Genomic DNA, 116,454 nt, shown 5'->3' on the forward strand with positions numbered 1-116,454 from the left:
GCAACATTGGAGTGGTTCAGGAAGAAAAAAGGTGAATGTTCAAAAGGGACCCATCATCCAACCCAGATAACCCAAATATGGCTAATAAGAATGGGCAAAACAAAACACTCCAAAACACTATACCAACCTGGTGCATACCTGAAAGAATTCAAGCTGTTTAAAGGTCACTCCAAATGTGTTTGTGATTTGATTAGTTATGCAAGCAACATATTTCATTTAATTTTCATTAAAATATCTGTTGAGAAAGAATAGATTTTGGCTTTGAAAATGAACCATTGCGTCTGTGAAATAAAAATACAAATTGGAAAAATATGCCTAAGTATAATTTTTAATCCAGAAAAGAATTACTTTCAAAGGATCAAAACATTTTTTGCAAGGCACTGTATTTGACCTGGATCCTTCAAATCTGAAAGTTTCAATTATCCACACACAGCCTACAGAATGCAGGCAGTGAATTCAGTGGCAGTTTGTGTACACATCAAAAATACCTTTCCTTGTGAATATCATTTAGATAATAATCACACAAATTCTCATTATATTCCTGTTGGAATTGAGGCTCTATTGTGGAGCAGGGCGCGGTGACCTTGCACATACATAATTGCTCTCCGCCAGTGCTTTAGCTATCTGTCACCTTTAGCTATTTATCTGCAATGCAAATTAATTGTCTACAGTGGCACAAGGATAGATGTTAACAAATAAAGCAAGGTGACTAAACTGCTCTGAAAATGGTAGTATAATATTATGTTGGTCTAGATTTTTCCTATCGTCTCTGTTATTATACTGCACAGCAGCGATACTGCTCTCATTATTGTTAGTTTTATTTTGTTATTCAATGTCAAAGGTAACTCCTCATTAGCCTCATTTATTAGAAACTAATTGGACACCAGATACAGGCCAGCTGTTATCATGTTGCAGTCTTGCCTATGTGGCAGGGGGAAAATGGAACTCAAATCTCTTGTGCATCTAGGGGCGAATTTTGTCAAAACAGGAATGTTAATGTCCTGTGAAGTCAAATATGTTTTATGCTTTTATAGTAAAAGCAAATATTGAATCACATTTATCATGTTCTCTGACTACCTGTGGAATTACGGGCATTAATTTAAATTCCTCTTGTTATAACAAGATAAATATCTCAATCCCTGAGACCAAAAAGTTTCTTGGCTTTACAATCTGTGAAGTTGTATAACATTATCAAGGCTGATTCATGCTCTCTCTCCATTTGATAGAACCCAGTGCCGGGTTTGTGTGGCTTGGCTCATATGACCAGGAAATAGTTGTGGTTCTATCAAAAGCTATTTTCCCCCCCATCATTGTGATCTGTGGGCAAAAACGCATTCCTAATGAAAAAGGTGAGGAGAAGGGCCAGACTGGAAGGTGACAGTAATGCAAATAACCATCCATTACAACTGTGGTATGCAGAAGAGCATCTCTGAACACACAGTGTGTCAAACCACTATGTGGATAGGTTACAGCAGCAGAACACCAATAAGCCTAAAAAAATCGAATAAGGTCCAATATATATGCTCAATGATATGTTTTTCCTAGTCTGTAAACGTGATGTTTCATCCACGTTATCCTTTCTTTCTTTCACTCTCCCTGTATTAGGTCAAATGATTGTTTTCATAAGCATTACAAATGGCGACTCGTGGGATAATTAGTCTTGACAGTGATGTTTCAGTGCTTATAGGGACCAACGAGGGACAACAGTGGAAATACAAGTTTAAATCTTAGCTGGACATAAGAGCAGACAAACTGGTGGGCCCTATTGCCTAGAAGGGCTTGAACTAGAACTCTTCAAAAAGGGTCACCAGAGTAATCCAATTCAGGTCTTGAGGTTATGCAAGGAGAGAAGGCCTACTCTTACTTGGTGAATACCAGGCCTCAAAAGCTGAAGAGCTGCTTAACAGTAATTGAGGAACAAAGCATATGCCACACTTCTAATGACATACTCATTCAGTCATGCAGCGATTAAGGCATATAATGCATTCTTTGTACATTTCCCATATCATACCCATAGCTGCTGCCAGCTGTTGAGGGAAGGGCTATCGATTTTTCTCAAGGTTGGAGAAGGGATAGATTTTGCCCCTCCTTAGCCGAAGACACTCCCCAAAACATAATTTCAGTGGTGAAACTGACCCTCCTTACCCTCCCATCCACTGTGTGACCCAGTCCATTAAAACGTATTACATCACACTCAAGAGGGGGTAGGAGCAAAGGAAAGGGCAGTGTGAGGGAGATAGCCAGTGGATACACACACAAAGACTTACATGACAGTGTGACAAGCTTGGCCAGACAGTTCCTCCTCTTCATTTATTACTGTAACCCAGGCAGCTATTCGGATGTGGATGGGGGTGGTTCACAGCAGTGGCCCTAGACTGGTGATACAGACCCCTTGAACCTGTCAATGGTCTACAGGATGGAGGGGGGCCTTGTGCTAGAGAGGTTTTGTTTGTAGTCCCAGATTAAAGGTATTGTTTTAGTGTTAAAACATTGTTACAAGACCATTGCAAATCCCTTCCTTTCATTGAAAAAGGCTCACAGACATGTTGACTCTCCCTCTGCTAGTGTTTATGGTCCTTAAATTTGGGTTTGAAAATATACAGTTGAACGACCGACATATCAAAACATTGTATAGCTGTACAATAACTCAAGCTAATTTTTGAAAATTGGTTCTAATTGCCACAGCCAGGGGTTTCAACATCAGCACGTTCACAGAGAAGGGGGAGGGATAAACAGTGGTCAGAGGGTGTTTGTTTCTGCGATTCCTCTCTTGACTGTTAGAAGTCAAAAATGACCTATTATACCTTTAAGGCATCAATTCTTGCAATGACACCAGGTGGTGGAGGGGCCCAAGATACTGAATCAAATTCAAGGGAAGGACCTAGAGCTGAGCGTCGACCTGACGTGGTCCAAAAATGTGGCGGCCAGACCACTGGTGGGTGTGGCCCCCATTTCCCCGAGGCCTCAGCCTGCCCAAAAGAGTGGGAACTGCGGCTGTTTGGATCTGGCAATAATACTGAAATGTTTCCCAAAGGATGGCGTGGAACTGACGACCAAATATCCTACATATCAAGACCTGCAAGGAAAGATTTGTTCTCATTCTTATAAAGAGATCAATGGTGTGGATTAGCAAAGGTGATCGAAGATGCAAATGGAGAACACGTTATAAACGCTCTTCACTGTATTGAGCACTCACACAGAAATACAGAGGTAGGGTTTGAGAATGAATGCAGACAAAAACAATCCTCATCATTCTTAAATACCGGTTTCTTTTTTTCATGTATTCTTTCCCTCTCTCTCTCTCCAATTAGTGCCTCTCAGGTAATAACTATTCCAACCACCCCCACACACTGCAGCCAATGCATGTGCCCTTCTCCACTACTCTCACTCATGAGCCAGACAGTATATTCAGCAGTACAGCTCACAAACTATGCCAGGAAAACTAAGAGCGATCTGAGGAGAGCTATATGTTTCACCAAGGACAGCGGTTAGCCACCAATCTAGGCTGTAGGATATTCATATACAGTAGATCTTGATTATTGTGAGGTGTATCAACTTGTACTGAAGAATTAAATTCAGTCCACCTGCATAAATTACTATCTATCTGTCTATCTGTGATAAGACTTGGATCAAGATCAACAAATCTAACTGAGTATATGCATATGGTGAAAAGCTGAAAACCTCAACCACAAGATGCATTTTATATATTTTAGTTTGAAGCTTAGACCCTACCCCCACACTTGACCAGAAGGTGAGGTTGTTGACAAACCACCCTGATTGATATCATTGAGGTCATCTACCAGGTGCAGTCCTATCTCTGGCCTTTTCAGCTCACCAAAAGTAATGTTTTGTCTAGAAAACATGCATTGCAAGTCATTTCTGGTAATATTTTCAAATTCAGAACAATGTACTGTCTAAGGGTCATAATATTACAAATAACCACATTCTGGATTACCTTGAACAAATGAATAGCATAGAGCCTCAGCATTTTACAAGTCAACTCACCAGTTTGTAAGTAATGAATAAACAAATGTCAAATATTATGGCTTAATGATCTGGGAGAAGAAATTGTCCAAAACAAAACCTGGCAGACAGTGATAAATCCATAAGAGAAGTTACAGGGAAATTTACACTGTATAAGATTTTAGACAAGATATTTTAGGCAGATACTACTATATGCCACTATGACCTTACAGAATGGGTCAGATAAGTAACAAACTATGCTGGAAGAGTCAGAAGGATACTGGCTCATTTTTATACTGTGGTAGTGCACTCTGGTTAGGCCATTCAGGGCTTAAGTTTTAGAAGTCTTCAGTGAATGGTATGAATCAACAATACCACTGTCACTTCAATTATGCTTATTAGGGGATATGTCTCAAATTCCTGGCATATCAAAGGGTGAATTCTTCAGTTATTATGCTGCATGATCGAGACAGCTGCCAGAATCATATTGAGACATGGAAAACAGCTAAATTCCAGAAGTAAAGGAATGGGTTGATGCAATTTTAGCAACTGCATCATTTGAATATCTGCTTAAAAGGCTGAAGATGGGAACATATTACTGTATCTCCATGGGACCTCTTCTGGACCTCTTCACATCAAAATTTCAAATATGTACAGTTCATAATTTATCTTTTTCTTCATTTTGTTGTTTCACTGTCTTACCTCATACAATCGTGATGTCATAATATTGTCAATTCAGTCTTCCTACAGTATATCTTGCTTGGACATCGTTATGACTTGAAATGCCCATTAAAAATGAAATAATGAATAAAAACTAATAAAAAAACTAACAAAAACTTGAATTCAAAAACAAAATGTATTTTGCCTGAATTAGCTAGAAAATGACAAAATGAACTCCATCAGAACTGCACCTTACAGATCAGACTGTGTTATGTGGTGCTTCCTGTGCAGTGACATTCATACAGTTATAAGCCTGCTGTGCCTCAGAGAGCCAAGCGCATCGAAGCCTCCGCACCTCAAAGGAGGCGAGGGCTACAGGCGTGTACCCTTATCCGATGGGTAAAGCGCTCTCAGACGACGCAGGCGAGCACCGTGTCTGTACTTCACGTGGGGTAAGGCTGGCAGGAACCAGGGAGCTCTGCGCTGTCGTCCATCACACTCCCGAGGGGCGAGCTGAAAGGCCCGCTTCAGCAGGACATAAATCCTGTGGGATTTTACCCTGTCCTTCAGGATAGCAGCTAAATCTGGGTTAATAAGTACAGCTCACCGCGAAGACAGAAGGGGCCGGCAGGCCGATCCCCGTTCACCAACATTTATTCCACATAAATCATTTCAGCTCGGGGGCCCTTTGAAGTGGCTTTCTCGGCAAGAGCCTTGCTCGCTGTTCATTCCAGGGAGGGGAAGGCTAACCGCCGAACTGGGCTTTCTGTGGCAGGCGCATGCCTTCGTATGGCTAAAATGAGTCCCCGCACAAAGCAGAGCGGAATTAGCAATGCTAATGAATCCGCTTCATGATGTATTCTTTGCTTTTGCGTAGCTACACAGCGGGGTTACTGTGCCTTGGTCAATCAATCCATCAATCAAATTATATTTATATAGCACATTTCATACCAAGGTTGTTCAATGTGTCTAACAGACATACGGTAAATAGGCACGCAATATAAAGTGCTAAAAATCTAAACCACATTATATCCATAAATACAGCACACATTGAAGCAACAACATTACGAAAAGGAAAGACAGGGTTTTAAAATTTTCGTGGTACAAGTTGGGCTCCTGGCCAGCCAGGAGTCATAATGTTGCTGCCCCATAATGTCACAAACTGCACTGGTGCCACTGTGTCAAATTAACATCCTAAGCATTATGTTCGTCTGGAAATGGCCAAGTAACAGCAGATGGTAATGAACATTAGCACATAAAGAATATGGCCTGCCAAAACACACCACTGATGGCTATTCCAGTTCTGCTTGCAATAGACCCTGTTGAGTGTTTCTGGCATATGGCAGACCCAATATTTACTAATATTTTAATTATACTTTACACCTTAATCTATTAACCGCACTCTCCTGCCTGACCTGAGCGCTCCGTTTGGCTTGGACAGGCTCTGGCACCGGCTGGGCTCCAATGCTGGGAAGGAGGGTGGGGAGGCAGAGTGGTGAGAGGAGGGGGGGAAACTTGGGGTTCATATTAGGTAGCTGGTAAAGGAGTCACATGCTCAGGTTTTTAGATTTGCTCCCATGTATAATTCAATCGTAGCCATTTATTTACTTATTCATTCATTTTATAAAAAAAATGGCTGGAGTGTGATAGATTTGGTGTCCTCTGTAGTGTTATGGTTGACAAAAGCTACCAGGTTCAGCAGGCTTTTCCTCACAGTGGCCTTGTGACAATATTGAGTGCATATAAACACTACCCAATATACACTACACACACACACATCCACAATCTTATTTATTATATAACCCACTTTCATTGCGGAAGCACAGCACGATATACAGGAATCTCAGAACACACTTAATTTACACACCTACCCACACATACACACGGGCCTTCCAAATTTCCAGCGACTGGCTGTCTGAGACACACAAGTGTGTGCAGTCTGTGCACAGCACTGCACTGCCGCCCACACAACACAGTGACAGGGCGGAGTTTGCGCACAAGGTCTTTAACCGCAATAAACAGTAAATCAGATTCTCCCCCTTCACTGCTGTTTATAGTGTGCAAACCGCGAGCTGGCTGGGAGTAGCACAGGAGCAGGCCCCTGGCAGCCGCAGAGGAAAGCTGCTTGGGACAGTGGGATGGAGGAAGGGGAGCCAGCAGCACGACACATATGACGCGATGATGGCGGTTTGGAAGAAACCGCTGCGGACGGAGGCTGTAATCAGCCGCAGCACACAGCAGGGCACGTGCAGAAATGCCCGTTTGGTTTGGGAGGAGAGGGGCTCTTTCCTTTGGCAGCTCAGACACTGCCGATAGCGGAAGAATTGGAGCAACGGCGCCGGAGCTCTCTGGAAACTTCCCTTAGCATATTATCGTTCCGAGGTTATGACGGAAAAGGAACAGGGTTATTTAGATATTTCGGTTCTCCGAACTGCTTATAAGTTCACAGCTTTCATCCATCACGTGATAAACCGCCAGCACTTTGTCATAGCGGTTATGTTTTGGTACGAGCCAGCTGATTCCAGTTCTTTAATTCTGTACTTATCTGTTAATTCACAAGCGAGGCTTTGCTTTGATTTATGTGGAGGAGGCGGGGAGCGGCTCTTCCCCGTGGATATCAGATAGCGGAGCTCGCGGTGGCGCGTTCGTCTTTATCATTAAAGGCGCACGCTTTGTCTCCGACGAGACAAGGTAACCCAAGAGCCTCCTTTTCCGAGAAGAGTGCGGGCGGCGCCTCGCTCCCTGTGACGGAGAGGCTGGTCTGGCAGGCCGCAGTCGCTTGAATTTAGCTCTCAATTTCCCTCTCTTCAGGACTCTAATAAGAAACACTTGACATCACGGCATGCCCAGACTGCAGGCTTGTTGTCCTCTATGCAAGGAGAAGAGCACAAGCTCAGGAATAGAGAGGGGACAGAGAGGAAGAAGGCATACAGATGAGAGAGGGAGAGACGAAAGCAAGAGACAGACAGGGAAGCAACGCTCAGACAGGGTGGCGGATCCAGCAGTCAGAGCAGTGCTTTTATTCAAATGAGTAGGAGCTATTCTCAGTGTATAGGGAAACCACTCAGACCCCTCCTAGTGTGCTGCCATAAGGATGTGGCTAACCTCTGGTCTCGGTAGACAAGAGCAACTCAAGTCTAGTCAGTTAATACAGTAACACTGCATCCTTTTCCTACCTTTTGGGTTCATCACTTACAACGTCAAGTTTCTCTCTTATGCATTTTTGTGTTCCTATGTAGGCCAAAGCTTGTGCAGTACGTGGTTCAGAAGAGTCAGTCCACGGCTGTCGACTGTGATTACAATCTGTGCACACATTGGATTTTCCCCATTGGAGTCATTTCTCGAGACACACACTTCCTTCACAGGCACAAGGGGAGTGGGAAACATGCAAATTTCAGAAAGTCTCAACCAACTGGTGTCAAGAACGACACAGAACCATGAGGATTTCAGCAATGTTGCAAGTTACCAAATGGGACCGTGTTAAAGACCGGGCTTTTACATGTGCTACATACATGACTGATTTCATGGGAAAGGGAGACGGGCTGTGATCAGAGCAGGTGAAAGCAACCGCAACCTGGCAAAGAAAAGAAAAAGTTACATAAGATTTGTTAATATGCAACCAGCAGGATGTGGAGGGAAAATGTCACCTGCAAGCCCCTGTGCATAATTTTCCAATTCATATTCAGCTGTATTTTTGCAGGGGTTTGCGAGGAAAATAATGAAATGACCTAATAAACATATAGATTGTCTCAGAGCAGATTCATATTATTTCTCCCTACACCCCCCGACCTCCCCCCTTTATACGCACATACGGGTTTCAAAATACCAAAGTTGTACCTGTGGTTTAATGCGGAGCTTTGAACACAGGTACGCGCGCGGCTTTCAGATGTTTTGAATAATGGCTCTCGCCGCAGACACTTGACCTTTAAAGGCCGTATGAATAAACGGGCGGAAATCCGCGGGTTTACCGCCGTGTCTCGGAGCGGCACCACGCCGCGGGTAATGAGGGCAGGCCCGCGTAATTGCATTCAGACGCCCGGGCTCTTCGCCTCGCGCCCGCCAAACGTGCGTCTGCCGGGCGCGGTTCGTCTGAAGAGGCCGCGCTCGAACAATACGCCCGGCGGAATGCAAATGGAAGCCATTCCCTTTTGGGAACGGGCCAGGCTTCTCAAGGACGAGGTGGTTCAAGCGGGCGTATCGCAGACTGAAGGATCGCCGTGGCATGCGAGCGAAATGCAAACACAAACTTGTTGTCCGTGCCGATTTTAGACAAATGGATTATAACATGTACGCATGATATACAGTGCGGTCTAGGTATTTGGACAGCGGTACAATTTCTGTACTTGGCTCTGTACTCCAGATTGGATTTGAATTGAAACCATGAATGAGGTTAAAGTGCAGAGTTCAGAGTACAGAGCCAAAAGAACAGAAATTGTACAGCTGTCCAAATACTTATGGACTGAATTGTAGCACAGATATTGCATTAGATTCTGACCACTGCCATGGGTATTCCTGCCAGAGAGAATGAAGGATCTTTCAACTATACTTCTTGTCTTGCATGACCACATTGATTGCAGCTGCACACCAGCCATTCCACCAAAACCTTGGATATGTGAATCTTGGTTGAACAGTCAGTGAAAAGTTGAACAGTCATTTCCTCAAACCGCCGCAAATGGACTGAGGCTGACTGAGTGTGTTCTAGCCAACCACAGTGAAAGACTAATTGAGAAGCTGAACGCTCCGACTGAAGCCAGGAGACTCTCAGCCAATTAACACGCGGCAGAGCTGGTGCAGACCCCGCCTCCTCACTGTCCGTCACGGCTGCTGCGACGGACAGGTGCCTCTGGGCTCAACCTGCACAGGGGCCATGCCCCAGTATGCATCATCACTTAACCCTTTAAGGTGTAAGATCACCAATTAGAACGTTCTTAAATGAATATTGAAATGCTGATGTAACCATCACTACTGGTAATTGAAAGCAATGGTGTTGCTTGAAGCCTGTAGCAGTGGCATGACTGGGACCCAGAAGGTTGGTGGTTCAAGCCCCGGTATAGCCACAATAAGATCTGTTGGGCCCTTGAGTAAGGCCCTTAACCTTGTATTGGTGGGATTGTCCCCCGCTTCATCTAACCATAAGTCACTGTAACAACTTAGTATTTGTAGAACACGAATAAAAATTTTTTTTTAAAGCAATAAAAAAATAAAAAAATAAAACACTTTTCATAGATTTAAAACATACCATCCCGACCAATGTAAAAATGATCAGATTAAATGCGGTATATTCCAAATCACGAGCAACAGGTTTTTGCAAAAGTTTTGCGCAGTACTTTGGCTCTAGCTTGGCCCGGATCCATAACATACCCTTGTCTGAAAGAGAGGACGGCTCTCGCCCCCGTTGCAGGTAATCACAGCCCCCTCCCTGCTGCTCCGAACAGGGGCTGTTTTTGGCGCCCCCCGCAGGAGCCGTCACCCGTCAGACGTTCCTCCCACAGCCCCGACCCGCCGTCACATATGAGCAGCAGCCTTGCGGGAACCGTTCTCCTACGCCTTTGAACTCTAAACCCGCAATTAAGGGTAATTATTTCAGCATGCGATCGGGCTTTGTGCCCCGCCAGCGCACGTACACACACACAAACGCATCCAGCATGCGAAGGCCTGACAAAATAAATAAATAAAAAATATGTGTACAATAGCAGCACATATTTACAGATTTACAAGACAGACCGTTATTAAATCGATCGTAGACCTGCAGTAAATGGATATGAAACTAGTCACAAGACAGCGAAGTGACAGACTGATGGATATACCAGCCAATAAAGAGGTAAGAGTGATGAGGAGGTAAAACTCTTTCAGTCGGAGATATAAAAACTGGTTTAAAATAAAAAAAAGGCTTTATTTGGTCGAAGGTGTTCCTTGTGAGAAGAAATTCCAATGCACCTCTGGATATACAGTTGGTTCTGTAGCCCATTCCTGTACTCCTAAGGGAATAGGAGCCTATTCGTACAGCACAGTGGAAGAAGATATCCAGCAGTACATTACATGGCAAGCACACTCATTTTATGCTCCAATACATTGAAATAAGACTTGCACTGCCCCCTGCTGGTCATTTAAAGCATTCATTATGTCGATGTATAAACGGGAATAAATTCATTATGGCAGTTTGCTGTAATTTTAAGAAATGTTTATTCACTATTTAAAAAAATTCTGCACTGTTTTGGCTTTCTTTTATTAAATTACATGATGGTACAGTCCGTAACATTCGCTCAGAGGACCTGCTTGGGAAAAACACTAATGAACAGAACAAAATCTGCTTTGAGCCCAAGCTTTTTAAACGTTGGAAAAGATTAACAATACTGAAACTACTGTATCGGCCAAATTCAGGAACCAAATTCCCCGAGATGTGATCCAGGTACTATGTCATCCTGCGCTGCAGTAAATGCGATGTCCTCAGTGGCCCCCTGTACTTAGCAAGCTCATAATGTCAAATTGCATTTATTTTACACCCTCCAGCTCACAGAAGTTCCACCTCAGAGCACCGAGGGAGTGCATTAAAGTTTATATGTGTAATTAAATGTTAAAGGAAGCCCCCGTCACATAGACCTGTGTTATTTGTGTAGGCAGCACAAGTGCTCATTGTCATTAGCCTCCATGTTCATTCCTATTGCAGCATCAAGGGATATATAGGCAGCATCACAAACATTTGATGCTCATAGCAATTGGAAAGGAGCCCATGGAAAAGTAGTTGAGATTTACAATGTTCAGTGTTTATTTTCAATATTTATCACAAAAAAAGTCTTCAAAATGCAGACTAGCAACTTTCTGTATATAAACTGTACACAAAAGCAAGGCACTATACATGTTTTTTTTGAATCAGTAGGGAAAGAAGTGTTCAGAAAATCCATGCCATTTACAATTTCTTTGACATTAGCACCCACAAGGCAACAAAGGAGACTATAATTACCACAGGAAGTTCAGGATGCATGACACAGTTCATACTGTAAGTGGCACGAAGAGTTCCTTTGACAGGAGAGATATTTTATCTGTCCACTAATCAACATATGACACAACACCCTTCAAAGTGAATACAGTTTCTTTTTTCTTTTTTTCACAGAATACTATATTTTCCAATAGGGTGCTTATTTAAATAAAAATTATTTATAACACACAAACGCACACAAAATAACACCTCGGAGAGAGCGCGTTATCGAAGCGAGCCTATAAGTACGCCACTGGAGGTCAGTTGGGAGTGCTCTGGGAGAGGGCTATGTGTGGCTTGGTACTGAACTAATAAGTGCATGTTAAAGAATACACCAATCACAGGCAGCCCCCACTCCACAAATACTCGCGGCTCTCCCAGACTGTTACCAAATGACAAGAATACAATACAAAATGGAACAGAGAGGGGGGGAAAAAAATGCTACAAGAGGCTGGCAAACCTCCAGATATCCTCAAAATACTTTTCCCTCCTCCTTCCCTTGCCCCTGAGAACCATCTGGGAAAGTCCATTCCTAAGGTCTTCGGTGGAGGGGAGGGCGAAGGGGTGTGTGTGTGTGTGTGTGTGTGTGTGTGTGTGTGTGTGTGTGTGTGTGTGTGTGTGTGTGTATGTATGCATGTATGTATGTATGTGTCGGAGTGAATTCAGGGGTTTAAAGTGATCTCAGTGGCAGGTCCAGTCCCACACCTTCCTAACTACTGTCGACAGAACAGAACTCCCTCCTTTAAAACAGTCCTCTGGCCTTCTTCACGTTCACTTGCTTCCACCCCGGGAGTGCTTCAAACTCGTCCCTCGTCATCTCCAGCGCGTTCTGCAAAGGCAAATGACCCGGTTTGAAATATGTTAGCAGAGCGCTACACACACGGAAAGTGTGCAGTGACACAGGCACGTTTTACCCCGCTAATGCTAAATCTCATCACTGGAACCTGAATGGTCTTACATCAGCCCTGGAAATATATCTACACCCCAACCTCTGAAATTTCAGTTTAATGTGAAAAAAGAACAGAAAAGCCCAGGAAAACGAAACCCCTCATCTCTTCAATCCAAGTTGTTTCCCCACCGTAGTTCTATTGTACATCAGGTTAAGTGTTTGATATAATACAACATACCTCAAGCTGAGTAACATTTAACACACGTAATCAGGGTCTCAATTCAAACAAAAGGGTGAAATGCGACTCATCACAAGCGCAACTTTACATGTGGTCAGGCGGTGAGAGATGGGTCATTTCCATGCATTTTACAAAGTCAAAGCATGACGTATTACAGTATATGGAACCATTTAAGAACATGAAATGCTGACAACATGTAGTCTGTGGTCCAGAATATACTGTAGTTGTAGTACACTGCAATATTACCACAAGGCAAAGTCAACCAAGATGCAAGTCTAAACACCTTTGAATGTGAACATAACCCCATGCAGTAGACACTGTGGAAAGGGACTCTCAATTTTTGACCCACACCTTGCTGGGTTAGGGAGTAAAGGTGGGGTTGGGTTTTTGTGACACACAAGCAGGGTAAATTATGGGTGATGAAATCCAGTCATCCAATCAGAGATAAAAATAAATGGCACCAAAAAAAAAAACACAGAACAGATGCGCTGTGTGTGGGGCCACCTGTGGTCAGTGCTTGGAACTCACCTTCCCAGAAGCCCCTACACCCTGGAACGTGAAGTGAAGAGTTAACCTTAGAACCTTACAGCCATAAGTGATTGCACACTATAGCACCGTTAAAGTACACTCTTTAAATTAAATTCATCTGTAAAACACAGCACCCAGACACCTGGGCTCCCCTGGATATTGCTGCAGGGAGACAGTGAAATTTGAAGTGTGAAATGCCTCAGTCGTGCTGTGAAACGCGCCGATCTAGAAACGACATGGCCGCCGCACGACCTCACGTTTCCCTAAACGAGCGATTATGCATATGAGATTCAAGGCCCGGGGGAAACCAGAAAGGCATCCGGTTAGCAGGAAATGCATGTGTGTGGCCCCCCTCTGAGAATGGGTTCCACCTGCTGTGGGGGCAAGCCAGTACAGCGGGGTCTTTAGTGAACACACAGCCATTTAAAAAAAGGCTCTCTTCGCAACTCTGGCCTTGAGCGTCTGTGAGACCACTTTCTTCCCAAATCTCCCATTATAATCCCTTAACCTTTCCCCTCGCCCTGTTTACTTGCACCTGGCCTCTCCTGGCGGGTTTCAGAAGTCAAAGCATGTACTGGACGTTCTCAGTCTTGACTGGCACGATAGGCGACGCAAAGCCAGAGCTCAGACGGCCACGTAATGCATATTTCGACGAACGCCGTCACAGAGGTGTGGCGGAGCACTTTTTACGACCAGTGATGTAAGGCAAGGTAATGAGAAGCGCGTAATGTGCATTTTCATTACCGGCCTTATTTTCCGTGGCAACGTTGTCACGCCCTGGACAGCTGCGGTACAAGCTGAGCCGCAGTGATGGAGGAGAGGAGCTGGGAGACTTTACAGAACACAAGATGTTTTAAACTCCCAGCAGCAGGCTCATACAGAACAGAGCAGCAACAACTCTACCAAAACCGGCGCTCTTCCAACTACAAAGCATGAGGGTGGAAAAGAAAACACAAACATATCCCACAGGAACACAAATAACCCTTTTATAGCACCTCAAAACATCAAAACCTCCACAGCGAGCAAAAACACTACCATGTCAGTCCACTCCTCTTTCCTGTGGACAAACCCACTTTTATCCCTTTTTACGAGGACTCGTCTACTCCATGCTCTCCGAAACAGAACAGAAAAGGTGTGTGTGGGATGTGTACAACCCTAATCCAAAGACACTGCTGTTCTCAGATAAAAGGTTTTTATATGCCCTCGAGCGCAGTTGAAGGGAATGAGAAACACTGAACATTGATCATTCCAGTTATATTTTCTAAGGCTTCTGCAGCTGGCAGCAAAAGCTTTTCACGCCGGTGACTGTCAGTAGTGATGAGAAAATAAGTGAGAAGTGACTGGTTTATTGTGAGAAAAACCATCTCGCTGGACCTCTGTTCATTCAACATGGCCTGTCTGCCTGAGAGGTCAGCCTTATATTTGACTGAAAACACATCAAGGACAGAGTACTGCTGTGAAATAAAGCCACAGGGAACAACAGCCCTGGTACTTTATGAAAACAGTCACCCTAAGCTTTTAGGCATAATGTGAAGCACAGTGCTGGCAACACCCTATCTGTGCCAATATTCATAATTTGATTTCATTAGATGCAGAAAGGTAAGATAAAACCATTATAAACCAAAATATTTAACATAATATAAACATCCTTCCACAAACTGCATTTATTTGGGCATTATGTTGAATTCTGATTTCACCTACCTTTTACATGAGACAATGTTAGACAAAGGTTCAATGACCCAGTGTACACATAAGTTCTTCCTTTCAGATGAAAAAGTGCAATGCATACAATGCTCAATGGCACAATACCCATACCTGATAAAAACCGACTACATCCCATTATGATGGGAAACTGAGGTTCCCCAAAATGGGTGAGCTGTGTGTTTCATGAAGCCTCACTATTTAAACGATTCTATTACTCATATCCCTTGAGCTGGAGTGACATTCACCTGACTCGGTAGCAGGCTTTACCAAGTCAAATTATATACGCCATGAATAAATTTGGCACAGCTTAAGTATGATACATTAAGACCATGATCTTCATTCCTGGTCCGGGAGTGGCTCATGGTGTGCCGGTTTTTGTTTTTTGCCTTATAGCACCAACCGCCAACCGGTCTCAAGAAACCAGGTGAGGCGAGTCAACTGTGTGAGCAACTACTTTCATTGATCAATTAAGTCCTGAGTAACAACAATGCCAGCACACCCTGCGGCTCTCCAGGACCAGGATTGAAGACGACTGCATTAAGAACTACAGTGAATGCATGCAGAGCATCAGGAAAGTGGGGTCTCACCGCAAAGTCCTCATCTGATAAGTAGATCTCCAGGCGAAGGGGGTCCACACCCTCCGGTAGCGGGCGGGCCAGCAGGTCGGCCAGGGGGTAGGTGGCCTTGCATAGCCGGGCCAGCACGTCCTCCACCAGGATGATCTGGTTGCACACCTCCGCTTCCTGACCGATCAGAGACAAGCATCCATCAGAGCAAGGCGCAAATAGGTACAGTGAGGTCCAACAATACTTGGACAAGGACAGTTTTAAAGGCATTTGCTTCCTGACTGATCAGAGACAAGCGCATCCATTGGAGCAAGGCACAAATAGGTACAGCGATGTCCATAAGAATTTGGACAGGGACACAGATTTAAAAGGGCTGCAATTCCTACACAATTTACTCCACATGGATGTAAACACCCTCTAAGTGCAGTGTATTAGCTTTAATTTGAGGATATCCATATCGAGTGCACGGTGCAGAAATTACAGAGATATAAAATATGTGTCACTGCCAAAACACTTGTGCCTCACTGTATATTGCATGGACAGTGCAAACAATCTCATTTTAACCAATAATGTCTGAAAATATAAGCTAATTACGTTAATGAATGACAGCTCATTCCCCATTTGCAAGGACAACATGTGGAGCCAAATTGGAGTTCACGTAGGCAAGCAATAAAAAAAGAAAATAATTCTCAGCCAAATAGCCCACAAGTAACAGGAGACTGAATGTGAGATGCTTTTTCTTAATTAGTTTTCCATCATGGATTGTTCATCCATGGATAAAATTGACTCATTTGTGTGTCTGAAAGGCTGCTACAATATTGTACTTGATGGATGGTTACGTTTTGATTTTCATACTGATTTTCAACACCTCTAACAAGCTAAGGAGTGTCATTGTAATTTAAAATACTAATACGACACTATGTTTAATAGCTAAGATTGGACTGGTAGTGTATCACAATGGTTTGGCAGCTGGGCTTGTATACAACACTGCCAGTTCACAAGTAATGGCAAATCTGGTCAACTGTACCCAAGTCTTGTTAGTGTTTACAACCAGTAATGCTGGAGTTGAACTACGGTGGTTGAGTTGAGTCAGTAAAGATGACTTTGGTCAACTGCAGTCCAGCCTGGTCCAATGTGGTATTGTAAGGCAGTGGTCAGAGCTCACCTTCTCAGTTATCTCTGCTATGTCCTCACGGTGTTCCCAGTTGGGGAACATGTTGGTGAAGGTGAGCGGCTCCAGACCAGCATGGATCAGGTACGACTTCGGGGGCTTCTTCTCATTTTTCTCTGAGGCAGAGAATGGTTAAGATGAAGAGGAGAGAATATAACCGTTTTACTTGTCTGTGTCAACCAAGTTATTATGAAACAACTGAATCATTTTCCCCTCACAGCACAGTACAGCACATGTGGGGGTTTGAGAGAGTTTAAAACTTCTGGTAAGAAGGCTTTTTTCTTTGTGGTATAACCATTGTCCCAAGTATTGTAGATCTTTCTGATCAAAGTTATAGAGCAGGGTGTCCAATCATTGCTGATGTTAGCCATTGCTGATAAATTACTGAACATACTGTAAAAAAAGCCAAGGAAAAAGAGAAAAGGCCATTTAATATGTTAGACTGCTAGCCATATTCAAGGGTAGACTTCTAGAATGCGTACACCATGACTCTGAGCTAGGCTCTAATTCACCTCTGCAGTATTGTAGCACTGTCTCCATGGCACACTTCCGGTCTCCGTCCCATCGAATTCGGGCAGAGCCCGTGCTCTCACTATCCTGGGGCCACCAGCCCTGCCACAGATAAACTTCATGGTGGTTGTCCACCAGGAACAGGGCTGTGACAGGGGAAGAGGAAGTGACATCAGTGACTGTCACAAGGAATGCATTTATAGGCGTGTGTATGTGTGTGTGTGTGTGTGTGTGTGTGTGTGTGTGTGTGTGTGTGTGTGTGTGTGTGTGTGTGTGTGTGTGTGTGTGTGTGTGTGTGTGTGTGTGAAGGTGTGTGTGAAGGTGTGTGTGTGCACTATATACCTGGCTGGGATGCTGTGTACAGGTCCTCCTGGAGGAAGGGCAGTGAGGTGACCAGCTCAGGCACCCTGGAGGGGTAGATGAACTCTGTGGCAACAAACTCCCCTGAAGAGCTGCTCAACTGGAAAAGCCGTGGTGTGAAGTTGAATTTCCCTGGGTCTGAAATTACACACACAATTCAGAATGACTTCAGTCTTATGAACTAGTGAAGACCAAAAGTCCAAAACCTCAAAATGTTTCTTTAGATAAATTCCATGATGGCAATTGAATTCTAATTAACAATATATTTCTCCCCTGGCTGGATGGAATTTGGAAAGTTGCCACTCCTCATGTTCATTACAATTAGTTCCAATTATCCAGCTCTGTTGAAGCTAAACTGCTTCATAAATGACATACTGTACTCAAATTTTACCCTGATGGATGGTAGATTCTGTATGGTTCTGGCTGGGATTGGTTTGGAGGCTCTCGGGCCTACCTTGTAGCATGCAGTCGTAAGCCTTCCGGTCTCTCCTGCCCAGAGCTTCCCAGAATCCTGCGGGCTCTGCTCCTTCATCACACTCGTGAATGCTCACCCGGCTGCTGCTGTGTAAACCCGCCTCCAGGGGACACCTACAAACACACAGGGCATAGGCAGAGCTAGCTGTCAATCATTGGACAAACCAATCAAAGGCTCACTCCACATTTGTCAGGTTCCTGATGCTTTCTCTCAGATAGGTAGAGAAAGTTCTAAATAAATAAATAAAATTGCCAAAGTGGGGCAAATTTAAAAAATAGTAAAAGTAGTACGACCCAGGTGTAAGCAGATTCTGACAAAAACATCAGCTAAATTAATAAGTACAATGTAATTACAAAATGTCCACACATAACATACACTAAATACAATGTTAATGACAGCTTAAAATGCTAGCACACTTTGTTCATCTCCTGCTTAGAAACTTTATTTTTAGAAATGTGTCTAAAGAGGGTACACAAAAAGGGAAAGTTATTTCATCACTTTTAGTCTGTGGGATCCATTACCAAACCACTCGCTGACATAATTTCCTATGTGTCTAGAAGTGGATGGCAAGCGATTAGTCACAAAGCGATGTGGGTGAAAGCAGAGCGGTTGGTCCGGTTATGACCGGCTGCGCTGTTCCGCGGAAGCTTACTGCTCTTTGATCTTGTTGGCTGCGGTGCGGCCCACGTTGCGTGTGTGCGCCTGCGACTTGCAGCCCTGCCACAGGTAAATGATGGCCTTGTTCACGTTGAGAGCCAACATGGACGCCCGGGAACGCAGGCTGCTGCAGTGACAGGGCACCTCCAGCAGGTGGCCCTCCACCGGCTCCTCCCCTCGCACGCAGTACAGACGCCAGTCGTCTGGACACGGGAGGAGGCACAGTTATAAGGTTGCGTCTGCATTCTGAACGCTTTTGAGATAGCAGAGATTCAAGATAGATACAAGTACATACAGTACTGTGCAGAAGCCTTAGGCACCCTATACATTATTATATATATATAGATATACATATGTTTCTTTTTTTGTGTGTGTTAGTATAAAAGAACACATTTGAGAGTTCCAAATATAAATTTTCCAAAAGATTTCATTTTAAAGTCATTTTTGTATTTAATTTAAAAAAGTAACATATTACTGTAAGCAATTGACTACTTTTTACACAAAAACTTGATCAAGGCTGTCTGATTGTCTTATAGAATTTGATTCAATTTTTAACTATTCTGCCAAATTACTAAAATGTAATGTAAAATGTATAGTACGTTTATTTAGAACCTTTCATTGAATAATTTTTTTAAATAATCTTATCTGTACAGAATGTTATACAGGTGCAACCTTTAAAATGTTTAAACAGTATTTCTGAGTAAAACTTCATACATACTGGATATTTAGTGCCCTATAAACAAAGTATTTTGACACCAACTAATTTTTGTCAAATATCAGAACATTATAATTCTAAAGTCTCAAATTCCTGTCTAACATACACACGATCGCATTCATGCACATACAGTTAGAACTAAGCCTCCAATAAGCAGATGTTTACCATTTTCCAGACTTTTGAGAGTGCCAGGTAGCAACATCATACAGCTATAACAATCAGCTCCAGCCATTAGCAAGGCATATCCTTAACCAATCCTGGACTTAAGTGAACTGAATGACAAAGCATAATGGAGGTTGGTTATGACTGGGACAGAAATTGTGGTGCAAAGGCACGACAATGCTCGCTAAGTTTCTTTTATGATAAACTGAGTAAACTCGCCAGTTTACTCAATTTATCATAGTGCCACTATGAAGTAACTCCAAAATGTATTTTGTATGCCTTTCTGTTGGGTGTCACATCTCTTTTGCTTTCCGAAGAAGCTAAAGACACAGTCACACACCCACTGCTGCATGCTAACAGGACGTGGTTTTTTCTTAATTTCAGTAATTCCTTTGAGGTCACTGAAATGATGACAGGCCTTGGGTTGTTGAAGAGGAAACTAAATAAAAAGAAAAGCAAAATAAAATAAAATGAAAATAAACAACTCCGGTTACAAACCACACCTGAACCGATAACCTCGTGCCATATTATCCAAATAGACCTAAACCAATAAGCAAAAGCATCTTATCGAGCAGCCTGGGGTCTGCCATTTCCTGAGTGAGCGGTGATGGAAAATTACAGGTCTGGAGCCACAGCTCTGTGTGAATAACAGGTACACAAACCGAGAGACAGACACACAACTCTCACATCGCAAAGTCAACACGTATGCTGGGGTTTCAGACTCCACAACAGCAGATATAAAAATAATTTGTGTGTAAATTTAGGTAAACTCCGCTAAGCCCAAGTTGCACTGTAATAATTTACTGCCCTTGATGCACCCCACTCAGACATGAACCTCTCCATGACCACATGGCTCCGAGACTACACAAATGTATAGCAAACACCCTTCTATGGTTTAATCTTAAAGATGACGGTTTCTCACAACAGCGGTTCAGGATTCAGGCAACAAGATGAACAGGCTGCTAAGACTGGAGTGAATCGGACACAAAACTATATTTACAGCACCCAGTGTGACGACGACTCTTGTGCAACAGATGGGAAGGGAACCAGACAACATGCAGTGTGAACAAAACACAGTTCCACTCGAGCCTGTGACATTTCCTGTCTTTGACTTCTACTCTCAGAGCTGACACAATGACCCAGAGAAGAGAGGGAGGAGAAACAGAGAGAGAGGGTGAGACGGTAAATAGAGGCGAGAGAGAAAGAGCAGAAGGAGAAATGGGTGGCAGGAAGTATGTACTTTGTGCGTTCTCTTCTTCCTCTTCCCTCTTTCCTGAGTGCACAATCATGCCACCATTGAAGCACTGCAGGAAACATGGGGGTTCCTTTCCCTGCTGCACCTGGACCTGTGGGACCAGAACAGAGCCACACACACACACACACACACACACACACACATTTACATTGGGTGCAGAAAATTCTTATATAAAGAGATGTATAATGCCAGACATCATAGCCCTTCCTGGCTACACCCATGCAAAGTACTATAGCACTATGCACTATGCACTAACATGCACTGTGTAAAGTACTACAGCACAGTAAAGTACTGTAACATGCACTGTGTAAAGTACTACAGCACTGTGCACTGTGGAAAACAGTAAAGTACTGTAACATGCACTGTGTACAGCACTAAAGCACTGTGCACTGTGGAAAACAGTAAAGTACTGTAACATGCACTGTGTAAAGTACTACAACACTGTGCACTGTGGAAAACAGTAAAGTACTGTAACATGCACTGTGTAAAGCACTACAGCACTGTGCACTGTGCACTGTGGAAAACAGTAAAGTACTGTAACATGCACTGTGTAAAGCACTACAGCACTGTGCACTGTATAAGGGCACATCTTATACTCTACCTGAGCCCCTCTCTCCTCATCCAGCTCCACGGTCATCAGGGCCGACGTGCCCTTCTCGCTCACTGTGGAGTTACGGCCCTGCCAGAAGAAATAGGCACACTTCTCCTTCCCAGCACCTGTGCTCCGCAGCTGCTCCGGGTTCTGTCTCTTTCCAACTACAGAGACACGTACACACAGATACACACATCATCACCATTACACAGGTCAGTCTGGAGCATGGCCAAACACAGGGACACTCTTTTCTGTTTATGCCTGATATAAACTCTATGAACATAGCATGAAGTGATCTGTATATATTACAGCAGGCCCTTTTTTATTCTTAATGATAAAATAGTCTAAGCATTACTCACTGGAGGCTACGGAACACCAAAACACGATTGACCAATGACCCACAACAAATTAGTCTTAAACTCAATGACTGAGTCAGTCTAAGCACTAAAGCACAACATCACAAAATTAAATTCCCCTTCACTGGACAGAAATTTAATCACATTACCGGGTGCATTACTATGCCTCGAAAAGAGTTTAAAAAACATCTCTGTAGAAACAGGTGGCAGAAAAAGGAACACCAACAGAAATATGACACATACTGTCCAGAGATATGCGTTGAAAGATTTGCCTGCAACAAGCAACAGCTAACAGCTTGGCCAAAGACTGCGGAATACAGCAGAGAGTCCTCACTCTCTCTCACGTTATCATAACCACAGCATGCCAGCTCCACAAACACAGCGGGGTTATGTATATCAGCAGTCTCTTTGAAGCTGCATGCACAGCAATAAGCTTCCTGTCAGAAACCCGTAAGGGGTTCCCATCGCAGACCTCTACATCCATTATCTCAACGCCAAAACTTGAGGCTCACATCATCACAACTTGGTGATATCAATTACTATCAGCGTGCGTTCTGAGAATCCTGTAGTGCGATGAAAGACGAGAGCGGGGAGCTCAGCTCCGAACAAAAAACTCTATGGAAGAACATTTAAACCACCAGTTTACTCAGAGGGGGAAAAAATTACCTAAACATGCAGAGAGACAAACTGCCGGGACTGCTTCATTTGAGCTCTTTATATGGTCCAAAGAGAGGGACAGGATAACCGTATAAAATGGGGCAGGGTATGTTCTACTTGACAAAACAAATCCCCCACGTTTAGTGGTATGCCCATTTCTGCATAGTCAAATAACAGAAACAAACGTCTTCCTGTTCTTAAGAGGGATGTGTGCTCTCGGATTATGGATTAGGCCCGGCCAACTGCACTCGTCTAAAGAAGGTGGGTGTTAACACCCACGTCCAATAAAAAAGTCTATAACTTTGACTGACTACATCAGGGGTACTTTGTAAAAAATCTCACTCAATTAAAAGTATAGATTATCAAACTAAAAATATACTTCAGTAAAAGTAAAAAAAAGTCTTAATTTAAGAGTTAAATTTCTAGGGATACACAATGCTGAAATTAAATGACAGAGGGCACAATAAATCACATTAAATAAGAAATATGCTAATCTTAGCTGACTAACGTGGACAAGAATAGCTAACGTTAAGGCTAGCTAGCTATGGTGGCACTTCTTCACCAGCAGCAGTGATGAATAAATATACTGTACTTCAGTTGGTGTCTAATCAGGCTTTGCACAATGAGCAATCAGAATGGGTGTGGTGGGTCCATTAACCATTAATATAGGTTTCATTGGCTGTGGGATACAGGGATTGATATTTTGGCCAGAGAAAAACGTTTAAAGTTGGACCTGCGAAACCTTGTGTACTTTGAAGGTGTAAATTAAAAATGTAAATGAGTAAAAGGAGTATAATATTTTTCTCTGAAACGTAGTTCAATGAAAGTGTACAAACGTAAAAATACTGAAGTAAACCGGGCGGGGCACTGACCTGCCGTGCTCACCATGTGCTTCCACTTCACCACGTACGTGTCGCCCTCGTGGAACTGGCCGATGCTCTGCCGGGGCAGGCGGCTGTAGTCGAACTCCAGGATGTGCCACACGTCCACCGAGAGCGTGCTGATCTCAAAATGGCGGCGCTCGTCCCCCTCCACCAGCCCGTAGCCCCGGCCCACGTCCACACCGTCCAGCACCGTGTTCACCGCCTTCTGGAGGAGGGGGAGCATCAGCGTTGCATCATAGGGACGGTTCTCATTACCATGCTGCTCCTGAGAGAGTGAAAGGGAGAGCAGGACCAAGAATGTGAGTGTAAAAAATATGTTTCTGATGCCAGTATGTCAAATATACCCTATTATAATAGTTAGTACAATGGTAGAATAGCAACCCGGAGTGAGAGATCAGGAGCTACTTGAGTCAACTGGCATGCTAATTCAGTCACATTAGGATGGCAATATGCTACTGCCTAGCCATAGGTGTCACAATTGTCTGCATCCTACTATTATGTGTATTGAACATTCCTGATCAAGACATAAAATGGTATAAAAAGTAGTCATTCCAATGCTTCTGGGTTCAAACTAACTCCGCGGTATCCAGAATACACTTTTTTAAATTTCAGACAACTGACTGCAAATAAACATAATTTTCATCAAGTTTGAGTGACCTTCCTTTTTCTTCTTACAACAGAAGGAGGCAAACAATGGAGGGAGGGGGGAGAAATGGAGGGGTGAATATTAGGAGTGATAAAAAAATGGAGGGAGAAAGGAGTGACGGGGAGAGAGAATTTTCGTAAATCTTTAAAACTGAAGTTTATCCCAGCCTCTTCAGTCTGAGACTCAGTAAGTACCCACCAGACACTGACCAATGATAAATACCATGTATTTAAAATTATGTATATTTTGCTAAACATTACATCTAGATTCCATGCAATTGTATATTGCCTAAATATTTACTTTGCAACATTTCATGCAAAATATTGAAAGAACAGGGAACACAGCGCGGTGCTGGTCACACACACCGGTCTCCTATCAGAGAGACACGTATAAAAACAAACTGGCAGAAAATCTTTATCAGACAGGCCGCTGGCATACACCGATCGCATTGAGCTAATGAGGTGAAGCAGACGGATCATCCTCAGCAGCTTGGGAGTTATGGCAGATGTGCAGAACGTGCTGCTGGTGACCGCCTGGTGCACTGCAGTTACAGTATGGTGGCCCCTGTGTCTCCTCATAGAAGGACCTACTTTTAGTTCAGCCACGTGCTCAGTGCCGTTCTTTGGAGGAGATTTCTTTGCCTCTGTCCAATCCAAGAACTTCTCTTTGAACAGGGTGGTCTCGTTGTGTTCCGTCAGCCGGCCAAACACTGCCCAGTCCGGACGACCCTGGCCTTTCCTGAAAAAGACAAACGATCACAGTCGCAGAGGAAGTAAAAGGTCAGGGCAGGCCTGTCAAAGAAACGCACGTTATTTATCTTTATGACTCTGAGGCTCGCTGGAGGACCACACCAAAAGGTCGCAATCACCAAAGATGAAATGGGTGTTTTGCTACAGAAGTCAAGTGGGTTGTGCCTCATGTAGAAATGTTACGAGGGAGGACTGCCAGGGGTTTGTAACCACCATCTATACAACATGACAAACCATTAGCTTACTTTCCAAAGACTAATATCTACAGCCATCTACAGCCAAGGGAAGCCAACTCATAATTGAGGCAAGGGAACCGCAGTAGAGCGAGGTTCTCTTGGACAAAAAATATACAGCAGTGTTAGTTCCACGAAAGTAACAGGAAGAGGTTTCGAGGGTGGAGCCAATTGTATTTGTTGTAGTGGAGGTCGGGGGTGGAGGGTGTAAACCAGAAGTGCATAGCTCTGCCCAGGACGGGCCAGTCTGCATGTTGGTTTTTGTTCCAACCAATTATCGTTTTCATTTTCTGACAGCTCTGTAGGACTATGCTAGTTCAGCATATAAACATCTTTCTGATACACTTGTATCATGTGGCTGTATTGAGCCAATGAAATAACCCTTTCAGTCGCAAGAGTGCCATATAGTGTAACTACCATAAAATCGCCACTCTCAACCTTATACCCTTTCAACAAATCAAAATGACTTCTATACTATTGTTTTGAGCCCCTGAATTCTTAAAAAGATCACCCCTCGTTGTGTACCTCTGGTATAGAGTGGGCTCCTGGGAGCAGGAAGAAGGAGGGACCTACCTGGGTATGAGAGAATTGCACTCCCCTGGGTCGAGCGGGTTGATGTCACAGTTGGTGTAGTCAAAAGTACCGTTCCACAGGTGTTTGGCCAGCTGAAAGGCCACCTTCCTCTGAGCCAACGTCACCTCCTTCCCATGCCACACATACACCTCGCTGCCAAAGTCAAACACCAGCACCTAGGGGACACAGCACGGGAAGAATTGAACCTTCGACAATACCCTCCAGCATCAGAAGACATCATACCCTTACTGAGAACAGATCAAACAGGGAGCCTGATAGACAGTTAAAACTATTCTAACAGTTATGGGATAGTTGAGATGGTTTCAGTAAAATGTGTCCACTAATTGGTCTCAATATTGTAATTTAACCAGCACAATTATTCACAGCTGGAAGAAGAATTCAGTTTTATGGAAAATGTCTATAGGTATTTGAATACAACTGGATAATAATTTAAATAATTGGAAGTAAAGGTCCAAGCTTTTAGGAAAGTCTTCCTTGATGTGTGTTCAGAACCTGAACATGAACATTCCCTTTCTCTGGTTATTTTTAATTATTCTCAAATCCTAATTTCATACACATTACATTATTGGCATTTGGCAGACGCTCTTATCCAGAGCGACGTACAGTTGATTAGACTAAGCAGGAGAAAATCCTCCCCTGGAGCAGTGCAGGGTTAAGGGCCTTGCTCAAGGGCCCAACAGCTGTGCGGATCTTATCTGGCTACACCGGGATTAGAACCACCGACCTTATGTGTCCCAGTCATTTACTTTAACCACTATGCTACAGGCCGGCAAAAGAAACAACTGTTTTAAAGAGCAACAAAAGAACATTGGACCATGGAAGCAGCTGACCTCTCGGGAGCTGAGAAGGGTGCAGCGGGGCACCTTCCCCCAAAAGTCGTCGTCAGGGACGAGCTTGTCCTCCACGAGGCGGTAGATGCAGTTGGTCTCCACGATGGCGCTCTCGTACAGCTCATCCTCCTCGGGCGTTCCGGCAGCTGAAGAAGCACAGGAAATCAGGCTGTGCGGAGAGAGCCTAGCAGTGTTTTCACAGCTTCACAACCATTGCAGGGTTCCCAGAAAGACCTCACAAGGCAACCGAGTGAAGCGCTGCAAGCCAGTGGCCCACTGCAAGCACTTCCCTTTTCACCCTCTCGGCGTCTTTGTTTCAGTCCCCAGCTTGGGTCTCAAACTGGTCTGTTGGCTACGTTTCAGGCCAAAGTGATGCGGTGCCAAGACTGCCGGGGTTGAAATATTGTGGAGCGAAGCTAGAATAAGCCTGACAGGATAAAGTGCCTGTCAGAGCATTAACACATGCTTGAACTGCAGTGCACAGAGATATAAACAAGGTATTAACCACAGCAATAAAGCAGCCACGCTAGTCGGCACTCACACTGGTAGCCGGTCTGTCCTCCTAGAATCTTCCAGAAGTCTTTGGCTGCGTGGCTGTGTGTGTTTATCCCTTCCTCAATGGTCTGCACATAGTTGGCTCTGCAACCTAGGTCCCGCTTTGTCTGAATGAAGGTGGCTAGCTCAGAGGCCTGAAAAAGATAGTTAGAGGTTTAGGACGTTTCCAAAAATTTGGGGTGACTGTTTTTATTTGAAACTGAATAGTACCACACAAACTGAATATGAAGTTACACAAAAATAAGCTCTTGAAAGTATTACAACCCCCAGTTTTTGAAAGAAGGTTGATGTGCAAGGTGCGAGGCTGCGTTCTTGTTTAGCTAGAATTAGACTACTGGGATAAGGCCAGAAACCTGCCTTCTGTCAGTCATAAAAAGTACAGAAAGTAAAGGACTGCTGTGACCAATGGGCTTTCCGCAGCATTGTCCCGCAGCAAAGCCCTCAAATAAAAATCCACCACTGTTCCTTCCCTTAAACTGCTTCCTGCCCAGAAAGGTAATACAGCAAGGCTCCTAAATCCTGCTGAAGGTTACCTGCACAAAAATGACTATAAAATGATAGACCATATTCATATAACCCAAATAGAAAGATAACCCAAATATATGGAACAATAAAATTACATCCGTTTTAAAAATATACATATCTGTTTACCCAATTAGGACAGCATGGAGGGTTTTGACTAGTCAATGTGATGTTTATCTTTTCCACTGTGCAAGCAAAGTGTAGTAACTGCAATCTGACTACTCTGACTACTGGAAATCACTTTATTCAAAGCAAGGAAGAGATGACTCATTCCAGTTACTGCGCTCGGTTTCAAATGGTCCGTACATTTCTAGCCTGAGAAGCTTTTATTACAGCCAGTCATGTCCTGTCAGCATCATAGTTCCCCTCACTTACGCATTAAACAGATATCAAGTGTAAGCAGGCTGAGTCACTCAGGCCACACGTCCTGTTTAGTGTTCACAGCTGGGGGGGACGGCCCCGATAAAGCCATTTAAAGACGTCTGCCATTTCCTTTTAGCTGCTACAGAGCACATTGATATTCAATACAAACCTCACAAAGGAACTGTGCTCACTGAGTTTATGAGTTTGAGAGCAGGGGCTACAAATGACCACTACTTTAGTTAGCAAAGTGTACTGTACAAGTCTGACACACACACTAATGGACACTGCAGTGTGTGCATGCTCACGTAGTGCACAATATCAGCAAAGATATTTTTTACAATGAGGAAATGGCATAGGCTCAGGCTCACTTTAGCTTTCTCTATGACGTTGGCAAACTCCCCAGTCCAGATGAAGCAGTGGTGGGGCGTGACCAGGAGGAAACAATCTCCGCTGTTCAGGGACGAGGCTCTGGGCTCCACCAGCCTAGTCTGAACATGGCGCCGGCCTGGTTCCAGACACACAGTGACAATTCACAACTTTAACAACACTAGTGCTCTACCCTCCAAAACAGACCATACATGCATTTACACAAAGTTGCATAATACTCAAACAGAAGTTAAAAACATGCTAAAAACAACAAAAAACAAAACAATCAGCTCTACTTTATAACTTATTTAATTAGGGTACATTTCAACAGATGGAAGGGACGATTTTAAAACAGCTTGGAGACACTGACATGCAGGGTGTTTGAGGAATCCAGCTGTTGGGTGGGTGGAGCACCCATACCTTAACAATACAAATATTGTGAACTCATCTAAAAAAAAAAAAAAGTACACACAGTCCTTTGTCCATGTGGAAGACGGTCCAGGAACACATGTCCTGAACAGTTTAATGAAGCACTTAGGCCCTATGCAATGGTCTCTCTAAAAAGCAGTCTTACTTAACCAAATCAAAGTAAACTGAAAACAAATTTTAAAAACAGGCATACGGCTTTGTCAAACTTTTCCAGAAGCTCCATAACAAGCTTTGGAGACTCCAGACATCAAGAAAGCAAGACAAAAGTGCTCAATTAAAACATCACTGCACTGCTATGCAAAGCTTTCCACAAAGTACCATTTGAGCCAGCTCATGACAATTCTCCTTTATTTGTATAATCCTTTGTTCTTCCACGTGGCTTCCACTAATCTATACTTTCTACGGCAGTGGCCTTACAATGATCTCAATTGATACTGCACAGATGTTAATGAGAGAGGGCTTTCCTAACTTTGTATGACATACAGTTTTTTGGAGAAACCAAACAACATATTGTTGACATCCTCAATACATCTGGTCTTATGGTCAGGTACATTTTCTTTATAATTTCAAGTAATTTCAAATAGATTCTACACTGAGGAATGTGGTCTGTATAACTCTGCATCAAACACATAAACATCATCTAATAAAGGTAGCTAAAAAGCCCATGATGACAATAGGTTCCCAGAGATAAACATAGATCATAGAGATCCGCACAGCCGTTGGGCCCTTGAGCAAGGCCCTTAACCCTGCATTGCTCCAGGGGAGGATTGTCTCCTGCTTAGTCTAATCAACTGTACGTCGCTCTGGATAAGAGCGTCTGCCAAATGCCAATAATGTAATGTAATGTAATAGAGCACATCTTTTAAAAATATATATTTCTCTCCCAATTTGGTGGCCAATTGTACCCCATTTTATTGTACCCTATCCTCGGTGGGCAGCAGCATCGAATCAGTCCAATGCCTTAACCACTGCCTCTAGAGGACATCTTACCTTGTCACTAATTGTAAAAGTGATGTCAAAAAATGTAAAAAATTTAAAAAGCAGAGCAATTATGACCCACAATGGCACCTACCATGACTTCATAGTGCCCTCTCAGGAGACATTTTGAGAACTTGACACTCCAGAATGCAAACCTGCCCTCAAACCTTGTTATCAACTTCCTTCAATAATGCAGTGAAGTGTCATCACTGAAAGCTGATTGGTTGCTCTTGGGCAGGGGGCAGGGTTACCTTTGACCTGCATGAGCATTAACTTCTTGTAGGGCACAGCGCTGTTGTTGGACGACTGCTCTGAGATGTTGACGCTGCGCAGGTTGACACTGCTGAAGTTCTCCTTACTGGCCAGGCCAGCCAGGGCCACTTGTGAGTAGCCAGAGTTCTTACTCACTGAAAGAAGCAGGGACCTCCAGTTAGATGGTCTTACAGGCTGATTTACCAAAGTGTGCATATACACACATGCACAGGCAGCACAGACACAAACAGACAATTGGACAATGTAACAAATTTAATGACTGACCAAATTTCATGAACAAATGACAACTGAATTGTAATCAAAAAGTGGCCTTACTTTTAAAGAAATACATGTCCTTCATGCAAGTTACCTTCAACTCTTTTCAAAATTTCAGTTTTTACTATATATTTATTGCTTATGAAATCAAGAAAAATTCTGAAAAATACAAAATAGGATGGAGCCAGGTTCATCACCTTTGTGTCCATACAGTATAAAATCATATTTGCATGCAAACAGTATGATAATGAGCTGGGGAATACTCTCATTAAAGGCACAGAAAGAAACATCCACTGGTCCCTGTGTATTTCCCACCACAGTACACTCTGTATTCAAGTGTATAATGTGAAAATGAACAAAGGAAAAGCTCATGAACACGTCAGTAGAAGTTGTGTGGTGAATGCACAACTACAAGTGTTAAGAGGAAGTCCCGGGTGAAACCCTCCTGGTTTGTAGGTTCAGATGGTTTGTGTGTTCTCAGACATCTGTTGCAATCCATGCACGCAACTACATTCTTGGTCTTTTACAACAAGTACAACATGTATTTTAATAAGTTAACTAAGTGGGTTTAAAAGAAAATGCTCTATGCCTTTTGAGTTCAGTTAGCATCATTGCCCCACTTTGCCACTCAATCGCGGACTGCCAGCTCATTCTGCCGGTGCACTTCAGGAGGAGGAAACAAGCAATTATCCTTTTATGCCCTGCAGTCCTGGTATGTGTAAAGGCCCATCCACACCAAGAACAATAACTATCACAATAACTATAATTATGCTGTGTTAAAGATCAAGTGGATGGAGGAGTCCACACCACAACTATAGCAATGACAGTGAGGAACGGTATTGTTGGCATCACTTTCATAGTGATTTTATTCCAGCTGCAGGAACAATAAAACACTGACTGCCAAACAAAATCCAACCGAATTTACAGGGCGTCACGTGCACAATGGAAAAAGACATAGCTGAGAGACTATTTTCAAAACATTATCTTGAGGATAGTGTGGAGGCTCAGTTATAGTTCTTGGTGTGGATGGGCCTTTACTTGTACACCATTTACTCAAACAATTGTTCACAAACAACCGCCTCAAATTTCTTTTTAGGAAAGGAGGGTAGTACACACTCTTCTCCGCCTTCATCCTCTTGGACTCCAGCAGAGCCACGTTCAGCCTCTGCTCAGTGTACTCGTGGCGGATGTCCTCCCTAGCAGCCAGGATCTTCAGAGGGTTCCTGGAGCACTGGACATTACGGGCCGGCCGCACCGCAAGCTTGTGCTGGACCACAGCCGAGGTCAACCTGGAGGAAACCGGGCGGGTGGGGTCAGCTGAAGATGCAGCAGACAGACTTACACAAGGTCATGAAATGAACCGTGGTGGGAGAATGAGGGCTGCTTCATGACCCATAATACAGAGAAACTATGGCATGTAATACTAGATCAAACATTTGGACCTGCCACATTGTCTCAATGCCAGCCAAAGACAGTACTTGGATGGCACCTCAATAACAAAACCACTACTGGCTTTCACTCCATTTAAACATGGCAGCAACCCCTTAACCCATATACCAGCAATCATCAAATCTGAACCATGAATCCAAATCCGGCACTGGTTTTCTTTTCTCCAAGGTAATTAGCTGAACAATTAGTGCTACTGATTGGCTAGACTGTCTTCACACCTGACTCGCAGGTAAACAGAGGGTGGAAAACCTCTAGTTCTCGGACCTCAAGGACTGCAAATTGATCCCTGACAAATACTGTAGCTAGGATTCTAACTTGCATTCATAAAGCTGGATATTTACCAATGTAATTACAATTAAGAACTGTGTTCAGGGGGAAGAAAGTAGAAGAACTAGAATGAATACAATTTGGGATACAACTCCAATTCATTTACCAATAGGCCATGCCTCTGTAATGCACCAAGATGATGTTTGCCAGACACCTATGGGTCATGGTGTTACTAAATGTCTCAGATTATCAGTAGGTGCAGACAGTGCAGAACATGTATAAATGGTACTGGGTACAGTTTGAAGGCAAGACCAAGCTGCTCACTTGGGGATTTGGGAACCGAAGATAGCATCAAAGTCGTCATCGATCTCGATCTTGCTGGAGAGGTGAGGGAGGTCGTCCACCTGGCTGTAGAATTTGGAGAAGATCTCGTCGTCCAGCTTCATCACTTCCTTCACGGTCTTTTCAGTCACTGTCACAGTGGCATCCGGCACACCAGACACTGATGCAGAAATAATGGCAGAAACGTCAGTGACCTCTATTAAAAATAAAGAAAGAAAGAAAATGGTGACTGAGACACGAGTAGCAGGCATGTGAGTTACGCCGAGGCACTAACCTTTACTATTAATCTTTCCCAAGAATGACTCCAGCTTATCAAGCTTTTGGTCAGACTCCAGATTCATATCTGGCCTGGCTTCAATTTCTGCAAGGAGTGGGAAAAGAAACCAAGCAGCATGTTTATGTTCAGTGTCACATTTGTGGAAAAACCATCGAATGGCAGTCTGAATAAACTGTTCCTCTAATATAACTAAACAGACACTCACAGGTCTTCCAGAAGCAGCTTAAAATTCATTAAGGTCCCTGGAAAAAGTACTTTATTATTAAACCTGGCAGCAGTGTTTGGAAAGACAAGCTAAGCGCACACATTATACATGACACTTGTGAAGCCAAACGAAAATCATAAGCAAAGCCAACCAGACATTTTTCCTTTTTTTCTTTCCTCGTGGACAATCTGACACAGCCCCAGATGCAAAGCTGGATTTCACACAACGCATCAATATTCAGAACGACAGTTTTATTACAGACTACTAAACATGGAACTAATGTGAGAGGCACAAAGCTGACAAAAGAAGTTTAGTTATATCATGTGTTCCTTCCATTTCTTACCAGAAAGCACAAAATGAGTAAGAACATGATTAATTCACTGATAACGAGGAATGAAATGGTTCAGCAGAATTAAAAAATAGATCAATGTTATATTATTTATAAACTTCAGACAAATATCTAAACCTGTACATTTTCTGTAGCTAGATATTAGCTGCTGAGGCAGTGCCCCAGCAAAAAACACAAACTACATGACTGCAAACCAGGGAGTAACTAGCCAAATGGCAGAAAAATGCTGATGAGTACATTACATTACATAATATTATACTCATTTAGCCAACATTTTTATCCAAAGTGACTTACAGTTGATTTGAATAAGCAGGGGATAATCTCCCCTGGAGCCATGTGGGGTTACAGGCCTTGTTCAAGGACCCACAGAAGCACGCATCTTATTGGGGTTTTAACCACCAACCTTCAGGACCCTAGTCAAGCAACCAAACCACAAGGCTATAGGCCGCCCCAAGTATCAAGACATCTTCAGTTTGAACAGTAAGCCCATGTTCGCATCAAAGTGTAAGGAATGCACTTGATAAAGTTTAAGGGGATAACTCTCCGTCACGCACAACATCCCAAAATAGTAATGAAGGCCTGGCATGGTTTCTCACTCTGATCTGGAGCCTGCGGTCCAGCATTTCAAACCCTTTATCAGCTAAGCTAATTATACCCCACTCCAATCTCTCTCTCACACATGTACACACACAAATGGAATGAAATGACACAAATACACACAGCCATATAAACACACAGGCACACACGCATATCACACCCACAGCACACGCAACGCATAAAGAGCAGCATTCACGCATACAAAATGGAGAATAACTGACCTTCTTGGGGCTTGGAGACTGCTGGCATGGTGGTCTTTGTTTTGGAGGACACAGGAGAGAGTACAGGGCAGATAGCAGAAGGAGCTGCAAGACCTGTAACACAGCACAGCATAAAATGACATAACACTAATACACTACACAATCAGACAAAATACAAGCATGACAACATAACGAGGCATAGCGTCACAAAGAGACATGACAAGATGAGACAAAAACATAAAACACAACATAAAACAAATTGACAGACAAAATGACAAATCACACCGCAGCAATACAAAAAAAAAAAAAAAAAAAAAAAAAAAGAGCACGCTGCAACGCTTCACCAAAATGCCCACATGCTGAGTAAACAAAATAATATGATGAAAATGTTAGCAGAATCGTTTCAGATCTACACCAAGGACTAGCAGGGAACACGCCATGTTGATTAATGCAGCACTACGACAATCAAAAATACTAGCATCATAAAAACCTATTGGCGCTGCCAGACAAATAAGAGTGTATCCACATCCATGAAAAGCTTAAATCATAGTGCACAGCATTCCTGCCTGAAATTGGTCAATAAATCAAGGGCTTCCAGAGAATGGGGGGGAGGGGGTGAAAGAAATGTAGGTCATGCTTCTGCTCCACTGCTCTGCACAGAATGGCAGATGGAGTAATCATTAAAGTCCAAGGACAGGTCACTTTATTGAAGCCTTCCCAATTCAGTTTAATGCCGTCTGCATGTCTGCAACATCTAGAACACAGCGAGCATGACTGCATTTATAAAGTGGAACCAATAACATTGTTAGTGAGGAGCTGATGAGGTTGCACATGCGTTTGCTACAAGTTGGTATGTGGCTTTATGAGTATTAGTCAGGGACTGACATTTGCTGTTAGCTAGGGATTAATAGGGGTCAGATAAGTTAATAGTTGTAGATTAACACAAAATGGGGTGGTGTATGTCATAGACATACATAAAATTGGTAGTTAAAGGATGTCAACAAGGAGGTCAGCACACATCAACCAATAAAAAAAGGCTAATCCGGTACTTCTCAGATACAGGACATACTGTACATTAAACAGAGGGGGAAAAACTCTGGAGCACTCAGATGCAAACTAATTGCACCATTAAAGGGCTTACTTTGCATCAGTGCTCCAGACAACATATTCATTATAAAATGGGTAGTATATGTTGTTAGTCAGAGAGAGAAAGACTGAAAGACAACATGTGAGAGTATTTTTTCCTCACAGTCCACTGGTCTGATACCAATCCTGTCACACTTACCCCAGTCAGCACTCGTACTGCTGAATTACAGTATAACCCCTGGCCAGAATGTAAACTAATGGAATGAGAGGCACCATTATATCATTTTCTGCCCCAGTGAAAGGGATCCTGGTCCACTTCCCTAAGGCTCATTTTGCTTTTGGGGTCATTGTTCTGAACAGCTGAATTAAAACCCTGGCTGAATACAGAGACACAGGGATGAGCACTGACCTTTCTTCACCATGCGGGCGGCCACCGTGAACTGGGTGGAGTCGTTTGCTGCCCCTTTGCCTTTGTTTTTCCAGGCGTCCTCCCGGGCGGAGATCAACTTTTTCCTCTCCTCGATGCTCATCTGTGCCTCCGTATCTTCTCCCATCCTCTGTTTGGAAACAACAAAGGGTCATAAAGGTCGCCGAGTGCAGACGGGGTGTCACCGCTGACCTCACACCACAACAACCACCATTTCAATCTAAACATGAAATAGCTATGAGATTTAACATTTAACTAGTGGGCTCAAAATCAGGATTTGGAAAATATACATTGATGTACACCATCGACACTACAGCAGGAAATACGAGGATACACAGACTCAACCGGTCACATGAGAACCACAGTAGTATGAGAGTCTACCGACAAAGCCACAACTGCACGAAGCTAATCACCTGGACCACAGTCTAATCTACAGTACACAAACGGTCTACACATACACACAACCAACCACACATACTACCTTGCCTTCCGTTTTGGGGCTAATGAATGAGAATCAGAGATACACAGGTACAACCCAATATGAAGAGAGACACGTCAGCGTGCCCACGCACACAAGTCGGCCAGCACTGTGTGCTCTGAAACGCCTTTTAGACACAGCTAAGGCAAGGCACATCGGGAGGCGCCACACTGCGGGAGAGGGGGGTCTGTGTGTGGATCACCTTCAGTCTCCATGGGTGACGCGTGTCCATCTGCAGGGCGCAGAACTCCCTAGCATTGAGGGAACTGGCCTTCAGGGAGGACAGTTGATGGAAGGAAGGAAAGACAGATGGGAAAACCAGGAGAGAATTAAGTGATGAAAGAGTAGAGAGATGAAAATGCCTTAGTTGAGTGTGGCGCCCCTCTGGTGAGGTGTCTTTGTCTTGCTTGTGATTCCATTGCCCCAAAACAAACCACAGATGTGCTTCTCAAACACACACACTCATAGTCACAGTGCACACACACCAGCACACACACATGCATGTACGCACACGCATCCATAACAAGCAACCACAGACCCAATTACACAGATGCCAAAGCTAAAAGCTAGGATGTGTTTTATGAGCAGAGGAAAGCATAGTGCATTGCACTATGGCTTAATTTTCCGGTATGTGGTTTCAATTTGCAGTCAACGGTCATAAAATAAAAGATAAATAAATAACACAAATAAAACGAAACCGACATCATTATTCAGCTAGCGTGCCTGCCAAAGAACGGGTCTGCAGTTGGTCCAACTGTCATTCAGCTGAACTGGTTTAGTTTTGAGCAGGTAAAAGAAAAATACTGCATGCTTCACCACAGCATGTGCATCATTCGCTAAGTGCCTGACTGTTAAAGGTTTTGCCCAAGCTGCTACAAAAAAGCCATTGATTAATGTAGCTACAACTCAAAGAACCGTGGGATTGCACAGCACAGTCAGGGTGATGGAGAAATGTAAGTGAAAGCATAGAGATGGGCTTCACCTTGGCTCAAGGCCCAACACACTGGAGTGACACTTTAGAGAGTATAGATTATCTAGACAGTCAGCTCCCAACTAAAAGGAGCTGTTCTCTTTCTATTTTCAGAAACTGATTAAACCAATGTGGCTACTGTATATATTGTCTAATCTGTTTCACAGCCCAAATCATGGGCTGCATCTTAAATATGGTAGGTTAGTCTGCCAATACACTGTACGATACAAAAACCACTACAAATATGCACATAAAAACAGAAAACAGAACGGCCAAAATTCATAATACAGACAGTAACAGTATGAACATAATAAATAAATGGAAATAGAGAAAATATCCAATCTAGTTATAATCAAATTTATAGGAATATGTTCTAATGCGCAGTTTCCGCCATTGGCAGTCCACTCTATAACAATTACTGGGAAACAGCTCCTATACACAAGCCAGACTATTTGAATTAAAGAAACTGAACAGAATATGGAGAAAACACAAATAGGAGTGCTAGGGAGAGGAAGACAGAGCAACAGTCTTGTGCCTGAGAACACAGTGAGTTACAGACATAAAAAGCTATAAACACAAATGCCTTTGGCTAATGGCAACAAGGGAAAATACAGTTTTCCGTCCTCAGAACCATCAGCTCAATATAATTGTTTGAACACGTTACAAAGCCGGCATAATAAAGTCAGTCTCCTCAAGCTGATTTAAGCAGGAGTGAATTAAAGAGCAGAACAGAAGCAAAATGAGGATTTACTTCAAGGGAAGTGTTTGTGTGTGGGGGGGCGGGGGGGGGGGGGGGGGGGCGGTTAAAGCAAGAGCCAATTATTCAATATCATTATTATTCTTTGTACATGCAGTACAGCATACATAGACTGTTCTCCAGGAGGACATACAAAAAAAATATATCAGTGTTCTGTGATTAGCAGAACAGAGGATTTAAAAAAATGTCAGAGGAAATAATTCAAGGTTTTAAGAAAGCATTTCACTGCATTGCTGTGCCTCGGCACATGAACATTTACACACCACAGCTCACAAGCAATTCCCCAAGACCTGAGCTGGGAAGTGATTTGACATTGGTGGTGATTATGTCCAAAATGGTAACTTGCCAAAGACTACGTCAAAGGCTAGTCCACAGGGAGGCAGGCAGGCATGCAGGCAGGTAGGCAGGCAATCTAGCCACGGATGATGGCCCATGCATATGCTTACCTGGTCATCAACATACTGACATATATCCCCAGCAGATACTGGAGGAGGGGAGTAGGTTGAAGCATAAACTGGCTCCTAATTGGAAGTACAGAGGCATGGACAGAGGGAGGGAGAGACAAAGAGAGAAGGGAAAGACAGAGGATTAGACTGGAAAAGAGTAAGAATAATGGGGGGGGGGGGGGGGGACACACACACACTTTCCACCAACTATGTTTTTATCACCAACTTCCCACTCAAGTATCACCACAAGATTCAATAGAGATTTCAATCCACAGTAGGATGACAAAGGTCATCCAAACAGTATTGTTGACCCCACAACAGAAAAACACAAGAGTTCAGGGCATGCACTCTAAGAGGGCGCTTTAGTGTTCAGAGGTGAGTGAATTGTGAGTCGAGTGCTTTTTTGTTCAAATCTGTTTTTTTATGGCTTAATGGAGTGAAACAAGGTGAAAGAGAATGATGTCATGATGATTGTGAAAGGGCCAATCCAAGCCAACACATACGCACACATCAGAGCCAAGAGTTCACCACTGGTGCCATAATCCCACGACAAAAGCCATCGTGATTGGTAAGTGAACATGACAACACCCATGGGTGCTCAAAGGTGTAACAGATGAAACACCATACAGGTACACCAAAGAGCTTGGGTGGCTATAGCCAATAGCACACCATTTCTAGCTTACCTGCAGAAGATCGTCAATTATCATTGGTTCCTCCTACAAGTCGAAACAAATGAGCAAGGTTGTAAAGTGAAGCAGTGAGAGAATGAGGCTTTGTGAACCCCATAATGGGCGGGTAATGGTGATTGGGCTGTCAATCACCCAGTGTTGTGAACAAGACAAAACTAGCATGGAAAATCAAAACAAAGAGTTACTGATAATATGCGATCATTTCACCACTGGAAGCTTGAAGCCTCACTCTGCCGTTTCTTGCCAAAAACAGATAACATCCCCCCAGATGTCTCGGTTTCTGTGATCCGCCCCATATCCAATCTCTCTTTCACCATCTCTCACTGTCTCTCTCAATATCACAATTAGTTAGAGGCTGAGTAGGATGCCATCTGACCACTTTTCATCTTGCAATGAAACCTGAGCTGTGTGTGTGTGTGTGTGTGTGTGTGTGTGTGTGTGTGTGTGTGTGTGTGCGTGTGTGTGAGCGAGAGAGAGAGAGAGAGAGAGAGAGAGAGAGAGAGAGAGAGAGAGAGAGAGAGAGAGAAAGAGAAAGAGAGAGAACCAGAAAGAGACAAAGCAGGAGCCTGTATGTACAAATATATTAATGATACATTAATGTCTAATGCTGCAGTTTACTCTATTACCAGGAAATAAAAGCAGGGAACCGAATACAGAACAACGAATAAAGATTTAGCCACCAAACAAAAAATAATAAGATCTAGATTGTATCTTTGCTACAAGACTGAGACACACAAAAATGAACAAAAAATTGTGTTCGCATTGTGTTATCTCAGTCTGTTCTTGTTCATCTTTCAAAGACCATTGTGTTTCTCTTTCGGTCTTTGTCACCTGTGCTGCTCTCCCCTAGCAGAGAGAAGCTAGGTAAAGAGCAGAACGGTGTGGTCAAGACAGGGTGAAAGGGAAATTAAAAGAGAAATGCAGGTTTCTCACTTACTGCAAGCAACAGCCTCTGCAAAGGCAAAGCCTGGTACACACAATAAGAGCACCACTCACTGCTAATACATAAGGAGAATGGACTGTCTGAATCAAATGGCTTTTTGGTGAAAATTACATCTGTTATCTTATCCACTTTATTTGCAAAACTGCACAAAGGAAACATTCTGAGAAATTCGCAATTTCACTGATGACATTATTAGTGAGATTAGATTATAGAGCGGTTCCAATACGGAGATACTGCTGCTTCACATTCGGTTCACAGTACTTGACAGCTTCATTCCATTATGACACTTGGGGACGCACTAATGAACTTTAGCAACGTTGTTTTACTTCAGTTATGGCCTCTAAATGCACAACTATCTTTTGCAGGAAAAATAATAAAGCAGAAAGCCCACATACACCCGAGAAAGCCTTATTCTTTCTTAGATTCCTTTCCAAGCAGCAGCATGCGTTGATAAAATCCCACTCTTATCCCTTACCTCAATACAACAGCCTGGCCATTACATATATATTATAATTGTATAGCATCACACTTCCCATGCAGAGATTGAAATCAAGTTTATTTGGCTTCAAAGACAGCAGACAGAAAGTGACAGATCAACAAAAAACAATATAAACAGAGAGGGTTAGTTACATGATACATACAGCATGAAGTATGAAGCATTCAGCACTCAGTGGTCGCGTTAACACAAAATTTCAGCATTTTCTGCATAGAAGAGAGCAAAGACCCTACATTCTCTTTTTTTTATTAGAACAGCCAATGACCCAGATGTGAACCACAACAAAATGATTACTTCATTTGTTTGAACCAATTGTCTTCCAGAGACATTTTCTTGTTGACTAAAATGTTTACACAGCCATTTAAAACAGAAATGGCTCTTAGGGCTTTTGAAAATTAGCCTGTCTGGGGAAAAATGTTTCGATCAGAAAGCCAAAGCATTATATATAGCTTATTTCGTTCCACTTCAGGGAAGGAAAACAGGTAGCCGCCTTTTTAAAACTGTTTAGCGTGGAAACAGTGTGGAAGCAGGCTTCCAACACTTCAATCACAATTGCAGTTTCACCTTCTTTTGTGCGTGCAGATCTTCAACCACTGGAAGACTGATTAATGCAATCAACTCCACCTGACTAAGAACTAGGTTTAAGCAATTTATTTGCCTCAGAACAACTTTTCTAATAACTTACAATGGGAAATTAATTTACACCTGTATAAATGTGCTTATTCTCTAGACCCTAGAAACACAGCACACATGTCATTCCGACTATAATAAAACACTCTGGGAGTGAAATAAAATGAACAAAACAAAAGCAGGTCTAGCACTTTAAGATTGATGCATTCAATTATTTAACTATGGATTAAAAGAGGTAGCAGCAGCCATTACTGAACTGATTTGTCAAATCTCCCTTGTGTCTGTATTGAAAAGTGAAAAACAACTCGTGTCCCTACATGACATCAGCCAGACATTACAGTTGCCAAATTGTGACAAGTCTTGCGGAATGCATGAGCTAGATGTTTCCAGTAGAGCAAATTCCCTTTCAACAGTGGGTAAACTAGTTTAAATTCACTCGCAGTTGGACACAGTTTAATTAATCTAAGCAATAAACGTTTGTAATAAAGTTAGATTCTTTTGAGATTTGCAAGAAATACATGCAAACAGAGGAAGAGGAAATACACTATGAACGTCCATCCCGTCTATCTCGAGTTATGACAGCGTCCTTCCCCTTTGGAGCCTGACTTGGTCTTCTTAAAATTACAGTACTGTATTTCAAAAGTATATTCTTCTATAGAGTTCTTCACAGAGTACGCAGCCATAGTGTTTGTGGCTCTACACGAAAATAGCAAGATAGAGGTGCCAATACTGCCAAATCACATTGATATTCTAAAGGTCACCTGAACAAGAAACAATATCACAACAACTCCACTTCTATGAGGAATGGCATTATTTATACAATGTATATGAAAACAACAAATGTGGCAATGCAGCCTAAGTTTATTTGTTCTGTTCATTAATATTCTATTTCTCTATGACCAATTTGTTGAATCTGGATACAGTAGACAGAATTCACACTAATGGGGAACAGTTCTTCAGTAATTGTGATTTTCAGTGGATGGGGACTGAAGGGTGTGGCATCAAATAAAAACTTGCAGCATGCTAGCAGTTCATGGTCAGCTTCTTGGTGCCATTGGAGCAGACTGGGTGCACTGCAGTGTTTGGTTTAGTATGCCGTTAGTGGCAGGAGAGCTCTCGGTCATGCAACAGGTCAGGTTACCTTCTTCTTGAAGCTCTGCTCCGCCTCCCATAGCTGTGTGCGGTGTTCGGTCACTCCTGCATTCACCACCTCCTGCTTCTTATTGATGCGGTTCCTCCAGTCTTCCTCACCACTCTTCCTTAGCAGAGCCAGCCTGAGGTAAACATATGCACAGAATGCACAATGGCTCACACACAGGCACATACACACACATGCATGCATGCATACATTGTTCTCACATGCAGATACATAGCATACATACTTTACACAAGCACTCAAGCAAGGCTCGGAATGTGCAATTCCCACTAATTTTGAATGGCCAACCATCCGCAACGGCATTCCTGCATGATTTCCACAGCAGATTTGGGAGTGTAGACATCCGCGGTTCTCCTCAGCAACGTGATGTCTTTCGTCTGCTTCTTTTCACACCACAGACTACAGCTAAGCTATCAGAATAGAGTCGGAGGAAGACATTACATAAGCAGCTTTAGCATGCCATCCACAGGCATTTGTGGGGGTCACTAGATGCTGATAAAATTAGACCCCTAACTGACTCAACCCTTCCATACCCTGAGTCCACCCACCTGGATTGGACCGGAGACTCATCTAAGCGCCATGGAATGGTGCTTTAATGGAATGAGCCACCAAGCAGTCCAATAACACACTTCTGATTGATGCAAATACTGTATCTTTTAGGGAAAAAAAAACAACAACAATCTAACCTTGTACTTTACAAGCTCTTCAGTAGATGCTGTGCACTTACTGGTGCTGGTCAAGGGGAAAACAGCTGCAATAAAGTCAAAAAGTCCAAGACACCATACCAATCTGCAATACTTGTTGAGGATGTTTGGCAAATTGGGCTGGCTTGGTGGAGTTTTGGTGAGAGTAATGGTATGTCAGTGGCTGCTCTGAGCCTCTTCTACAGAGCATTTAGCCACAACTTCACAGGATGTATAACTAGGCCCTCTAAGCAAAAAGGCTCATCTCAAAGATCCACTTTCAGTCAGAATAAGCACACACTTTCATTCAGGTTCCTGACAAGTGCTGGTCATAGCTGGCCTTTAAGTGCATAATGAAACGATTAAAACCAAGAACACTAGACTTCTATGACTGGCTACAAACAGAAAAGGTGTAATCTAACCAGATGCTGACTGCACATTAGCACCAAGCTTGTGTAATGCTTCAGCCAAAGGTCACCTGTGGTAATCGGTTTATGACGCCAACATTTTTAGCAATGCAAATCAGCGAGCCTCTTTAAGAGGCTGGTCTAACTCGCCAAGTAACACGAGGGAAGTCAGCTGGGCATTTTGTGGCAACAAAGTCACATGTCGAGAGTGGAAGCTGGCATGGAAGACTATAAACTGTAGACCACAGACTGTTATGGACATCCTGTCACAAACAAGTGGTCATTGCTCACCCTAATTCCCCCCCCCCCTCCATTGTACCATTCCAAAACCAAGATATATGACCCAGGAGTGACGTCTGGCGTCCCTTCACAAACAGGCTTTGTGCCCGTGACTGGTGGGACTGTTCTCGGTACTGTACGACAAACTTCCTGCATCGGAATGAGCAAAGAAACCCCAGAAAATAACAAAGTAAGAAAAGGGCCGCCGGCCGGCCGAGGGGGAAGAGGCAGCAGCTGCCGACGCAGCGGGGTCCCCAGCTGCACGGCGGGAGCCGCTGTCAGCACGCTAAAGCGATAAAAGAACACGGCCCAACACAACACAGGTGCCGCCCGTCCATCATACTCCCACAGTCCATTTGCGTACACGTCTCTGACACACAAAGGCACGAATGCGTAAAAAAACTTACACAGTTACACGTTTCACATACAGCATTATCGAATAGTACCATCAGATATTTACCATGACTGAGGGGAAGTATGATTGTGGGGATAAAATAGTAGTATAACAGCGCTGCTTCCACGTGGGGAGCATTTTAAGTTCTTTTAACCGCCAATGGCCTGTTTTAACCATTTAAAATAGACAGGTTAAGTATAGGTAAAAAAAAAAAAAAAGTACTATTCTTCAGTAAAGCATAATACCATATTTGGACTTGTTCTCTGCAAGACCGGCATCTGTGAAGAAACCGGACCGTAGGAATGTAACAGGCTTATACAGTAAGCATTATTCAGTCCACTAAACCATGCTTGTCGGCGCTGCTGGTTTCAAATTGATTTGACACAAACACAACCCGACGTTTCCTTGTGCCATCGATAAAATTGAGCGGCTGATGAGAAATCGCCACCCATTACCTCACGGATGTGAAGGAAAGGGTAAGAGTAGTGTGAGGCTTACAGGCTGATTGAAAGCGAGCAAACTGCCAAATTCCCTCAGGCCATTCACCCGGCTGCTTTAAGTTTAGAGAGCTCAGAAGTAAATCCCCTTTAAGTCTGCATCAAAACATGCAGTGACGCAACCTACATTCTGCAATGAGAGCCAAGACGAGGCTTTCACACCTGCCTGTCTCTAAGATAAAGTCCGCTAGACCTGGTCTCCACTCTCTCTTTCCTCTCGACAGAAACACAGCCCTCTAATCTCAGGGAAAGGATATGCTGAACTAACAGTCCATCAAAAAAAATAAGCTACATGTACAACAAGGTCAGAAAACACAAACCTGATAGCATCGGTTGCTTGAATTACAGTTATTTTTATTTCCCCATTTTGTCCACTTGGCGAAAACATCCCTAAGAATTTTACCGCTTACAGGAGCAGCATATCTATACATTAGATACAGATTTACAGCTCATGAAAATAATAGAAAACATTTACATTGTGCACTTTCCAAGTTCAAACCAATGAACAAGTTAATTCACTGCATCTACCGTGAATCAAACCCTCATTGTCCATTCATGCAGTGTGACGGAGGTACACGTTCAGAACATGCAGAACAGTCACAGAGTCTCACACACACACACACACACACACACACACACACACACACACACACACGGAAGCAGTAGGGCTGCACAGAAGCATGATGGAACTGTACCCACTCAGCCTAAGCGTACCTCTCTTTGATGGACATCTGGCGCGTGGACATGGTGTCGGACGGGTCGTCAGGCTCTGGGGGACTGTGCTGTTCCAGGAGGATGAGCTCGCCGTCCCCACTCAGCCGCAGAGGAGAGAGTGCATGGGGAGCCTGAGAGGAAGGGACGCTCCTCACCGTCGTCGCCTCGCTCACTGAGAAACTGGCCTCTGGCAGCTCTGTGTAGATGTACACATTCACACACGCACACACACACACACACGCCACACAGAGCAGAGCCCCAGACAGAGAACCACAGAGAGCGATAGAGAGAGAGCGAGTGAGAAAGAGACACACACACACACACACACACACACACAGAAACAGACACACACACACACACACACACACACACACACACACACACACACACACACACACACACACACACACAGAAACAGACACACACACACACACACACACACAGACAGAAACAGATACACAGACACACACACCCACACACAGACAGAAACAGACACACAGACACACAGACACACAGACAGAGACAGACGTGCACACCCACACAGTGCACACACAGTGCAAAGTGCGCACACACACAGTCACAGACAGGCAGAGAAAAAGAAAAAGAAAACAGGATGAGGTTAGCAGAGTTCCAGTGCAATCAATGAGGGTTAGGTGGTAGCAGCTAAACTACATGCACACAGACACGCACATAAGCAGCTGACAGGAAGGTGGAAACCGCCTATTGGGTCTGCAATGAACCTGAATGAGCCGTCGACACACACACAGGATTAGGAGTAGGGTTGACTGCGCAAGCAAGACTAGGCTGACGCACGGACAAGCAGTCTATTGTCTCTGTCTCTCTCCTCCTCTCTGTCTCTCTGGGGGGAAACTGGAGTCCAAAGGCCCTCCCCTTCCTCCCCTTGTCAAACCTCTCCACTCGCTGTTCTGTGCCCTCACATGTACGAGGGAGATTAAAGAATACGGCCCAGCAAAGCCGATAAAAGGCGAACAGGAAAACCACCACAGCCAAGAGAGCCACCACAGCTCATATGACTGAGACAACAGGAAACACATTTTTATAGAAGATAAACTGCCTCAAAAAAATGCACTTTACAGTTTAGAGAACTGTTTTTGTCTGGTTCTCTTTGTCCATCATCCACTATTCAAACACCCATGGCTCACAGATTAAATGTATCTTTCCTCTCTTTGTAAACAGAGAGAAGAAAGAAAGTAAATGTATTGGGGAAATAACAGAGTTAGATTCAGCTGGTGCAACATCTCTCAAGACTCCCTGTGGTGAACCTCAGAGCAGTCAGCAGCAGTCTGGCTAAACACGTCAGCAAACATGTAAGAGGAGGAGGGCAGGAGAACGACAGATGGCCGTTGAAGGCACAGGCAACAAGCGGGGTCATGTTCCGGGTCATGTCCTCCCCGGCCCCTACCTGAGGAGGTGAGCTTCATCCTCGGCACATCCTCAGCCTCGTAGAGCTGGTGTGAGGACTGAGTCTCCCTCAGGGGGCCCCGGCGCTCCAGCCTGTCCTCGAAAACGGCGCTCTCGGCCTTCTGCAGGGAGCGGGGACTCGTTCCCTTGCCCACACTCCCGGCCGGCGGGCTGGCGTGCCGCTGAACGCGGAAGTCCTCGTCGAGCTCGCGGCCAGGCTGGGGCTGCGACTGTTGTCGGACGTCGCCGTCTGGGGAGGGCAGCTTCCGCTTGCCGCCGTCGCCCGACGTCTCCCCGGGCCCCGCATATCTGTGAAAGGCTTGAGAATCCTCCGGCTGGTGGGGGCTGTAGTGATGCTGCTCTGGGGGAAGCGGAGATCCCTTGGTGCCAGCTTCTGGGCTTGGGCTGGGGCTGTGGTGCTTGGGTGTGGCCCTCTCATAGTAAATGGCGCTAGACTGTGGTGGTGCCTCCATCATGACTGTAGACCTGCCCAGGTGGATGTCTCCGGCGTGGGCCGAGGAGAACGTGGTTACTGTAGAGGAGCTGGTCGTCGGCTCCGCAGTGGAGAGCAATCCAAATTTGTGTCCCCCTCCATGCTGTAGCTACAGAGGGGGCAAAGGGCAGGGGGTAGGGGGTAGGAGAATGGTTACAAGAAGGCCAGTCAACAGTGGCAGTTACAGTAAACAGAGCCACAGATTAATCATGCCTAGCATTGTGGCCCATGTCAGCATGACTCACTCTATGTCCCGTTGATCAAAGCAAATGGTCTGCTTTAGGGACATTACACTCTGTGCTGATCCTCAGACGATAACAAAGCACAAGCCAATGGCAACGCAAGCTTTAAACGGACACGTTGAGCTCACTCAAAATGTATGATGCGCAGGACCGGACTGGGCTTTGACCTTCCAAGGGTGTGTTTCAGCTTGAACAGCAAAGCACATCAAACACTATCAGCCTGGCTACAACAGCCTTCAATCCATGAGACTACTATGAAGGCCAGTTTATAGTCAGGCGATGTATGATTGACGATGGATACCGCAACACTGTCACCAACATTCCATTATAGCTGGACGCTGTTGCTCATAAAAAGTATAAACTAAGAATTCATCACCGAAGTGGAGTTACTGCGATCTCAAGACATGGAAGCTAGTTGAAGACACTTGGCTAAAGATTATTTCAGATGAGAACTATAATGAGATTTTCATGACAATTGAGCCAGTGATGGGGTCAAAGTTCAATATTATTTCTGTCTCAGCGAAGGGCACAACAATGATAGCGACGGCATTGAATTGTCCATCTTTCTAGTATAAAGTATATAAGTGGTTGCGACCAACCATCTAATGTGATAATGGTGGCAACATCGTCAAAGTATAAACTGGCCATAAATTGATTAAACTACCATTAGAATACGACTATTTACAATTTTTGTTCAATAAGCCTCTGAAGCCAACTGAACAGGTGGACAGACACAGATGCTTTCTGGACATGGAGCTGCTCAAAAGCAGACTCCGTTCTGCAGAAGAGGACTAAATGGTCTCCATAATTTCCATTTTATCCTTTTAAACGGGAGCAGATGCATGAATATACATTTATATGGCATGGAATCGAGGGGAACTCCATCTTTAGGACTCTAAAAGGTCAACTGGTCACTCGCTCTTTTGCTCAAACTAATTTGAAAGCTTTTCAATTTTGACACACAGTAACTGTCTCGCAGGCAAACAATGACATTTCCGTTTAGAAATACAGGATGCTTTTGCATAAAATCGATGTATTCAAGCCATTCCAAAATGTGGGAAGCAGACCTTTGTTCTCTTCACAACAGAGTCATTCATGCCAAAATGTAGCATACCAAAACATTTTACATCGCTCACATATTGCACAATCTTCTCATTGATACTTAGAGGGTGGCAGAGAAACATTTCAGTGGCAAACATTGATCCAAAATGGCTTGACAAAGGGAGCTCCTTTGGATGTGTGCGAAGAACATACAGAGCATATACTGGACTGTACTTTACCTGCACCTGAATGACAAGGACACTGACAGATGGTAGAGCTGAGCCAGGCTTTACACACAGCCAGTGCAGTGTCACAAACAGAACCACATGCAATGGGTTCCCCTTACTTGTTCAGGGTAATACCATCCTGTCAGATGCTCTACAGTGCCGTTTGCCAGCTCAGAAGGACCTGTGGATTTTGGTTCCTGTACCAGAAAAAGTTCACTTACTGGTCAAATGACATGTAGACACCTCAAATAGATTAACTCTTCATACATAACTCTTTTTTATGAAAGAAATAGGAATTTCATTTATTTATTTAAGCTGCCCATGGTTTCCCTCACATGGCAGGAAATCCTGGGGAAGTTATTCTGCCTGCTCCAAATTTGCCAAGACAGGGACCTCGGCATTTCGGATGTTTCTTATGGTTGTATTCACAGCTGCACTTTCATGTGGTTAGAGTGCACTCTAAAAAGACCAGGATAAGAGATGGTATGGGGTACATGGTGGTCGGACTCCATGTGCTTGGGCTTGTGGGTGTATTGAGAGGGGCGGCCTGTAGCCTCGTGGCGAAGGGACAGCCATGATAAGATCTATGAGCGTTGGGCGCATGAGCAAGGCTCTTAACCCCACACTGCTTCATTGCTCCACATTGTCCCCTGCTTAGTCTAATCAACTATATTGCTCTGGAAGTGTCAGCTAAGTAACTGTGTCTATAATGTAATGCAATGAAACCGCATGTGGCAGACAGTGGCCATTTTCACCCTCAGAAAGAGAAAATGGAGGCCGCTCTCCTTGCCTGGAGCGGGGACTACATTTGTGCCTTTTGCAGTACCTGCTCCACCTCTCCCAGGGTGATGGGTTGGGTCTGGTAGCGGGCGTTGTTCCTGCGCTGCCGTGTGTCGGTCCTGGTCCTGGTGACCTTGGTAGGAGGCTGTGCCAGGCGGTTGAAGAGCGCCATCTTTTCGGACAAGCTGAGGGTGCAGAGGTCAGGCTCCTCTTGGACCTCCTCGGATGGGACGAGAGAACTCCGGGCCTGCTGCACCTCTCGCGCCTCCTGGGCTTCCCGAGCCTCACGGGCCTTCTCCCGAGCTGCTGATGCATGCTGGGAAGTGGCCTGCAGACTGCCAGTGGTGGGCAGGACAGAAGAACAACAACATCCAATGAAAAAGTGGAACATGCACTGTGTGGTGTCGTGCAGCACGGGAAAACATCTCATCTACCCCGAGGTGGAAATGTCAGCAGGACGGTGGCATTTCTCTCATTACCACATTCAAGTGTGTCTGTGGTTTCCATAACTGCTTACAGAGCAAATCAAATCAGATCAGATCAAAACTAGCACACTAGTTAGAGAAGTGAAAAACTAACGAACCAATAACAAGAAGAAACATGCACATCTCAACATGCCCAAACAAAAAGTGCTCAATAAGCCATTCATAAAGCAAAATTTCTTGGGTATAATATTTCGTTTTGCAGTTGATGGGTCACTTCTTTGACTTCAATACCATTTTCGCTAAAGGACAATTATGCAAGAAAGATTACTGTATTCTTCAAGAGGCAGCAAACAGGACAGCAACAATCAATCTTACATAATAATTACTGATTGCTAAGCTATGAAAACCCAGATGCAATTCAGATACCTTCTAACCGCAAGTTTCCGGCAGGTAGTCGGAGTTGGTGTTTCCAAAGGGACACATACTGGTAATGTTAGAAAACATTCAGAATATGGAATACGTATTCAGTACCATGCATATGTATCCTCTGCCACTGCCTAAATTCACTACAACTGGCTGGTTGACTTCATGTATAAATCTGATTGTTGCGCACCCCATAAAAAATAAAAATGATTAGCCACGCGTAACTGAACATGCACAGCAAATGATAACTAACATAAACTATGGATATTGTTTCAAAGACCAGCCGTAGCAGCTCAATGACTTATGTGACACTGGTGACATAACATAAAGGGTGCATGTAGATCATTCTCCAGCTCAGTGCAATCCACCCACTTCATCCTGAGGTTAGTGTGGTCAAACGGCTCCAGTTTCAGAGATGCACTCACTTCACAGTGAGCATAATTATAAGATATGCGTCACACCACAAAGGCAGTCTGAATGTCTTTTTCCTACGGCCTTGGGACTGACACTTGAACCCCAGGAAGCCTTAACAGGTACTACCTCTGACATTTACCGCCAAATCCATGTTACTGTTCGCATGGGCTGGGTTACAAGATCTATCAACGGCGTAGAGCAGGGGTGCACAACTCTGGTCCCGGACGGCCGGTCTGCAAGCTGGTTTTTGTTCCAACCAATTACCTTAATTTATTTTTCCAACAGCTCTATAAATGATGTTGGTTCACTCCCGTACTTGAGCATAGTAAAATCTATAGGATACAGTTGCAGTCTGCAGCTGTAGCTGTTGCATATACAAATGTCTAATTACATTATTTTGCTAATTAAATAATTAAGAGCAGAAGTTGGCACAAAATCCTGAAGCGGATCAGCCCTTGCTGTGCACCCCTAGCGTAGCGTTATGCATGGTCAGAACTAAAATATATAGCCACTTTGAATGAAACCATTTAGGCTTTACTGAAATGGTTGACTCTCGAAAGACGCAATCTCTGCTTGTTCACCAGAAGGCAGTTCACTGTGCTAGCATGAGAGATGAAACTGAAATACAAACAGCGAACAACAGATGGCGCTGAACACCCAAACTGCTAACAGAGTTAGCAAGGTTTGCATAAGCAATTTAGTTTAAAGCTGGTGGAAATAACAATAAATTATCACAGAGGGATGTATCCACTACACATCCGCCAAATATCTATTTAAAGTAATGTAAATAACTAGAAGACATTTCAGTTAGACATAAAATCTGTATTGAAAACAATGTAAGGATGGTATGTATGGTGGTCTGGACCACCTCACCACCCCACCTGAACTCCTCCAAAAATATACCACCCACAAGTAAACTATATTGGAGAAAGAGGGAGACTAGGAGACGCGAAAGGCCTAAGTCTAAATTTGAACCCAGCATGTTGTTGTTGTTGTTGTTGTGAGGTGACGGCGTTATCCACTGCACCACATGGCTCATGCTACAAATCTCTCTATTGATCTCGATGTACAAAACCTTTCCTACATTTACAGTCACTTAAAAAAAAATCCACGCAGTCTCTTTGAGCAACAGAAAGTCCGGTGTTACTGTGAATGTCGTGCAGCGTTAAGCAGGGAGAAGAACGAGTCAGCGCTCCCATGCGGTACTCCCTGCAGCAGTGAGGCACGCATACGCAGAGGGAAGCTCTGCAGTGGGGTTAGTGTCCGGGGCCCTTTCGCGAGGCATGCAGTCGCCGTGGCGATACCTGAGCGGCGACACTGTGCTGCTGACTACAGCGGGGCTAGGGAGGCGCGCTACAGCCGCGAGGACCGTCCCCGTGTGCGAGGAGGAGGGGGCTCTTATGTCACACATACAAGAGAGACAAGGTCACAGACAGAAGAGGACGAGAAAATGTGTCATTCCCAATGAACAATTTTGATATGCATTTCTGTTTTTTTAAACACATATAGCACATTTAAAAGGAAAGTGCTTGGAGTCTCTTAATGATATGTGCACAGTAATAGTGACATGAAGAGATTATAACTGCCCTATGGAATTCTAAACTGCTGGTTCAGGACTAAATTAGCAGCGAGACGAAGCACCCATATGTTTGGATTGTATTGTGTTGCAAGGCCATGGCCATGACTGCTGATTTTTTTAGAAAGAAAACCTCCTACCACCCCTGAGTGTATTAATTAACTGGTGGAATAAGACATTCTTAATCGATGTGCCTGTCTGTCCCCCCTGGATGGGATTGATGTTTTTAGAAATCCGCAAGTGTGGGCTTTTATCGACAGTTTCAGACCTGCTTCGAGTTGTGTTTTGGACAGGACCACGGAATTGTCAGAAATTCACCATTTTACAAGTTGCCAAGTAGGATAACTACTAAAGTAGCACTCCCTCCCTGCACTGGCACATCACAGCCAGTGGCTCACTACCGCCTCCAGTGGCAGTGCAGACAGTAACGTACGTGGCTGCGATGACCACCTCCTCAGTGGTGACCGGCTGGGTGCGGGAGCGGTCCTGGGTGCGCCTCAGCCGGCGCTCCACGGCTGCGTTACGGGAGCGAGGCTTAGGGGCTCCAACTGAGGTGCTCTTCTCCAGCTCCTGAGGGAGAGGGTGTGAGAGAGTGAGGTTGAGAGAGAGTGAGAGAGTGAGAGAGGGAGAGAGGGAGAGAGGGAGAGAGAGAGAGAGAGAGAGAGAGAGAGAGAGAGAGAAGGGGAGAGAGAAGGAGGGAGAGAAGGAGGGAGAGAGACAGAGACAGATCCGGGGAGAGGATAAACAGGAAATTGATACCCAACAAACTATGCTCTATGATTGTTTATCACTAACTTCGGACTCAAGTGTCCCTACAAGACCCAACAGAGATTCCAGTCAATAGCGAATATCAGGCCGAGAGAGTCAACAGCCTCATGAGGTACACTCACCGACTGAGCAGCATCACAGAGCATAAACAAGCACACACAAACAGATGACTCAGATCACACATCTCCCCATTAGAAGCATTATCGAGGCAACCCCGTGGACCCAAATTCAGCACCCAGGCTACGCACGCAAGACTGGGAAAACCGGACGCTGAATCATCTACACGCGCCCCCGCACTGCAGACCTGCACAGCCACCCCCACCCGATGCGAGCAGGTGTCCCATTGGCAGAGGTGCTTAATGCATTAATTACATGCCCTGACACTGGGTTCAGACTGTGCTCAAGCATTCAGTGCCGATTATGTCGACACACAGTGAGGAGGAATGTAGAGAGGGAGGGAGGAGTTTTCTTGGCACAGTCATATTGTACATACACGTGTCTGTGTGTGCGGCAGACATGGTCTCCCCTCTCTAAAGAGCTTGTGCGTGTGTTTGGAGGGGGGCGGGGGGGAGGTGGTGTAAACAGGGTAGCAAGGAAGGGAGGAAGGAAAACATTGAGCACGGCCAATACCCTGAAGAGGGACCTCTTGGCTGCCACACTGAGCTTGGCTCTCTCGTCAAGCTTCTCTTCATCTGCTGCAGAAAAGGACAGGGGAGAAACCCAATGGTCAAGTTAAACACAAAAAATAACATACTACATACATCAATATATTTATTATACCATAATATACTACTGTGGAAAGTTTGGTCAGACCAAAAGCTTTCTTCTGTGTTCTAAAAAACAAAAATGATATACATTTTATATAGATTTAACAGACACTTTTGTTTTGAGGTACTGCATAGGGGAGAGTGGGGTAAGTTGTCACTGTTTATTCCTCCAATGCTATATGCATATAATGCAAAAAATAATGAGATAATGCAAAAAAATGTATAGCTATTTTTTGTGTGTTCTGAGGCCAACTTCCTGTTTATATGTGGTCAAACTCACGCTAATCTGAGCTGAGGACAGTTTACTTATTCTTCATCTTCAAGTTGTGTTTTGGACAGGAATGACGTGTATTGATACTTCAGCTGCAGTCCTATGTTAAGCTGACCTTGAGATGCAGCCAAAATTAGCACACATGTTGTCTCTGACTTTTGAGCAAGTTGTCACATTGTGTAATCAGCAAACTTGGCTTCTTATGATGTTACTAATGTCATGGTGTTCTGCAGTTCTTCGTATTGGAGATTGTTGACAATCGTGGAGGTTTGCCACTGACATTAATAGGGGTACCAGCAATGGCAGGGGAAAAGCAAATATTTGGGGGGACATACCCCCCACCTCTCACAGATTTGGTCCCGCTGGTCCTCTGATGAAGTCATATTTGATTCTGAATTATAAATAAAAAGATATTCACAATGACTTGGTTGTGTCCCTATTCAAAATTCAATGCAATAACTTAACTGACAGTGTGGCAACTTACCCACTGGTGGTGCACACCATCTATGGCCTATAACTACATAAAATATGAAGACGTAATGAATATAAAAAGGACCTGAGAGTTCATTCTTTCTTTTCATACGATAATATGCCCCATTCCCCTTTCTGGGAAGTTTTCTACTGGCTTTTTCAAAGGGTAGAACACCAACCAATTATTCCCAATTTCTGTTGCAATAAATTGGCACACGAAAAGAACTGCAAACGTGTCCTTGCTTTAAAACTCAATCATAATATCACAACAACTCTAGCTGGAGAGAGGTGTACAATGAGTGACTGATTATGTGCACATTTAAATGGCATATTTGGGAATAACTGCCAGCATAGTCTGCATAGCGAAGAAGAGGAATGGTCTGAAGTGACTGCTGCTAAAGCCTCCAGTTTACAGCACAAAGCCAAACAGGTGCTGGACACTCCAGGGGAAAGCTGTGGAAACACTGCGAGACGTTTCACTCCATCTTTCAACGGCACAGATGGAATGATGTTGGTCTTTTCTTCATTAACTTTCATCACTTTTTTTAAGGAAATAAAAATATTATGACCACTTTATTATAAGAAACAGAGCTACGGTACTCTCACGCAGCAGATAATTACTACCGTGGCTTTGGATACAGCGAGCACCAAATAATGACTGCATAAAACTACTTAACTTTACTTTAACTGCTTAAATGTTTTGTGAACCCTCAAAAAGACCTTTCTAATTACGGCTTTCCTTGCTAAATGAATTCCCAAATGACAAACTGGGTCACTTAAGGTCATTCATCCACAACATACAAAAAAATAAGCTCTGCAGTAGCAAAGGGCCTTCTTTTAAAGTTCACATCATTCTTAAAGCTGCTCAATGAAGTGCAATTGCTACAAAGGGCAAGTCTGGAGTCGGACAAGCTCTGTAGGTTGCATCAGTCACGGATTTGATCGGGTACATACCTTCGGTCGCTAGCACAGGACTCAAGCAGGACCTGGAGAGGGAAAAGCAAAAAGTGTGTCACAGATATGAGGGCACTCGAAGGAAGAAATCCATTGGAAAAGACCTCTAGGTGTGATTACACAGAACAGTTAGCAGAAAGTTCTGGAAAAGCCACAGTTCCCCCATGAGAGGAAGTGCAAAGCAACGGGTGATTAGAAAACAGGATGTAAGAAAAAAATCAGATTCAGCAGTGCTAGCGAGTTACTAAATCTGTGAGAATTAGTGATTAAACCATCTGCTCGTGCTTTTGGCCCCAGGACCACAGTTAGATCCTGTCCATGACTGTAGTAGCAAAAAGCAATTCATCAGGGGGGACAACACATGCACCTGGTCTACGATCGATGCCAGTTGACCACACATGGACCTTTCCTCAATTCATGGTTTTCAACAAAAAACTGTTCAAATGAACCATCACTGATTCCCTGACTGTAAGCGCACACAGTCCACCACAGTCACATGCTCAGAGAACCACAACAGCAAGCAAGAGGATGCACTGGCTAAACTAAACAAGAACCCTCACCTACACCTTGTTTACTTTTGGTAAGAATGTGAGGCTCTGTGGTATCTACTTCCAATTCATAAAAACAACAAACTGAAAACCATTTAAAATGCTTTGCAGATCATATTTAATTTAGCAATGAATAGACCTGGAAACTGCAGTTTCCCAGCCTCATGCTCCTTTTGGCATGGCAAGATTTAAGGTTAAATTAAGGAAATTGCGGTTTATCCCCACTTTATTGCACTAAACTAAAAACAAAAAGGAAGTGAGGTCTAAAATATGCAGCGGGTTTCAGCTCTCAAACACACAATCTCCAATCATAATTTACAAAAAAACCTTCATTGGACATCCATAAAATCTATCCTTTACCTATAAAGGAAACACCAAGTTTCAGTCAAGTATTAAATGCAGCACCAAACAGGTTATTCCACGGAAGAGGAATAGCTCTGGTGGCTTCAAGGGAGAAAACTACATGCACATGCATCCTGATGATCCCTGGATATAAATCCTTGTCGGATTCATCTCCCCTCATCGTCACAAAATTCAAAACCACTTGGGAGCACTGCAGCCAAAAGCATAGGCTTGATTTCTTGATCTAGCTCTCCTTTTCAGTCTGAATTCCCTCAGAGAGGCTACATGTTCCTCAGCCTCCTCTGCACACACAGCCTACCTATCGGACTCCCGGCGCTCTGCGGAGGTGACGGGTTGTGTCCTAAACCTGTCAGAGGTCTTTCTACTTTCCCCCGGAGAGATATAGCTCCTTGGCCTCCGAGGACCCCTGTCCCACTGAGTCCACTCGGATGCATCGGAACCCGATGCAGCCGGGTCAACCATACCATCCCTTTTAGGCACGGGAGAAAGAGGAAGAAGGAGCGAAGGGGTAGAGGAGAGAGAAAATGACAGCATTAAGAGACACGGAAAAGAAAACGGTGCATCAAAGAGTGACCGTGATCACAGTAGCGATGAACTTTAAAAAATAATGATGACATAATCTTGGTGTCAGATCTAACCGCTGCCCTACATTTGCAGTGGGGGGTTGGGACTCATCTCTGTTATTTTTGTATCGGAGCTGTTGACAGTGACAGTGAACAGACACAGCAGGTCCCTTGCTGGGATGTGACACACGTACGTTCCAGCGACAGGCTTTAGGCTACGTCAGGGTGAGAAAGCCCAGGATGCGGTGTTAGGATACATGAAGCTTTCGCCCCAACACCCACCCTCCCGCCCGCTCCCCCGCCACAGGACTCAGACATGTAGCACAGACACCCCAGGACGTAGACAAGGCCCGCAGGCCCAAGCGCTCAGCTCTACCGGTCACTGAGATGAGTAGCGTAGGCGTTAGGCATCGTGCGGACAATCGTGGTGGATTATTGTGGATTAATAGCAGCGGAGAGCGTGAGTGACCACATACTGTACTACCTACAGTTCTGGCCTCCGGGAGGCGCTGGTGCTCTCCAGGTAGGAGTGGCGGAGCTGAGCCACGGAGACCTTGGCGTCCGGAGGGCCGAGCTCGCCGTTGGACACTCCCACCTCGTAGGCGCGGAAGTCTCCGGAGCCTTCGCCCGGCCCGGAGTCGTGGAGTTTGAGCGACTGAGAGGGCGTGGAGTCTGACGTGGAGTGAGCTAGCGGTTTCAGCCTGGCTGAGGCCACGTCCCTTCCCCTCTGAGGAGGCGCACCCGCGTCGTCTCTCCTCCACAGGGGCTCCCTCACCCGGCTCTGGCGGGCCTCTCCCACCGCGGGAGGCTCGTTGTCGTCGGGCAGGCTCCGGACCCTGCCGTCCTGGCTCCTCTCCCTGCGGCGGATTTCCGACGGCAGCACCGCCTTCCTGCTCCTCAGCAGCCCCTCCGTCCTCTCAGCCGGGGCGTCTCCCTCCTCCTCCTCCCTCCACGCGCCTCCGCTCTTCGCTTCCGAGACGCTCGGCATGGAGAGGTAGGTCTGGCAGTCATCGTCCCTGGGGCCTGTCTCTGACCTGACGTCGTACGGTGAGGTGGCGTACCGTGAGCCGCCTTGGCCCGGGTGGGGGACGAGAGGATCGGCCCGCGAGGCGTACGCGTGCCGTCGGGTCGGCAGTGAGTCCAACACCAGATCGGGACTCCTCCGCACGCTCTCCTCTTTAGCCAGCCTCTCTCTAACTTTGATTCTTCAAGGGGGAGAGAAAGGGATTAAAGACTCTTTAGCACCAAATCAATGAGATGTTTAGGGGCACTTGGTCTTCATTTTCAGGGGTTTACAGTCAGAAATTTTAGGGTGGGTCAAAGCATTACAAAGGCTCAGAAATCAGGTTTAGATATGACCACCCCCCATGAACCAAAAAATGTTCTACTGCAGAAATGCATGCTGCTAACCCATCAGCAGAGTCATGCAGTTGGGTGGTATGAAAGTACACTTTTTTTTTTTTTTAAACCTGCAGTTATCAGTGCTTCTAGAAAGACCAGAGAGCCGCAGAACACGTTTCAGTTCCTGCAGGGGGTTGACAGATGCCGCCCCCCCCCCCCAGTGTGCCCTTGTCCGACCACACACACAGACACACAGACACACAGACACACAGACACACAGACACACAGACACACAGACACACACACACACACACACACACACACACACACACACACACACACACACACACACACACACACACACACACACACAAAGTTCCAAACCAATAGGGTCGTTTTCACAAATGGCCAACTGCCGTACAGCAGAGTTCCTCATTCTGGTGAGCCGTACAGCAGTGCTTTGCAGGAGGTCAGGGTGACTATGAGACAGCTCATTATCATTCCGCTGAAAGACAATAGACGGTCTCCAACACAAAGCTGCCTTGCGATGGCAGCGGGTAGCACACAGCCAGCTTACTGGAAAAGGCCCAGCCACCACCCCCACCATTCGGGAGGGGCGGTAATCAGCCCAAACTGACATCTGCTCCTGGAGACCCTGCAAGCTGCTCTGTAAATGAGCTCATCCCAGCCCAGCCAAACAGCCTGGCACATGACAAGGGCCTGCACCTCGAGGTATGCCAACGCGGATGGAAACAACAGCACCCAAAGTGCAAAGGGGGTCAGTCAGGCTGCTGGTCCTTATACCCCGTGCCCCCGTGCCCCCCCCCCCCCCTTTACAGAGAGGCTCATGGTGCAGCTGCTAGTCAGATCTCACCTGTTTGTGCTTTTCTTGTCTGAGCCATTCCCACCAGACCCCAGGACCCCTTTCAGCCTGCCTCGTCAACACTCATCAAAAAAAAGAAAGCAAAAAAAAAAAAAAAAAAAGAAACTAACACCCCCATGGCCCTGCTCTACGGAAGCCCCCAAGTGACAATAATCCATTGCCTTCCCTTTCAGTACTCCCGCAAACACCATTATAGCAATATCATTCAAAGAAGAGTACTGTGGCTACCAGACATTTAGTAACACACACAAAAAAACAACCAGCTAGTTGCTTTTAATTATAACTGGCATGCTTTGCTTTCGCTACAGTTGACACATTAAATGAAGGTAAAGCAACTCAATAGCTCATAGTAAAGCACTTCAAGGGCAATGTCACCCTCAACTACAAAGCAGTTGTACAGTTCTACAACTAGTGAAGTCTGTCTAGACGCCTTTCTCTTCATAAGCTCATTTGCAACCCAGGGGAGAGAGAACATGCATTTCCTCATTCATCTACAAGATCCAATATACAGACATAATACATGGAGATCAAATTGGGATCCTTAAGCCTGACTGCACTCTAAAGATTTTCTTCCTTCCTTCCTTCCCTGGAGAAATTGGGAACAGAACATTATCCTGCTAGTTCGGTGAATTTCCATGATTGCGCACAGGTAGCTTATATATTTAAATAAATAAGACATCGGAACAGCCAGTCTACACACCTTTGTGGTTGAGCAACACAACACTTCAACATCAAAAAAGCCAAAAAATTAATAATAATATTCAGATTGAGCTGTTAGTAATGGCAATAAAGATGGGTAAATTATTCAGCTTTTAAATCTCCCCAAGTGTGTCACACGCAATAGAAAACCCAAACAAAAACCCAAACAGGGGTTAACTGTGTGAATGGAGGATGGATTATTCTTAACGTTGCTATGGTTACAGGCATGATGGGATGCGTTACGGGAGGGGCGGGTCGCCTGTTAGGACTGATTGAGGGTCAGACGCACACTCCACGCTATCCCAGAGTACCTGGAGGGCCAGTTGATAACGGAGTGCGTGTCGCCTTCCGAGTCTGTCTGGAGAAACCAGTCAGGGCTGCACAGGAACGGCAGTGAAAGATGGCTCAACGTGAGTGCGTGACTCACCAACACATTCACACACAACAGAAACATTACCCAGAGAGTAATATATATAATACATTATTTCCACCCAGAGAGCAACACACAGGGCACACGCTCTCTGTGGCTAAGCAAAAATAAGCAATTTCGGCTAACTCCCGGGTACCTCTGGAGTGGGGTGGCATCAGCATGCAGGACAGCGACAACACACCAGCCCGGTTTCATGGCGCGGATCGAGCCTGAACGCCTTCTGACCTTTGCTGCAGCATGGCCATTTTACAGCTTTTGATAAATGTCTGAAGAACATCTGAGCGCCACATGCGTTCGTTACTCCATTTCGGGAGAGAAGTCATTACTCTGTTTTGGTGAGGCTTCGATTCGTCGGCAAGCAGGACTAATGGTGGGAACGTCACAAAGACGGATTTATGATATTATCCCATCGCTTATGAGCCAGCGCTCCTCTTCGGGCCCAGCTGCGAGCGGGATGTTGACATTCTGCTCCGGCCTCAGCGTAAGGCCCACGCGGCAGACCACGTAACCTGAGCCCCGCCGTGATGTCACTCTCCAGGGGCTGCCAGGTTTTGAAACCCGAGAGAAGGCAGACGGGACCCAGTCTGAAGACATGCGTCTCAAACCAGGGCTATAGCCTGAGATGTCAACATTTTGTTACTGCGGACTACGAACTGCGTACTGCGAAAGACATTCAAAAGAGAAAAATAACCCGTATAACCTTACATCCTAGAGGACTGTTTATAATTCATAATTGGCTGCAATCAGCAGGTCCTCCCTGTTTAGAATACCTCATTTAAAGTTTGAATTACAGGCCTTCAAAGTGAATTTCTCAGACGCCATTGCGCGTGTCTTCCTCCAAATTTTGTTCTTATGCTACAGTTCCATTGTGGCAGTGCAAGCTGGGAGATGTTCCATACGGAAAGTCAGGAATGGGAGCGCCAAAGTGTCATAACTGCCAAAAAGTAATAGTCTACGATGAGAACATACATACAACAATGAAGTGTCTGTTCTGAAGTCGGCACAAGGGTTGTTGGGTATAAAGGCAATGTTGGCAAATGAAAGTAAAAATGTGCTTGCGTGCATGTCTGTGTGTGTGCATCTGTGTGCGAGTGTGCGTGCGTGCTTGCGTTTAATTGACCATGCCCCAGTAAAGACTGCAGCAGACCAAGAAATGAGAAGCAACGTAAGCTCCATACTATTATTCTCCATATTCACTAAGAACATGAAGGATACATACACTGGAATAGAAGTCTAGGAAGAGGAAATACACCCTGTTAAATAAAGCCAACTTTTGGTATCATTGCACTGGACTGCCTGCACTGTTGGCACATACAGTGTGCTTGTAACATACTCCATCAGCACTGATATGTCAGTAAGAAAGCACACCGCTTAAAAACGAGACTCATCCCGTTTCAAGTATGGCCTAATGAGTAAAATACATAATAATGGAAAACTACATTCTCCTCCCAATTAGGAAGAAAAAAGAAGAATAGACCATCATTCTTCAAACCGTTGGACATTCTCACCAAATGTCCTCCCTTGTTGAGATCAACAGAGGACAGTTAAACATGCGCGTAGTGACTTCAGGTGCTGGAGCACTCACCCCTGTCTCTGCAGGACGTTGTGGGCCTGCTGCTCTATAAAGAGGTCCCCGGCCGTAGCGGCATATTTCGGGGAAGGCAGGGAGGACCGGCGCCCTGCCGTGGGGGATGAGCCAGGCACCCCAGTGACCGTGAAGTCCTTGGCCGGGGTTCTGGCGGAGGTGGACACGTCCATGTAGCACGGCTGGTCGAGGGGACTGCTCCTCAGGCCTCTGTCCTGGGCCCGCTTGTAGTTCTCCAGGTTCAGCATCCTCTCCCGCTCCGAAAAGCTTTCCCGGGCGGGGTCACGCTCCGGCGGCTCCGGTCTCTCCGAGGGTTCAGGCTCCCTGTACGTGCGGGCGTGGCGGGGAGTGCAGTCCGCGTCCGGCTCCACGTCCAGGGAGATGCCGTAGCGTTCCGCCAGCTGTCTCCGGCGCTCCGCCTTGTAGCGGGCGATCCTCTCCGCCTTGGACTCCAGGCCCGCCGCATCGCCGTATGCGGGTTCGGCGTGGAAGGCCTGGGGCTCGGCGCGGCACCGCGCTCGGGACTGCCGCTCCGAGGAAGACGCCTGCATCTCCGGGCTGTCCGCCTCGTCCCTGCCGTACGGACGGAGAGGGACTGCAGGAGGGGGAAAGGCACATAAGACTTTTACATCAAATAAGGTCAGCAGCAAGGATATACAGTACAGGTACAAATAAATATAAATCCACTTTTAAAGCCACTTTTAAAAAGTAGGTCCCACAAATGAAGTTTAGTTTTGGGTTGCAAGGCTAATGCGCCAATCACACATTGCCAGCAAAAAAATATTATAATGTGAGTTCCCATCTGTTTGAGGGTTTTTCTCCCTAAGTGAATCGTTTACTGCATGCTATTTGGGGCTTAGAGCCGTTTAATTCACTCTGTAAAGCTTCTTTGTGACAGTAGTCTGTGAAAAAACGCTATACAAAATAAATTGAACTGAGTTAATGTGAAACAGGTGATGACCACAGCTCTACAAGGTAAAGAACAAGGTGGCAAAGACCATGTAAACATTGGTATGCTGATTTGGTGGGTTAGTTTAATTATTTGTGTTTGGTACTATACAAGCATGAGGGGGAAAGGACAGGATTCACCACATTAATTTAGTTACATAGGATGGGAGAACAAGAGTGCATGTCGATTTCATGGCGATTTTAATTTAAAAAAAAACCAACAAATTCTAATTCTCCAAGGTTGCATCAAAAATATCACAGATCATTCATACCGTAAAGCAGTAAGAAAATTCTCAAATAACATCCCAGAGATAAAATTTTGTTCCAAGATCTGGCCCTTCAATCCAAATGCATGGATTCATTTTTATGCACATAATTAATCTAAAACACAGGAAAGCCTTCAGAGAAAACAAATAAAATACTGTGAAAATTTAGCTACTCTAATGACTTGAATTTCCTGTAATCCATTCTTCACAAGCTGAGGTTTCATACATTTTGGGAAACCTGGGTTGTCTTAATGATGTCCTGCTCCAGTTATGAGTTCCATATGAATCCCTACAATCAACCCCATTCAATCTCACAATTCTCACATTTCATTACATCACTTTACACATCCTGAAGTACTGCCCTGTGTCTTCTACACTTCAATACCATAAATCCCTAATCACATCATTGCCAGGCTCTTAATACTATAGTCCAGCTCAACTCTGGTTGCCAGAATTTGGATTCATCCTCTGCCTAACCTCCAACAATCGCTGAACATCCCAAATACCTTGTAAAATGTAACCGTGTAAAGTTTAATGAATACTTTTTAGCACTGTAGAACCACTTTTCGGCTTTTCTTTACTGCCATATTGCCACTGTACATTGCAGCCTGAGCAAGATTCAAGCACATTGCATTATGGACAGGATACACATTTAAATGCTTCATTTTTCATAGCAGCAATGTACTCATTATGCTCTTTTTGCACCCGAGATATGTCTTTAAACCTCTTAATATATAATGACATTCCATGAATTAAATAATAACAAAAAGACAACATCGTTGTGGAGTACGTTTCATACAAACGTAAGCAGCCGAAAAACATTTTCTCGATGGGTCACACAATGAAATGCAGGATAGAAATCTGTAGAGATATAAGCCTGGTTTTTGGGAGGCGTAATTTTTTGCATTTGCATTACCTGCGCAGGGGTCACAGGGGTCAGACGCGCGGGTGTATCGTGGGGTGTCCTCCTCCAGCAGACGGTTGGTGACCAGGCCAGGACAGGTGGGCAGCAGGACGGGTTGCACATCGCCCTCGATGCCCTCCAGACGCCGAGCAATCCTCTCCTTCCTGTTAAGAGGGACGGGGCCCCAGAACAGGGCATGGAAAGCAAGGTCAAGTCTGCAAACGCATTCTCTCTATAAACAGCACATACTCCAGAACAGTTTCTAGTCTCCAACCCTAGTCCTGGAGAGCTACTAGGTCTGCTGGTTTTTGTTTTCACTTTAAAATGAGCACCCTGATGAGACCCAGTTAACCAGGTGAATTAACTGTGGAATCAACTGCTTACATTGATTAATTAATTGCAGAGTAACAATAAGAACCAGCAAACCCTGTAGCTCTCCAGGATCAGGGTTGGAGACCACTGTTCTGGAGAGTTCTTGTAGCAGACCCTATAGACATGTAGGGTTGGAGACCATAGCTCCAGAACTTTCCTTCTGCACACTCCGTTGGAGGGAACATCAGAAGGACTTAATAGTGTGGACTTCACCCAGGCCTGGGTTCAAATAGTACTCAAATAGGATTCAAATACTTTTCTGTGCTCTATTGATCTTGCTTTGTGCATTTGAGCCTACATTGAGGAGCAGATGGGAGGGGTTTACACTTTAGGGATCATTTCATTTGTTCCAATACACCAGGCAAGTTTAGTCAAATGCTGAAGTGTATTTGAATCCAAAAATGAATACCATTTGAACCCAGGTCTCATTTCACCCGGTGGTGTACTGTGGCATTCGTGAGCTAGCAATTCACGTACATAGCAATCAATTAAACCATAATAATAATAATAATAATAATAATAATAATAGATTTTATTTATAGAGTGCTTTTCAAGGTACTCAGACGCTCAACTATCATCATCATCATCATCATCATGCTCACCTTCACCGTTATCACGGTCACCATCCATTGTCCTCACCACCACCCCCACACTCATCAGAATCATCATCACCATCAGAATCATCTTTCAAGACAGTGCAGTCCATGATCATAATGTACGTTCAGCCCACGCCATTAAGGTACATACCTGTTCATTTCCGAATCGTCTGAGCTGTTCTCAAACCGCTTTCTTAATTCTGAAACTGAGCACAGAAGACGACAAATAACTGAACATTTGAAAAGCTAACAGTGAACACAACAGGATTGAAATAATATGGCGTTTATTTTAAAATAACATTTTAATATTACCAATGTGCAAGGCAGCCAGATTATAGAATCTTAAGAAATACACAAACAGCAACACACATACAGAAAACTGTCAAGCTTCCTGCACTCTCAGTCGCGCAGTCAGAAAAAATAGGTAGTAGATTCAGTCTGGAGGCTTGTAACGGCCATCCAAACTATTTTAGGGGGTTTGAAGAGATTGGATACAAAAATACTGCAGTGCTCATTAAAACCATGGGGTCTATTCATGATGACTAGCCTAGCCAAACTAAAGTGTATCCAAAATGTGAAAACATCGGATATATGTATTTATCTATTTATTTACTTATTTACTTATTTATTTACTTATTTATTTACTTATTTATTTTAATCAGCAGGTGTAATGGTAAAAACACAAATAGCATGTAAAATTACATCACATTCTTGGCTAGCTCTGACCATTTTTCATTTGGAAAAGATATAAACGGTCACGTTCAAGCCAATGGATTGCTTAAATTCAATCTTGCTACAGGGACAAAAATAAAATAAGAAAAATAGGTATCATTTGAACACATCATAGTGAGCAACCACCAAATACACTTATATGTACGTTCCAGGAGTGGTAGCTCAATGTGATGTAACTATGAAGTGTATGCATATACAGTGTATACATATGGCACATCATCTCACTTCTTTCAAGGTTAAATGACGACTTTGAAGTTTAAGGAGACCAGAAAGGGTGAACGTGTGGGCAATGGATATTCTTAGTCTGAATCCCTCACGAGACTGGCCTTAAAATAATGTCCTTTGGTCAGAGAAGGGAGAGAGAGAAGGAAAGTGAGGACAGAACGGTCTGCTGCTAGTACGTAGAAGCTACATAATATTGCCACACAGTTCATTAAGTGATGACTGGATGGTTTGATTTGTAACAGTCAGTTTGATTACACTGGACTGGGACTATTTTTGAAGATAAACTGTACTTCTAGGGAAGGGATGAGAGTTAAAGTGGAGTCGCAGGTAATGGAGGCATGTCAGAAAAATTCATACTGAGTGACCAAAGGGCAAAAATATCTAGGGCAGAAAATCTAACTGAATCTCTTTATTTATACCAATGATTGTTTCCAGAAAATGTGCCATCCATGTTTCTCTGTAAACATCTATAGAAACAGATCAAAATTTCATCATATGTGAAATTACTCTAAATGCATAAAAAAAAATGAAAATAGCTCCTTAACATGAAGGAACAGTTATCATAAGTAGTTAAAGATCGAGAGAGTCTCTAATAGAGAATAGGCCTCTAACACAAAGGAACAGTTTCCATGAACACACCTTTCCCAAATTTGGAGGAGGGATAAAGAACAGCTCAATTTAGCAGACTGAACCCATTGATTGCTGCTCCTGTATAACAGCTTGTTTGCAGTGTGACCCGGAGGCCTAATGCTGATAGGCCGTAACATCTAGGCTGAGGTGAACGGGCTCACAGACGGCCAAGCAGACAGAAGTGTCAGCGGGTGAACAGGTGGCGCCTGCAGCTTTCAACAGCTTTAAACCAGTGGCCCCCTCCCTAAAACCCTTTCTGCCCCGCTCTTACCCAATATAGTGCTGGGACTAACCAGGCTCCTGCAGGTCCAACAAACCACAGAACTACACAGAGTAACTGCCTATTTCCTCCAGGCATGAGAACTATAATGACAAACTACCAATCTTTCCCTTATGCCCACAACAAAGAACATTTTAGTTGTCACACTCATCAACACACATGCTTCCCAGGGGACATGTATTGGTTAGAGATGATTTATAGTTGCAGATATGTCAAAATAATTCAAAATGCTGCCTGTCATTACAAATTATAGCTCATTATACTTTTAATTACGGTACAGTATATACACCTTGAAACTGGAACAGGAAAGCTTTTATGGTTCTTATTATAGCACTAGTCATCATTCCTGGTGGAAATGGAACTTAAATTCCCATTTGACCTTAATGAAGAATCCCCATTCAAGAGGAAGGCTATTGTACCTCCCATCGTCCAGTTTCACCACAACATTTTTACCAGTTCAAAACCACAGCTCACCTTTTGGTAGGACGGCCAAAAGATGCACATCTATATCGTTGGAGCTCCTGATTAATTCACCCTTTTCTTCGAAAGAAAACTCTTTCTGAAAGCTGGAAAAGGAAAACAGTTTGAACACTGTATTAGTTCAAAAAGCAAAATGTTGTAGTTCAAAAATATACAGAACAGCCATGCAAGTCCTAACCACTGCAAAGAACCAGAGCCCCCGACCACGTTCAAGGGCACCTCAGAAGCACCAATAGAGCATTCCTGACGTGTTCCAAAAACTGGAATTAACTAGATCTTGGCATGAAAATAATGTGATTGACAGCTCAAAACTCGATTCTCGATAGTAATCGAGAAACATGATCCTGACACTTTCGATTTAAATGTGATGTGAGAATGCACCAGCTCTCATTGCTAAGGACTTCTCTCATGGGTGTAGCAAAAGCTTTTAGCACATAAGGTTTCATTGTTTTGCATAATTAAACAACAATAGATGGAAGCCATGGTTGAAGCTTGATAGAGCCTGCTTATTCTGATTGTTGATAAAATGGGATGCCTTAGGCTTCTATACTGCTGATCACAATGCAATGGATTATCAGGGTGGTATTTGGAGCAAGAATCAGAGATCCTGTGTGAAGCCTTAGGTCAAGGCTACTTCCTGTAGCCGATTCCACAATATCAATTCTATTTTCCTGTATACGAGACTTTGTTTCTGGGTGCATACTTCAGCCCTTCCCTTACAAGGGGACTTTTCTGTAGCTAGATGCACAACACAGACTCTACTGCAGCCAAATGTGCAGTATAACCAGCATTAAAGTGGTCCTTTCCTGAAGCTTGGCGTAAAACGATCTACTTCCTGCATGTAGAAGACCATTTCCTGTGTTTGGGAGCACAACGCTGCCCTTCCTGTAAAAAGGGACTTGTTTCCTGTTGCTTAATGAACAATACTGCTCCTCTTGAACACAGGGATACTTTTTCCTACAACTCAATGCACTATCCAGAGGTCACATTCACAACAACTGGAACAGGACAGGCCAACGATAAACTGCATCAGGCAGAGTAAGACTAGACAAAGTGGTGCAATATTATTAAGCTGCATTTTATATTCCTGGCAGAGGGAAGGCAAGGGTAATATTTGGATTTAACTTGTCGCCACCACACAAGCTTCCAATCGAACAAGAATCTCAGCTTTGACGATTTATATTTAAGTGCAATTATTCCCAGGGCCTGAATGATGGTCAACCCTGCTAAAACAGGAAGTCAAAAGAGCATGATCACAGAGCTCTAATTTAAAGTAGAAATAGCTTTCCAAAAGTCTTCACCATGAAACACAGTCAGAAACCGGTGAAAATTAAGATCGCTTACCTTAAAGCTCTCTTCTGTAACAGTCCTGAAGTGGCAAGTTTGACTGGAGCTTCACTTCCAAAGCCTATAAAAAATAAAACCTTTTAATCATGTTTATTGAACTTTAACAGCAGAGTAGAGAGTGTGTGATCAATCTGCATAACATGGGCTGCAATTAACTGCAGCTTTTAATGAATAAGACCGCCAAAACCAAGACCTTAAATTGTGCAGGAAATTTCTCCTGGGATTCCGCTGGCAGAAATTATAGCAATAAAACCAGTTACAATTATTCATTTTTTTCAACCAAGCTGAGTGACACATGATCCATTCAGGCACAACAGGAGAAATACTGGGATGTAACAGTGGCTGTAATGAAGTAGAGCCACAATGAGGGCACAGCCCATTCAGATTGCTCCAATTACTGTACTCCACACTGTAGTCAGCAAACAGGACGAGGGGAATGTCGACATAAGGAAAAAATAATGGCTCACTGCAGTATGCATTTCATTGTATGCCATTCAATCAAAATCAAAATAGACACTTAAAATTTAGCAGCACCTCACAGGGTGCTCAAGCAAGAACAGCAGAGCTGAATAGCTGATCCTCCAGATAGTGTTAGAAAACACAGACCAAGAAAATCTGGTTTCCGTGACGCAATGAAAACCGATCCAAAAAGCTATGATTTAAGGCACGATCTCAGATTGATTGAACCATGCTGAAACCTTAAAAGACTGTCCAGTCACAGAATTTAAGTAAAAATATAAGTGAAAAATAAACATTTCATTCATGTCTACCCTAAAGCGTCAGAGCAAAACAAATGCCATTTAAGAAACAAAAAAAACCAAAAAAAAAACAAGCCATGTCATCTCTACATAAGGAAGGTTAAGGCTGACTCTTCTACCTAGCACTCATCAGCAGGCACGGGGAAGGCAGTTTGTTTAAAGAAAGCCCTTAAACCCACCTGCTCCACCCACAGAGCAGACACTAAAAGCGGGTAGCAGCTGCACCACAGTTTTTAACGTACACAACTCATATTCCAATGTTTGCAGACAAATTGTTTCAGGGACTACCCAGCTTAAATGATCATATGCAAGACCCTGAATCCCTGAAATGGGTATGCCTACTAAGCAAACATGTCAAGTTCCTTCAGTTACAAAGCTCCTAAATCACTGAAAATTTGTTTTTAAATAAATGTACTGCACTGACAGTCATTTTTGATTAAATTCCTTATGGTAATTTCAGTCAGCATTATAAGGGTTAGGGTTAAGGCTATGTAAGAGCATTTTAGTCCAATTGTAATTTAAGGCTCAAAATTGTTTTAGCAGGCCAAAGTAATCATGTTCTTATTCTATATGTGGCACTCATCGTCTTCAGTCTTTATGTTTTGAATGCATGGGCTAATCCCACAAAAGGAATTATCACAAAAAATGCACAAAAAGCAGACCTTAACCTTATGGTTGAACACTGTGAGAAAGGAGGTGCTGCAGGACCTACTGGTTCAGAGCAGAGCATCGAGCAGCAGGGCGAGCATGTGTTTTCACTTGGCGAGAGGGACTGTGGTTTGAGTCATTACTGGAGGGCGACCCCAGGGATGGACACGCCTTTCTGAGGTGCCCAAACTTCATTTCAAACCGGTTATACTTTATTAAGGATGCTTTGGGACTGACGTTCAATTTGGCTCATTTGAAAACATCAGATGAAAGAAAAAAATGTATTCAGAGGGAGAAAAAAAAAAACAAGGCCCAGATCAGATTTTGGTGCGAGGATTATTATCACAGCTGTAAGGCATATCGTAGGAAAACAGTTCACACAGATGAAATCTGCTCACACCCCAACCATTTCATCTTGGCAATGGGGGAGGGGAAACAGGCTTTTTTAGTTCTGTAAAGGTGAGGATCCCCTCCACAGTGCATTTTTGCCTTTTCTGACCAACTGTCAGATTCCTGAAAACTAATTTCAGGGATGCAGGCCTATGACCTAATATACTGCATCTGATACACCATCCATCTTAACACTGCGTTAGGTTTTTTCTCTTGAACACTTGTTTGCAGGTTTCAGAAAGCCACTTTTTTAATACTGTTAAAAAACTGGAAGGAAGACCTACATGGATAAACTAAAATGAAGATGAAGGCAGATGTAGCGGGGTTAGCTCAGCTAGTTCAGTAATAAGCACAGTGAAGTGCAGTGAAAGCGAAGGCTCTTAGCAGATTACCGCGACAACACTCCCTGATGACGTAACCCTCAAATTCAAAAGAACGTTGTTGCCCTTGGCTTGGGGTGAGTTTGTCTTTAGCCGGCTGGTAACACGTTCGTTCAACAAATATTTGGAAGTGTGAGAGGCCGGGGTTCAAATCCCACCTCGGACTCAGGCAAAATCTCACCCGTTACACAGACATGACTCAAAATGAAGGACAAAGCATAACAGAGCTAAAGGAAGAAGATCAGTTGTGCAGCACAGCAGAATGAATTTCAACAGCATACAATGCTAGCTTTGTGTAGTCCACATCAGAGTACTGTGTGCATGTACAGTACAGACAAACCAGCCTGTGTAGTTGGGCAGCAGGCCCACAATGCACAACAAGAAATCACAGCAATCACATTGACATGCTACTCAAAGCATGCAAGCAGCACTGCTAGGATTTCAATGGACCTACTATACTCATTAATACATGGGTCTCCAAACCTTGGTTCGGAAAGGCACAGGATCTGGTGGTTTTCATCGTTACTGGTTTCTTAGACTGAATTGGTTGCTGATTGGTGTATGGTGAAAGCAAAAACAAGACCCTTGGACACATGAGGATGGGGAACAAATTCAACAGCCTTGGGCCTATCCTGCTGAGTATATTCATATTTTACAATTCAGACCAGACAAGGAATGCAAGGTACTTGCTTACAGCAAAGGACATTCTATAGTTCCGTAGTGCAGTCTAATTAATTAACTACTGAATCATCGGTTACTTTTGTTTTGATGTGACACTGCCCTAGTATGCAAGGCTGTCTGTATTCATGCACTTACCCAATACAAAGAGCCAGAAATCAGCACATTTCTTAAGTTAATACAGGATTACCGCAAAGAAAGAGGATTAGGTGAAGACCGAAGGGAAATGGTGTTGGTCTCTTATCAGTGGTGCACTTCATCACACTGACACAAGTGCTGACTGACACAGAAATCTACTTCTCTGTCAACTGCCCATGCTGGGTAGCTGTGATCATTTGTGGAGAGGGAGGGCAACAAAACCAAATGGGGTCTTTCTTGCCCCATAAAATAAATAAATGTCACAGACTAGGTGAAATAACGCCAGTTTAAGCTGTCACGACTCCACAGACAGAGAATACGGAGTAGGCTTCCAAGGCTGAATACTTTCCCTCTTACCACTGAACCAAATGCATCAATTTTAATGACAAGCTTTGAAGTCATTTCAAATGTAAAAACTCCAAACCTTTAGGCAACAAAGACGTATATAGACGAGGAACTTCAGTGAATGACAATTTAGGGCACAGGATTATCTACATCAAGGTGAATGAAACAGCCAGACGATGCAGTAACCAGACGATGATTGAGCACTTCCTGCCAACTCCACTGTGCTGGAGAAGAGCTACGAGTCCAAGGACTGTTTTCACTGATGCGTACACAACGGAACAGCACCTGTTGTGGATTCTCAGCCAGTTAAGACATCCGAGGGGAACTATGCAGCACGGCAAGTTACGAAAGCTCAGATTAAGGCTCCCTGGAACAAAACAAACCAAAACAAACATCCACCCCTGTGGATTTCGCGTGCAGATACAGCGTAAAGCAGACAGTTGGTAAACAGAATACCTCCCTCTCTACCCCCCCCCCCCACTAACTCCCTCTCAATCTCTCCTCCCTCCCTCTGCATGGGTAGCAGGAACTCAGCTCTCCCACTGTCCTTGGATTCTCCGTCTGCAGCGCAAGGACACCGGTGAAAAAAGCATTTCGCCGGTCAAGCTGCCCACCACTATCCATCCCCCTCACATTACTCACCTTGCCCACAGCAGTTGACATGGCTCAGATAATTGGCGATCCAGGGGTTCTGGTACATTTTTGCAGAGTGAGGAGAACGGAGCGGGGAGAAAGAGAGAGGAGAGGAGCGTGCAGCAGCGGAGTCAGCAGTGGGGCAGCTGGCAGCAGCCGGCTGTGATGCCGCAGACGGACGCAGACGTGAGCAGACGTGAGCAGACGTGAGCCCCGGGGCCCTGGCTGAAGACGCTCCGCTGGCGGGAGGCTCTGTAGCGTCGGGAGGCTGCAGCGGCGGCCCTCTCTCGACAGACTGGAGCGGTCACGCTGCGCCTGGTCTCAGTCTGCCAGCTCCATGCGTCGCTGTAGGGCTGCGGTGGTAAAGCCGCTCAAGCTCAGGAACCCCCACAGCCCTCCCCTAATCAGATTACAGGCACAAATTAGGCCCGCTGTAATGCTGCCACGGATTGAGCACCGAGGCGTGGAGCCGCTCTGCGCTTACGCCGTGCGGACAGGATGTCCCGGTGCAGGCAGAGGAGGTGCAGAGCGCAGCAGCGGTGCCCTTGGACAGGTTACTCGGCTCCGGAGTCGTTTAAAAAAAGGTGCAGACCTCTAAAGTGTGGAAAAATACACTCCTTTCCAAGGGGTAAGAAATTCCACTCGTCCCTTAGCAAAAACAAAAAGACAAGTGCAAGTAATATCTCCGGAGAGGAAGAGAGATAGAGACAGTCAGGAGAGAGGTAAGCGAGAGAGGGATAGAGAGAGGGGGGAGAGAGAGAAAGAGAGAACGCAAAATCAGCTTCGAGCCAGCCAGAAGACCCGCTCTGACTAATCGCATCATTATGCTAAATAGTTTGGTCTTCCCCAGAGAAGCTGAAAAGGAATAGCACTAAAAACAAAAACTTGATTTACAGTATTTTAGCAAACCTCTTTCCTTCACCCACTATCCACACTCTTTCGAACACACACAGGCACGCTCCAGAAAGAAAACGAGAAAAACAAATGAGCCCCGCGAGTAGTAGATATTCCAGTTTTCAAACCTGCACCTTAAATTCTCACATGATTTACATCATGATTGGGAACTGCCTCAACTTGCAAAGATAAAAAAAAAACCCACTATCATGTTGTCATTATTCCTTTTTCACAAAGCTTGGTCTGTTCAACCTGAAATTAAATTTTCTGTACTGTGACCATAATAATACCACAGCATTACGTATGACCTGCAAAAGGAGAAGCAAGATTGCAGATTACATTGCATATTGTAGTTATGACAAGAATGTGCAAATACTTTCGGTTTAAAATACATATTTTCAAGAACTTCAGCCAAATTATAAAGCAACTATGTACAAGCACCCCTGGGTTGCGTTGCCTTTTACAAAGTAATCTAAAAATAATTCAGCTTTCTTGCACACCAAATGAATAACAGCTTTAATGTAAAAAAAAAAAAGAAAAAAAAAGACACGGCTGAAATTCCAGCTGTGATCTGACACCGCAATTTACCATAGAGGCCGTACTGTATGAGTGCAGAAGTTGCACAATCTGCACCCAGTTACATGAAAAGGGGGCCAGGCAGATGCCTTCTGGAATTATTAGTAGTGACAGGCTTGGAAGCTCTTCTGTTCTGACCTCATCTGGGGGCCCAGAAACCGTACAGCCGCAGTGAGTGAGCAGCAGAACCTCCCTCCAAGCCCTCAACCGCAATGTCTGGTTTCACCTGAGAACACAAACCTTCCTGCATTCGACCACTGGCATATATGATATCACTCTCTTTGGTGTGTGGCAACATAAGAGTACAATGGACAGGGTGGACCAAAGTCCCCCCCTCCTCCATCCTCAACACCCACACCTCATTTCTCAAACCAATGAATGGGTTGCAATTAATCCAAAATGAGTCGCAAACAGATGTGTCCTCACCAAATCCAAAAAAGCCAAGACCTGCCAGTGCATATTTTGAAGCATTTTTGACAGCATGCCGAGAAGAGTGAGGCAGTCTTGCGAGTTTGAGGGATTGCATAAGCTGGTTACGTCACTGATCTCTGGTCCATAAACTGCTCCAAAAAATGCTCAGAGGCTGGCCAGCACTATCATGACAAATTCTGGCCAGCAAACTCTCACCATGGCAACCATTGCCTGGGTACACAAACGCTCAGAACAGACAGACTGTATAAGCCCAATTTGTAACGTGTAAAGATCCTGCTGATCTCTCCTCTGGGGCCACCTTGATCTTCCAATAAATTATAGCCAGCTAAAGTACTCACTGCACTTCAGTAACAATGTCAATATATACAGTTTTAAAGGGCAGGGTTTCATTTTTAAAAATAAAATACTTGCTAACCAATGTTGCGTCCCATCCATTTCTAACGGCTAAATCCAGATCACTGTCGCAGAGGCAACAGAGCAAGCAGAACAGCCTAGACATCCCTCACCAGCAATTGGCCCCAGGGCACCCAAAGGTGATACCAGGCCAGCTGGGAGACATAATCCCTGCAACGTGTCCTGGGTCTGCCTCTGGGTCTCCTCCCAGGTGGACGTGCCCGAAACATGTAGCACACCCGGGAGGCATCCTCATCAGATGCCAAAACCACCTCAACTGACTCCTGTCAATGCAAAGGAGCATTGGCTCTACCTTCAGGTACTGAGCTCCTCACCCAACCCTGCGGAAAAATGGCACTTTTCGCTGCTTACAGTATATCTGCAATCTCACTCTTTCCATCACCACCTATAGCTCATGACTACAGTTCATGGTAGGGATGAAAATCGACATGAAAATCGAGAGCTTTACCTTTCTGCTCAGCTCCCTCTTCACTACCACCATCCCCCTCATTACTCGAATAAGATCTCCAAGATACTTCTACACCCCTCACTTGAAGGGGACAAACCACATTTTTCCAGGAGAGATCCATGGTCACACTTGGAGATCCTCATCCCAACCGCATCACACTCAGCTGTACACAGTACTAGAGCTTGTCGAAGGTCATAGTATGACATAGTAGGCCAAAAGGATGATAACATCATCCGTAAACAGCAGAGATGGCAATCCCAAAATCGGACACACACCATACCTTGGCCACGCTTTGAGATCCTGTCCATGAATACCAAGGAACAGGACGGGAGGGGAGGCACACCCTTGGAACCCGACACTCACATTGAATGAGTTTGACTTAATGCCGAGAATGCAAACACTGCTCTCGCTAAGAGTGCACAGGGACTGAAAGGGGCACAGTAATGACTCCAGCACCCTACACTCCCGCAGCACCTCCAGCACCTACTTCAAGGAACATGATCAAAAGGTCAAGATCAACAAAACGCATGTAAAATGTATAAGCAAATTATCATGCCCCCTCAATGATCTGCGAGAGGGTGGAAAAACTGGTCTGGATAAAACCAACATTGTTACTCCTGAATCTGTGGTTCAACCATCGGTTGGAGCCTCCTTTCCAGCACGTTGGCATAGACTTTCACCGGGAGGCTGAGGAGTGCAATTCACAGAGCAGCACAGAAGTCCAAAAGCATAACACTGCTTTGGTTCAGATCAAAAAGGCCATTCCTCCCAAACATGCCATCCAAGTTTCACAGTCATTGCCAATGTGATCATTGAAGTCGCACAGTAGGACTATGTGGTGAGTAGATTTTGGCCTTTTCAAGCACCCCCTCCCACCATCTCCAAGAAGGCCAAACACTCCAAACTTTTTGGTGCATAAGTGCATATAACAGAGAGAGTTCTCCCCCCTCTGCCACAGATATTACATTACATTAATTTACATTAATGGTATTTGGCAGACGCTCTTATCCAGAGTGACGTACAGTTGATTAGACTAAGCAGGAGGCAATCCCCCCTGGAGCAATGCAGGGTTAAGGGCCTTGCTCAAGGGCCCAATGACTGTGTGGATCTTATTGTGGCTACACCGGGGATCGAACTGCCGACCTTGCGTGTCCCAGTCAAGTACCTTAACCACTGCGCTACAGGCCGCCCTTACGATGGTAACATTGAGGCAACCCTCTCGTCCACTGCATTACGCTCCACCTGAGTGGCTGCAGCCTGGGACTTGCGAGCATTGGAACTGGGTGGGCTGTGCAATTGTAAAAATGTTTCTCGGCAACTAGGCAAACATGAGACGAGCCAGCACCACTTCATTTCCATTAGAGTTAGAAAGACAACACAGTCATTTCCTCAATCATCTCAAGGTGAGGAATTTGCTCCAAAGTTGTGAATGGCCTACATGGTGTGAATCCTACATGTAATTCCGTCATTCCGGCAGCTCGACCAATTAATAAATGTAAGTAGAAGTTCTACCATTAAATATCTTACACACTACAGCTCTTTGATTGTCGATTTATTTCCATCTTTCTCAGGGTAATTGACACAACGTTGCAGCACACTTGTACCTTGGAAAGCTTCCAATAAAACATTGTAAACACTATTTCTATCAGCAATTTGCAATATTCTATGATGGAGGGCTGTTTCTTTAACCTGCCTCAGGTCTGTTGCTGACTAAGGCCCCAAATATAAAATTGTATATTTATTTATTTGTATTATTTTGTGCCTTTTTGCCATGGTGGTTAAAATAACAAAAAAAAAAGCAATAAGTGGGCAGTATTGTTTGACTGACCTTTATTTATCCTCAATTTTATGTTGATGGAATTGATTACATAGCCAAATCCGAAAAAATCTAAAACAAACAAACATACATATGGCAATGGTTTAGGTGAAAACTGAAGGGATGGCAAGCACAGGATAATTTCCATGCACTGTCGTAGGTCTCCACAGTCCCAAGTGGTGGGATGTTACAATGCGTGGTAAGTTGGCACCTGATGCCCATGTCCAAGTGTTATTTTTGTGCCATACTATTGTTTCTAAATTAATCTTTATGTTTTATACAACCCTGGGGGTTGGGTGGGGGTTGCTGAGAGGGGCTGAAAACCATCACAACAGGAATGTGGTGTTGAGTCTTTCAAGGAACATGGAATGGCTGATCATGTCTGGAATCATACCACAGTACTATACAAAGGCCTTGCTGCAAAATTAACATTGAAGATTGCAGCCCTGTGTGATTACCTTGAAAAACAAACAGCATACTCGAACACACATTCCCTAACAAGCAGTCATTAAAGCTGCTCAGCTACCTTTGTGGGAAAATGCTCATGGTATTCCTCAGTGTCGGAATAGATATGGTTGAGATTACAACCAAGGGGTTGGAATGGAATCTTGACTAGAATGGTCTCTTATAAATAACCTTCCCTGACAATGACAGACTGGCAGACAAGCTCCAAATTTCAAGTCACATGTTGCCATGCGTTTCAGCCACGGTTTCAGAAAAAACACTAGTCAAAGTTGTAAGGGGTTCTAATTCCTTTAATCCTGAAATTGTAATAGCATTTAAATAAAAATAAGGTGACAAGGTTTAATTACACGCCTGATACAAAGACAATACAATAAAGCAAAAAGGAATTAGAGGAGATCAAGTCTAAATGAATACAAAGGCCAAATGGGCCAAACGGGTCCCCTTTCATATAGCCTATGAAAATGCATTTAAACAGCCCACAGTCATGGTGGCCACTCAGGAGTCCTAAAAGCAGGTGCTCAATGTGAATTCATATACAAAATTAGCAAAGGCATATAGAAACCCTTTGCATAAAGACATACGTTTTGGTGTGAATGCGTGAGATCGGACTGTGCCATCACTCATCAGTCAGAACGCACCAGCTGCAAGGACAAAGCCTGTCAGATCTGAGAGATTGAGTGAGGTTCAGGGTGGCACTGCTGATTAGTATGTGCGCAAATAACAGGAAAACAACAGAGCACCTTTCAGCTTGCTGGCATACTTTAGAGATACAAAAAGCATGTAACCAGATCTCTGCACAATATCTCTGTATAGCTATTTTTGGAAAGCAGTTACAACACTGTTTGACAGCAGCTTTGAAAAGACAGATGCGTTTTCATAATGATAAACAGGTAATGTTTATCTCCAGTGGTATCCCAGGCTTATTATAAAGATTATGTGCAAATGTGAAATTTCACTATACAGCATGCCTCATACCTGGAACGATAGCTGCATGTTTTATAATTAATAATCTTAATCACAATAAATAACTCAACATCATTATATTTTTTAAGTAAAAAAGTTATTTGTTTGATTAGCCCCATAGCGTTATCCAGGGTGACTTTTTTTATTTTTAAGTATCGCTTTCCATTCAGACTTAGGAATGACACCTGCAACTTTACCACTTCAAGCCTAAAAGCGGTACGTCATACAGTTTGGAAAATCATTTTGGGGACAAAAAAAGGAGGCCTTCTCTGCAGGTTTCCTTCAGATGTCTCCTGAAATGGGTCTCTCTCTAAAAGAACGAACAGATTTACAGCATCCTGAAGAAAAATAAATCTATCTTTCTGGCATTTAATGACATACTGGTCCAGAGGATTTGGCTGAAGCATCTTAACATGGAGGAGTACTTTCACTCCCCAAGCCCCACTAGGGCCTTGTGAATTTATGGTGGTGGGATAAAATAAAGTCTCAGCAAGCCTTGATTGAGGCATGGAAAAGCCTATAATAAGTAACAATGCCCATACATTGAACATCTACATGTTTCAGATGCCAAGTCCATAAATACATCCACACAGATTAATCCCCTCCCCCAAAACAAAAGCACCAACACAGACACAACATACATATTCATTTCCCAAAATACAGATGTAAACAAACAATCTAACAGACAAACATGCACTCCTGTTGACACACAGACAGGGCTAACGCTCCACCAGGGAGCAGATATTCAGGCCCTGTCCCCATTCACCTCTCCCAGTGCCCTCGCCAAATAAGGCCATGTGTGAATCGAGCAGCTGTCCGACACGTCACCCGGTTTTTTACCTCCACACCCTGGCAGTGCACACTCGCCCTGCTCGCCCCCTCAGGCTCACTTTTTGGCAAGGCCGTGAGGCGCATACATTACCCTTGTCAGCAACCCTGAAAGGCAACGGTGTCAGTCTACCTCCAGGCGCTCGTAAATATAAGGTGTCAAGAGTTATTCAGTTATGCGGGCTTGTTCTTTTCAAAAACGTTACTCCAAATAGGTCAAACGAGATAACCCCATTGCCCTGTCAGTTGACCCCCACGCCTGGACTCAAAATAAATCCCAGTAAGAGTCCCTCTCAGCAAGCTACTCCCAGAGGAATGTGATTTAAGGTAAAGGGGGTATGTGTCTGCACATCCTTCCACCAAAGATTTTAAAACAAGAGGAGGCACATTTGTTTTATGAGAGCGAGATCCCATCTACTGGGGAAAGCTCTCCCAAAGCAATTATTGAAAGAGACAGACTTACCCCATTGGTTTATACAATTATAGCAGGAGCCTAACAGTCCTAATAGAATCGGATAGACAAACATCCTAAGTGTCTTGTATCATCTAAATGTATGTGACCTGCTCTATCAAAATCAGCCGTATTGACCCCAAAGTGTATCTTGAGTTTATTGTTCTACAAAATGAAGATGAAAGCCTAAAACGGGCAAAAATACAAATGTTTACATAAATATTGTTTTATTTTAAATTGGCCGTCGCGACTTACGACTCATTATGATTGAACAGGACACATATTTAACAAACTGATTTAAAGCCTCTACATATCTTAACCAAAATATAAAGGATAAATAGTAGAAAAAGAGAAGTCCCTTTATCCAGTCTTATTACTTACTACAAATATTATTACCTGCTTACAAAAGCATAGGGAGTGGTTACAGTAGATGGCTTAGTGACCAAGTTAATTTATAAATTATGGAACAAAAAGTAATTCAACTAAAATTGTGCACTGTCCTAAGCATCCTCCTGAACAATATCAGGAAATGATAGTGTGGTATGCTGTAAGTAGCTAAGCCTCTGCTCTGCATTGTGTAGCCTGGACACCGAAATAACAGTGTTATGAGTCCATGATTTAATTGAAATTTTGCATTAAAGTGCTATGAATAAGTAAGGACCAATGCAATTATATTTCAGTACTGAGGAAGAAATGCAACTGGTCATATTAAGTGTAGGTTCCGGATGATTCCATGTTGCTAAGTGGAGTGTAGATACAGTAGCAAGAGCAGTGTGAAGGCATTGCATTGTGGGGTACTCACATAGGAATCGCATGCAATCCAAGACTGCTTTGCAAGATCCAAAAGTCGGATCTCTGTCCAACTGGCTCAGAGAAAAGTATGTGTTCTCTACACAAGTGCTGCACCAGTCCTATTTTTTTTTAGATATACTTCATTTTGATAAGCCAATGTTATGACGACAAAGCACAGTTTTACCGTATCATAAGATGCAGGCTCTATCAGGTACAGTACAGACCAGCATCCAAAAATATTTTATTGGACTATACTATGAGACAAAATGCATTCTAATGAGTTATTAGAGTGCATTTAAAGAACAACTCCCCAAAAGGCACAATGAGTACTATGGCAGAAAATAGAATTTGTAGGACTTTATCTACCCTTCGCCCATCAGCACATGAGACACAGCCGCATATAAAGCTTTTAAGTTTAAAGAATGTTACACCTGCTTTCTGGGCAGTACATGACTAAAGGCATTTCCACTTCAGCCACATCCGTAAGCTCTCCCTTCTCTTGCTCTCTGGGACTGTTTATGTTTGTTTAGGGAGAAACTAGGAAACCGGAAGCCTCTACAGATTGGACTCCACATCTCCATCCCTCTAAAATGTGTCTCTCCTCTGTGGATGCACACAGATACAGGCTAAGCCAGAGACTGAGCTGTGCTGGGCCCAGCCCAACAATGCAGATCCAGAGGACGCAAGTGGAAACAACATGCCCCTCTTTGAGGCTAATGCACCTGGGGAACCCATTATCCTGGGGTTGCATGTTCAGCTCAGCAACCAAGCTCCCCCGTCTTAAAGACCAAAGGCTCTGACTTTCTAAAAGAAGCTCTCTGCTCAGGCATGACATGCCACAAGTCTGAGCTTTTTAACTGCAGAATGAACCCAAATGTAGGAATCCAAGAAGGATCTCTAAAGGACAACACACACACCCCAAAGGATTCCAAAGTGGCATAATCCCTCAAGCAGATTGATCATATCCCACTTTAGTTTAAATAATGCTCAACTGAAATGCAACCTGACCATTCCGACTTGATTGACTGATTGGATTGATTGAAGGCATACCCTCCACAGAGTAAGATTCAGCAAAGAGAGCTGAGTTCACCATGCTGTGGTCAAGCTAGCCTATGGAATTCACCAATTAATATGCAATTAACCAATTCATGAAATAAGTGAAAGAAATAACTTTTTTGCCATAATATGCCAACTGAAAACAAACATTTGTAATTCATAATTGCATTGTAACAGAAGCAGGATGAAATTAGCTACAAATAAGGGCAATCATTTTGTTAAACCCTAAGCGATTTCAGTTTTAATGTATTCATGCTAAGCAAGCTAGCTGGAGCATGACATCTTTTCAACCCATCAAATGAAGTGCTTTCTCTTTGAATCAGGTAAAGCTACCAGTGGCTGACACCGAAAGACTATTGGCTCAAGTAATTCTTTTGTTGTGGTTCAAGTCTGCGTGATGGCCGTTGTAATTTTTTTTTTTTTTTTTTTTTTTTTTTTAAAGGACTTGGACTACCTGTGTTTTGATGGTGATTTCCCCATGCATTTTGTCGTATCTGCATACAATTCTTATCTGTTGAATCCTGCACGAATGCAACCACTGAACACGTGAAGTAAGCATCTGGAAGTGAGGAAAATTAGGAAAGAAGCCCAGCTAGACGCACCTAAGCACACACAGACAAAAAGATCTCATGTTTTGATGTGCCCTGCTGGATAAAGACAGACATTGGTCTGCAAATTTTCAATTCTGCAGTTATTGTGAATCAAATGGCATGGTGCACACATCCTCCTGATGGTGCAGATGAAGCTATTGAGCAGTGCTCCAGACATCAAGTGACCAGATTTGTTTACTTGGACATCTTGGCAGTAAAACTGTCACACAAAATTTAAAACAAATGGCACCAATGTCACTTTCAAAACCTTCAAAGCTCACAATATACTTTGATCAAAAAGAAAAGAGGCCGCATTTCCATTAAAGAATTATATCACTCGTAAAAAGTTAGAGACCTTTTTACGAGTTAGATCCTATTTTGATTTAGTGCAATGGAAAAAGCTTGATATAAGGGCAGAATTAGTGGCAACCTTAATAAAAATGAAGAAAAAAGGCTGCATATAAACAAAACAGATAAAATAGCATCTCCAAAAAAACGAACTCTGTGGAAGGGTAGAATGAAGACAGCCCTTAGTGAGCCCATTGGAATTATGACTGGAAGGGAGCACTATGGTTAGATGAGACCAAAATATTACTTTTTGACTAGACACACCATTGGCATGTTTACCAGCCAAAGAGGAATGCAAGAAAGAAGTACTTCATACCTGCCGTCAAACATGAAGGCGGGTTATTGATGTTTTGGAGAGGTTTTGCTGCCAGTGGCCTAGGGGCACAAATGGCATAATATACTCGCATATTCTGGGAGAAAATCTGGTCATCTCTACTTGGAAGCTGTAAAAAAAATAAATAAAAAAAAATAAAGAGGCAAACGTGGATGGACTATGATTGTGACCATGACCATTAACATAGAAAAACTGCCATGACCTGTGGTCTACAGTTCCAATAATGATACATTTTCTATTGGCCAACCCTGCAGAACCTTTCACTGCAATATACAATATTTTTACTGAAAGAAGATTCTGGAGGATAACCTAGCTGAACCATAACAGCCTTTCTGAAGTTCACTACAAGCTGTAATCCTGGATATTCTCTCTGAAGCTCAAATTTTGGGTTTACACAGAAATCCACAAAAGCGAGGATTGCGCAAATCCAAATGGCACTCAAGCCAAGCCAAGGCACTGACTGTTTGTGCGATCTCCCAGTCAACAGGCTTCCTAGAAGCAGCTGGCAAAGGCCTCCGCACCCCTCAGAAAGACCGCCCAGCCCCAGCCCCATGCCCTGACCGCAACCTGCCTTTATTAGGGCAAACCTCCATAGGCCCTCAGAGACTCTGGAGCTTTGGCCTGTCCAGCAGAAGTCCTCTCCTGGTCAAAAGTGGTTAGTCATCAGGCAGGTTCCAGTTTCAACAATTCCCCATTCCTCATACCAATGTGTTGGACCATTGCCACAAGATTCCATCTGATGTCATTTATATGATTACAAAGGAGAAAAACCAACACAAAGAGCGGAGACCGTGATGGGCAGATGGCAGAGGGTGACCGTTTTTTTGTTGCTAAAAACAATGCTCACTGATGAGATGTAACAAAATGATTTCAATGGGGCTCCTCACCCCACATCCATCAGTAGACTCCTCTGAAAAGAGATGTGCCAAATAAGCAGTGGATTTGGGTGAAGCAATCACACTCATTAATGCCATATAGAGAGGAACTGGTGTACAATACACATGTTGTGCGTCTCAATTATTTGGTCTAACTTCATTGAACATAAGAGAAAATTCAAGAATTTTTAGTGGAGAGACATTCAGCAATGATGATGACTTTTGATACAGGAAAGTCTTTAAAACGTACCAGTGATGTGCAATGCTGCCCAATTTGAAACTGCTTTTGTGACCTGCAAAAACAATCTTCAAGGCTTTACTCATCTAGCAAGCTTTGAGGTAATCAAGACAAATACTCACATTCAGTGTCTGCTAAAGAAAAGCTTCACTAATCCCGGTCTGCACTACCTATGGCTCTGGCGTTCATCCTTCGCTTAACTTCAATTAAAGTTAAACTAAGGATAAAAAAATAACTGTTTTTTATAATACAACCAGACAAATGAGTACACATGCCTACAGAAGCTTTCCATATTGTCCAATTTACTCAGATACAGAAAATATAATCAATGTTACAATTAATTTACACTCAACTCAAGCAGGGCCTGAAAACAGCCATAAAACAAAAGTGTTTCCACATGACATCACACTCATCCCACAAGACCACATGGTACAAGTGCGGTTATGTCAAACAAAGACCAAATGTATTTTTCCCTATCGAGTAAACATGATTACCATCTATATTAACCACCACCCAAATTAATCCAAGACTATTCAAGACCCAAAATTATGCTGCAACCCAAGGGAGTGCAGGCGGTGGATTCCCCCACAGAAGAGTTCTCTGTGTCTGAAAGCAGAGAGGCAGCATTGACCTCTCGGTTTACTTTTGGGGGAATGCTTCCAAGCACCAGCAGAAACCCCTGGGACCTGGTTCTTCACAATCTGATAGAAGGAGGGCAAATAACGACAGCAAAGACAATGCTAGTGCAACTCTCCCCACATAATCTCTGTATGAAGCACTGGTTACATTCTTTTCATGACATCTTATACCTTGGGCTGCTGTCAGCTAGAATTAATTGGGCAAAACCCACAATGTGGAGAGGTGCGATAGTGACATTTAAAGCTCTTATGAGATCATAAGTTTCATATTTACTTTGGATTGATTGATTGATTTTATTCAATGTATAGTTCCAAGAATACATGGAACAGAGGACATGCATCTCAAACTTCATCAAGGATAAAAACACAATAAAGTCACAGACTTGTTTCCATTGTGGTCCTTGGATGATACTGTTAATATTAATTTTGTAACAGTCTTCATGCTGTACACTCACTCAGCACTTTATTAAGAACACTATATGAATACTGGGTAGGGCCTCAATTACTCCTTTGAGATTTTATTCCATGTTGACATGACTGCATCACACAATATCTGCAGATTTGTCAGCTGCACATTCATGCTGCGAATCTCCCGTTCTACCCCATCCCAAATGTGTTCTACTGGATTCAGATCCGGTGACTGGGCAGGCCACTGAAGAGCATTAAACTCATTGTTTATGAAACCAGTTTCAGACACCTTTTGCTTTGTGACAGAGTATTATCATGCTGGAAGTCGCCATTAAAAGATGGGTACATTGTGTTCATGAAGGGATGCACATGGTCAGAAACAATACTCAAACAGCAATACTCAACCAGCCTGGAATGTCGACACAAAGCACGTTGGGTCCAAGGATTCATGCTGTTGGCACCAAATTCTGACTTTACCATTCTGTACATCTCAGCAGAAGTCAAGATTCATCAGACCAGGCTACGTTTCTTCAACTGTCCAGTTTTGGGGAGCCTGTGCCCACTGCAGCCTCAGCTTTCTGCTTGTGGCTGACAGAAGTAGAACCTGACGGGGTCTTCTGCTGTTGTAGCTGATCCGTAGAGGTGTTGTGCATTCTGAGATGCTTTTCTGCTCATCAAAATTGTACAGAGTGGTTATCGGAGTTTCCGTAGCCTTTCTGCCAGCTCGAACCAGTCTGGCCATTCTCCATTGACCTCTCTCATGAACAACACGTTTCGGTCCGCAGAACTGCAGCTCACTGGACATTTTTTGTTTTTCTGTAGCCTTTCCACTTAGATGTTTGTTGTCTGTTCAGAGATGGAAAATCCCAGGATATCAGCAGTTTGAGAAACCACCCTGTTTGGCACCAACAATCATTCCATGGTCAGATCCCATTTCTTCCCCATTCTGACATTTGGTCTGAAGAGGTGAACCTCTGGACCACATGTGCATGCTTTTATGCATTTAGTTGCTGGCACATGACAGGCTGATTAAATATTTGCCTTAACAAGCTGGTGTACAGGTCTATCTAAAAGTGATCACTGAGTGCATTTGAGAATTTTTGTTTTCATACTTAGGTATGTACAAATGTTTTATTTTGCTCTCCAATGTGTGTGTGTGTGTGTGTGTGTGTGTGTGTGTGTGTGTGTGTGTGGGTCGGTTGGGAACATGGGGAGGATTTTAGTTGCAAGCTTTTTGTTTATGAATTTGATAACCCCTTTTGCAAATAAAAATAAAAATAAATTAGATGATGGTAAACTTCCAGTATGCCTCTCTGAGTCAGACCAAAAGACAAACAGGCAGACAATGACTTACATACTGTACATGCAGGCAAGCATACATGCTGACAAACTTGAATGCGATTTGAAAATGGACACACACTTCACACCCATTTCTTACATTTAATTACATTTCAGAATACTGGGAGCTGTTTGTAATCAAGGACCTCACTTTTTCCATTTCCACACCCACAGAAAAGACACACATCCCACAGAGGTCTGAAAGGTAAAAGGTAATTACGGCAAGGGGGCCGTGCCTCTCACCATTCCTCAAGTGCAGAATAAATCAGGCACCGATGCTCCAGCTCAGGGCATGTGTGTCGACACAGCGGAGGGCTGCTTCAGGAATTACACGCACACCCCCTTACACAAATATTACCATTCCCAGAGAGATTTCGTACCACATCCAAGCTTTATTTTTCAGCACTGAAACAACATCTCAGCTAAACACATGAACCAAGCAGTCAGATGGCCCAGAGATTGGGGGATTATGAAAACATACAAGACGGTAGATCTCCAGGAACAGGGTTGGGCGGCTCTCGTATAAAGTAACTATGTTACCATGTTCTCAGCAGATTCTGGCTCAAGTATTGGTCACAGGCACATAAAAGCAATCCTGATATTAGACCATGTTCCCTTGATGCCTATTGGTCCATCAATCTACTCACCTCATACTCAGCTTTTAAAAATAACCTCAAAGGCATAAAGAGAGGTGCTGTCAGGCAAATGTTTCCATTGAGGCGGTATCATGTCACTCTGGTATGAGGGCACTAATCAGCTGTGTGGCTGAACTTTATGTGCAGTATGCAACAGGAAAAAAGAACCTCCTCTGAATGTGTCATACAGTGCTCTACATAAATTAGGTCATTTTCTGATATGGTCTGCTTCCTTTTCCCATAATAGTGCCTTTATGTGTCTTGCCATTTCATTTTCATTCTCGCTTTGTGAAACTACCAGTGCTGTCCGCAGTCCCAAAATTAAAGGAAATCCAAGATATCTTGAAACAGCGGTCTGCTCACTGAGCCCACCGCTGAGTCCTGCACATGAAACAGCCTAGCTCAGCCTCTTTAAACCCTTCAGGATCAACCGTCATCAAAGCTTAAGCCAGAGAGGTAGAGGATTGGGTAAGGAAGGGCTGTGAGTGCTAACACCGCTTTAGTTCATTAGCAACCCCACCTTCCTTCGACCCCGCTGGCAGTCAAAATAACTTCCCCAAAATAAACATACAGCTCAGATTTGCCAATCATATAGTCTATTGCACTTCCACTGCCAAGGACAGCATATACTGCAACTCTAACCTAATTTTCTTCTAGCAAAGTTCCCTCTGGGACTAACCGTGGATGGCACAACCTCCCCAACATCCTCAATCTTTTTTTATACATTTAAAGCTACAAGCGTACCCTGAATATCATACAGCAGGGGATTACTGTACAATGAAATAAATCAGGTCTAGCTCCTGTTTTACCTTTTGCAATACTGTAGTGACTTTGTTTGAAAGAAAGTTAAACTATTTCCTTTGGACTACATCTTACCCGTTTACAGAGTTTCAAATTGAGCATCTGGATATTGACCCACAAACATTTTCTGCACCCAATTTTCCCAGTAGAACAAAATTAATGAGACCCACATTTTCACATACAGTGGGCTCCAGAATTATTGGCACCCTTGATAAACATGCACAAGTGCTGTAAACTAAAAAATCTAATAAAGATTATTGATATAAGCTTCATTCTCCAAAATGCGTAAAGTAATGCGCTTTATTAATGTTTCAATGGAATCAACAAATGTCTTACATTTTTCCCCAAAAACCAGGTTCCACGATTATTGGCACCACTGGTTTAATACTCTGTGCAAACACCCAGGCAAAGAAGACAGCCACAAGTCTTTTCCTGTAATTTGTTATAAGGTTAGAGAACACATTCGGAGGGATTTCTGACTATTGTGCCAATCAGACCTATTCAGAATCATTGATATCCTTGGGATACCCACCTCTTCAGTTCGGACTACAGGTTTTTCCGTCTGGAGACGGAGATGGTCATTGCAGAACACCATAGTTGTTTTTACTATTTTTGTGTTGATTTTGATGTATGCTTGGAGTCATTGTCCTGCTGGACAAGTCTCAGCTTCCTAGCAGAGGCAGCAAGACTTCCTGGTACATAGTTGAATTCATTATGCCATTGGTATTATATAGTGCCCCTGGACCACTGGAAGCAAAACATCCCTAAAACATCAATGACCCACCACCATATTTGACAGTAGGTATGAGGTACTTATCCTTGTATGTCGATGGTCAAAACTTGGGTCTCATCAGACCATAGAACTTCTAATCATAATCATGGTTTAGCAAATTCAATATACTTGGTTTTGTTAATTGTGCTCAGTAAAGGCTGTCTTTGTGCCACCCTCCAAAGAGTTTACTGTTATGGAAGTCCTATTTGATATCAGTACTATGCAGCAGGGTCATTCTGAGGTTTCTGGCATTACTACTCTTGTTTTGTCTCTCAACCACCCTAAGCTTCAGCCATGAAAGGTGAGGATCGCTAGGGGAAAAACTGTGTAAGGCAAGCAACTGTGAACTTGGCCCTGAACAGCTGAAGTCTCAATGGCACACAGCTGAAGACCCACGCAACTGTCGAACCAAAAAGTGACCCGAGTCACCCACACCAGAATCGCAAAGGGCTGTGAATCTACAGGGTGGCCCACAAGGACAGTCTCTCAGGCTGGCAAAGGGACTCTAACACTAATGTGACAGAAAGCAAAGCTGACCAATCATGCAGCAGAACATAGGGTCACATGGCCACAGCAGGTAAAGGTTGAGGTGTGGAAGGAGCTCACACTAGAATGGAACCAGACTGTTCTTTTCTTTACACAAAAGCAGAAAACGACAGTAGCTGTCAGAGGAACACAAGCCATTTGTGAGCCAGCAGCTGACCCTGGCTGAGGCAGCACTCCAGCGATGGCTCAGTGACTCAGCTCGGACACACTTTTCCACCTGCCTCCCCCCCCACCCTGGGAGCTACGTAAGGCCTGCGAGCTTTACATGTACACATGGGTGCAAATTCTGTTCATGTTAACAGCGCTACTCGCACACCAAAAACGGAACATAGCGGGAAACCACCGGGGATCCTGTTCCCTCAACCACCGCTCCTCCAAGCCGGAAACGAGATCAACTTCAGCCAATTAAATTACGCTTAACTGAGGAGTATTTATAGCCATCAGATAAAAATAAATTGTTGCAAGGCACATGTGGGTATAATGGGCAGAAAGGCATGGCTGCACCCCAATTCTGGAGGGTTCCCTTTGATTTCCTCAAAGTGGGAATCACGACACAAAACAATGTTTCTGTTTTCCACAGCAAAATCGAAATGCATCTCGTCTCTATGACTCAGAGAAACTCCTCAGTTCATTCCAATCTATGGCTCCATTACCAGTGTGATACCTGGGGGATACATCCATGGAACGCATGAAACTCAGCCAAGAGATTTTCCCTGTGGGGGACATTCCTAGATGAAATCAAAAAAAATTTTCCTTATGGAAACCCTGAAGAAAAATTCAAAATCATCATGGCTGAGGGAATAACTGCCCCAATTGTGGCAAGATATATCACGGTATATCGCAAAGCAAGGGAGTCTCATTATCTCTAGCAAAAACAACTGCTACATCTCACCTATTGTAACCAATCAAGTGTTGACTCAATCATTCATGTACTGTATATCGACGCTATGCTTCTGCAATATTGTTGCACTCATTTCATGTGAAGGCAACAAAAGCAATGGACAGAAGTTCAACCATTTTCTCTGCATTTATTCTTGCGAGTGAGAATGTATGGCTGAGTGCATGCATGTACTGTACACGTTTGCCTGCGTGCCTGTGTGTGTGCGTATGCGTGTGTGTTTGCGTGTGTGTGTATTCAGCAGCTAAGCAGTTGGGGTCTATTTCTGCCCGTCTCTCTGACAGAGGGGGCAGGTGCAGCAGACTGAGCAGCTGCAATACCAGGCTACGCTCTTTACTGAACAAAAAGAATGAAGACTGCACTAAATCCATGCAACAATAACTCTTGACATTTCCGTGTTCCACTGTACATTAAACTCCTCCAACTCAGTCAAAAAGTGAATACACAATTATTGTCAGGAAAAAATAAAATAAAAAAAAACTTTATTCAGCCAGGGGCCTTCCATCCAAACAGGCTCACTTTAAATGATTACATTTTGTATTTCTTATCAAGTGAAGTCATTACCACAAATTAAATTAAATAATTTCCCTACTTTAAAATGTAATCCATTTGTTATGAACTGGTATTTTTCCTACAGTTTGCGGGTAATTCTCAGCATCGACCCTCAGCCAACAGCGGAAAAGCAATCTCCAAAATCATTTCTAATGATAATGTCAGCAAAGTGGAAAAAAAGAAGAGAAAAAAGAAAAGAAAGTGTTCATAATGGCACTAAAGCAAACAATAACTGAACTGCCATAGCCAAATTTCCCTTCTACCCATTAGCATGCATCCTCAATCCTTGCAATCATAAGAAATATGGAAAAAAATAAAATAAAAATAATCTAAAGCCTAATAAAAACATTATTATTATTATTGAGTATCATTAATACTCATAAAAGTGGTTCAGTGGGTTAAATCACGGAGTTCAGAATGAATTCAGTTTGAGACTGCCCCAATACAAATCCAATAAACGGACTGGCTGGAATGAGTGACGGGCGGTGGTCCCAGTAATGAATAGACGGTCACACAGCCTTTGGAAGATTTGATAGCTCAGAGGTAAAAGGAGGGCTGCCACAGTGAACTTCCCATCAGTCTGGTTATAAACAGCCTTCACATTCGACACCGATCCCCAGCCTCAAAGCAAATCAACTTTAGGCTTTCCCACAGTATATAGATACCACCAAGAATGCACAAACACTTGCTTGCATTAAACAGTCTACATCAGAATCCTTAGAGATCACAGCATACTGCTCACACTGACCATGTTGGCAAAAAGCACAGTGCAGCAGACATTCCCCCTGAAAACTTCATTAACACTTTAAACCAGGAGTAAAATGGCAGCCAAAAAAAGTATAAAGTATCAATGAAGTAAAAAATTCAGGCAAACATGGCAAAAGCAGGTACTTACTTCTCTTTGATCCCCTCTCTGATGGCTACATCAGAATGCCAAAGTTGAGAAAGTGTGGCATCTGTGGCAGAAAGCAGTAAGGGGTCCTTCACGTTGGGGGCAAAGAGAATGACTGAGTTTAAAGGGGATAAAAGAAACAGTCCGCCGCTCTTGGGCCTTTTCACTGGCTCGCGAGACTGAAAGGGCAGGATTGACACCGGTCTGAGGGCCAGCCTGTGAGCATGCTCACTCAGGAGCAATGTGTGGCAGCTACATCTGCAGCTGGTGTGATTCAGGACCTTACAAATTTAGAACGGTGCTTTCCGCTCCCGCACTGCAGGACCAAATAAATCACAACAACGGGGGGGGGGGGGGGTGTGAGAGAGAGAGAGCGAGAGAGAGAGAGAGGGAAAAAGAGCAGGGTACCCACACAAGAGAGAATGAGAGAGAGGGAATGAGACAGAGAGCGAGAGTAAAGGAGAGAACGGAGGGAGGGTAGTAGGCTCCAGGAAAGAATATTCCAAATGTTTTGGATTAGTCCAAAATGCGTAACTGTGAACACTCTGTTCTCTGGAAAGCTCTCTGGTTCACAACTTTGGATGCCGCACCCGTCCCTCGATGCGGCCCGAGTGGCTCAGTCCTAGCAGAGAGCGGAGTGGGCCAAATGCAGCCTGATCGCCACACACAAGAGCGGCCATTTATGGCCTGTACAGTTGGGCTTTGATAGTGGCGAATCAGCCATAAATAGCTTTCAAAACTCAAAGGGATCAAATCAGCTGTCAGTACGACAGTCGCCCCCAGAGGCTGTTCTGGTTTGCCACATACCCTCCACAATCAAATGGGACCAGCATCTCCTTTTTTGAAATAATTGTCCATTTCAACAATTTAGTAAAACTGAGGGAAAAAACTGATTTTTAAAAAAACATTAACTTTAATACTGAATGTTTTCACAATGTAATCAGTCAATTTGATCAAAACCCATAAACAAACACAGTTCTTCCAAATATTTATGCATGTACAGTACATAACCATTTCTGATAACTTTTTACCCTATTGTGGCAAAATATTACTGCCAGTCTCTGCTAAAGAAGCTGATTGCTCATAGGTGGCCGTGGTAGACTGGGCAGGTAAGCAGCACAGCCACTTGTAAGACTGTCAGAAGGAGCAAATGGAAGCAAGAGCATAACAGGTCTCCCCCAGACAGAGCACATGGCCCAACCTGCCCAGAGGCATGGCAGTCCCAGTAAAGCACACCGCTTCATGCTAGTAAATAAAGCACTGCACTTCTAAATGACCCATTCATGCCAGGTCACTGTGGCAGGCCATGGAACCCAAGTAATCTTATCAGATCCACCATGTGAGTGTGAGAGAACAAGAAGTCCTACCTCTATATGCCAAGCCAATGCCATTTGCCATAAGGGTTATGGGGTGTGGGGGGTTGAGGGGCTGTAATATCAATGTTCATTCAGAAGGCAATGCCTCTCAGAGGGGGGTCTTGGAGACTCAGCCCCTACCCTGGCCTTCTGATCTCTAATAACCACAATGATCAACAGCTCAGGCACATCACCGGGACTTGTTTAGCACATGATTCCACAAGGTTGCTTGGGTGGATACTATTCCTGTACACCAGACATGCGATGACCACTCAGAGTGACCTCTACTAGCAATAACTGAATAAGAGACAGTAAGGGAAGGGCTCTATGGGAGTAGCTCCGTAGCTGCTTAAATAAAGGATAACAAGAGAAGCCAAAAGGCAGCATCCACCACTTGAGGCATTTCCTGCTGTGTATCCGATCGATTGGCTGATGCCTCTCAACCACATGGTATCTGCCATACGCCAGACCACGAGATCGACTCAAAGGTACTGCGTGTTGCTGGATGTGTAGGATTCCTGGAAAAAGTTGCCCCACCTCCCCCGAAATCAGCTGGCAGCATGAGTGTTGCCGGGGGTAAATTTAGCACCTGTGTTTGGGGTGAGGTAATGGCCCTTTCTGGATGGAGGCCACCAGAAAGCTCAGGTTACCTGGACAGAACACACCAGTGGGGCATTCATGCTAGTGAGACAAAGTTTTTTATCCTTAATTTGAATCAATTTAAAAGAACATTTTGATTAGATTTTTTCCCCCATTCAGAAGCAAAGACTGCAGTCACATTGTCATATTCAAGTGGAAGAAAAAGCCCAAACCTAAACCCTGAAAAAATAGTTAGACATTTCCAGGATGTCCGGGAACCTAGGAGTGAGACGCTATAAACACACTCCCTGTTTCCGTTATCACTTCCCAAACTGTGGTGGAGGGCACTGCTGTTGTTCCAGCTTGTTCTTACTGGTCTTGATCTATGTAAATGTATTACACCAGCCCATACACAGAGTGGTACTGTGATAATTATAGGAACCACTAAAAAAAAAAAAAAACGGGCTGCTGCATTATCTTAAACGAAACCATGTTTGGGTATGCCAGTCGTTTGGACAGTGGTTCATCGTTTTAAGGACGGTCCGCAAGAAAGCAGCTAATTTGACTAAACAAGCTAAAGGCAAATGCCTTGATCAAACTGTAAAGATAGACAAAACAAAATGTATACTGAACTTCTGTCTGCTCTTGAAGAGAACAGAAAATAGCCCCATTAAATGACCTGAGGACATCACAGCAAATTAAAAACTAGTCACGCAAAATGGCTCAGAAGGCAGAGAAGCTAAGTGTTTCCCCAGTTAAACCAGTGGGCAGTCTCCGAAAACCATCTCCAATATCAGGATGGAGGCTCTTTGTTGGCTCATAGAGAAGAAACAAAGCACAAGGCCCTGCCAGTAGCATTTAGATAAGGGGGAAGTCTGCTCATCAGTCACCTGATGTGAAGGGAAAGGGGAGGAGCAGGGAGAGGGCTTTTAGATCAGACGGGAACAGTGCCAAAAGCCTGGGCCAGATCTGCAGGGATCCTCAAGCAGAAAGCACAGAGCCTCTGCCTGCAAAGAGAAAAACTGTTTTTTCAACACACAGCGCCCTCTAGTGCATATGTGGACACCACACATTACTAAACCACCTTCTCCCACTGGTGAACTGCAAAATCCACTTCATACAACGTTGTTGACCAATGTTACATAGGAGAATAAATCAAACTAATGAGCAAATGGGCGGCCCTTTAAAAAAATTAATTGGTTAAGATCCGTTTATCCCTCAATGTCTATTCCATAGTGGCTGTTTAGGGAGCAGGGGTCTCGGAACCTTCCCAAAAGGCCTTGTGGTGACTCAGCGAGGGGGCTTTGTGTGTAAAACTTCAGTGGCAGGCCTCCGAAGGCCAAGGGAAGGAGACACTTCCACTCTAATTAGTCAGGCTGAGATCTGACACTGGCACACACATGGTGTTAGAACCCAGAGGCTACACACAGTGAGCATGGTTCCAGTTTTAAAAGTGTGATGTAATCAACCATGTTTATGGCAAAGTACGGCTTTGCTCACAAAGCGGTCAGCATGACTGAAAGATTTCAACTGGGATACAAAAAAAACTAAAGAAGAAGCATTTAACACATCTCCCACAATCTTGCACATTGCTAGAGTAAAAGTAAAAACAGCACATTACTTCAGCTTCAACGTTTATATTCTTTTCACAGTAACTTGCTTGAATTAACAGAAAGTTAAGTAAATGTATATTATTTAAAACCATAGCGAATTACAAACCCCCATCCCCCATTATTGCTGCTGCTCACTGAGCAAGACCGTTTAGTTTCACGTATGGAACAAGTAAAACAAACACGAAATGGAAAAAATGAACTCACATTTAGTGAAGACAACCATTTTGAGAGAGAGTGTTTCTATTCCAAACCCTGATCGGTTGGAGTTATGACCACAGCTCTTCTGTTCTCTGACCACAGGAATGAATGGACACTGCAGAACATCATCTGGAGCTCACACTTACTGAACCTGGTCAGGAACCCCATCTGGACTGTTCCAACTGTACCATCACCCCCTCAGCTCCCCAAAAAGTCTATTACACAAACTAAAACTTAACAAGTCAAAGGCATCAATCACAGAAGTCACTAACAGCTGCCAATGGAAAAGCTCCGCACTTTCAGAACTATACAAGAAGCTTTTAGCATGATGTCATTCATCTGTGTGCCTTCTCCCTCAATAATAAAAGGCAATTAAATTAAAATGTGTCCAGATGCTGGAAAACACAGCACTAAGTGGATAAAGAAGACCAACAAATTGTCCAGTCTCATCTAGTGTACTGGGATAGACGTCGAGAATACACGTCTGCAACAGAGCTTTCACTAATCTCATCCATACCAGATTCACTCAATAAAATGTCACGACATCTGGGATATCAATTTGAGACATTAGATGTAATTTAGTGTTCCTATAGGGAAAGAGAGAAGACGGAGATTAGGGCTTCAACGCAGTCCCATACAGAGGGAAGTTTTAGGGAGCTGTATTTCAGCTCTGTTTATCAGAGCCGTCTCAGCTAATGGCTAAAGAAGGTGCTTTACTACACTCTTTCTCCAGTTTACCCCACATGACCTGCCCAGCTGGCTCCCCACATCAGAGACTGTGGGCTCATTCCAATCCCTTAGTTTCCTCCTCTGTTTTCTTTTTCTTTATGCATGTCTTGCCCCGAGCTCCACCCATCAAGAGAGGCTAGGAAAAGATGAAAGAAAAAGAAGTAAAGACGTGAAAATCGTGAATTAGGGAAATGGAATGTCCTTTCTCTTCAAATGTCAGTTCGAAGCCACGTCAGTTACAGATGGCAGATGGGGAAAGGTGGACATCATCAGACCCTACACCCCTGCCAGACCTCTTCGTTCAGCCTCCACAGGCCGCTTGGCACCTCCCCCTCTCCGAACCTCCACCTCACGCTCACGACTACTGTCTGTTCTGGCTCCACGGTGGTGGAACGAACTCCCCGTTGAGGTCAGAACAGTAGAATCTTTCCCCACCTTCAAGCGCAAGCTGAAGACACACCTCTTCAAGCAGCACCTCTCCCCATCCCTCCCTACCTCCCTGTGAACCTTAACTGTTGTCTCTGTGACTTGCTTTGTGTATCAGTATTTTAAGTTGGCTAGGTAAGCTTGTTTTGGATAGTTAACTTTGGTCACTTTTGCTCTGTTTGTTTGTTTCTTTGTTCAAAAAAAAAAAAGAAAAAAAAAGAAAGAAAAGTTTGCCCTCGTCCTTATCTTTGTTGTACAGGTAGCAGTTGAAATTGTACTTCCCTCTAGGGTCTTTCAGCGAACTTATCCCTGGTTATGGGTATGCACTTTGTTGTACGTCGCTCTGGATAAGAGCATCTGCCAAATGCCAATAATGTAATGTAATGTAATGTGGACCATAGTGGACTCGCATGTCGATCATGTATACATCAGTATAAGTATTTCCGCAAAGTATTTCCACAAAGTTTACCGGCAAACTATTAATACTGGATGTAGGGATCTAGAAGCAGAGCATTTAAAGTTCCCCCATTCCCTCCACAAGTTTCACAGCCAAATCATCCTGAAGTGTGACCCCATTTCCTAAAACCACTCTGCATTCTTCCGCTTCCTTCTCCCCTTCATTCTTTCCCTTCCATCCACAACCACAAAATCTGACAAGATGCACTCTAACCTTTCCAAAGCCCCTGGGAACATAATATAATTGCAGTTTGATCCAGCCATTGCATTCAGTCGTGCACTCTAACCTGTTGAGAGACCCACACTGGCAACAATTTCAAAATGCAATGGCATCCTGGTGGTTTGCTGCCAAAGAGCAATTACACTCAACAACGCTAAAAGCCCTGAAAGATTCAGATGGGATGAGAGAAATCCATTAACTAACACAGGAGAGGACAAAATGGTTTCACTGAAAACAGAAAAGGCAATCTAAAAGTACAGGGGAGCTCTGGGACCACCCCATCTATGATGAACGAACCCACATTAACACAAAACAGCAAGCAAACGAGCAGGGCCACACTAACCACAGCACTACCAAGTAGCAATGCAGATGTGTAGGACAGATATAATATAGAGTGCGGAGTAGCTACTGTTGAGAACAGCCTTGAGAACAGTTGGGCTGTGCCTGGTGTCCTCGATGTTGCTTGTGGACTACTAGCAGCAGGCAATTCGGGTAGGAGCAAATATGGATTCTCAGGTCTGAACAGGTACTGCATTGTCATCCAAAGCTCAATCACATGAACTATGAATATACAGCCACTACTCTGGCCACCACCAAATCAGCAGCACCCTAACCCCATCCCTCCCAGACCCGTTACAGCCAGAATCGGAACTATGCGCACTCAAACACGTCAGCCGCTTCCACTTCACACACTACCCTTTACCCCCAAAGTAGGCAATATTTTTCATTGGCCCGCAGGACGGGGCTCCTCCTTCGTTTTACAAGACACAAAAGACCGTGAACAGCACTTGCGGGGTCTAAAGTCCAGGGAGGCTGTATAAATCATAATCTCCTTGAGCAGGCTGCCAGAGGTTCCCCCGTGTCTGAGGCCACAGATCACACTGTACAACACAGGCGGAGCAGTGGACGGCCATCTGTTCCTAATTAGCCAAGATGGATGTAGGAGGAGACATGAGGGGCGTTTAGACAGGCTGTGCCTCAATGCCCCGTGGAGTACATTGTGAGATCTGCAAACTCTTAAAATGTTTATGGATGGCCGTTTATGGTGAACAGCATTGTCTTTGACCAAAATGGCATTAAAGAGTTTAACATGTAGTGCAAAACACCAGAAATAATAGCATATGACAGATTCTTAAACTGGTCAAAAGTCCACCCAAGTGGGGACAAAGAAAGCAACCAGACATGCCATTTAACAATATACAGAGCTTTATGGAAGGTTGTGCGTTTGCTTGCTAGCTCTTTTGCTACCTCTGTTGCTAACAGGTATGTATCCCAAAACACATTCCCCATACAGTACCTATGAATAATTTCAGACACAAATACTGTTGTATTGCAGACAGTTTTTAGTTAAGACGGCATGCAAGCCAACAAGAAAAATCAATTCTCCTATGGTGCTCATTATTTTGGAGGCTACCAGGCTAATGGCAGTTATTTAGTCAGGGGTTTCATGTGAGAATCCATTGTTTCCACCCACTGCACTTACCACATGGCCATGTGTGACCCTTCTCTATCCTTCTCCCACGCATTCATGCACACACAAAACCGGATAAAGTGCTTTAAACATCAAATAACTTGATCCATTTATGAAGTACCACACAACCACGGAAGGTAATTTCTACATTTGTGTAGGCCCATGTAGGCCTTTTCATTCTCCACGGTATTAACAAATGTAAGCTATGAAATTTTACAAGGTGAAAGGATTTGCATTAAAGCCACATAGAGAGATAAAATATTATATTGCAAGAACCATGAGTGACAACCATGACCACATTTAGCTTCATATTAAGGGTTTCCATTTTGGAGCTTTTCAATTTGAAGATGGTATACTTGTTTTTCTGGTAATCTCATCAGCAGGAATGCAATAACTTAATTATTCAATTATGAGTAATCAATTACGAGTAATGAAAGGACAAATGCAGAAAAAGGAAAAGGATCAGAGACTCAAAGAGAAGGGACAAATGGAAATGAGAACACACCCTTTCACTTAATGAATTAAAAAAGACCCCATGTTCCCTATGTTCAAGTGACTCTGCAAAAAGTAAGTCAATACTGGAATTAAAGGGGACTGAAAATGAATCTGCATAAACAAAAGCAATGCAAGTCAACAGCTGTAGTAGCAAACTTCTATTAACTGTAGTAGTTTATATAAGCAAGGTTTGTTCTGGAAACAATAGATTCTAAGCATTTCTGAGGACACAGGACCGAGGACCAGCTGTAATGAAGTAAAAACAACACAATCCACCCCTTATGTACCTTAAATGGAGTGCTCTCAATGACAGAAATTAGGCCTGTCACAATGTCAGTGTCTGCTGGTGATTATAGTCATTTACAAGTAGGGAGGGCATCCAGGAGGAAGATGGAGCAGAACCATGGAAATCTACAAAGTAGCTGTGTATGCATCTTCTTGTTCACTGTGTGGACATGCAAGGGGCACACAGTGTACATAAGTAACACTTCCTCTGCAATAACAAGTTTAAGAGTATATTCATTGCTCTTAAAGTGACATAAAAACAACACATTTTAATGAAGTGAATCCCTTAATTGACTGGAACACTTATTTACATTATAGTACTTGAACTTGGACTTTATGCAAGCCAGTCTCTTGAACCTTGACATTAACCCCTTGGGCCAGTGAGGGTTTATTTTCCCCCACACAGCAATTGTCAATTTCTATAGTAACAGGATATACCATTTGAAAGTGTTAAAACTCACAGACCAATCAGTATAACCTATTTTAAGATGCCATTGCTTTAGTGACAACATTTCCTGATTTTGTAACATGGGGGGGGGGGGGGGGGGGGGGACCTCGTCTTCTCTGCATTTTGGAAATCCACATACTACAAGAAATGAGGTATACATGTTAAGGGTCTAGCAAGCCAAATGCATGAAAGCTTCTAATTCTAAAAATTAGAACTCTAATTCGAAGAAACGTTGATAGAATGTCCACAGTTTACTTACAATATTTTTGGAGGAATTATCATTGTTGTCCATGCCTGTACTTCTACAAAAGTATGTGTACATAGGACTGCCATCATCTACATTTTGAATAGGCTCTCTGGAACATGATGAGCCCACATAGGAGCTCTCTGACCAGTATCGGTAACGCAGTTGCAGAGTAAATGCGTTTCCCCCATCCATGTGTACGAAAATACAGCATACCTTCTGCTCAGCAAAGAACTGACTACAAGCATGTTGTTGAAGTGAGGACTGAAAAGCATTTTAGCTAAAGACATTAAATTTCCAATGGTGTATAATTTGTTAGGCTTACATAAAAAAACTGCATTTTGTACAAAACTGTAGCATTTTCAATATGCACGCAGAGACCGTTGCGCTTTGGCAAAAACAGTTCTTGAGATTTTATGCCAAATAAGGTTGACCTTTTACAACAAAAAAAATGTATTTGGCGATGCCTAGGTCTAAATGGAAGACTTCCTTTGGAGGAGTTCCAAGAAATTCAACAGTAGGTTGCACAAGACAGGACTAAAACATAGCAGCACCATGTTCAGTGGTATAACTACAGTGCCCCATAAAGCATATGAAGCATATGATCTTTTGGTTACAAACAGGGTTCACTGAAAGATATAGATAAATTCTGCCCACATGTCCCTTTGCCTTTCCCCATTACCAGCCCTTGAATCACCCGATGAGGGACTATTTTAAAACTTTTGCACTACAAACAATTGCAGATAGTGCAGCTGGCATAAACACTGGCATGCTTAATTTGATTGTGTGAATGTCATGTATATTATATAGAGAAAGTTCTATATAACTTCCCCCCCCCCCCCCCCCCCCATGACATCACATGACCCTCCTCAAACTATCCCATGACGTACTGTACCAGCGGTTATGGCCTAGAAAATATTTCTACCATTGAAAGGAAAGAAAAACCCACACAATATCCATATTGCCCAATTTGCTTTACATCAATGAAATGGGATGGTCACCCTCTAGCTCTGTGGAAAGAAAGCGATGGGGTTGCAGGTCACCTGACACTGGCATGACAGAACAGACCTTCACTGGCACTGCACACTCACAAAGGTCGGTCTTGAAAAGCACAAAGAGGAGCACGGCACTGCTCCAGCGCTTCACTTTTGTTAGAGACTCACACAGCTGACAGGGACACAGAATGAGGGATGAGCAGAGGGCCTTAGGAACAAGGAGTGGCTGAAACATGGAAACTCTGAGCAGCAGAGGAAGAATGTGCAAGGTTTTATACTCAAAGAAAGAAACAAACTGAGAAATCTCTTGCTCTCTGCAAGAGGATGGAACTAATAAGCATGCTCAGAAAGGGGACTTCCCAAAATTTGTAAGAGGGCCTTGGCTGACTGTACACTTCAATTCCCTTCCAAAACACATTACGCCCATGTTTAACCACATGAGGGTCTTGATGATTGTATACGTTCTTTTCCTATAGTTTTATCACTTCATCCATCCAAAGCTTGCCTGGGACTAAAGAAACTATTTTGTGGGTCGTTATTTTGCTTTTCTTTTTTAATATTTGTTCAGAAAGCACAAGCTGTGGGAAAATGTTTTGAAGTGGTTCTGTCTAGGCTTGGCACAACAGTCATCTGCACACAAACCTAAAGTTCCCTTCTAACATACACATCTTTCAGATGCATAGCTATCAAGGACTTTAGATCACCTCATGGTTCAGTTCAGTGGGGTCATTATTCCCACAACTCCCTACAAGTAACCTGAAAGAGGTTTTTTTTTTTTTTTTTTAATAGAATGAAAATATCGAGTGGAACAGTTGTTATGGATCCACAACAAACTCTCAAAATTCCCAGAGCAATGCCAATTGGAATATGATGGTGAAAGTAATAGCATCACAGCAGTGCTCGTGACATGCGTTTCCATGGTGCAGTGGCAAAGCTTAGGGCTGTCCCAGCACAAGGGGCTCAGAGGACACTGTGGCCAACACCACATCAGACAGACCATAACATCATCGCCAGAGCCTGCTTGAGTGACACAAAGCAGACTGACTGCATTATGGATGGGCAGAACAAAGAATGACAACACAATGCCATTAACTAGGACCTGCCTGGACAGTGCAGACAAGGCTGTATAACGCTGTATACAGGCTATGGAACTGAGTTTGCAAGTTTCTTCCCAGCTGTGGCACAGCCACTGTACCCATGAGACAGGTGCTTAACCGGTTTTATTTTGCAAAACATCCACTTGTATGGAGAGATTGTATGCAAAAGCACTACAGTAAGTGGTGTCAGTTATTGGATAAGAGCATCAGCTGAATGGCTAAAAGTAATGTCATTGTAAATCCACAACAAGAAAATGATGCGTGCAGCCATCTAATGAAGAACATTAAAAAAAAGTCTGTTTTTGTTTTGTTTTTTTTACGCTCAGGGAATGGTGGTCATGGAAGGTATTTAATGATGTATGCATGATGTAATGAGTACAATCAAGTAAAAACATTTTACTTTTTAAATTTTCTGAAATGCCTGCTTTTCGAACAGAATTCCAAAATAAATTTCTATACAGATATTCTTATTTAATACAGGCAATTCAAACATTATACATTTTTTAAGGTTGCCCATTACAAAAAAATCGGAAATGATAAGGAGCCTATTAGGAGTCTAATACTTAAAATTAATACTGGTTTAAATTCATGTTCACATTGGAACTGTCTGGCCCCTCGAAAGCCACCCAGCCACACACAAATCCAGGCACTGTACCAATAGGGGGCAAATAAGTCCCTTTTTTTTTTTTTTTTTTTTTTTTTTTAATAGATGGTTCCATTAAAAGAACTTCCCAAGCCTTAAAAACCTTTAAAACCACCTATAACTTCTGCTAAATTCTTGCCTACATATGAAGCCAATCTTAAAACAACTATCAAAATGCAACGGTTTAAGAGTTTGTGGGCTTCAACTGCAAAGTGGCCTCAAAATCATTTCAGTTTCAGCATCACAACTTTATATAACTATGAAGTTCTAAAGAGAGAGATGCAAAAAGATGTGGAAGCCTTCAGGTAGATTCCACAAAAGAATTAGTTAAAGAGCAGTAGACAAGCTATTACAGGATATGGTCCAGAGTTAGTTCTCACAGTAAAAGACAGACTAAAAGTTTGGATTTAATCAGATGGCAAATACAGCCAAACCTCACTTATTTAGGATTCCCCTCATATTAAGTTGTTTGCCACATATGTGAAACAGATAAAACTGTACATGCCATGGATAGTACAATCCGTGATCCGAGAGTCATGTGGAAAAACTAATAAAGATGATCTTTTCAGATGACAAAAAGCCACAGACTTGGAGATGCTGATACTCATCCCAACCATACCACATTCAAACTGCTCCAGGGCACATCAAAGTTCAAAGTATGAAGCAGCAAAAAGGATGACAATCTGTAGAACATCAGAAATGGCACCCCTATGTCCCAAAACCAGCACCTTGAGACCCTATCCCCAAATACCAGAAACAGGAGAGGAAACAAGATGCACCCTTGGTAGAGTCCAATACCCACATTAAACAAGCTTGACTTAATGCAGACTATGAGTGTAAACTGTCCAAGGGAGGCTGAGGAGTGTGATTCCCTGGTAACCGGAACACACCCCTTCTTAAAAATGTGGAACCACCTCCCCGGTCTGCCACACCAAAGCCACAGCCACCATTTACTCACTTGAGAGTAAAAGCTAATAAAGCCAATAAAGGCTAACAACTCACTAGCACTTGTTTTATCACAAATACTGTGAAGTAAAAAATAAAAAAAAATAGACAAACTACATTTTCTGTGAGAAACGTATTGTTGAGTTCAAGTGCACATGCTGTGGTCTATATTCTAAGGCTCCATTTTGCCCCCTCTACCACTAGGGGTTTGCGTGAAGGGGTTAAATACATAAGAGCACATAATGAAGGGAACAAGGAACAGGCAACCCAAATTATGAGCATTGCTCATAATGTTTCCTCAGTAAATTAAGTGGAGGGAAACACTATATTAACAATGTCATGCAAACATCGCAATCTCTGGTCATCTCAATCTCAAGGTTTACGGCTGTTCAACAGAGAGCAAACATGCTTGAGGGACATTAAAATTCAAGGCAAAAATGGCTCAGCTGCACAGATGTGTGGGAGCCATCCATATGCCATACCGAGTTTCACATCTGGACCACCCTTGTCCCCCTGTCCTTTCTAAAATAAACTGCCCCCTCAGACCTCTAAAGCAGTAAATCATTACCATACACTTGCACATTACTAAAGTAAGATCAAAGCTCTGTTCATCCGAATCATTCCCCTCTCCTTTTAGGGTCTGACCGAGAGGTGGTCAGTACTGAGCCACCTGAGATTGAAATGAGCTCTGACCCCCACCCGAGCCATGAAGGGGGCATAATGGAACTGTGTGGGCATTACGTTTCAAGACCTCCTCCAGCATTGGCAAGGAGCGTGGAAGGATCTCATGGTCTGTGGAATGGACCCAATTGGACCTTCAGAACTTCAGTGTGACCAAGAGCTTCTTCAGTAGGCAGAACGTTCCACTGCACATTTCCAACCTTCCGTTGATTGACCGGGGAGTTCACTCTGAGCTATTCGCAGACAAAAGGCTATATTGCCTCTGCTAGACGGTGGAGTAACTTACTGAAGTCAGTGAAAGCAGTTTGCCACAGTAGAAAGGCTGCACAAACTCACCCTTAGGTGCAGTGTTTAAAACATTGAAGTAACATTTTGGGGCTATTCAATACCCACTCCCAGTATTTGGACTTTTTTGAAGTTTCCTTTCAGGCATTTCATAGCTGGGTATGAGGCCTGGTGGCACGTGGCCAGTCGTAGCCCAAACCACTTCTGCATCTGCATGCCGGCTGTTTGCACAGGGAAGCCTTCCCTGCAGATCTCACACTGATGTTTGTTCAAGAAGTTCAGAGCCCATTAGAGGGCTCCCCCAAGTTTGCTTTGAGATTATTTTCCCTTCCCTGCTGGGGTTTATGGACAGTGTCTTGCTGCTTGGAAATGCATTTTCATATTCTTTATGCGATTACCAGACCTGGTGAGAATTTATCATTTCTCCTATTAATTGAAGAACCATTTGTACTACACTGGGAAAAAACTACACGGTTTTTGGGGGAGAATTCCCTGACTAATACTAATTTGCCTTTGAATTTGATGGGGGTTTTTTGGGTTTTTTTTTTTGTTTTGTTTTAAATACAGATAACGAAAAGCAAATTCTATGATATTAATTGAAAACTACAATTCTGACCATCACGATTTTTCCACATTAAAGCAATCTGTACCCTGAGAATAGGCCAAAGTTTCTATTCAGCCATTTTGTTATTGTTTGGTCATTCTGTGAAAAATAAACCAGATGTGGGGGAGTTGACCACTCCAATTTTGATAACTTTGTCCAAATGTTCTTTATATATTCAATAAAGAACATCTAAAACAGTTGCAATGCATTTGTCATTCTAGAAATATTGGCTCTTAAAACAGGGGAGGAGGTACCCAAACACTTGAATGTGGAAATTTAATTTTGCATTAAAGCAGGGAAAAACATGAAAACATGTAGTTTGCCACAAGTTTCTGCCTAGTTCCAAATTATGGACTCAGATTTTCTCACACTCACAAAAAAAAAAGAAAAAAAAGAACTGTACAAGCAGATATTTTGGTTAAAATCAGCCATATAGAAAATCATGTCAAATAGATCATTTATTCAAAAGGTATAATAGGCCTACATATGTTTAAAATAAATAAATTGATGGCTTCCTACATAAGTGTCACTTGGAATATTGTATCCAAACTTGAAATACTAGTAAATATCTTGGTTAAGAACAGCCACAAGGAAAATTAAGTCATATAGATACATTTATTTGAAAAAATAAAAATACATTATATAATATTATATAACATTTTATAACAAATTAACAAGGGGTGGGAATAATTCTGAATGGACTACATATGTAGTTTGTGAATTTTGTGCGTCTACGGTCAGCAATGCAAGAAAATTACTTCCCAAAAAAAACTTACAAAATGAGATACTCCACTGCAAGTCATATTTTCCTGCCTGATTGTAACAAGGTCTTTGGAGAGAGTGATCATTACCACAAAAAGACTGGGGCTGCACACAGTGCCAGGGGAGGTGGCTTTGATCATTGATTCCAACATTTGATCTTAGGAGCCCAGAATATAAAAACATGAAATTTATTGAACTGCATACCCCAAAGACCACTGAGCTAAACTGGCACAGTATCAAAATCAACCTCCTTCTCCGATTCAATTCCTATTGTCACCAAACACTGTTCAGCTGCATGAAAGCTTGAGACTTGCACAAAAGGGCTGGAAGGTGACAGCAAAAACAACCTACAAAGTCCCAAATACACACAAGGTTACTGACATACAGCATAATTAATACATAAGAAGAGCCATAACAATTCTAATACCAAAACAAAGTAAATAATTTTGTTCATCAACCCTGTTCTACGGTGACATCAATTCAACCTAAATGTGAAAATCCAGAAGAAATAGAAATGACAGGGTCTCAGTGAAAAGATAAATTAATTTTTTTTTTAAATAGCAATGAGGACCTTCACACAAGCGCAAAACAGTACATCAGAACAAGAATGCAGACAAAACTCTTCCACTTTCCGAAGCTACATCCAATTACATTACATCCCCCCCACTGGTAATACTGTACAATCTTTGTTCAACTGCAGCAAGCCTTGTGGAAAAAGTGCTAAGAGGCTGGGGAAAGGTTGTGGGAAATAGCAAGACTGAATGCGGCTAAAAAAAATAACAAACGTGAAGCAGGAGGAGTCAAATTCAGTTTACAACCACCCTGGTTCCAAGAATCACAGCGAGCAGGGGTAAAACATGCACTCATATACACATCACTGGTAAACCGTAGGACAAAGTAGCCTGAGGACAGAATATATCCATATCCTCATGTGATATGTCAGCAGGTTGCTACCTGTTGTACCCGACAGCTGCGAAGTAGAAAAAGCAGTTATCCATTTGTTGCATTTCGGCAATATTGTTCGTGTCGAGCACAAGTCATAATGTAGTGACAGACCGATATAACTTATGTCAGTCTGCCACCATGTGGGTCCATAGGCCTAACCATGAGGCTGGAGATCAGAAATCCATTCAGTTGCACCCTTGATCTAAGCACTTTGCTTAAATTGCTTCTGTAGTTTTCATTTATATGTATAAATGTAGAACCCAGAAACACTGTGCAAACAAAACCTTTTTTTAAACTTTTGGAAAAATGTATACTTTTCCTGCAGCATGTCTGACCAATTCTACAACCAGGAAGTAACCGTGGTCAAGTGAGTTTGAACATCTTGACAATGAGCGTATCTGTTGGAGCCACCATGAATCTGTCTCCTTAATACCAGATACCTAAGCTTAGTCAAGAAGAAGGAGAAGAAGGAGGAGGAGGAGGAGGAGGAGGGAATTGGGCAGATGCATTTATCCAGTGTTATACAGAAACTCTTCTTTCTCTTCACAGTACTGTAAATAGTATCCATTTAAACAGATGCAGTTTACTTTAGTACCTGCATAGATGCATAGCCCAGATATCAAATCATCTTGGATAACAACAACCAGGGGCTTTTGAACCAGAAACCCACAAGAAAAGGCAAAATGCCTCAGCAAAAGAAAGTTACTGAACCCCAAGATAAAAACTGTATGATACTGGGATGAGGGTATTCCTGCTGAAGCATGGCAGTTGCCTGAGATATGACCACTCATGAACCATGTAAAACACCCACTTACGCCGGAGAAACATTTGTACGAATAACCAAGAGAAAAGGTTTATCCAAAACTAATAATGGTGTCAGGGGGCAATACTATAAATTATAGCAGAGTGGTCCACTACCACCATTCAGAAGTTTAACAATATGACTAATATGCGGACAAAGTACTCCACCCCATCCATGTGATTTACGGTAAATCCGTACAGCTATTAAAGTACCATGTCATTTCTTATTTCACGTTTTAAACACAAATCTGGAGCATGGACTGAAGTAAAAAGAGCTGTTCCAGGTTTTACTCAGCCCAGTTATCTGGAACTATGACTGGGATGCTCAGAAACCACCTTTAGAAACATGAATAAAAATCCTTGTACATTACCGTTAGACTTTTTTTGTTAACATGACAATTATTAAACTTTTTGCATTAACAACACTATTTGCCGCAAACATTTTGGAAGTTGTTTAATGCATCTTTAATGACCTTAACCCCTAAACTATGCTACAGCTGTCTCTCCGTGGCAGATCTATTAGCATGGGCACTGAAAGGAAGCAGAAGACGCACTGTGTCCGCTCAGCTTCTGGTGTAATTCCGGCCTAAGAACAGGATGTTGTTCCCCAAATCAAATGAGGAGAGGGCGGCCACACACAAACACAACCACATGCCCCAAGTTCCTGAAGAAAAACACACTGAGCCAAACTCACACAATACTCCATTAAGCAAAGATTTATTTGGACTCCCACCTAAAGTCAGTCTTTTCTGTCTGGCAGCTTACCAGGTCATATTTCAGACTTGCATTGGCATAGTGTACAGTACATCAAATTACACATCAAAGCAATTTAAGAAAAATTGAAAAAACCAGACAGATTTTGCAGCAGGGCCACAAGACAGCAGTTGGGACAGAATCAATTTAAAATAAATAACTAAAATAAAATATACAGTGGTGGATGCTAACGGAATATTGTAACTAAGACTGCTTGCTCATTTTCCTAGCTGCTTGTTAGATGATGGCAGCTCAAAGTCTGGTCAGGCCAGTGCTGTCAGGCCTGTGGGAATGGGCCCTCAGAGAAAACACAGCGCTTTCTGAAATACATCACGCGTCCAAGGGGTGAGGAGCTCCCGTGACCGCAGAGAGACTGTGAGAGGGGGTTAGTCATGTAGCTACGTTGAACGCAATACACAAAGGAGAGAAAACCCGTAACATTCGCCCAGAAACTCAACCTCCTTTCCCCCTGCAACACATCCCTCTTCAGTACACAGCCAACACCACTCTCTGGCACAAACATCATCCCTGGGCTGATTTTATATGCAGGAGGACATTTTTACAGCCAAGGAATATTTGTTCAACTGCATCGTATCTCGCATAACAAAAACAGCACCGAAACGAAGATTAAGTAGGCCATGCGCATCTGCTAAAAAATGAGCTAATAAAGCCCCTTTTGTTCTACTACTACCACATAATTCAAAACCTTAGTCAGATACACTTTTATTACACTCGTTCACAACCAGCTTCAGAGACCTGGCCTACTCCTAAATTGCCATACAGGTCAGTTAGTGGACTGTGCCAATCTACCCTGAATGACTTAAGATAGTGCAGTAATGGAAAGTCTTACATGCGATATTGGATACTCCAAAATGGTACAATAGAAGATTAATTTAGGAACATAATTCCAATTTCAGTCCGTCATTCCAAAAATAAATAAATAAACTTTCAGGAAACAAATACCATAAGCGCAGTCTGGTGAGTACAGAAAAAAAATTACCACATCCGATTCCAGTATCCTGAAACCAGTCTTCTCCTCCTACCCCAATATGAGCAACTTCAAAAAGGCAAACGCCACATTTAATAGAATAATTGTCATAAGTCACTGATCTGTTCAACAAGGAGACAATATTTGCAGCTTCTCCCTTCCTGAAGATATTTTTCAGCTAAAGCTAATTTAATTTTACTTAATTACTTTAGATCTGTCAAACACTAATACATTTGGAAGGAGTACAATAATAGCCACATAATACGATAAACAAGACTGGAGACGCATTCCATATTTTGGTCAAACACATTTTTGCAATTAATCAGTTGGTTAAACAAAGCCAAATACATGGAATGTGTGAATGTAATTACAACCAGCTGATTCACTGTGACCAGGGTTCTTTGTGTAATTTCCTGGATATTCCCAGGACAAACTTTCAAACACATTTGTACAGTATGGCCCATGTACTGTGACTGTCCTCCGATCAAATCAATTCTCACGCTTCTAAAATAAGCATCAATGGTAAAACATTGATTTGTCCTTTACAAGTACATGCGTTGACCTAGTCCACATGACCGAGGGATACCTAATTTAACAAAACAAAATGCATTCACTCATTCCAGTTTGCACCAACAATCAGTTCTCAGAGTGGTGTGCTGGGTGTGTAAGTGACAAATGCAGGTTTGACTCCCAGGCAGAGGCAAAGCCATCGCACAGTTCAGCAAGGCACATCACCTGCATCTGAACCCTGCATCTGGAAATACACATTTATGACACTAAGTTACCCTACACAGGCGTTTTAGCCAGGTATTCACTTTAATAAACGTTATCACCATTTGGACAGACTGAGCTTGTCTCAATTTACCCAAGCTTATGTATCCATGTACTTAATATCTCTTGTAATTCTTACGCATAAAGGTTGAGTCCAATTAGCATAGCATTCATTCATAATTATACTGTCAACACTTTTCTGGTGCATATAGTTACCCTTGTTATTGGCCCTTAGTGCCGTTTCCCATAATTGCTTTTTAAGTCGGTTTGGACAGAAAAGCATCTGCTAAATGAATACATTTAAATTATTAATGACCACATGAAAGGTATGTAAAAATGCTGACTCCTCCGAGCAATTATCTAGGCCCACTGTTCACAGCAGGTCAATGGCTGTGTGGTGTCTGGCCAGGAGGCACCCCTTCTGTAGTTAGTGCAGCTCCAGCATCCCTTCTGCAAGCTCTTAGACCCCCTCAGAGAGTCACAAAACCAACAGCACTTAATCCACGTCCTGTAAAGAGCTGCAGAACACCAAGGTGTCTAGGGTGTTCTGTTCCACCCAATTCTGTCTGGTGTATGTGGCCTAGACAAAACATTAATGTTAAGAAGCATTGGTAATATACATAGAGGTGACATGGCTAAACTGCATACTAATATCTACAAAAAAATATGGATAGAAACAGATGAGTACACAACTCATTTTATGCACAGAGCAGAGAGGATTGTTTGTTGGCATGATATTCAGGCAATTTCAGCCGGCCATTTCCATGCTGCTCAGATATCATAAGGGGTGGTCTTTGAAGATGAGACATGAGTGAGTGTATGAAACGAAACGCTGCTGCTGTAAAACTTGTGTTGAGGCGATTCGATGGTTTAATAAAACAAAGATTAACACAGCGACAGCATCTGCTTGGATCCTGCCTGAAAGTGTAAATGTAGTCGGGTTAAAAGGGAAGTCAAATCGTTATACACTCATGACACGCACTGTGCGGGTTTTGTACAGTGTCTCTTCCCTGGCTTCTGTTCCTTTCTTACCAAAGGATCGAATGACATGTTGGGTAACTTTATATAAGGCGCAGCGACTCCTCGTTTAGGGATAATCAAATATTCCGCTTTTAAGGACAACCAATCTCAAATTACAAAACCTTCAAAAATGCAGACGCATCAAATTCAGAAACGACAAGCCAACATTTTACTTTCATACCCATAGCAGCCCACTATGCAAAAAAAAAAAAAATAGTCTCAGTGGGTCGTAAGTCAGTGTTTTAAGGAGTTCACTTCTGATACATGACCAGCCAGTTTCTTTGTTTCGAAAATGCACGAACGATGAGCGGAACGGGTCTGGATTCAACAGAACAATGCGATTCATTAAAAATGATCCGAAATTAAGAGTACGGTCAGCAATTCAATGATCAAATGTTATGTGGTTAAATGGATAACCTACGTCGCTGCGGTCGTATTCATAAATATATTAGTCAAAGCAATTTTTTTTTTTTTTTTTTTTTTTTTTTAACAAGTCTCAACATTTAGAGCTGCTTACATATGTAGGCAATGAAGCCCACTACTTGCACATTAACAACCTGCAGACGCAGTTGTAAAGACCATCACCTGTTTTTATAACCAATTATTTTCTTTTTTTAGTTCCTAGTGAAGAATAATCGATGAAACAACAACTGAATCAGCGATGGAAGTGCGTCCCGCATAAAACACAGAACTGAAGTATGCGACAAAATAAAAATAACGATAACAATACAATTTAGATTCACTTACCCCTTTAAAGAAGTAGCCTCGGTCATCAGTTCGAGTAACTGCGTTTAACACTCCCAGGATATTTTTTAAGGAAAATGACAAGGCGTGAAGTTCCCAAAATGTTCAATATTTCGAATAGACGCGGTTAGAGAAGTCTAATAAGACCGTCACTATTAGTTTGCACATTTCGTTTTAACCAATTGTAGCCTATTAAAATGTTCTCCAATGAACCAGTGTGTCGTTTTCCCACATATATACTATTTGTTATACTTTTTGTTTGCTAGATTGATTGATTAGTAGCGGAATAAATTAGGACGGAGTAGTCACCTGGACATAACGCACCTGAACCGATTTCATGTTTTATAGTGAGACCTGTCCGTCCGCAAGCGCACAACAGTGTATCATTCACGTCCGCCTGTTTCTCAAACTTCCCCACGGCTCACTATGAGCTGGAGCTTCCGGACGACGTGAGGCAATTCTTAAAGGGACAGATCGTCGGGCCAAGGGGTTCAGGCGCCACCAGCAGGCCCAGCCTTATAGAAACACATCCAAAAACCCAACAACGGATCTCAGCGCAATGTCGATCAATTGCCGTTTTTTTCTCCAAATGTTCACGGACTAACACAGGGACAATGACCAAAATCTTACAGTCATGTACCAAGTCCCATTTCTGCAAAAACACAAGCACATTATCGATTTTCCACTCAAATCACAATTCTAAATCACCCTTCTTCCAAAACTTTACACAGAATTCTCTACTTTTGGCACAATTCACATGAATTACATTTACTGTGTTCACATGGAAAGCACTACTACACAAATTACCATTACTTCCTTGGCAGTTTAAACACTAGTCACATACATTTAGGTAAACGTTGAGGTACAGGTGTGAAACACCATGCCAACCTTGGCCCCAACAATAGCTACTTCCCACCAGTGGAAACTAATGTTGCCCCACATGATAACATACATGGGCTGCTCTGGCCCATACATCTGTGCTGGTGGAATCATGATGTTGTGGAAGGTGCCAAGGTTGGCATGATGTCGGAGAACTCCTACCCATCCTCCATCTCTTACTCTTACCAATACAAGAGGTCATACATATCTATGGCCCTTTTATTAATGTCTATGTTGTGATTGGTAATTGAGAATTTATGTCACATGTGTTTAAACTGGTGAGGAGGTAATATGGCCAATTTGTGTTTAGCATATTGAATAGTAGAGCTTTCCATGTGAATACAAGAAATGTCATTTATGAGAATTGTGCCAAAAGTAGAAAATTACTGTTGTAAACATTAGAAGAAGAAAAAAAAGACAGTACTAAAGATATTCATATAATGTTTTCCATTGAGCAAATCCATGTCCAATTGGTTCTCAGCAAGGTTTATTGATATGATACATGTGTGTGTAATTTTGATTTGAAATTGGATTTTGCGAAATGGTAATATGGTTTTATCAGAAATGTTTAATTTGTCTAGTTTCTTTTCAGCATGGTTAATGGTACTGTGGTTTTTGTTCAGTTTTGAGAGCTTGAGCTATGGTTTCAGAAAACATGTGCAAACAATTGAAAAAAAGTAAATATAAACATGTGCTGTTGTAACAGTCTACCTGTATATTGCTAAGCTGTAATATTTATACTTTTTGCAAAGATTTGTTACAGCAGGCTAAGTGTGTTGTGTGTAGGATGGACGCTTTATTGTACAACCGAGTCAGGTACTTTACCTTACTTCTTCCATAAATATAAGTTTGGACATTATCCAGTATGGAGTTTACTGTTCAGATGTGAAAATGTGCCTTGCTATGAATAAGGCTTTCTTTCCCTGAGCAAGGCTATACATATTGCCCTTATGGTATTCATTGTATCAGTATTCCAAAGGTATATTTAAATATGTAATTGAATTGTAGTTGAATACTCCTGACAGAGTCTAATTACTTCTAGAGTCCACCCATGTGACATGACCCAAACCTGCAGCGGACACACTGATCTTTCCTGATAGACACCTTATCTAAGCATACTGTACACAGTAGTGTGTGGCTCAGGAGGCTACCCAGCTGAGGCTGTAGGACCAGCAGATGTATATTTATTAGTAAGGCCAAGATGTGGTACCTCAGACTCAGAGGATATGTACAGTTACAAGAGAACAATGAGGCGCTCAATTTCAGCACTAGGCCACAAACCCGATGGTTGCATGTTCACAAGTGGGGCTAAGTATCAATCATTCGAGAGAGCTTGTTACTATGGCTGATTACTATTGTTACTTTGTCAGAAATATGGCGCACCAACCAGAGCATTTATCCCAGGGATAACAACATTTTTGTGATGGGAGAAACACAGATCAGAGACATCATCCTGCTACGTGAACAGACACATTCACCACAGATTATGCTGTACGACATAGTAAAAATCAGAGGTCTCTGGATGCCCGAGTTCCTGCTCCTTTTGCCCAAATTATCCCATGTGCCTTTTTGATTTGATTAAAAAAATATTATTATTAATTTGAGTAATAATACTAGTAACTATAGTAGTAACTATACTACTCTGCTTAAGTTTGGTAAAATATATGATATTCTATACAATAACTGGCTTTCATGAAACTGTTAATCTAGTTTTGTGTGCCCTTTTCTCACTTTGAGCCTCTGCCCCTCAAAAGGTCTCTTCACTGTGCTGGTAGAAGTGTATATATACATTACAGCACTGTAAAGTGCAGCTCTATGAAAATTCATAGAGCTGCACTGCCCTGTGGCAGGGGAGCATTGCTACAGTATTTTTTAGTGTATTTACAGTCATTACTGAGTCAAATTTCTTCTACCATTGCACATGTTTGGAAAACAGCTTGCTACTTTCACTGCAGTTTGAAGTTGGAAATAATATTTTTGCCTCTCCTGTTGTCATATGATGCAGCACCAGGCCAGTGTTTCTTCTTGGCAGAGGTGGACAAAAGCCAGTTACCAGGGACAACGAGCGAGCGGTAAACAAATAGCTGCCATTATGTGGCTGTCACCATGAAGGTGTCATTTTGAACTTAGCTCTGGGGTACAGAAAAAAAGAGGGAAACCTCCGTATTTCACTGATTGTTTCTCCTCCCCTAAATATATTCCATCCCTCTACAATGAACACACATGCTTATTGACAGGAACATTTATTACATTTCAAAGTAAAATGACATTTAAAGTAATGGCCAATTCCAATTTCCATAATCACGTTTTTTCTACACTCTTCAGGCTACACCAAACAGTCTGTAAATCTTTTTTTTTTTAAGTTAGTGAAAGTTTATTCTTTGGAGAGTCATCAAATATCGATCTCCAGGTTTTGTCTACCAACTGTACAGATTGATGCAGGGTACAGTAAATTAATTGTAATGCGAAAGAGGGGTAATAATTAGGATGTGTTAAACAGCTTAAAATAATACATTGCTCATTCTGTTGCTTTCTAGCTTGATCCACATCAAAAATGTCAAGCTAAAGAGCTTAATTACAAAGCTTTCACCTTGGGAAACATGAAATGCTTGCCGTCAGGATTAAGTTGTGTAAATTCACGTATGAATGCATGAAAAATGATTATAATGCTATGCATTGTGGCTTAGACTAAATTATCACAAAATATGTCAGGGATCTGGCACAAAATCTATTATAAAATAACATTTACAAAACAGAAATATTTTGCTATGTCTGCAGAGAACATGTAGGTTTTTATTCACAAAAACATGAGAACATGTGCATTATGCAAATTAAAATGCTTGGCTGCATTGATTTGTTGATTACTAAGCCGTTATTATATTACTGATATCAGGGGTCTTCAATGCTGTGTAAATATAAGCTTCAGTAATGGAATATATCAGGTCACATAAGAGTGATTTCATTTAATATATTCATTTGATATAATTTAACGCCAATACAGCCAGTCTTACAAATAAAAGCCTTACTGCTGCTATTTTCAATTTCATATTTTCCTGTCATTTCATTTCAGTGGTTCCTTCTTAGTGCTGATTTCAAAAGTAAACAGAATTACATCTTAATTCTTAACATTGCACACAAGTGAATGGTCATTAATGCAACATGAAATAATCTGTAGGCCTCTACCAGAGCGAAAGGACAGCAGTTCATGTAAACCCTATTCCTATTGGTATTACCGTGCTGAGCAGAACGTGTTTATTTTATGAATTTTATCCAAGCTTCAAAGCTTTTAAACATATAGTTCATGACTCTGTGTCTGAAGTATGCTCCTGCAGGTATGCTCCTGCTCCGCTCTTTAACTACTGTTACTAATCTTTGGTAATACAGTTATTGTTTGGCGGTATGACTCTGTTCCCTGCCATCCACGCAGGCTTGCATGAATAAGACAAGGGGGCAATCAGCAAACCCCAGCCTCCCAAGGAGTACACACAGAAAATATCCTTAGCACAGCATCGATTATGTGTACAGATTCAGAGAAAGCAACTGGTTGGATTCAAACCCAGGTGCGGTGAGGCAACAGTGCTATCCACTGTACCACCGTGCTGCCCATAAAGTATCATCTATAAATGCAAAGGAGGAGCTGGGGTGGTGGAGGGGTTTTAGACCAACAGTCTTCAGCTAGCATAAGTGCAGAAGGAAGGTTTTGACTGGCAACGTGCGGCTGGTTACATGCAGGAGGA

At 43.2% G+C, this 116,454-nt stretch overlaps 1 protein-coding gene across 18 annotated transcripts; it reads right to left on the reverse strand.

Moving 5' to 3' along the window:
• Positions 1–11,365: 11,365 nt before the first annotated feature.
• svila (supervillin a) lies at positions 11,366–112,236 on the reverse strand. Of its 18 annotated transcripts, none has more exons than XM_061239141.1 (43): positions 111,842–112,236; positions 68,313–68,376; positions 66,963–67,054; positions 64,773–64,827; positions 63,666–63,817; positions 61,536–62,130; positions 59,832–59,897; positions 57,086–57,802; positions 56,333–56,503; positions 55,124–55,155; positions 53,291–53,355; positions 52,326–52,462; positions 51,621–51,713; positions 49,101–49,389; positions 48,394–48,471; positions 46,273–46,873; positions 44,850–45,045; positions 41,861–41,993; positions 38,645–38,677; positions 37,962–38,036; positions 35,991–36,059; positions 35,293–35,440; positions 33,819–33,911; positions 32,444–32,530; positions 32,152–32,329; positions 31,228–31,400; positions 29,835–29,990; positions 28,179–28,315; positions 26,912–27,059; positions 26,371–26,516; positions 25,520–25,695; positions 24,555–24,702; positions 23,307–23,583; positions 21,431–21,585; positions 20,815–20,920; positions 18,693–18,900; positions 18,020–18,153; positions 17,548–17,703; positions 17,208–17,351; positions 16,690–16,811; positions 15,546–15,701; positions 13,255–13,275; positions 11,366–12,428 (listed from the first exon to the last, which is right to left on the reverse strand). In XM_061239141.1, exons 4-43 carry the CDS (start codon positions 64,778–64,780, stop codon positions 12,342–12,344), a joined length of 6,666 nt encoding a protein of 2,221 aa, XP_061095125.1. In that variant the 5' UTR covers positions 64,781–64,827; positions 66,963–67,054; positions 68,313–68,376; positions 111,842–112,236; the 3' UTR covers positions 11,366–12,341. The 18 variants fall into 18 exon arrangements, 17 of the variants coding, with proteins under 17 accessions (XP_061095125.1, XP_061095124.1, XP_061095114.1 ...); XM_061239140.1 differs by lacking the exon at positions 111,842–112,236 and adding an exon at positions 91,289–91,517; XM_061239130.1 differs by lacking the exon at positions 111,842–112,236 and adding an exon at positions 72,295–72,370 and having other exon boundaries at positions 23,307–23,523.
• Between the last annotated feature and the right edge of the window lie 4,218 nt (positions 112,237–116,454).

Source organism: Conger conger, chromosome 4 (genome assembly GCF_963514075.1).
Source record: "Conger conger chromosome 4, fConCon1.1, whole genome shotgun sequence".
Classification (NCBI taxonomy): domain Eukaryota; kingdom Metazoa; phylum Chordata; class Actinopteri; order Anguilliformes; family Congridae; genus Conger; species Conger conger.

What these genes read in the sequence shown, in the direction of transcription:
- svila (XM_061239127.1), bottom strand. Translation starts at nt 72,352, where the DNA reads ATGTACCAGAACCCCTGGATCGCCAATTATCTGAGCCATGTCAACTGC. An exon ending in GTTATCAACTGGCCCTCCAG is followed by an intron (nt 57,803 to 59,831) that starts GTACTCTGGGAT and finishes TCCCCCTTGAAG; the next exon opens with AATCAAAGTTAGAGAGAGGC. An exon ending in CAGATGTCCATCAAAGAGAG is followed by an intron (nt 41,994 to 44,849) that starts GTACGCTTAGGC and finishes TGTTTACCTCAG; the next exon opens with GCTGGCTCTGCTAAGGAAGA.